Below are 128,511 nucleotides of genomic sequence, written 5' to 3'. Positions count from 1 at the left end.
TCATTACATGATTAAAAGCATCATAATATGAAATGTTTTCATGCACATTTTAATTAGTCTTCTTACCTATTGGGATGAAATTAGATTTTATAAGGTTCTCAAGTTGCATCACATTCTTTGGCTATGTTATAATATCTATAAATATGCACTGATTTCATATTGTTGAATGCATATCATTAAAGCCATTTAAATTCTTTTGCAAAAATATGCTTCAATTCTTTTCTTTGTTCTCTTTCCATTAGGAACGGGCTCTCTGAATGAAATATAATCTTTTCTTCTAGATTCATTTAACTTCTCCCTTTTTGGTTTGTGTCCCTTATCAACATCCATCACATCTTTCATTCTACAATGAAATAGTGAAGATGGAGCATATCCCATCATTACAGAGACTCTGTAGGAGTATTTCCTTCTTTTGCTTAGCTGTACTAGTTCACACTAGCATTAATTCAAGATATAGATGAAAGGATAAACCAGTTTTCAAGATACAGAAAAGCATCACTTCTTTGCTATGAAGAAACAATCAGTTTATTTTTTGGATTTAAAAAGTGATTTTTTGTCTTTTCTTGGAGACTTCTTACCTGCCAAACTAAATTTTTATTTATTTACTTATTCTGTTCCTTGGGGAAGAAAATTAATGCCTCTTTTCATTAGTGGGATACTTCTTTTTCTCCTTAAGAAGACACATTTTTTTCCTTTCCAAATGCTGTAGTCCCAGATACAAAGGGACGATATTGTCTTATAAATCACAGTAAATATAAAGAGGAATAGCTTTGACACTGATTCATATCTCTAGTGTTAATGTAAAATGGGGAGTCAAAGAATAGAGGCAATTGGAATTATTGCAGTGGCTATAATCATGCTTATTGTATAATGTAGTCAGTGTGCATCTATAAGATATATTAACTAGTATTGCTGGAGATGAAAAAATTGATTTCCTCATAATGAACTGTATGCATGCAGTCCTCAAGACAGAAAAACATTTACTGGAAGATATGACATTCATTTTTTTCTCCCAAGTGGATATAAATTAAGAATAGTTCCTGACCAATATTAGATTCTACGACCAACTATTTTCCAAATATGACTTCAGTTACCTACTAACTCAAGAGAAAATGTCTGTCATGATCTACTTCTACTCTGAAACATAAAATTTCATGTTTAATTGGAATACTATAAAAATTTGGAATATATTTACTTAATATCATCATGTACATCTAAGGGTGATCTGATTCAATATTTATGTCAGGAATATTTTTAAGAATCTACAGTTATACTAAAATAGTCAATGAATTATTTACTTATAGGTTAGCTTGGCTGTTGCAAGTAAACAGCATATTAAATGTCAGCAAGTATTAAGTTAGCAAAATTCAGATTTATTAAGTACAGAACTATGGGCTTAAGTGAAATGATCACCTCCTAGGCACTTTCACCCACTAGTTTTCCATATAAGGCAGGGTTCCCTAGATGAAGATTTTCAAACTGTCATTCGGACCAATCAGAGCCCAATGAATGAGGAGATGGTGCACATTTGATGGGTCACCTTGCCAAGAGGAAACAGGCACATCCATAGCGTCATTCTTCCAAAAGCAGATAATCTTTTGGCAGTGGAGAACTTTGATCGCAGCAAAGTGTTGACATGAAAATCAATCATATTCTCTTTAGTTCAAGATCAGTATGCAAGAGCTCAAAGACATAAGCTCAAAGCCATATAAGTAACAAGTTTTACAATATTTGGGGGGGTTAGTTTCATTTAGAAGCAACTCACATTCTGAATTAAATAATGTATATATAAATAAACAAGATGACAGTTATAGTCACTGAAACACTTGAGTGAGTAGTTGTCTACACTGGGATATCATTTAGTGTGGTATCAAATTATATTAAGCAAAGCTGGAGGGGGAATTGGATTGCAAAAATCTCTTTTTCAGATGAAATAAAGCAGCTGTCAAATAAATACATCTCGGACCACTGGGTCATCAGCTGTTTTTAAACTTTTGGAAGCAAGTAGGGACTAAAACTTTCCTTTTGATGTAGCTTTAAGGAAGAGATCCAGTTTCCATAGAGATTTTATTTAAAAAAACCCCACTGGTTTAAATGTTTGTAAAATTATACATGTTGCACTTTGACAATTTAGGGAAAAAAGGAAACAGAAAACAAAAAGTAGAGCAAATACAGGTTCCAAATATAATGCCATACTCATAATAATTTTAGTGAAATTATATGCTACAGTTCATTTACTTTTTAAATCAAGATTCTCTTCTACCCAAATCCACCAGTTTGCTTAGTAATTCCATTCCTCTTAATGAAAAATATGCCCCTCTGAAAGTTCCTAGTGTTCCCTACTGTTGAAAGATGTTTCAGTGACCAAACAGTTCACCCTTTTCATTACCTTAATGGCAGAGAGGTCAATCTTTGCTTCTTTGGGTGGGGCAGGTGCAGGTGCAGGTTCAGGTGCTGGGGCAGGTGCAGGTGCAGGTGCAGGGGCTGGGGCAGGAGCGGCAGCATGTTTCTTCACGTCCTTCTTTGGTGCCATTGTGTTTAAAAGGATGGGTTAAAGAAAAAGAAAGGGAGAACCTCCTAAAGAACCTGTCAGACTGATTCTTGGAAGAGAAGTGGTGGTTCGCCTGATCCACAGACCAGTGTCTTGAAGGTGGACCCAGAGCATTAAATGGTATAAGGGCATGCATATATATTTCACTTAGTGCCTAACAGCATCTTGACACTTGAGGCTGGATTGGACAGTTTGCTGGTCCAGGGGGATGGCATTCCGGCTCAGACTATAAATGGAAACTAAAGGGTCAGGGCTTCATCAATTTTTTTAACTCCTCGTGTGCTTTTTTTCCCCCCTCCCTCTACCTCCATGTATAAAGGAGAAAGAAGTATGACAAAGCCAGCCAGATTCAGATCCTTTGGTGAAAGTAAAGTAGATTGACTGATCCTTTCTCTTGGTAGAATGACAGTTCTGCTGAAGTTGTAAAACTTCCCCCCCCCCATGCCTAAGAAACTTTACTGAAGGATTTGATTTCAACTTGGAATTTTGGCAGAGGGAGTATCACCAGCTTTCACACAGCTTATTTGCTCATGCTCCTCCTCCCTTGCCATAATTTGCAAGAAAATGTTTGTCAGCAAAAAGGTGGTGGTGTTTAAAAATAAAAAGCAGACGTATAAGGAAAGCCCATTAAGTCTTAAGGTGGCTTTCCTTCTAGGGAGTACAAACTCTGACTCTCTCTCTCTCTTAAATTGTGGTGAATTGTATGCTAAGAAAAATAATTAAAAACTCCTTCCTGTCACTTAACTTTTTCTATAATGAAAAATATCAAATGGGATGGAAATAACAGGAAGATTTACCCTCTTGCCAAACACTTTTTCTAAGAGTTAAGTAACTTTCAATCACAGTAGATATTTATCCATTTTACTTCCTAAATGGAACTAAGTCTAATTATTTATCACCTAAATTTTTTATCCATACTAGGGAGATAAGATAAAATTTTAAATTTACCTAAGTGGCCAGAGAGATAAAGAGAGAAGAGGACTTTATCAGTAGGTGGAAATTTTGGTGAGTAACTTGAAAGTTTTTCCTTTTCTGTCCTTGGCTTTCTCAGTTTTCAAGACTAGACTCTCATATGAAGAAACATGTGATTAACCAATGCACCACCCTCACTTCTGTTAACTTGTGAGATATATAATTACTGAGTAGTCGTTAATCAGTAAAAAACCAACAAACAAAAACAAAACCAAAAAAACCCAGTAGCAAGTTTGGGATTTTAGAAGAGCATATTTACACATTACATATATAAGAATATATAAACATTATATGTGTGTTTACTTATACATATAAAGTATACATACATAAGTGTATATGTGTAAACACACATTATATATTCTAATTGTTGAATATAATTGTGTTTAAAGCTATAGATTTATTAGCCATTTTCTTTTGGTCTGATATAAAAGCATTCCCCAACTTGGGGAAGGTCACTCTTCCTCTCCATATATTATAGCTAAGAGGGATTAAGACTCATATGAGCAATCATTCATTAAGTCACCACGGACCCGCAGTTAGCCTGATCTCACATGGTGGCCTGATCTACTGGATTATGTTATCCACATAGGTTCAGGAGAAGCTTTTTTATTAGCTCCCTCCCCCACGCTACCCCACATCAAGGGCTCAATCATTACCTAAATTAGCTGCTGATACTCATTTCTGACATGTAAGACAGTCAAGAGAATCAGAACATATTTCACCGAAGCATATTCCTTGTCTCAAGTTTAAATAATCAGAATTAAAAAAATAATGCCGTGTTTTATAATAGAAACTCTGTTTTTGTAAATAGCAGAAATTTGTCCACCAGTTTGTTTTCCTTTGGATTATCAAAGGAATTACTGAGTGATGGCTATGCTCTAACCTTAACTCACAGCCTATATTAATACTTTGCTCCATGTGCAGACATCCCTTTATATCTATGACAGGCTTACAAGTAAAAGAGCTTTATGTCTTCTGAGCAAAACGATTTGAAATTGGAACACTTTATTTCATATTAAGGGAGGAATGGCTTGATCTCACTATAAGTCTAAATCCTTTGTGTTACGAAATATGTATCATGGATTTATAAATTCACAGGAAAAATATGTTGGTGTAGAGTTTTCTTCTTGAAAAGTGGAAATCACAAAGGTACAATGCCATTCATATCTTATCGAGGGTACATGCTACCAACATGACATTACTCTTGATATTAACCTTGACCACGAGGCTGAGGTGGTGTTTGACAGGCTCCTCCTCAAAACCCACAACATAGTCTAATCATGTGAAAAACACCAAACTGAAATTGAGGGACATTTTACAAAATTCCTGAGGAGCACTTTAAAAAATAGTCAAGATTATCAAAAACAAGGAAAGTCTAAGAAACTTTCACAGCCTAGAGGAGCCTAGGGAAACATGACGAGTAAATGTGGTATCCGAGTTGGAATCCTAGAATAGAAAAGGGACATTAGGCAGAAACTAAGGAAATTTGAATAAAGCATGGACTTTAGCTAATATTAGTGTATCAATATTGGTTCATTAATTATGACAAATGTACCCTATTAAAGTAAGATGATAAGAATAGAGGAAACTGGGTGTGGAGTACATGGGATCTCCCCTCAACTTTTCTATAAATCTACAACTATCCTAAAATAAATATTTTATTTAAAAAGCCCAAGAACTAAAAAAAGTAAAACTAATTCACCCTGAAACTTCAGAGAAAGGAGGTGTAAGATCTCATTCCTACTTAGTCAACAATCTTTATGTTTTGGCCAGGCATATTATAGAAGGAAAGTCTAAAGGTGTACACAATTTATAGCACTGAGGCCTTTTTTGAAATGGTTACTCCTGTTGGACACAGTATATCACTATATGTTACTTTGTTAGGTGTTACTAGTTACACACAGAAATTATATGCAGAGAAAGAAGAATTTAGAGCCTATCTGCAACTACGATCCTAAGTAATTTTTTTTTTTTTTTTTTTTTTTCGGTACACGGGTCTCTGACTGTTGTGGCCTCTCCCTTTGGGGAGCACAGGCTCCGGACGTGCAGGCTCAGCGGCCATGGCTCACGGGCCCAGCCGCTCCATGGCATGTGGGATCCTCCCAGACCGGGGCACGAACCCGTGTCCCCTGCATCGGCAGGCGGGCTCCCAACCACTGCGCCACCAGGGAAGCCCGATCCTAAGTAATTTAATATAATAATCAGAATCAAAGTGAAATTTCTCTCTTGACCCTTCCTTTTTATAAGCCCATGTGACAAGTCTTACTTGTGAGGAGAAAGAAGGATAACAGCTGAGGAATCATGTTCTTAGTGACAGCTGATTTGCCCTGTGCTCAGATCTCCAAGTATTTCTCATGCTTAACTGTACCATTTACTGTATACATTTTTAGAGTCTTACCAAAGTGCAGGGGAATGGCAGAGAAAGGACAAATTCACCACTGAAGGTGGTTCATCACATTTTACCTTCTAATCCCTTTGTATTTTTTTTTTTTTACTACATGGTCAAGATTCAACACACATCAATCTTTTTCTTAAATGATTGTGTAGGTTTTTAGGTTCTTTTTGGCTAAAATAAAATATTTGTTTTCTATTTTGAAAGTTTGAGCCTGGAAAATGAGAGCAGACAGTATTTCCCCTTCACTTCCTTATCACAACCTAACATGCTTATCCACTGACCAGGCAACCACAGGGATTTATTTATCACACATATTGACCACCTATAATACGCTAGGCCCTGTTATAATAGCATTAGGCTTACTGGGTGAACAATATGGATTTGGTTCCTGTTCTCTTGGGGTTCTGCTGAAGATTGGGGGCTGTGAAAGACAGTAATCAACTAAGTGAAATGATGGCAAATTGTCACAAGTGGTAAAGCAAACCAAGTGCTGTGAAAATATTTATTTGAGATGGGGTGGACACCCACTTTAGATCTCTGGGGAGCTACCATTTTAGTTGAAAAGGAGACCCTTTCCTAGTACTTGGTTTGTACTTTTAGATTTTCTGAGACTTAGAGCAGAAGAAGTAATGATAGTACAAATCTTTCAATTATATGGAATTTAGCCATTTGTAAAATGAGTTCAAAATGTAAAATGTATATATCCTTCAAGTCAGCAATTCTAATTCTTGACCGTTAGTAATGACTCTCTACCCTGGTTGGATATTAAAATTACGTAGGGAGATTTTACTAAATCCCCATGCTTGGGTTCCACTTTCAGAAATTCTGATCTAACTGGTCTGGTTGGGGAGGGGCTGGGGAGCATGGGCAGCAGTATTTTTAAAAGCTCCACAGATGATTCTTACGTAAAGCCAGTTTTGAGAAACATTAGCCATAATGAAACACTCATGCCTATGAGACAGGATCCTGTACAAGGGTGTTACTACAGCATTTTTTCTAATAGGCATTTTTTGTTGTGATCTTTTTTCTATCAATGAATGCTGGTTAAAATGACAAGGTACATGTGTTTTTTCTATGCAATTCCATGGAATAATGAGGTAGGTAAAAATACATTGATATGGAAAGATCTGTAAGACATGAAAACAGCAAGTTGCAGAATATGATATATAGTATGACACCATGTATATAAATATACCCACAAAAATCTACATAATTCCATATGCATGTATGAATACAAGTCTAAGTTGGCTACTGTTCAGACAAGCGAGAAAGGAGTTATGGGAACTTCAGAAAGATCCAAGCTGAGTGTCGATCAAGAGATCATAGGGAAAGATTAGGAAGACTACCTCCCATGCTGCCTCAGAACACGGAAGCATGATATCATGATTTAGGATATGAATTTGAAAGATAATGTTACTGTGCTTCTCAAAATGCTCATGGCTGTGTATGTTGCAACAGAAAGGTGATAGTGTAAAGGGGCCTGGGATTTGGAAAAAGAAGCTATTAGGACTCACTTTCACATTCTCACTTGTGATGCTCTCTCTCTGATGGCACTGTCTCTTCCTCTCCACTCTTTCTTATTTGTGCCCGAGCTGTGGATCTCTGGGACACATACCCAACACACACACACACACACACACACACACACACACACGCATGCACCTCTGTAATGACACACAGACTCACTGACACACACACATACACACACACACACCTTTTTTTCAGTAACCAAGTTACTGAAGAATTAGATCATGCTAAGAGCTTCTTACTATTTATCAAAGGAGATGAGTTTTGAGTGCTTATAAACTATAATATTCTCTATGAGTGAAAGAGAGAGAGGGAGAGACTTGGGAATTTTGAAGTACTAGAGAATGAGATGATAAAAAAATTGTAATAAAGGTTGTAGTGAACTAAGTTCTTGGACTCTTTTGATGTTTTAGAGAAAAAAAAGTGAATAAAATGTAGAAACTGTTGTCTAGGCTGGATTTCTTTAATTGTGCCAACACTCAGTGTTGTGGCTGATTTACATTAGATGCTCAAAGTTTATGATGAATAGATAATTTTGGATAATGACATGTAATTGTATTAATTAAATGAGTTTTATTTGAAACCACAAGGAAAAGCAAGATGATTTTTATAAAGTCAGTTTAAATTTAAAATGTGTCAACTAGCAAGTGGATAAATGGCAACAACATTTAATAGAATTTTTAGATTCCTCTTTTATATCAGGGCCGTGAGCTAATTTGGTACTCCTGTTTCTTAGGTATAAGATAAATCGTTGCTAAATTCAGAGTCAGATCTTTCCATAAGCCATGGACAGAGAGTAAAGATTTACTCTATATTCCTGTTTTGGTGATAATACAGGATACAGAGCCTATTGTATGTACTGCTATGACTGAACCAGGTTTAGAGCAAGCTGTTCTTGTAAAAAAAGGGATTACTCGCTTTAGATGTAGAATGGGTAAAAAGATATTACTTATGAATCTTGAAAAATTATAGTAATGCAAATGTGTAGTAGTTCCTTAGTGTCGACTTATTTTTGTTTGTGTGTTCTTTTTTTTTTTTTTTTTTGCGGTACACGGGCCTCTCACTGTTGTGGCCTCTCTCGTTGCAGAGCACAGGCTCCGGACGCGCAGGCTCAGCAGCCATGGCTCATGGGCCCAGCCGCTCCGCAGCATGTGGGATCTTCCCGGACCGGGGCACGAACCCGTGTCCCCTGCATCGGCAGGTGGACTCTCAACCACTGCACCACCAGGGAAGCCCAGTGTAGACTTACTGAAAGCCATGCATTTAGCATATGCTACATCTACCTTATAGACAGCACTGAATAAAGATTGGGGATGCAATCAAATTAGGTAAAAAAAAAAAGTATCTATTGTCTTAGGAAATTTTATCAAACAAACATTTGTTAAATATTTCCATATCCTGTGCACTGCGCTGGGCACTGCGAATACAGTTGTGACCAAAAACTTGAGCTTATAGTCTGGTGAGGGAGAAAAGCACTAGTGAATCATCACCCAAATAAATCTAAAATTACACCGAGCTGAGAATTTGAGAGAGTATATAAATGGGGCTATGAGACCATGAAGTTGGAAAATCTTGAGGGCATCAACGAAGTTCTCCCTGAGGAAAGGATAATTGGGTTCAGAACAGGAAGACAGGAGGTAAAAGGTGAAGGAGAGGGGATGAGAATTCTAGCCAATGGGAGCAGCAGTGCATAGGACATCTTAACAAGGGTTGCCATACACAATAAAACAAATACATATTAAAGCAAATTAGAAAAAATTAAACGGAGTTTAAAATTAAAAAGAGATTGAAAGTGGCTGCATCAATTGCCCTTCATGACAAATCAAAAAGACATTTAAAATTTAAATATTTGCCTTCTTGGTTGAGTCTGTATCTGCAAAATAACTTAGAAATCCCATCTGTCCAGCAAACTGGAATAAAAAGTAGGTGATAGAAAACTCAGAAAAATCTTGAGAATGCAAAGTGTGTCATGGATTTTACACACTATCTTTCCTCTTGTGAGGAAAGGAGGAGAAGGTAGTATTATTCCAACTTCATAGCTAAGACTTTGAAAAAGATGGACATTGACCTCGTCAGCTCCAGAAACTCAAGTGTTTTTCTTGCCCCTTACCAATTATTCTGTCCAAATAATTGAGGTTTGTGTGTGTGTGTGTGTGTGTTCCCTGCAGATATACTTCCTCAAAAGCATAGACACTTATTTTGTATTTCCTCACATATTGGGATCATTAAAAGTTTTTAGTAAAGTCTTACTGAATTAGAATGGGATTTGTTGTCATAACCCCTTTATACATTCCTGAAGAAAAGGAGTTGTTCATCAATTGAGTACAGTTGGCTCTCCATATCCATGGGTTCTGAATCCTTGGATTCAACCGTGGATCAAATATGTTTGAAAAAAAATTCCAGAAAGTTCCAAAAAGGAAAAGTTGAATTTGCTGCATGCCAGCAACAATTTACATAGCATTTACATTGAATTAGGTATTATAAGTAATCTAGAGATGATTTAAAGTATACAAGAGCATGCACATAGATTACAGGCAAATACTACATCATTTTATAGAGGGGATTGAGCATCTGCAGATTTTGGTATCTTTGGAGAAGGAGGGGTTCCTGAACCAGTCTCCCTTGGAGAGGGAGATGAGGGATGACTATGTAGTAAACAATAACTGTGAAAATTTGAAGTTCTCCGTATGAAATGTGTTTTTCATTTGTGATAATTATTTTTTTTTGGTGTAACAAAGTATTAGGTTTAGAAATTTGTCTCAGTTTCCTTTGATATATCTCTTTAGGTAAAATAAGAGTTAACTTAAATGTGTGAAGAATTAATGTGTATATGTGTGTGGGTAAAGAGCATGATGTTAATAATCATTATTTCTGAGTGGTAAAATTATGAATGAATTTCCTTTTGCTAATGCTTATGTAATAAATAAATAATAAAATAATTTAAAAAGCCAGCAATAAGGATTAGATATGGGTACAATATGCAGAGTTCATGTAAAAGCCCACTTGTTAAACTTTCATTAAAGGTTCAGGATTTTTTCCCTTAATGCTTATATAGCTAAATTCATGTCTGTATGATAACTATGTGAAAACTTGCCAGTGACAGGCACTTGGAATAAGTAGGCTTCACACAATTCCATGCCCCAACAGCTACTTCTCTAGATGTTAGCCCTTAGTTGACATATCCACGAAGCCCCAGTGTTTGCTTACTACAGGTCTTCTATCTCCTACAATTTATTTCCTTGTCTGAGTTTTGTCTATAAATTACAATCCACATTTGGTGGGTGAGATCTGTATGGAAATCACATCTTCTTATTGTCTTTTCCCACTTAACAAATTGAATAAAAAGTAGATTTCAGGGCCTCCCTGGTGGCGCAAGTGGTTGAGAGTCCGCCTGCCGGTGCAGGGGATACGGGTTCGTGCCCCGGTCTGGGAGGATCCCATATGCCGCGGAACGGCTGGGCCCGTGGGCCATGGCCGCTGAGCCTGCGCGTCCGGAGCCTGCGCGTCCGGAGCCTGTGCTCCGCAACGGGGGAGGCCACAACAGTGAGAGGCCCGCATACCGCAAAAAAAAAAAAAAAAAAAAAAAAAAAAAAAGTAGATTTCATGTTTCTGAGTCTCATAAGCTTTAATGAGTAGCATTTATTAAATCATACACTACTCCAATCACAATTTGCCCCATCAGGAATAAGACTGTATCTGATTTACTTAAGTAATGACTGTGTAGTTCATATAGCCCAACCTCAAAGCTAAAGCCAGCAGTGAATAGTTGAATTATTTCTCCATGAGAATATTGGCTAGGGGAATCTGGTTTACTTCTAAGGAAGGAAGGAAGGAAAGAAGGAAGGAAGTTACCACTGACAGTTATTTTAGTTTCAGAAAGGCTTAAATACAAAATGAGAGAGATTGATAAGGTAAGATCCATCATCTCTTTTTACTGCAAAGTTCTATGGTTTTTGCTTGTTGAACAGCATTATTATTAGTGAGCATCTGTTGAGGATTACTATGTATTATCTCCATCAAAACTTACAATTCTGAGGTAGGGATATATCCTACTATCCATTTTTCAGACCAAAAAACTCAGACAGATAAAGTAATGCACTAGGTACACACAGTAAAAGTGTCAAAAACAGAAATAGAACATGGTTTTTTTTTTTTTTTTTTTTGCGGTATGCGGGCCTCTCACTGTTGTGGCCTCCCCCATTGCAGAGCACAGGCTCCGGACGCGCAGGCTCAGCGGCCATGGCTCACGGGCCCAGCCGCTCCGCGGCATATGGGATCCTCCCAGACCGGGGCACGAACCCGTATCCCCTGCATCGGCAGGCGGACTCTCAACCACTTGCGCCACCAGGGAGGCCCTAGAACATGGTTTTGATAATCTAAAGCCTAAGCTCTTAACTGTTGCTTCCTATTGGCCAAGAGAAGAATAATTACATGTGAAAAACTATGTGGATTGCACCTCGGCTGTTCAGTTATGTTAGAATTAAATCTTGCCTTGTAAAAAGTGATTGATTTGAACATTATGTTTCAGAAGAGGAGCTCAAAGATGGAAGAGAACTACCAGGGGGCTAGAGATGCCAATGGCAGAGAAACCTTGGGAATACTGGAAACCACAAAGTGGTAGAGAGTACACAATAGTGATAGGATCAGATAGGATCATACTCTTGGCATTTACTATCCAGGGAAAAACATATATACGATCTTTCATTAATGGAATCATTACCCTATGGAACTTGCAAGATGAACTCCTAACAATGTTCAACAAGGTGGATCTGATCTGGTTCCCATCTGCCTCCCCTCACTGCTCTCTTATCTTTGCAGATCAAGCTGTAGTCACACTGACCTTCCCATCTCAGGGCTGTATCCTGTTGTACGTAGGCTGTATCCTTTGCCTGGAATACTTTTCCACACACCTTTTCATGTCTGCCTCCTGAGATGATTTAGAGTTCAGTCTAAGTGTTACCTCTTCAGAAAGACTTTCCCCAGTCATGTTATCTTAAGCAATCCCTATCCCAGTCCATTATTTAGGCCAGCATTTGGTTTTATTTTCCTCATAGCCTTTATAAGTTTCACATTTAAATTTGTCTTCTAATATATTTTAGGAAATGTGCCCCATGCGATGAGGGACTCATCTGTCTGGTTCTACTGTGAATCTCAAGCTCTCAACTCATAGTAAGTTCAAAACATTTATTTATTTGTTTGTTTGTTTATTTATTTATGCCTGCGTTGGGTCTTCATTGCTGCGGATAGGCTTTCTCTAGTTGCAGTGAGTGGGGGCTACTCTTTGTTGGGATGCGTGGGCTTCTCACTGCAGTGCCTTCTCTTACTGCGGAGCACGCGAGCTCTAGGTGTGTGGGTTTCAGTAGTTGTGGCACGTGGGCTCTAGAGCGCAGGCTCAGTAGTTGTGACGCACGGGCTTAGTTGCTCCGCGGCATGTGGGATTTCCCGGACCAGGGCTTGAACCCGTGTCCCCTGCATTGGCAGGCGGATTCTTAACCACTGCACCACCAGGGAAGTCCGAAAACATTTCATTTATTTATTGAATGAATGAATAAATAAATGAGTGGTATGGGTTCTGGTGTTGGTTAATTATAATTAAATGACTCAAGACCATTTGGAGCTCTGATTTGGAGAGCTAGGAAGAACTTGGATAGCTAGATTAGAAGAATGGCAATGAGTAGATAATTGAGTATGAGAACCCATTCTGAGATGATAAAGGCTTTGGCATTATTTAGTGGAAGGAAGGGAAAACAGTGGCTTAAAAGCAATTTTAATTATGTAAAATATTACTAGTATGAGACTAAGTGGGATGAGTGAAGAGATTTTCTGTTAACAATGAGTAATTTACCAACTGGGGATTATGAGATATTCTAAAAGTGTTCTGAGATGTTGTAAACTGTTTCTTCTTAAGAGTAAATAGGTATTTAAGTGCAAGTTTGCTAAGGGATTAGGGGTGGATAATAAAGATAAATTTTTTTTGATATTTACACTGTTTTTAACCAGTGTTATTTATTTAAGTCAGTAAATCCCACCCTTGTGTAAGTAGAAGCTGGTGTTTTTTTCTCCTTCTGCTCTTAGAGTTACCTTCTTAGAGGTCATGCCACATCCAGGGCAAGCTGGGGTCAGTGCTTAGGAATCCTGTCTTCAGAGGAAGATGGTGAGCCGTGTGGAAACGGAGTCAGCGTGATTCTTTACGTGGTTAGCATGCTGCTTCCCGTGGAGGTGGGGTGTAATGTTTCTTAAGGGAGGACATTTATAATGATTAAAATTGCTCAGAGCTTGCTTCGTTGTGTAATTCTGATACTGTAGTATGTGATTTAGGTAAGAGGGGAGTATGAAAGGGACAGAAAATCCCAGAGGGTAAGTTCATGGAAGGGCACGTGGTATGGATGCTACCTTAAGCAAAGGGGCTGTGGCAGCAGGAGAGCACTCGCTGATTGGTCAGACTCCCGGTCAGAAATGCCTCGTGGTTATCTCCTGAGAAGGACAGCTGAGAGCACAAATGCCCAAGGACAATGACTGTCTGTTAGCTCACTATCATTCTGTAATATTGAGCATAGCTCCAAGAACAAACTGGCCAAAGAGGAGGCATTTGAGAGTTGATGTTTTTCTGGGAAATAAAGTGCAAAGTATCTTCTAGGGAAAAAATATTAAGAAGAAATTCTAATTATGTGCATACCTTAAAAGCCAGTAATTCTACTCCTATGCACATGCCTTACAACAATGTCTACATATGTGCGTAAACATTCTTAGCAACATTATCAAAATAGCACAAAGCCGAAAACAATTCAGATGTCTATCAACAGTAGGAAGGATAAGTAGAGTGCGGTATATTCATATAATGATACATTACACAGCAGTAAGAAGGAACAAACTACAGGTACGTATAATAACGCAGATCAGTCTCACATAGTGTTGAGTTAAAGAACCCAGATTAAAAAACAGTATGTATAATACGATTCCATTTATATAAAGTTCAAAACCAAGTGAAAGTAACTGATGCATTAGAAGATAGGGTGGTGGTTAACTCTGAGAAGAGAGTGGGGTAGCGATGATGAGTAAAGAGGCCAGTGGTTACATGACTATGTTCACTTTGTGGTTATTCATCCACCTGTACACTTAAGATTTTTGCACTGTCCCAGATGTATGTTATAACTTAATAAAAGGCTCAATAAGGAAAAGAAGTAATACTGCCCTCCAAAGTAAAGTGACAGTAGATGGAATCAAAGGGATTGAGGGACCCTGTTTTCAAGTGTGTTTTAGAGGCTTCAGGTGGCATGTGTGTGGCTGTCTCCATTTTGAGGATGGCCAGCAACTTCAGGGACAGGAATAGCCCGTGGCTGACGGTGCATTTGCTACTTCTCATCCTGGTCAAGGTTTTCTAATTCGTGTCCAGGAGAGTATCCGTATCTCTAGGAGGCCACACTGTGGCACGTTAAGCATTCTCTAGGGACTGGCAGCCTCAGCCCGTGCATTTGGAGGAGTTCTGGAAGAGGGGACAGCACAAAGGGCATGCTGGTCCCACTGTAAACAGGCACCAGGGTCTAAAAAATGCCAGACACCTGTTCCCCTGTAATTAGAAATTTCAATGTGAGATTTCTGGCTTTTTAATTACCTCATACATTCTTGTATGTCAAATAATTGTGGGCTTTTCTGATATGGGGGAAGTTAGGACCATGAAAGCTGGGAAGAAGGCAAAATGGAGCTGCCAGCTTCTTTCTCAGCTTGTAATGAACTATTTGTAGTCAAGACCAAGCACGCACGTATTGATTCTCATCAAGTGAGATTCTTTAGAGTGAAAGCGTCGCCTACCCTGGAGGTGAGCCCCATGGGACCGTTCCTGCTGCACTCTTTCAGATGAACAGATTAAACTCCTCATAAGATGCTTCTTCTGACACATCCACACTGTATATATTAAAATCCCCTCAGTGTCCTTTTGGCAGTTAGGATGCTTGTAAGCTTCAGTGCACTGTAGCTTGTGTACGAGCTGGCAAGGTGATTTTTTTTTTTTTTTATCCTTCCCTGGAATGTGTAAAGGAAGAATTAGATTTCTGTTTGTTGAAATAGACTGTATATTCTCACAAGTCCCATTTCAATAATCTTCAAGAGATGAGAATGAATTTGGGATTGGAAAGGGCATTACTATGTGGCTAGATAAATAGCATGAGGCCCCTCAGCACCTGGCCAGCAAGCAGTGCTACAATGTGACTTCCAGCCTTTACATTTCACAGCCTCTTTCTTCAGCAAACAGAGTCTGAAAGGTCTTACAGAGAGACAGAATTTTAAGTCTGAACACTCAGGAAAATTGATCTTCAAACTCCAAAGCTGTCACACAATCCCCTGAGAAGTGTCAAGAACTTTCCAACTAAACTTTTTATGTCTCCAATAATTGTTAAATCCAACATGCCTTAGGTTTCCCCTCAAATTTAGTCTTTTGAGCTGTATACATATTCCTGTACATTTCTCCAGCATTAAGACTGGACTCCACCTTCATAGGGGTATGGAGACCTTCTATAGGGACGTGCATTGATATTGCAAGGCTAGAAACCCAAGATATCCTGGCAGAGGGACCAAGACCTTTGGTTGGGGCTTGGAGGAGTGGGAAATCTGAGTGTTCAAGTTTGATGTGTGGTTTGGTCCCATGTCTTACCTCAGTTTATATTTCTTTAGGTGTGAAGGAGAGGGACCATCTAAAGCAGGCCTTGTGTGTGAGTGGAATTATTTTCATAGTTGAAGAAAAATGGACGAGCTCCTACCTTATCTCATGCTACTCTCCTCCTCACACATTGGACTCTGGTCATTTTGGCTTTTCAGTTCATTCATTATGTCTCTGTACCTCAGGACCTTTGGGTATGCTATTCTGTCTTTCTGGATTGACCTTCCCAGCTTTCTTTCAGTGACTATGTTTTCCTGTCCTTTAAGTGTTAGATGTCATCTCCTCAGAGAGGCCTTACCTATCGCACTATCTGAAGTATTTTATTTCCCCCATTCCACATTGCAACACTCCATTTGATGGACTCATGTCACTTATAAGAATTTGAGTTATTTATTTACTTGATTACTGTGCATTTTACCTATTACAATGTAAATTCCATGAGGCAGCATTCATGGCTCTCTTATTTAGTGTTGTACTTCTCTAACTTAGCATAGTGTCTGACATATATAATATTATGCTCAATAAGTTTTTTTTTTTACACACACACACTGTATTTTATTCTTACAAGAGATAAACTGACACCAAGCATTGTAAATGGATGATCACAACAAAAGCAACAATGATTGCAATTACCAAACATGAAACACACTCATACTGTGTCATAATATTGACATTCAGTCCAGTAATCCTCCACTGTAACAGCTCCTTTACTTTGCAGTGAAAATTGATTTGTATATTTTTTGCCTCTGAGTCCTTGTGGGATTTTTTTTTATTCAAACAGAAAGTCACAAAAATTATAATCATCATCATCAGTTCACTCAGTCCCATGTAATTAATTTTTTTATCTTGATCTTTTGTTAGAACTTATATGAATTCATCAGTTTTCCATTAGAGTCCCGAAAATGCTTATTCATTCAGTTCAGCAGTATAGTCAGTTACCAGAAACCGGTACTTGTCAGAGTCTTTTTTTTTAACATCTTTATTGGAGTATAATTGCTTTACAGTGGTGCGTTAGTTTCTGCTTTATAACAAAGTGAATCAGTTATACATATACATATGTTCCCATATCTCTTCCCTCTTGCATCTCCCTTCCTCCCACCCCTCTAGGTGTTCACAAAGCACCGAACGGATCTCCCTGTGCTATGCGGCTGCTTCCCACTAGCTCTCTATTTTACATTTGGTATATGTCCATGCCACTCTCTCACTTTGTCACAGCTTACCCTTCCCCCTCCCCATATCCTCAAGTCCATTCTCTAGTAAGTCTGTGTCTTTATTCCTGTCTTACCCCTAGGTTCTTCATGACATTTTTTTTCTTAGATTCCATATGTATGTGTTAGCATACAGTATTTGTCTTTCTCTTTCTGACTTACTTCACTCTGTATGACAGACTCTAGGTCCATCCACCTCACTACAAATAACTCAGTTTCATTTCTTTTTATGGCTGAGTAATATTCCATTGTATATATGTGCCACATCTTCTTTATCCATTCATCTGATGATGCACACTTAGGTTGCTTCCATCTTCTGGCTATTGTAAATAGAGCTGCAATGAACATTGTGGTACATGACTCTTTTTGAATTATGGTTTTCTCAGGGTATATGCCCAGTAGTGGGATTGCTGGGTCATATGGTAGTTCTATTTGTAGTTTTGTAAGGAACCTTCATACTGTTCTCCATAGTGGCTGGACCAAATCACATTCCCACCAGCAGTGCAAGAGTGTTCCCTTTTCTCCACACCCTCTCCAGCATTTACTTTTTCTAGATTTTTTGATGATGGCCATTCTGACCGGTGTGTGATGATATCTCTTTGTAGTTTTGATTTGCATTTCTCTAATGATTAATGATGTTGAGCATTCTTTCATGTGTTTGTTGGCAATCTGTATATCTTCTTTGGAGAAGTGTCCATTTAGGTCTTCTGCCCATTTTTGAGTTGGGTTGTTTGTTTTTTTGATATTGAGCTGCATGAGCTGCTTGTAAATTTTGGAGATTAATCCTTTGTCAGTTGCTTCATTTGCAAATATTTTCTCCTATTCTGATGGTTGTCTTTTGGTCTTGTTTATGGTTTCCTTTGCTGTGCAAAAGCTTTGAAGTTTCATTAGGTCCCATTTATTTTTGTATTTCTGTTTTTATTTCCATTTCTCTAGGAGGTGGGTCAAAAAGGAACTTGCTGTGATTTATGTCATAGAGTGTTCTGCCTATGTTTTCCTCTAAGAGTTTGATAGTTTCTGGCCTTACATTTAGGTCTTTAATCCATTTTGAGCTTATTTTTGTGTATGGTGTTAGGGAGTGTTCTAATCTCATACTTTTACATGTAGCTGTCCAGTTTTCCCAGCACCACTTATTGAAGAGGCTGTCCTTTCTCCATTGTACATTCTTGTCTCCTTTATCAAAGCTAAGGTGACCATATGTGCGTGGGTTTATATCTGGGCTTTCTATCCTGTTCCATTGATCTATATTTCTGTTTTTGTGCCAGTACCATACTGTCTTGATTACTGTAGCTTTGTAGTATAGTCTGAAGTCAGGGAGCCTTATTCCTCCAGCTCCGTTTTTCATTCTCAAGATTGCTTTGGCTATTTGGGGTCTTTTGTGTTTCCATACAAATTGTGAAATTTTTTGTTCTAGTTCTGTGAAAAATGCCAGTGGTAGTTTGATAGGTATTGCATTGAATCTGTAGATTGCTTTGGGTAGTGTAGTCATTTTCACAATGTTGATTCTTCCAATCCAAGAACATGGTATATCTCTCCATCTATTTGTATCATCTTTAATTTCTTTCATCAGTGTCTTATAATTTTCTGCATACAGGTCTTTTGTCTCCTCAAGTAGGTTTATTCCTAGATATTTTATTCCATTTGTTGCAATGGTAAATGGGAGTGTTTTCTTATTTTCACTTTCAGATTTTTCATTAAGAGTGTATAGGAATGCCAGAGATTTCTGTGCATTAATTTTGTATCCTGCCACATTACCAAATTCATTGATTAGCTCTAGTAGTTTTCTAGTAGTTTTCTGGTAGCATCTTTAGGATTCTCTATGTATAGTATCATGTCATCTGCAAACAGTGACAGCTTTACTTCTTCTTTTCCGATTTGGATTCCTTTTATTTCCTTTTTTTCTCTGATTGCTGTGGCTAAAACTTCCAAAACTATGTTGAATAAGAGTGGTGAGAGTGGGCAACCTTGTCTTGTTCCTGATCTTAGTGGAAATGGTTTCCGTTTTTCACCATTGAGGACGATGTTGGCTGTGGATATGTCATATATGGCCTTTATTATGTTGAGGAAAGTTCCCTCTATGCCTACTTTCTGCAGGGTTTTTATCATAAATGGGTGTTGAATTTTGTCGAAAGCTTTCTCTCCATCTATTGAGATGATCATATGGTTTTTCTCCTTCAATTTGTTAATATGGTGTATCACGTTGACTGATTTGCATATATTGAAGAATCCTTGCATTCCTGGAATAAACCCCACTTGATCATGGTGTATGATCCTTTTAATGTGCTGTTGGATTCTGTTTGCTAGTATTTTGTTGAGGATATTTGCATGTATGTTCATCAGTGATATTGGCCTGTATTTTTCTTTCTTGTGACATCTTTGGTTTTGGTATCAAGGTGATGGTGGCCTTGTAGAATGAGTTTGGGAGTGTTCCTCCCTCTGCTATATTTTGGAAGAGTTTGAGAAGTATAGGTGTTAGATCTTCTCTAAATGTTTGATAGAATTTGCCTGTGAAGCCATCTGGTCCTGGGCTTTTGTTTGTTGGAAGATTTTTAATCACAGTTTCAATTTCAGTGCTTGTGATTGGTCTATTCATATTTTCTATTTCTTCCTGATTCAGTCTTGGCAGGTTGTGCATTTCTAAGAATTTGTCCATTTCTTCCAGGTTGTCCATTTTATTGGCATAGAGTTGCTTGTAGTAATCTTTCATGATCTTTTGTATTACTGCAGTGTCAGTTGTTACTTCTCCTTTTTCATTTCTAATTCTATTGATTTGAGTCTTCTCCCTTATTTTCTTTCTTTTTTTGGGGGGGGGTATGTGGGCCTCTCACTGTTGTGGCCTCTCCCATTATGGAGCACAGGCTCCGGATGCACAGGCTCAGCGGCCATGGCTCACGGTCGCAGCCACTCCACGGCATGTGGGATCTTCCCGGACCGGGGCACGAACCCATGTCCCCTGCATCGGCAGGCGGACTCTCAACCACTGCGCCACCAGTGAAGCCCTCCCTTTTTTTCTTGATGAGTGTGGCTAATGGTTTATCAATTTTGTATATCTTCTCAAAGAACCAGCTTTTAGTTTTATTGATCTTTGCTATCATTACCTTCATTTCTTTTACATTTATTTCTGATCTGATCTTTATGATTTCTTTCCTTCTGCTAACTTTTGGGAGTTTTTGTTCTTCTTTCTCTAATTGCTTTAGGTGTAAAGTTAGGTTGTTTATTTGAGATGTTTCCTGTTTCTTAAGGTAGGATTGTATTGCTATAAACTTCCATCTTAAAACTGCTTTTGTTGCATCCTATAGGTTTTGGGTAATCGTGTCTCCATTGTTATTTGATTCTAGGCATTTTTTGATTTCCTCTTTGATTTCTTCAGTGATCACTTCGTTATTAAGTAGTGTGTTGTTTAGCCTCCATGTGTTTTTATTTTTTATAGATCTTTTCCTGTAATTGATATCTAGTCTCATAGTGTTGTGGTTGGAAAGGATACTTGATACAATTTCAATTTTCTTAAATTTCCCAAGGCTTGATTTGTGACCCAAGATATGATCTATCCTGGAGAATGTTCCATGAGCACTTGAGAAAAATGTGTATTCTGTTGTTTTTGGATGGAATGTCCTATAAATATCAATTAAGTCCATCTTTTTTAATGTACCATTTAAAGCTTGTGTTTCCTTATTTATTTTCATTTTGGATGATCTGTCCATTGGTGACAGTGGGTTGTTAAAGTCCCCTACTATGAATGTGTTACTGTCGATTTCCCCTTTTATGTTTGTCAGTATTTGCCTAATGTATTGAGGTACTCCTATGTTGGGTGCATAAATATTTACAATTGTTATATCTTCTTCTTGGATCGATCACTTGATCATTATGTAGTGTCCTTCTTTGTCTCTTCTAATCATCTTTATTTTAAAGTCTATTTTGTCTGATATGAGAATTGCTACTCCAGCTTTCTTTTGATTTCCATTTGCATGGAATATCTTTTTCCATCCCCTCCCTTTCAGTCTGTATGTGTCCCTAGGTCTGAAGTGGGTCTCTTGTAGAGAGCATATATATGTGTCTTGTTTTTGTATCCATTCAGCCAGTCTGTGTCTTTTGGTGGGAGCACTTAATCCATTTACATTTAAGGTAATTATTGATATGTATGTTCCTATTCCCATTTTCTTAATTGTTTTGGGTTTGTTATTGTAGGTGTTTTACTTCTCTTGTGTTTCTTGCCTAGAGAAGTTCCTTTAGCATTGTTGTAAAGCTGGTTTGGTGGTGCTGAACTCTCTCAGCTTTTGCTTGTCTGTAAAGGTTTTAATTTCTCCATCAAATCTGAATGAGATCCTTGATGGGTAGAGTAATCTTGGCTGCAGGTTTTTCTCCTTCATCACTTGAAATATGTCCTGCCAGTCCATTCTGGCTTGCAGAGTTTCTGCTGAAACATCAGCTGTTAACCTTATGGGGATTCCCTTGTGTGTTATTTGTTGTTTTTCCCTTGCTGTTTTTAATATGTTTTCTTTGTATGTAATTTGTGACAGTTTGTTTAATATGTGTCTTGGTGTGTTTCTCCTTGGATTTATCCTGTATGGGACTCTCTGTGCTTCCTGGACTTGATTAACTATTTCCTTTCCTATATTAGGGAAGTTTTCAACTATTATCTCTTCAAATATTTTCTCAGTCCCTTTCTTTTTCTCTTCTTCTTCTGGGACCCCTATAATTCGAATGTTGGTGCGTTTAATGTTGTCCCAGACATCTCTGAGACTGTCCTCAGTTCTTTTCATTCTTTTTTCTTTATTCTGCTCTGCCGTAGTTATTTCCACTCTTTTATCTTCCAGGTCACTTATCCGTTCTTCTGCCTCAGTTTTTCTGCTATTGATTCCTTCTAGAGTATTTTTATTTTCATTTATTGTGTTGTTCATCATTGCTTGTTTCCTCTTTAGTTCTTCTAGGTCCTTGTTAAATGTTTCTTGCATTTTGTCTATTCTATTTCCAAGATTTTGGATCATCTTTACTATCATTATTCTGAATTTTTTTTCAGGTAGACTGCCTATTTCCTCTTCATTTTTTAGGTCTGGTGGGTTTTTATCTTGCTCCTTCAACTGCTGTGTGTTTTTCCGTCTTCTCATTTTGCTTATCTTACTGTGTTTGGGGTCTCCTTTTTGCAGGCTGCAGGTTCGTAGTTCCCGTTTTTTTGGTGTCTGTCCCCAGTGGCTAAATTTGGTTCAGTGGGTTGTGTAGGCTTCCTGGTGGAGGTAACTGGTGCCTGTGTTCTGGTGGATGAGGCTGGATCTTGTCTTTCTGGTGGGCAAGTCCACATCTGGTTGTGTGTTTTGGGATGTCTGTGGCTTTATTATGATTTTAAGCAGCCTCTCTGCTATTGGGTGCGGTTGTTTTCCTGTCTTGTTAGTTGTTTGGCATAGGGTGGCCAGCACTGTAGCTTGCTCTTCGTTGAGTGAAGCTGGGTGTTGGTGTTGAGATGGAGATCTCTGGGAGATTTTCACCGTTTTATATTATGTGGAGCTGGAAGGTCTCTTGTGGACCAGTGTCCTGAAGATGGCTCTCCCACATCAGAGGCACAGCACTGACTCCTGGCTGCAGCACCAAGAGCCTTTCATCCACACGGCTCAGAATAAAAGGGAGAAAAAGTAGAAAGAAAGAAGGAAAGAGGATAAGATAAAATAAAATAAAGTAAGATAAAATGAAATAAAGTTATTAAAAAAATAATTATTAAGAAAAAAGAATTTTTTGTAAGTAAAAAAAAAAAACCAAAACCAAAAAAAAAAAAAAAAAACGGACGGACAGAACCCTAGGACAAATGGTGAAAGCAAACCTATACAGACAAAATCTCACACAGAATCATACACATATACACTCAGAAAAAGAGGAAAAGGGGAGCAAATAATATATCTTGCTCTCAAAGTCCACCTCCTCAATTTGGGATGATTTGTTGCCTATTCAGGTATTCCACCGATGCAGGGTACATCAAGTTGATTGTGGAGATTTAATCCACTGCTCCTGAGGCTGCTGGGAGAGATTTCCCTTTCTCTTCTTTGTTTGCACAGCTCCCAGGTTTCAGCTTTGGATTTGGCCCCACCTCTGCATGTAGGTCGCTGGAGGGCAGGGCGTGTGTGCTTTGCTCAGACAGAACAGGGTTAAAGGATTCGCTGATTCGGGGGCTCTGGCTCACTCACACCAGGGGAGGGAGGGGTATGGATGCGGGGTGAGCCTGCAGCGGCAGAGGCCGGCGGGACGTTGCACCAGCCTGAGGCTTGCCCTGTGTTCTCCTGGGAAAGTTGTCCCTTGATCATGGGACCCTGGCAGTGGCGGGCTGCACAGGCTCCCGGGAGGGGAGGTGTAGATAGTGACCTGTGCTTGCGCACAGGCTTCTTGGTGGTGGCAGCAGCGGCCTTAGCATCTCATGCCCGTCTCTGGGGTCCGCGCTGATAGCCGCGGCTCGCGCCTGTCTCTGGAGCTCCTTTAAGCGGCGCTCTGAATCCCTTCTCCTCGCGCACCGGGAAACAAAGAGGCAAGAAAAAGACTCTTGCCTCTTCGGCAGTTCCTTACCTTTTCCCGGACTCCCTCCCGGCTAGTCGTGGCGCACTAGACCCTTCAGGCTGTGTTCACGCCGCCAGTCCTCTCCCTGCGATCCAACCGAAGCCTGAGCCTCAGCTCCCAGCCCCCGCCCGCCCCAGCGGGTGAGCAGACAAGCCTCTTGGGATGGTGAGTGCCGGTCGGAACTTATCCTCCGTGCGGGAATCTCTCCACTTTGCCCTCCACAACCCTGTTGCTGTGCTCTCCTCCGTGGCTCTGAAACTTCCCCCGTCCGCCACCCACAGTCTCCACCCACAAAGGGGCTTCCTAGTGTGTGGAAACCTTTCCTCCTTCACGGCTCCCTCCCACTGGTGCAGGTCCTGTTCCTATTCTTTGTCTCTGTTTATTCTTTTTTCTTTTGCCCTACGCAGGTACGTGGGGAGTTTCTTGCCTTTTGGGAGGTCTGAGGTCTTCTGCCAGTGTTCTGTAGGAGCTGTTCCACATGTAGATGTATTTCTGATGTATCTGTGGGGAGGAAGATGATCTCCGCGTCTTACTCTTCCGCCATCTTCCCCCTCTCTCCACTTGTCAGAATCTTTTCCATGAAATCCTTGAAGATGAAACCCTTTTATAGGAACATTTTTGCAAAAGCATCAGAGTGCACCCAGAACTATCTGTAAATGACAAAAGACTTAAAAATGACCATGGTTAAAGATTTGATGAAAGTTCATAATAATGCAATTGACAAGGAAATTTAGTTATTTCTAAGATATACATTTTAAAGTAATAAGTAGAATTATGACTTATAACATTATACCAGAACATATAAAATTTTTAGAAATTTCATGTAATGTCTGAAACATTTATATTAACATATTTCCATACAAATAACTCAAAGAAAGTTTAGTATTAGTTGTTTTGTTTGTTTGTTTGTTTGTTTGTTTATACTGCAGGTTCTTGTTAGTCATCAGTTTTATACACATCACTGTGTACATGTCAGTCCCAATCGCCCAATTCAGCACACCACCATGCCCACCCCACCGTGGTTTTCCCCCCTTGGTGTCCATATGTTTGTTCTCTACATCTGTGTCTCAACTTCTGCCCTGCAAACTGGCTCCTCTGTACCACTTTTCTAGGTTCCACATACATGCGTTAATATACGATATTTGTTTTTCTCTTTCTGACTTACTTCACTCTGTATGACAGTCTCTAGATCCGTCCACGTTTCAACAAATGACTCAATTTCGTTCATTTTTATGGCTGAGTAATATTCCATTGTATATATGTACCACTCTTCTTTATCCATTCGTCTGTCGATGGGCATTTAGTTTGCTTCCATGACCTGGCTTTTGTAAATAGTGCTGCAATGAACATTGGGGTGCATGTGTCTTTTTGAATTATGTTTTTTTCTGGGTATATGCCCAGTAGTGGGATTGCTGGATCAGATGGTAATTTTATTCTTAGTTTTATAAGGAACCTCCATACTGTTCTCCAAAATGGCTATATCAATTTACATTCCCACCAATAGTGCAAGAGGGTTCCCTTTTCTCTGCACCCTCTCCAGAATTTGTTGTTTGTAGATTTTCTGATGATGCCCATTCTAACTGGTGTGAGGTGGTACCTCATTGTAGTTTTGATTTGCATTTCTCTAATAATTAGTGATGTTGAGCAGGTTTTCATGTGCTTCTTGGCCATCTGTATGTCTTCTTTGGAGAAATGTCTATTTAGGCCTTCTGCCCATTTTTGGATTGGGTTGGTTGTTTCTTTAATATTGAGATGCATGAGATATTTATATATTTTGGAGATTAATCCTTCCTCTGTTGATTCATTTGCAAGTATTTTCTCCCATTCAGAGGGTTGTCTTTTCGTCTTGTTTATGATTTCCTTTGCTGTGCCAAAACTTTGAAGTTTCATTAGGTCCCATTTGTTTATTTTTGTTTTTATTTCCATTACTCTAGGAGGTGGATCAAAAAAGATCTTGCTGTTATTTATGTCAAAGAGTTTTTTTCCTATGTTTTCCTCTAAGAGTTTTGTAGTGTCCGGTCTTACATTTAGGTCTCAAATCCATTTTGAGTTTATTTTTGTGTATGGTGTTAGGGAGTGTTCTAATTTCATTCTTTTATATGTAGCTGTCCACTTTTCCCAGCACCACTTATTGAAGAGACTGTCTTTTCTCCATTGTATATCTTTGCCTCCTTTGTCATAGATTAGTTGACTATAGCTGCATGGGTTTATCTCTGGGCTTTCTGTCTTATTCCATTGATCTATGTTTCTGTTTTTGTGCCAGTACCATATTGTCTTGATTACTGTGGCTTTGTAGCATCGTCTGAAGTCAGGGAGTCTGATTCCTCCAGCTCCGTTTTTTTCCCTCAAGACTGCTTTGGCTATTCGTGGTCTTTCGTGCCTCCATGCAAATTTTAAGATGATTTCTTCTAGTTCCTTAAAAAATGCCATTGGTAATTTGATAGGGATTGCATTGAATCTGTAGATTGCTTTGGGTAGTATAGTCATTTTTGTAATATTCATTTTTCCAATCCAAGAACATGGTATATCTCTCCATGTGTTGGTATCATGTTTAATTTCTTTCATCAGTGTCTTATAGTTTTCTGCATATGGGTCTTTTGTCTCCCTAGGTAGGTTTATTCCTAGGTATTTTATTCTTTTTGTTGCAATGGTAAATGGGAGTGTTTCCATAACTTCTCTTTCAGATTTTTCATCACTAGTGTATAGGAATGCAAGAGATTTCTGTGCATTAATTTTGTATCCTGCAACTTTACCAAATTCATTGATTAGCTCTAGTAGTTTTCTGGTGGCATCTTTAGGATTCTCTGTGTATAGTATAATGTCATCTGCAAACAGTGACAGTTTTACTCCTTGTTTTCCTATTTGCATACCTTTTATTTCTTTTTCTTCTCTGATTGCCATGGCTAGGACTTCCAAAATTATGTTGAATAATAGTGGTGAGAGTGGACATCCTTGTCTTGTTCTTGATCTTAGAGGAAATGCATTTAATTTTTCACCATTGAGAATGATGTTTGCTGTGGGTTTGTCATATATGGCCTTTATTATGTGGAGGTAGGTTCCCTCTATGCCCACTTTCTGGAGAGGTTTTTGTCATAAATGGGTGTTGAAGGTTGTCCAAAGCTTTTTCTGCATCTATTGAGATGATCATATTTTTTTTTTTTTTTTTTTTTTTTTGCGGTTCGCGGGCCTCTCACTGTTGTGGCCTCTCCCATTGCAGAGCACAGGCTCCGGACGTGCAGGCTAGCAGCCACGGCTCATGGGCCTAGCCGCTGTGTGGCATGTGGGATCTTCCCAGACCAGGGCACGAACCCATGTTCCCCGCATCGGCAGGCGGACTCTCAACCACTGTGCCACCAGGGAAGCCCGATCATATGGCTTTTATTCTTTAATTTGTTAATATGGGGTATCACATTGATTGATTTGCATATACTGAAGAATCCTTGCATCCCTGGGACAAATCCCACTTAATCTTTGTGTATGATCCTTTTAATGTGTTGTTGGATTCTGTTTGCTAGTATTTTGTTGAGGATTTTTGCATCTATATTCATCAGTGATATTGGTCTGTAATTTTGTTTTTTTGTAGTATCTTTGTCTGGTTTTGGTATCAGGGTGATGGTGGCCTCATAGAATGGGTTTGGGAGTGTATCTTCCTCTGCAATTTCTTGGAAGAGTTTGAGAAGGATGGGTGTTAGCTCTTCTCTAAATGTTTGATAGAATTCACCTGTGAAGCCATGTGGTCCTAGACTTTTGTTTGTTGGAAGATTTTTAATCACAGTTTCAATTTCATTACTTGTGATTGGTCTGTTCATATTTTTTGTTTCTTCTTGGTTCAGTCTTGGAAGGTTATACCTTTCTAAGAATTTGTCCATTTCTTCCAGGTTGTCCATTTTATTGGCATAGAGTTGCTTGTAGTAGTCTCTTAGGATTCTTTGTACTTCTGCAGTGTCTGTTGTAACTTCTCCTTTTTCATTTCTAATTTTATTGATTTGAGTCCTCTCCCTCTTTTTCTTGATGAGTCTGTCTAATGGTTTATCAATTTTGTTTATCTTCCCAAAGAACCAGCTTTTAGTTTTATTGATCTTTGCTATTGTTTTCTTTGTTTCTATTTCTTTTATTTCTGCTCTGATCTTTATGATTTCTTTCCTTCTGCTAACTTTGGGTTTATTTGTTCTTCTTTCTCTAGTTCCTTTAGGTGTAAGGTTAGATTGTTTACTTGAGATTTCTCTTGTTTCTTGAGGTAGGCTTTTATAGCTATAAACTTCCCTCTTAGAACTGCTTTTGCTGCATCCCATAGTTTTGGATCGTCGTGTTTTCATTGTCATTTGTCTCTAGGTATGTTTTGATTTCCTCTTTGATATCTTCAGTGCTCTCTTGGTTATTTAGTAACGTATTGTTTAGCCTCCACGTGTTTGTGTTTTTTACGTTTTTTTCACTGTAATTCATTTCTAACCTCATAGCGTTGTGGTCAGAAAAGATGCTTGATATGATTTCAATTTTCTTAAATTTACTGAGGTTTGATTTGTGACCCAAGATGTGATCTATCCTGGAGAATGTTCCGTGCACACTTGAGAAGAATGTGTAATCTGCTGTTTTTGGATGGACTGTCCTATAAATATCAATTAAATCTATCTGGTCAGTTGTGTCATTTAAAACTTCTGTTTTCTTATTTATTTTCATTTTGGATGATCTGTCCATTGGTGTAAGTGAGGTTTTAATGTCCCCCACTATTATTATGTTACTGTCGATTTCCTCTTTAATAGCTGTTAGCAGTTGCCTTATGTATTGAGGTGCTCCTGTGTTGGGTGTATATATATTTATAATTGTTATATCTTCTTCTTGGATTGATCCCTTGATCATTATGTAGTGTCCTTCCTTATCTCTTGTAACATTCTTTATTTTAAAGTCTATTTTATCTGATATGAGTATAGCTACTCCAGCTTTCTTCTGATTTCCATCTGCATGGAATATCTTTTTCCATCCCCTCACTTTCAGTCTGTATGTGTCCCTAGGTCTGAAGTGGGTCTCTTGTAGACAGCAGATATATGGGTCTTGTTTTTGTATCCATTCAGCAAGCCTGTGTCTTTTGGTTGGAGCATTTAATCCTTTCACATTTAAGGTAATTATCAATATGTATGTTCCTATGTTCAATCTCCCAATTGTTTTGGGATTGTTTTTGTAGGTCCTTTTCTTCTCTTGTGTTTCCCACTTAGAGAAGTTCCTTTAGCATTTGTTGTAAAGCTGGTTTGGTGGTGCTTAATTCTCTTGGCTTTTGCTTGTCTGTAAAGCTTTTGATTTCTCCATCGAATTCTGAATGAGATCCTTGCTGGGTAGAGTAATCTTGGTTGTAGTTTCTTCCCTTTCATCACTTTAAATATATCATGCCACTCCCTTCTGGCTTGCAATGTTTCTGCTGAGAAATCAGTTGTTAACCTTATGGGAGTTCCCTTGTATGTTATTTGTCATTTTTCCCTTGCTGCTTTCAATAATTTTTCTTTGTCTTTAATTTTTGCCAATTTGATTACTATGTATCTCTGCATGCTTCTCCTTGGGTTTATCATGTATGGGACTCGCTGCGCTTCCAGGACTTGGATGGCTATTTCCTTTCCCATGTTAGGGACATTTTCAACTATAATCTCTTCAAATATTTTCTCCGGTCCGTTCTCTCTCTCTTCTCCTTCTGGGACCCCTATAATGCTAATGTTTTTGCATTTAATGTCCCAGAGGTCTCTTAGGCCGTCTTCATTTCTTTTCATTATTTTTTCTTTAGTCCGTTCTGCAACAGTGAATTCCACCATTCTGTCTTCCAGGTCACTTATCCGTTCTTCTGCCTCAGTTATTCTGCTATTGATTCCTTCTAGTGTAGTTTTCATTTCAGTTATTTTATTGTTCATCTCTGTTTGTTTGTTCTTTAATTCTTTTAGGTCTTTGTTAAACATTTCTTGCATATTCTCAATCTTTGCCTGCATTCTTTTTCTGAGGTCCTGGATCATCTTCACTATCATTATTCTGAATTCTTTTTCTGGAAGGTTGCCTATCTCCACTTCATTTAGTTGTTTTTCTGGGATTTTGTCTTGTTCCTTCATCTGGTATATAGTCCTCTGCCTTTTCATCTTGTCTGCCTTTCTGTGAATGTGGTTTTTGTTTCAGAGGTTGCAGGATTGTAGTTCTTCTTGCTTCTGCTGTTTGCCCTCTGGTGGATGAGGCTATCTAAGAGGCTTGATGGGAGGTACTGGTGGTGGGTAGAGCTGACTGTTGCTCTAGTGTTCAGAGCTCAGTAAAACTTTAATCCACTTGACTGTTGATGGGTGGGGCTGGGTTCCCTCCCTGTTGGTTGTTTGGCGTGAGGCAACCCAACACTGGAGCCTACCTGGGCTCTTTGGTGGGGCTAATGACAGACTGTGGGAGGGCTCACGCCAAGGAGTACTTCCCAGATCTTCTGCTGCCAGTGTCCTTGTCCCCACAGTGAGCCATAGCCCCCCACCCCCCACCTCTACAGGAGACCCTCCAACACTAGCAGGTAGGTCTGGTTCAGTCTCCCCTGGGGTCACTGCTCCTTCCCCCTGAGTCCTGACGCACACACTACTTTATGTGTGCCCTACAAGAGTGGAGTCTCTGTTTCCCCCAGTCCTGTCGAAGTCCTGCAATCAATTCCCACTAGGCTTCAAAGTCTGATTCTCTAGGAATTTCTCCTCCCATTGCCAGACCCCCAGGTTGGGGAGCCTGACTTGGGGCGCAGAACCTTCACTCCAGTGGGTGGACGTCTGTGGTATAAGTGTTCTCCAGTCTGTGAGTCATCCACCCACTAGTTATGGAATTTGATTTTACTGTGATTGTACCCCTCCTACCATCTCATTGTGGCTTCCTCTTTGCCTTTGGATGTGGGGTATCTTTTTTGGTGAGTTCCAGTGTCTTCCTGTCGATGATTGTCCAGCAGCTAGTTGTGATTCTGGTGTTCTCACAAGAGGGAGTGGGAGCACGTCCTTCTACTCTGCCGTCTTGGTTCCTCTCTCAGTATTTGTTGAATAAATAAATGAATAAACTCATTTTAGGTGATACAGTTTTCTTTTTACTGTACAGGGTTTTCCTGAGACAAGTGTCTTAGATGTTTTTCTCTCTTAGAGAGTATTAAAGTCCTTTAAATAGAAAAAGTAAACAGAAACATTTATTACAGTTTTGGAGAAAGGAAGAAAGAGAGTTGGTCTTATTTTCTCTTTCCAACCCTGTATTAGTCATCTATTGCTGCATCACAAACTACCCCAAAATGTAACAGCCTAAAGCAACAATAAACATTTATCTAGCATAGTTTCCATGGATCAGGAACTCAGGGCCAGGTGAAATGAGTGATTCTGGCTCAGAGACTCTCATGAGGTTGTAATTAAGATGTCATTCAGGGCTGCAGTCATCTGCAAAGGGGCTCGTGGTCCATGCAGGTGGCTAGCTGGTAGGGGCTGGATGTTGACAGGAGGACTCAGTTCCCTGGTATGTAGGTTTTTCTGTATGGCTGAATGAGTGTTTTTCACAAAATGACTGCTGGCTTTCAGTAGAGCAAGTGATCCAAGACAGCAAACTGAAGTTGCAATGTCTTTCATGGCTTAGCCTCAGGTGTCACACACTTTTATTCTCAATATATTATTTGTTACTCATGTTAGTCTATTATTATTTGATATGGGAGGGGACTACATAAAGTGTGAATACCAGAAGGCAAGAATCACTGGAGGCCATTTTGGATGCTGTCTTCCTCAGATCCCTATGTGGTTGTGTTCTTGGGTTTCTGGGGTTTTTCATCCTATTTTTCTCCCTCAGTCAGCTAATAGCAACGTCGACCCTCTAATAAGGAGATACCTCAGGGCCCAGAGATAACATAATAGACATCTGTATGCAAGAAAATAACATTGTTTGTGCTTACTAAAATCAATTTCTGTATGCACAGAGATCTCACTGTGCCTGCAGAAAGAAAAAATACATAGAAGGTTCTCCACTAATATAATTCTTTTGAATGAGAGACTGAAAAAACAAAGGGATCTGTTTTTTTCGCTCATGAACCTGAGGTCTGGTTTTGTGCTGTGACTTACATACACAGTTTCCAGCCTTCAGAAATACCATAAATTTTAATCAAAAAGAATTAAACCTGCTTTTAAACTTTTAATTTTCAGAGTCTGGGTAGATGCCCATCTGACTTGAAACCCATTCAACACAAACCAGACAATTTCACTTTCACTCATGAGCAGTTTTATCCTGTTCTTCTCTGGTTTTAAAAAAAATTGCATTTTGTGGAGTTTTTCTGACCATTAAATGTAATGACTAATACACAGAATGCGTATTTTTAATCCTTTACCTACTTGCCTGAGTTATAATCAATCACCAAAACTCTTCTGTAAATGTTACCCCTATGGACCCGACTACTGTCATTAAATTTACATCCTACTTATTTATAAAATGTTTTGGGGATTAAAAAAAATATCTACATTCCAATAATACCTACCCAAGTTATTTTTCCTTAAAAGGCTCAGAGACTATAAGATCCTTCTTTAGCAATGGAGCATCAAGTGACATTTTATATCATAAGAATACCATTTATTATGATTCTCATTTAAGTGATTTGGTGGCTAGGCTTTGCTAAAGATAATTTTAGAGCACTGCCAGAAAATTAAATTAGGAACTCACATCCAGTGCTTGTGGGAGTATACATTTATGGGATAACTACTTGTAGATCAATTTAACAATATCTAGTGGAGTTGAAATTATATATTTTCTATGGACCAGTAATTCCAGTCCTGAGTATATACATTAGTAACACTCAACCACATAAGCGTGAAAATGTGCATGGCAACATTGTTAGAGTGAAAATTTGGAAAGTGTAAAAGGTAAAAGCACAAATGGATGACAACAGAAACCATTACAAATATGAAATATTGATATAATTCATACAACAAAATATACTACAGAAGCAAAAATCAATAAAATAGTACACACGTCAACTTAAGTGAATCTCAGAAACATTACACTGAAAGATAAAAAGCAGGTTGTACCAGCATACATAGTATATGATTCCATTTATACAGCCTAAAACATGTAAACCAATATTATATTATTTATGGTCTAAACAGACAATAAAAATACAATAGTATTAATGAAAATTACAAACCTCAAATTTAATATAGAAATTTTCCTTCTAAGAAGGAGGGGAGGGTAAATAGGATCTGGGGTGGGTAGATAGAGGGATTTAATAGTAGTTGTAATGTTTTATTTCTTGAGCTAGATGGTAGGTGAATGAATTTTTGTTTTATTATTTGTATTTTGCAAAATAATTCATAATTTAAAATATTCAAGAAGTGCTGAAATATTCTGAGAACCATAAGCTTGGTTGATTAATGGTGAAAATTGAGATAGAGTTATAACAATGGTCAACATGTGTGCAAACAATATTTTATGTGATTTTTTAAATTGGAATTTCCATATTTTTATATATACCTCTGCTGCTGCCAATGTTGATTTCTCCTTTTGTCCAACTGATTACTTTTTGTAAAATCAAATGTACCTCTTTCTCACTTTCATCTGTAAAAGTGTGTTGGTTGCATTAAGTCATTTTTGGCCTAATGTATAGTTCGGCTGTAATGCTTGGTTTAAGTATAAAAATTTGAATATTAAAAATAAAGACCTTAAGAAATAAATCTAGGTTCGTAAAAGGGAGAATTAGCCTCTTACAATTTTTTAAACTGTTTGCCCCACATATTCTAAATAATCTTTAAAATATAAACATTTAACAATTATTTGTGCTTCTGCTCTTTCTGTTTGCCTTTCTAGGGTTGCAAGAGGGCTCAGGAAAAAAAGGGAGGAAACAATGAAGGAAGGGACACTCCGAGGGTTGCTAGCTTTTTTTTCTGTATGTGGTAGAGTTGCACTTCTGTCACCTGGCAAGTGCTCAGACTTGCAGATTAACTTTCTGCAAGTGCTTTGGAAATTCCCTCATACAGTCTCTGAGCATTCTACCCTTAGTTGGAGAAATATGGGTTTTGACACGTGGCATTGGCTATCCTGGAATGGCTGTACTATTCTAAGTTCTAATAATCATATTTATTAAATCTCTATGATCTTAAAAAAAACAGCACCTCAGTATCATGAACTGAAATTTCCAGCATCCTAGCTGTCAGCAATATGGCAAACAAACAATCAAAACAAAAACCAAAACCCCACAAATGAAAAACCTAGGGAATAAGGAAAAATAAATCCTGGAATGCAAAGACATAGTTGTCCCAAGTTTCATTAAACAATTGGTTTTCAACCTTGACTGCACATTGGAATTACTTGGGGAGTTGTAAAAAAAAAAAACACTGATGCTTGGTCTCTTTCCCAGAGATTATGATTTATGTAGTATGGATGCAGCCTGGGCAACAGGATTTTAAAGAACCTTCCAAGTGGTTCTAATGTAAAGTTTATGAACTACTGCATTAAATTAATTTTTTTTTCTCTATGAGAGGGCCTGAAAGTGTGATTCAAAACTTATTGACTTTCAATTCACATATATTACTAACCACCACTTAATCAGTTTATGCAAATTAAAGGTAACTTATTAAATGAATGCTATTAAGAGCCAGGCCCAATGCACACAGAAATTAGAGCTGGCAGCCAGGATGCACGTAAGGAGAAGTAATGTCCATTTTTCCCTCTTATGTGAGTGGAAGCAGAAACTTATTATTAGAGTCCCTGGGTGTTAAGCACCTGTGAAATGGTATCATGAGTACTTAGCAATGCTTTAGACATAGTGAGCATTGAATACGTATTCATTGAATAAACGGATGAATACATGAATAAAAGAAGGGAACTTTAAATACAAGGAATACTCAGTGAAGGCATCACGCTGGTGAGAACTAAAATTACCTAGCGATTCTATAACATTTCTGAAACAAAGTTGAAAGTCCCACATCTCTATTCTGTTTATTCCCTTGGCATTTGTTGAAAGGAACTGTATCTTTGTAATGTTGATTCTCTCTAATCCTAAACAGGATGGAGATTGCTGCTCATCTCAGTTCTGGTTTGAGTTCACCTATTATTCAGTTCTCTCCCAGGACACTAGAAAAGGGAAACTCTTCACAGGTGTCCCAAGATCAAGAGGCTCCCAAAATAAAATTAAACACTGAACATTCAAGGACATTTCCTGATGAGATATGCTTCTTTTTTTTTACTTTCTCAGCAGTACCTTAAGTATTGAAAAGAACATTTGATGAATGATTGTTCTGGGGCTTTTTAATTTCCTTACCAGCTCAAGAAGCCTGTTAGGCTTCCCACTCCCCCAGGCTTGTGCCTCTGCCCTCTGCACCAAACTGCTGTAAACTGGTTCATAGAAGATGGACTTTCGCTTTGAGACAGCGGCTAGCTCCCTTCCATCAATTCTGTTAAAGGGGCTTCATCTCAGGATATTTACACCACTTCAGGTTGAATTTAGTTCTCCTTAACCTTCCCAAAGGAGGCAGGAAAATACTGAAGTGCTTCCCTTAACCCTCTGCTAAATCAGTACTGCACTTGACTGGTTTCCACTTGACTCATTATGTTAGTATGAGAGAAAAAAAATTTTTCAACTAACATTGAAGAGGATTAGACCAAAAAGAAGTACCTAAGTTTGTCAGACTAATAAGGACAGAAAAAACAAACAAACCAGGAAATAATTTTGGTTGACTATTTTTGCCTTTTATATGAGTCCTAATGTCCTGATTCCAGGTTGCTGTTTTCTTGGGGACTCCAATACAAAAGAGAAGAAAGGCATGGGAAGTGTTTGGGTTTATTTACTTTAACAATAGATTTGCTGCCAGTCATTTACCTTCGGGAAAGTCTTATTTTTTATGCTAGGCAAAAGTAAAAATTTTAACATGAAAACAATAGTGGGCAAAAGACTCCATAACTCAAGACTCTTTGGGTTGGTTAATGTAGGTTAATAAAAATTTTATTGCTTTTCTGTTTGTAAAACTAATACCTGCTCATTGTAAACCATTTAAATACTGCAGAAGTCCATAATTTAGAAAAGATAAATTTTCCATAATTCCACTCTAAGCAATAATGGTTTAGTATATATTTTTCGCATTTTTTCTATACATAGCCTAACATTAATAATAACATGTTTTTTTTTATAAAAACAAGATTATATTTTACATATTGTTGTGCAACTTTTTTTGTTTTGTTTCACAATATATCCTAGTTATCTTTTCATCTGGGCTATGTTGTATTGCCAATTTTGGGTCACTTAATTCAAAAAATATGTGTCAAGTTTTCATGTCTCAACTGGATTCAAAACCTTATCCTCAGGCACATGCCTGAGAAGGGATTTTGTCATCATGATTGTTTATTTGCATTATAGAAATAATAGCCTAGCTCCATTTGGAAAGGTAGTACAAGCATTTACTGAACATGTACCGTATGTTATGTGTAGGGGTGATGAAAATGAATAAACTGTGTTCCCGTCTACTGCAGGTGACAGATGGGTAATTATTGTTTAAAGCCACTGAGTTTAGTTTCCCTAACAGTGGTCTAAGTAAGCTTTCTTGGTAGAATAGAGGAGGGAGAAACTAATTCTGACTGAGGGGAATGGTGAAAATTTGGGAAGGAAGTTTATTTTGCATTAGACCTCAAAGGTTGTATTGGATTTTGGAGAGTGGATAAGGAAGAGGCCTGGCCAGAACAGTGTGACCTAAAGCATTTAATCCTGAAGGACATGACTGAAGTGCTTCCCTTAACCCTCTGCTAAACAGTACTGCACTTGACTGGTTTTCACTTGACTCATTGTGTTAGTATGAGAGAAAAAATTGTTTTCAACTAACATCGAAGAGGATTAGACCAAAAAGAAGTACCTAAGTTTCAAGGAAATGTGAGAATAAAGTACATATGCAGAGGGAGGGGTAAAATATAAAGCTACAAAGACATCTCCAGACTAGATCATGGAGGTCCTTAAATGGAAGGCTAAGGCATCTGGCATTTGACAGAAAAGGAATTGTAGGTCCGCTGATGATCTCTGATCAGGTGGTTGACTACATCTTTCACACACAGCTCAGTTACAGAACTTTCCAGGTTGTGCTGTGATTGTTTGCTTATATGGTTTGTCACTATCTTCCACACACAAAAAATGAGCCCTTCTGGAACAAGAGATCATTTTTTATTCACCTTTATAGCCCCAATACCTGGTAAAGGGACTGTTGTATTAAGCATTCATAATCGTTAAATTGTTTTCTTAAAAAAATATTTATTTATTTATTTATTTGGCTGCACTGGGTCTTAGTTGTAGCACCCGGGCTCTTAGTTGTGTCATGTGGGATCTGGTTCCCATGCTCAGAGTGAATTTCTGAGTTATGAGAGTGCCTTTATGTTAGAATATACTTATACTAGAAAATTATTTGTTGTTTATCTGAAATTCAATCTTAACTAAGCACCCAGTATTTTTATTTGCTAAATCTTGTAACCCTACTCACATATAGTTAGCCTTCTCCAGTTAGTCCAGCTGATTATCTTCTTTTCCTTTCTTTTGCTTTTTCTTTAACACTTCTAGATGCAGCCTCTAACAGTTTAGATGTGCCAGGAGATACTGAGATTCACTGTGCAAATTTAAAGGGATGTTACTGAGGCTTCTGCATTACTTGCCTGCCTTTAATGTTGTCAAACTCTAACCTTTTTTTTTTTTTAATGGATAACCACGTGTAAATATAAATGCCCTCTCAAGAAATTTTGGTTAACATAAGACCCATTGTGGACTTTGAGTTAACCCTATGCCTAATATAGCTGCCATGGGGCACACTGAAAAGGGATACCAATTGTCTGTTTACTGGTACTCATAATGAAACTCTTTATTCTGTTTCCTTGCCTATAAAAATTATAAAGTATTTAATCCATATAAAAATATAGGGACTTAAATTATACATATACTTCTGTATTTCACTTCATACATTCAAAATTGTTTTTGAGATTTATCCATACTGATACTTGTTGCTCTAATCAGTCGTTTTTCATGACTGTATAATATTTCACTGTACAAATACAACAGAATTTATTTATCCATTCTCCTGTTGGTGCCATTTGAGCATTCTTGTATGTATGTCTTTGTGTACCTGCAAGAGTTTCTTTAAGGTATATAGAATGGACTTGCTAGTCCATAGGATACAGGTATTAACTTTGCTACATATTATTGGATTGATCTCCAAAGACAGAACTTAATTGAACATTCCTATCATATTTGAGAATTCCTGATGCTACAAGTTCTCACTAAAACTTGAAAAAAAATTAGGCTTTAAAAATATATGTTAATCTGAATGGAATAAATTAATATCCTTACTTTAATTAGCATTTTAGTTATTAATGAGGTTGAGCATGGCTACTGATATGCTTATTGGCCATTTAGAGTTACCTGTTGTGAACTGCCTGTATATAACCTTTGCCCATTTTATGACTAGGTTTTTTGTCTTTTTCTTATTCATTTGAATGAGCTCTTTATTCTGAATACAAATAATTTTTATATGGTTTGTAAATATGCTCTCTCTCTCTCTAATATATCTGTTTATTTATATATTGTTATATACAGGTTTTAAATTTTAAAGTTGTCAATTTTATTAATCTTTTCTTTTAGGGCTTGTGCTTTTTGTTTAAGAAATCATTCTAAAGAAATTTTTTCCTAATCCAAGTTCTTTAAGGTATTTTCCCATATTGTCTTCCATATTTCTGTGCTTTTGAGTATGACGTAAAATAGTGACTTTTTTTAAACATAGGAATAATAAAATGTCTCAAGGCTATGTATTGAACAGTTCTTCTTTCCCCCTACTGGTTTGTAACACTTCCTATAAACAACATGTCCATATACCTGATAATCTGTTTCTGGAGTTTCTACTGTGCCCTTTTGGTCTATTTCTCTATGCCTGTGCTAAAATCTCAAGGGACAATCACTATAGTTGCACAATAACCATGCAATACAGAAGGATGATTTTCCCACTGAGTCCATTTTGGAGAAATATCATATTCAAGTATGTTGATGGTTATGTTTAAATTAAAATACATTTAGTGCTAATTGTATGATCAATAGAAGAAACCAAGCACCTCCCTATTTTCTCCAGTTCTCTCATTTTTATATTTTAAAGAAGAAATTAGACTCTCAGCTATAAGATCTCTTTCTCTAAATTCAAGCTTTGCAAAGAGTTCTTAGCATGCTTGAAGTTCACTGTTGATGAACAGCTTGAAATCAGGCTATTAATATTCACAGAACAGGCCTGTGCTAAGTGACATGATTGTAAAATATTCTGGAAGCCAACCCTGTAAGTGCTTTCTGGTGGCATTAAGTGTTTGCAATAAAATCCCATTAAAGAAGGGAAATTAGTGTCACTAGTATCAACTTTGTATATTTCATCTTCTCACTATAATTTTATTTAAAAATGAATCTAGTGTACATAAACCTTTCTGTCTTTAAAGGTTGATCACATTTTCTTTATTTAATTTTTTGCCTTTTTTTTTTTTTTTACTACTTAGGAGTTTTACACCCACTGTTGGATAACTTTACATTAAAGATACTTACAAATATACTTCACTATGAATTTTAGCAATTAAGCAGTTTCTACTAGCTTCCCCCTAAGAAAGATGAACATTTAAGTATGCATTTACCTTCTCATTTCCTAGAATTTGTTGATGTAATCTGGAATTGTAGACTCAGAGTATTATTTTTTCGATTATGAATCTTCTTCAAAAAACATTTTGATATTAACAATAATTATTTGCCTAATTCTAAAACTCATTTAAAATTTTGTCTTCCTCTTTCTCAAATTATTTTTCATTATTGATCTATTTTAGTTTACTTTTTAAAACAGCTTTAACAGGCTTAACTGGTATACAAGAGACTGAATGTGTTTAAAGTGTACAGTTTGTTTATATGGATATATCTACCTATATCTGTATCTGTGACACCATCACCTCAATCAATTTAATAAACATATCCATCACACCTAAGTTTCTTCATGCCCCCTCAAATCTTTATTAGGATTTGAATGGCTCATGTCCTTGAATGAAAATTTCAAAACAAGATTTCTAGCAATTTTACGTAACCATACAGCCTTAACATGTGGGTTATAGAAAGTTCATGGATCCCCATTCAAGGTAGACTCCAGTAACAACCTGGAGATTCAGGCAAGATCAGGATTCTTCCCACAGTTACTGCTCGCTCTGCTTCTTTTCATTCCATTTCATCTTCTGATTGAGGGAATTTTAATGAAAACGTCAGGGACAGGAGAAAATTCAATTTTTTCTTCTGGTTGGCTTCCTCCATGACTGTGATAAATAGTGACCAGTGTTGCTTACCCACAGTTGCTATATTTCCCATGGAATTTACTCAGAATGTCATGTTTTTGGTGGGACTTCCCTCAGAGGTCATAAGTGTCACTCATATAGTAAAGAAATGCCTCAGATGTTTCCAGTTTTGGGTAAAGCTGTTGTCAAACTGGATTATGGGTGTCAGAACTTGGATAGACCTGGCAGAAATGTTTAATGAATACTTTTTGAATAAATAATACATGAGTTCCAATTAGAGGAGGGGAAGAGGGCTAAACCACATCCTAGGGTTTCCTACACTGAGAAAATGCCATCTCATGAGAAGTCCTCAATTCACCTTTGCTGCTTTCCTTGATGGGTTTCTGATTTTAGTGTTTTCTTAATTAATTTCATAATGGTTTTATAGTCAACAGTTGCAGGGTTTTTCTTTAATTAAAATATAAATATCAGTTTATTTAGTAAATGTTGCAAATCAAATAAGTAACTCATAATAAGAATTAATATGTACCCAGAATGGTTTAAATGTTTTTAAAATTTAGTGCTCTTAGTAACTAAATTTAATGACAAACGTTTCTAAAAGTCTGAGGGTCTCTTTGAAATCGTTAATACTTAACATTTTGCATGGAATTCTCTGGACGCGCATGTTTTCTTTTCAATTGGAGCTTTTGAGGCAGTGCAAAGTTCTCTTTGAAATTCAGAACGGTTGCATTTAATTGAGGCTATTGTAGAATATAATGGGGCTTAAGCTGGTATTTGTGTAATTAGTCCTGAAACACATCTTGTTGATTGTGTGAAGGATTCAAAGGGAAAGGGACAAAGCTTCAGCTATGGTATTAAAATGAACACCAGCAGAATATTTCTGAACTCTCTTCTCTTAGTCTTTTTATTCTCCATTCCCAGAGATTATGTGAACAATATTCTTTTCTCCTAAGCAGCTCAGAATAAAATGAATGGGGAAAAAGTCCAAGAAAATGATGCTGGGAAATGTTCATAGCAATAAGACATCTGGAACCAGGAAGGCTTTCCAACTAGAAATCTAGATGGCTCAAAAATAAAATGTTTTATCTTAAGCACTCTTCAGTGTGGAGGCTATTAAGTGCCTGATCTCAGTGGAATATCTTTTGAAAGCTGATGTCACATATTTTTTCATTGTTTTAACAAATGTAATGGTAATATAATTGTAGAATTTGTAACATTTTGTACTTGCCCTGGCAAGTTTGAGTATGAGTTTTATCAGCAGATATACCAGTTTATTTTTTTTCTCTCTTCTTTCTTGTAACTCTTGCTCAGACAGATTTTAAACAGCAGAAACTATAAATATTTGACAGGAATGAGTGTCTAGGGTTTGTGTGGCACAGCTCTAGGCTGCAGATGCAAACTTGGGTCTTGATGATACTGCATGGCCACTCTTGCTAGAATACTGAGAAATGCTCCAAGCATACATACAACTTATTAGTCTCTAGGGATTTGATTCTGACTCCCTCTGAATCCCCCTGGTCTTTTACTTTGTCAGATCAGTGTGAGTTTTACTCAAGTAAAAAAAAAGTACTCCTTTTACTCTTTTAAGATTTGATGCACGTGTAAAGGACCTGCTTCTATTTTCCTTTTGCCTAGGTCTTTATGAGGCTTTGTAGCTTACCTTTAATTGCTAGAGAAGGAGGTAAGGAAACATACAGAAAAACCAGAGCAATATCCTTAACTCCCCAAACAGAACTGGCCTGAACCTTAAGTTTTCCTTCATCTGGTTCTACCAGGCCTTGTCTGACATCCAAAGTGGGATGGGGGACACTTCCAGGCCCCATTTACCATACCAGTCGGCTGCAAGGGAGAGAGGGGAGAGATAGAAAGAACACCGTATAAAGGAGAATTCCAGGAGGAACACAGGTCTACTACAAAGTGTTTGCTCTAGTGCCTTTCCACTAAATCTTTATGATTTACGGGTTCATGTATATGTGTTTTATGACTCCATTTTGCCCAAGGCTTATATCTAAGCTTCTGCTCCTGGGGAGAAGGGTGGAGGAGGGGAGAATGGGATGTCAGTGTTGATCCTTGGAGGGTAACTTTTATTGCTGTTTCAACAGTCCAGGCTGTGTACTTGAATGTGTAATGCAGAACGCATATCAAGCATATTGTCTGTAATTTAATTTTAAATACATTAAAACAGAGAATATGATATATATGTATATAATTTATTTTAATATGTTCCCTAGGAGCAGGAATGCTCCTTACATCAGTGATTCGTTAGCATTCGAAACTCCAAAGAGTGTGGACTCCAAAGACAATAAGTCCTTCAAATGTTGCTCTCTGAATCCACGTTAAGAGAGTTCATTAACTTGCACGAGGGGAGTTAGAGATGCGTTTTCAGTGGTGAATTGAGTGGTGTTAAAGATATGTGGTTCGGGGCTTCCCTGGTGGCGCAGTGGTTGAGAGTCCACCTGCCGATGCAGGGAACACAGGTTCGTGCCCCGGTCCGGGAAGATCCCACATGCCGCGGAGCGGTTGGGCCCGTGAGCCATGGCCGCTGAGCCTGCTCTTCCGGAGCCTGTGCTCCACGACGAGAGAGGCCACAACAGTGAGAGGCCCACGTACCAAAAAAAAAAAAAAAAAAAAAGATATGTGGTTTGGCTGGAAATATAGAACAGGCATCTCTAGAAAGGGATTTATAAATATGGAAACATCAACAATACCACACCCTTTGGAAGGTGCTCTATTCCAAGGACTGATTTTTTGCTGGTTCCTACAACTTAACCAGGAATTCAGTTGACGGCCCTGATCACCAAGTTGATGATCCTCTAGAGCATCACTGTATCTGCCTTGGGACACCGTTTTGTGCAAGGTGCTCATTTGTGTGTCTAAAGTCCAGTGAGCTGGACTTCACAAAGCTTCCCAGAACAGGCTGTATGCCTGTATGGATGTCTTTGTGACTGCTGATCAATTGATGCATGTATGAATGACAGAATTCTGTCTGAGATTTGCTTCTTAGATAATATTCCAACCTAGTAGCCAGGTTACCAGGAGATTTGGCTCTCACCTCTCTCTTTCACTGTTAGACTGATATCTACCGAAAGGACCAACCAATTGTGAAACTTAAATTGGCTTTTGTTTTCCTAATTTTCTTTTTTATTGAGGAGCAATTTACTTAAAGTGCACAATAAATTTTTACTACCACCTAGATCACGTTATAGAATACTCTCAACATCCCAGAAGGCCTCCTTATGCCTCCTTGGAAAGCCATTTTGAATGATTTTCAGGTAAAGCTGATTTTCAAGATTTGTTGTCAAGTTTTCTATCTGGTCTCAAATCCTTTGAATTCAAAGGCTCATGAAACTGCTATAGCAGCAGGGATTGGTAATTTCTTGCCGTTACTCCAAGGAAGGTAGAAAAGAAGCAGAATGTGAAAGGCACAAACAGAAAGATAGTGGGATAAACATAGAAGAATAAGCACTGCTCAGCTTTTCTTTCTCCTCACTCCTTCCAGAAAGGATAAACAGCTGTCTGTCTGTTCCTTTAACATCATGCTCTAAAAGGAAGGAAGAAAGGAAGGAAGGAAGGAAGGAAGGAGGGAAGGGAGGAGGGAAGGAAGGAAAGAAGGAAGGAAGGAAGAGAAAAAGAAAGAAAGAAAATTCACGGAGTGCTCACCAGGAGCCTGGGGGCCAGGCATCATACATTATCTTGTGGAACACTTACAACTGCCCTATAAAATGGAAATCCATGTCATTGTCCCCATTTTGCATTTGGGGAATCTGAAGTCCCAGAAATGTTAAGCAGTTTGTCCCAAATCACACAACTTGTAAGTATTGGAACCAGGATTGAAATCTTTTCTGCCATTATACCAATCTTCTGCTAGGAATGTAAATGCTATTCCAATGCCAATAGTTCATCTCTAAAATAAAAGATAGACTTATCATTGGTGAAATGACTTGACTGGCATAAGACTTTCTATAGTCAATAGCATGGGTTCACAGTTTATAGCTAACTAGGCAGATAGGAAGAGGGAGAAAACAAAACTAATGGCAATTAGTACTGTTTTCTTTTATTCCATATTCACCTGCTTGTATTTTATTTATTTATTTATTTATTTATTTATTTATTTAGGCTGTGTTGGGTCTTCATTGCTGCGCGCAGGCTTTCTCTAGTTGTGGCAAGCAGGGGCCACTCTTCGTTGCGGTGTGTGGGCTTCTCATTGCGGTGGCTTCTCTTGTTGTGGAGCACAGGTTCTAGGCATGTGAGCTTCAGTAGTTGCAACATGTGGGCTCAGTAGTTGTGGCACATGGGTTCAATAGTTGTGGTTCCCAGGCTCTAGAGCGCAGGCTCAGTAGTTGTAGCACAGGGGCCCACTTGCTCCGCGGCATGTGGGATCTTCTTGGACCAGAGCTTGAACCCATGTTCCCTGCATTGGCGGGCGGATTCTTAACCACTGTGCAACCAGGGAAGTCCCTACTTTCTTTATATATATTTGAGGGCAATATATGAACTTACAAAGAGAAGCTGTTTCATGTCAGCACTGAATCAACTATAACTATAGAAGAAGGTTCCTAGTAACCCCAGAACAATGTCATTTGCAGTTTTTTTGTGATTTGGGGATTTTTCCTGCTATTAGGAATTCCAAGAGGTATCTACACAGGGAAGTAAAAGGAGAGAGCTGAACCAATTATCTGAAGATACAAATACATATTTATGTGGACTATATAAAATTGTAGTTTTTTGTAGGTCCAAACCAGTAGTTATCGTCAAAGTAATGTGATTCATCTGAATATTACTGCAATGGAGGAAAAACTGTGATTTGTGTAGTAACTCTCTTCAAAGATGAAATTAGGTATTACTCTTAAACTCTAACCTTATACTCTCTCTATAAACAGAGCCAGAGTCAATTTGCCCAAACTTTACATCCCAATCTTGAGAAACACCCTTTAACTCTAAAAATGCACCCAGTGTTCTCTCTCAAGAAGACTTCACAGTTTATTTTTGAAGGGTGATGATTTTAAGCATGTCCAAACAATGAGATGGCCTCTGTCATCTTGCAGAACAGCTGCACAATTGGTTTGCTGGACACTGGCTGTCCCTCAGGATGAGTATGGCATGTGGTGCTTCTACTTAAGGAAGCTTCTCTCAGTGATAAGGCAGTATGGGCTTCGCCAGTGAGAAAGTGCCAGGCCTTAAAATGGGAGCAAGGGGACTTAGGGACTAAAATAAAACTAAACCAAATGGTGGAAACACGCTCAACTCCTTAATTTATCTGATTAGAGCCAACAGGCGCCACCGTGTAGAACATTTGCTCCCATCCCAAATGCCATTAAAGCAGCAGTGGAACTATTTCTAGGCTTGGCTTCAGATTGATGGGGGATTAACTAACAGTGGATTTTGGTTTCAGCCTGGAGTCACTGTGAAATGGCGACAGACTGCAGTCACTGCAAAAGTCTGTGGGCATCAAGTGTTCCCTGGAGCACATACCTGCCTGCAGGAGATTCTGCAGCCCCTAAGGAACATTCCTCTTAACTCTAATCTCAACCCAACTCCAACTCCTACCCTATATTACTCTGCTTTATTCTCTTAATACAGCTGCATGGTTGCTTAGACTTTAGAGTTTTGCAAAGAGTTTGGTTACTAGGCTAGTTTGGTATACTAGGCTAGCTTAATATTTAATTGTCCTTTAAAATTGCACTATGTTGTGTAAAGGGTACAAAAAGGGGCAAAGCTATCTTTTACTATTCTGGGATAATAGTTACCAGTAAGAGGAAAAAGTAGAAGACTTTGTTCTAGGGAATGTATAGAAATCCTGACAACCCTCCTCTAACCTTCAAAGTACTAAAATCAGTACTTTGTACACCTCCACCCCCAATCAATCTGCCACTAGCTGTGTGTCCTTGAGTTGCCTAACCTCTTTGGGACTGACTGTTCACACATTTGCAAAAGGAAATGTTCAAAAATCTCTAAGGATTTTGAAAGTGCTAACATGCTATGAGTGTAAACGTAAAAGTACCTTTAAAGATTAAAGGTTTTGTATAGAGAATTGTTATTGTATAAAAATCTTTCCCAAATTAGTCCTTTCCAAGTCTGCTGTTAGGTGACTAATCAATATCATCAACTCCATTTTACAGAAGTGGGGGTTATTTTTCTAATAATTTAATTGAAATGTTTATTGAGCACCTATGCTAGGTACAGAAGCTTATCCAGGTTTGTTGGAACTGGATTTTCTATAATTTGGGGGACCCACTTTACAAAAAGGCAATTATAAATACAAACTTCGGTGTGAAAGTGAATATTTATTTCGAGTGAGAAAAGAAATCATAACAAGTTACTGAAGCTTAGAGATTTAAGCCCCTTTCTTCTGAGCTCTCTATAGGCAATTTACCAGAACTGCTTACATAGAAATGCTTCTGAATGAAACCCGGCTTTCCCCCTAACCTAGATAGAACATTCAACAGCTCCCAGCCACTCTTAGTGCTCAGTGGGGCCTGTGCCAGTGAGCAACTCTGAAGTTTAATCTTCATGAAGCTTCAAAGTAAATCTGCCTCTAGTTCTTTAGGGAATGAAGAAACAAAGGGTAGAGTTCCCAGCCTCAAGATAATTGCAGTGGGTTGTAGCCATTAGACCTTCCAAGAAAAGGGCTATCTAGTGTTATTTGTCTAACTGGATCAGTTCCGCAGGTCAGTGAGAGGATTCAAATGATGGCAGTTATTTATTTTATTTAAAAATTTGATTTTGGGGCTTCCCTGGTGGCGCAGTGGTTGAGAGTCCGCCTGCCGATGCAGGGGACACGGGTTCATGTCCCGGTCCGGGAAGATCCCACATGCTGCGGAGCGGCTGGGCCCGTGAGCCATGGCCGCTGAGCCTGCGTGTCCGGAGCCTGTGCTCCGCAATGGGAGAGGCCACAACAGTGAGAGGCCCACGTACCACAAAAAATAAATAAATAAATAAAAAATTTGATTTTGAAATAAATTTAGACTTTTAGGAAGATTGTAAAAATAGTATGTAGAGCCCCCCATCTAGCCTTCATCCACCTTACCTTAATATTGAACCTTACAATATACAGTTATTAACACCAGGAAATTAACACTCTTACAATACTATTAACTAAAGTACAGACTTTCCTTAAAATTTACCTATTTTTCACCAAATTTTCACCGCTAGTCTATTTCTGTTTTAGGATGCAGTTCAGGATCCCACACATTTAGTTGTCCTGTCCCTTTAGTCTCTTCCTATTTGTGACGGTCCCTCAGTCTCTCCTTTACTTTCATGACCTTGACACTTTTGAAGAGTACTGCTCAGGTATTTTGTAGAATGTTCTCAATTTGTATTGTCTGATGTTTTCTCATAATAAGATTGAGGTTATATATATATTTTTGGCAAGAATACTACAAAAGTGATGTGCTTCTGGGTCATCATCCAATACAGGCATACCTCATTTTATTGTGCTTTTGCTTTATTGTGATTTGCAGATATCGAATTTTTTACAAATTGAAGGTTTGTGTCAACCCTGCATCAAGTCTATTGGTGCCATTTTTCCAACAGCATTTGCTCACTTCTATTGGTAATCCTCATAATATTTCACACTTTTAAGTTTTATTATTATCATTGTTATGGTGATCTGTGGTCAGTGAACTTTGATGTTACTACTATGACTTGCTGAAGGCTCAGATGGTGGTTAGCATTTTTCAGCAATAAAGTGTTTTTTAATTAAGGTACGTACATTGTTTTTTTAGACACAATGCTACTGCACTTAATAGACTAGAGTATGGTGTAAACATAACTTTTATATGCACTGGAACACCAAAAAAGTCGTGTGATTTTCTTTATTGTGATATTCGCCTTATTGCAGTGGCCTGGAACCAAACCCAAAATATCTCCGAGTTATACCTGTACTATTATTTTCTTGCTAAATTGTTTCAGCATGTGGCCCTTAGGAGCTGAGGCTCCTGTCATGTCAACATTCCTCAACCTTTTTTCAAGCATTTCTTGCTTTGTGGCACCAAAAGATGTTCCAGGCTCCTCTTGTATTTCCCCTCCCCTGACCCTGGAATCAGTCACTTCCACAAGAAGGCCAATATCAGGTTTTTTTGATTAGTATGTTCTTCTTTTTGTTCTTAAAGTCCCGGGTCTTGGATAGGCTGTTTCCTAAAGCAGCGCAAATATATGCATTATCAATCACTAAGAGTGGGCCTATGTATTCCTTTTCTAAGCTGTAATTGTAAAAGAACCTGGAATGTGACTTCTGACCACATTATCAAAAGCCAGTGTGCTAGTCTCCACAGGGACTTCCTAACAAGACTCTTAAGGCAGTTACTAAAAAAAATAGGTCATCCTTTACATTTTCCTCCCCTCATCTCCCATGTCCAGCTGGCTGCCACCCATCATTCTCACAAGTCCATCCCTTCTGCTCCACCTCACTGCTGCTTCTTGGGTCCTGGTCCTTCCCTGGGGCTTTCCTTGGAGCCTCCTCATGACCTTCCTGCCTCCAGCCTTTCCTTTCTACCACTCCTCTTCCATGTGGAGCATAAAGCATCTTTCCACTGGCAAATCCAGCCTTTTCTTTCACTATGCTGAAGATAAAAGAGGATGGTTTTTCTGAAACTTTCACTGGTGATATGGCCCCCTAATATTGATGGCAGTGGTTTTCAAACTTTAGTGTAAATCAGAATCAGCTGGAGGGCTTGTTAAACTACAGATTGATAGGTTTCACTCCCTAGATTTCAGAGTTAGTCGGCCTGTGATGGGGTCCGAGAATGTGCACTTCCAACAGATTCCCAGGTGATGCTGGTGATGCCAGTTCAGATAACCACTGGCCAACAAAATAATATCCAAGCTGCGAACAAGAAACCCAAGACCCTTTCACAGTTACATCCTTGGACTTACCTCCCACCTCACCCTTTCCTTAAACATGCCGTTCCTTTTCACATCTTTGCATGGCCCCTGAAGATCCTAATCCCCCTGCCTGGTGTGCCCATGCTTCCTTGTCTTCCATAATTCTCCACATTTTGCGACAACTATCCTGGCTTCCCTTTCTGCAGTTGTCTTTATTCCTCCAGCCTCAGAAGGACTGTGTCTCTTCTGCAGTCTGATGGTACTTGATAATATTTACTGTGAGAATTACAACTTAGTGTTGGATTTGGTTGTTTACTCATTTTTTTTTTTTTGCAGTACGCGGGCCTCTCACTTTTGTGGCCTCTCCCGTTGCGGAGCACAGGCTCCAGACGCACAGGCTCAGCGGCCATGGCTCATGGGCCCAGCCGCTCCATGGCATGTGGGATCTTCCCGGACCGGGGCACGAACCCGTGTCCCTTGCATCGGCAGGCAGACTCTCAACCACTGTGCCACCAGGGCAGCCCTGTTTACTCATTTGATTCTCCCAGTAGTTTATGAGTTCTCTAAAGGCAAGACAGTGCCAAAGTCAGCTCTTACTCTCTAGCACTGAGCTCTCACAGCATTAGCATAGACTAGGCAGTGAATAAATGTTGTTGAATGAAACACGACCTTTTCGAGGATGGTATTATGCTGTTTACAATAAAGAAGGTGATAAAGAGTTTATAAGAACACTTCAAGATTTATTACTGCTACATTACAGGTGAAAAGGGTATTGTAAATAAGAGAGTACCCTAAGATATAGAATTAGCTAAATGACTTAGGCTCTGAGCAGTTCTTTAAAACAGGTAATGAGAATCAGTCTAGGCTGGGCTACATGGCACGGAGTGAAACAGAGATTTGGCAGTTCTTCTGTGATCAAGACGGGTAATTTAGCCTTCATATCTGACCAGGCTGTTAATTAGCTAAGAAATTGCCAATCCCGCTTTGCGTCCTGTTTTTGCTGTCAACACGTGCCGGTGAGCACCCCTTAGTCCTCTTAACTGCATCATAACCCATCTACTTAACTATAGAAACAGAGTTCTTAACCAACCCTTGGTGGTCGTTAAATAGATTTGGTGGTCTAAAAACATGGATGGAAAACAATCACATATTAATTTTCACTAAGTTCTAGGTGAAATTATGCATTTCCCTCAGTTGTTAATGTAGGCAACAAACAGTTGTGTTTGCACTACCTGAGGCTTTATCATTGATAGTAATCACCCATATTTTTATATGACATGATAGCAGCTATTTCTATTCATCAGTGCTTTAATATTACATTAGTTTTTAGATGAATCACCAGATTTTGTTATTAGATGTCCTAATAAAGAAGCACATGTACTACATCCCATTTAAAATGACTTTGTTATCTGTATTTCAATGTAGTTGATTTCCTTTGTAATCCTACATATCAAAATATTATTTAAATATTTAAAACAAAACACTTATGTATTTTATTTTGTATATTTAAAATGTTATTCTGAGAAGGAATCCATAGCTTTCAACAGACTGTGAAAGGTGTCCATGACACCAGAAAGGTTAATGCCCCCGTTGTAGAAGGTAAGGTTAGGATTGAATTCTGTTGACATTTACTTTGCAGCATCAATTTGGTAGGAGAATTTTTAAAAAGCAGCAAAAAAATATTCAAGTACACTCTGGATGCTCACGTTTCCATTCAAGGGCTTCATAAAAGAATAGAACGGTTAATGAGTTGTAGCGGAACGTTTTCTTCTATTAGTGTGTACAAACTGCAAGTGAAACATTCTTTGATTTCTTGGGCCAATTGCTCACAGTGCAGTAACAGTTAGATTAATTTCTAATATGTCTCATCTCATTATAGACTTGTGTTATCGTCTCTTTCAATTTAAATTGAGCTTCAGGGAAGATTAAATGCTTAGGTATTTATTCCAGTTTGTATAAATTTTCTGGACCCATACAAATTAAACTTCCTCTGTCTAAATGACCCTAATCATTCTAATTTAACTAGATAGAGCTTATTTCCTTTTGACAGAGCTTGTCATGTTGAATCTTATCCATGGAGATGAACGGCATGCCAAATAGGTAATAAGTATTCCAGATGTTGCCTTGTCACTTTCCAGCAAAGTTATTAACAAAAGTCAGTTGCTTCCTGCCTTTCTTTATCCTCTAATATTGCTGAGAATATAAACTTCCTTTCTCCCCATTAAGATATGGTAATTTAAAAGTACAGTAACTAGGCTGCTGCAGAGGAAGTTGATTTTTATAAAATTACCTATCTGTCGTGCATGGTACATTAGGGACTCTTAGGGCAATTTGAGGCTTGGTGGGACTGTGGGTGGGAGAGAGTAAAGGGGGTTATGAAGAAAATCGTGACAGAGCTCTGAGTTTGACTGTGTGTGTGTGTGTGTGTGTGTGTATGCGTATTGGAGGGGACTGAGCATCAAGAAATCCATTTCATTTACTTCTGGCTGAGAATAAGCCAATAAAATAGGAATAGCTACCATAACATCCAGTGGATTAGAATGGACCTGTCCTAGTTAAAGTGAGGCAGGCTGCCTGAAGGACTCTCACTCCACCTTCTCCTAATACCTCTGCCCCATCCCTGTGGCAGCCCTGACAGACATCTAAGTAATGACCACCAAAGAAGTCCTTCGTCAGGATTTCATGTATCTGCCCTCAAGGCACTGAAAGGAAGGTGTGGTTGGAGCGGGGAGAGAAGAACACTGGAGGCTGGAAGGGGATAGGAGCCTGGAAAGAGAGAGGCCAAAAGATAGAAGGCCTGATTCCCAGCCACAATGCTAGTTAGAGATAGGCCTTCTAAGGCTCACTCGAAAGATCTTTCTTAGGTATAAACAAATTAGACGTTCAGAGCTAAGAAAAGCCTAATAATACAAATGATAATTATAATAATTTTTCAGTGTCACGGCTTCATCAGTCTCTTTTGGGTTTGATGAATTTTAAGTGAATTTTCCTTCAATTAAAAAAACTACAATACTTCTGGCTCCCTTTTACCTTGCCCTCTCTCCTTTTAAGTAAAGTCATGGAAAGACCTTTATATTTCTTAAAGTATAAGAGTATGGCTTAATATTGCTCTCAAGAAAGAAGAGTGATCCACATAACTAGTGAAGTGAAATAAAGTCTGACCTTTAGAGTCTCAACCAGCACCATAACCCACATTTATATAATCTTAAATATACAGCCTTGCACTCTCTTCGTGTCTCACGATTTTGGCTCTGGTTAACAATAACTTAGGGGCTTCCCTGGTGGCGCAGTGGTTGAGAGTCCACCTGCCGATGCAGGGGACACGGGTTCGTGCCCTGGTCTGGGAAGATCCCACATGCCGTGGAGCGGCTGGGCCCGTGAGCCATGGCCGCTGAGCCTGTGCGTCCGGAGCCTGTGCTCCGCAGCAGGAGAGGCCACAACAGGGAGAGGCGCGCGTACTGCAAAAAAAAACAAACAAAAAAACCCACAAAAAAACCCAATAACTTAATGTCCAATTTAAACTGCTTTGAACTTTGAAGTAGAAGAAATTTACCATTAAGGCCATGTTTGTTTTAAAGTTAATACTTGCAGCATTTCCAAGATGCCTGAAATACTGTGTGGATTTTTTGACGTAGACACCATTTCCTCAAATGTCAACAAAAAAAAATCCTATTCTGGCTGCAAGTATTTTCTCCCTCCCATCATCTCCATTAATTTTTTAAGTTCATTAACAGTTGAAATTATTAAACTGAGCTCTACTGACATCTGCTGGACAAAATCTTGTTTTTCATTATATTATCAGCTCATTAATACTCAGGTTTTACTAACTAGACTGTTAACTATTAAATCAATCTAGCAAAGCTGTACTAAACAAAACAGAAAACAGAACTAAGTTAAACATAAGATCATTAATCAGCATGTAATAAACCTAAGAAAAGGCTTCTAAGTCCATTTCTCCTGCTGGTCGAGCCATATTCAGTTTGATAAACACGCACTTTCTGAGTGCCCTCTATGTGTCACCTTCTTTATATGCACAGTGGGTTCAGTACTTGGACGGGGCCCTTTGGAAGGAGTGGAGGGTCTGGTGGGGGAAGACATATATCTAAACAGGTTATTTCAGAAAGTATTCTATCCAGAGTGCTTCCTTTCTCAGCAGCAAGACAATCATGGGGTACCCATTGTTCCAAGAACATCTTTGTGGAGGGAATCAACCAGAGCAGTATCATTTTGCCCATTAGGTAATAACACAGTGCCTTGGGCCTAGGTATTTTTCATGGGCCTACAGTAGTTGTGTGTGTTCTAAAATACAAGAAAATAGAAAATTGAAACCACTAATTTTTTTTTAACATCTTTATTGGAGTATAATTGCTTTACAATGGTGTGTTAGTTTCTGCTTTATAACAAAGTGAATCAGTTATACATATGTTCCCATATCTCTTACCTCTTGCATCTCCCTCCCTTCAACCCTCCCTATCCCACCCCTCTAGGTGGTCACAAAGCACCAAAACCACTAAATTTTAAATTAAATGTCTACAGTATAATGTTAACCTCATTATTTTTAAATTTAATTTTTCTCAAACCTGACTGTGATTAGAATCACCTGGGGTTGTTAAAGCAGATTGCTTTCTATACCAGCACATCTGACTTAGTTGGTCTTTGCTGGGTCCTAGAATTTGCATTTCTAACAAGTTCCAGGTAATGCTAATTAACATTGCTGGGCCAGAGACTGCACTTTGGAAACCAACAGTCTGAGAATGTTAATTCACGTTTTTTGACTTGAGCACCCTGGTAGTTAGTAACATCATTAACTGAATTAGGGAACTCAGCAGAAGGGTCAACTTGAAGAAATGACAGGTAGAAAGATGATAAATTTGGCTTTTTCAAGGAAACGGAAGAAAAGACCATCAAAGCCAGACCTACAGAGGTTCTTTTAACACATTTCAATAATGTGTGAATGAAACTAATTTTTAACTGGGCAGGTGAGAACTGGTGAAAGATAAAACATGCTGTCCAGTCACTGAAATAAGTGGTAGAAAATGCATTGGTTATGTGAGTCATCTAATCTTGGATCAATTCCTAGTAAAGAACATGCAGGGAATACGATTATGTGAACAAGAGTATCTGACCAGACTCACTTGTATAAGCCTTTCAGTTTAGGAGTTGAGGATTAATGGGTTTTTCCTATTTCTAATGATGTTTCTAAGCTTCCTGGTTGAGCCCTGTTCTTATGCACTGAAGTATCCCTGTATAGATGACCTCTGCGGCACCATAGACCCATCACTTTATGAAATTCTCATTTAGGAAACATGGCAAATGACAGATGATGGCAAGTAAGGGTAAATGACACCTCTGGTGTACATTTACTACTCAGAACATGCTAAGAAAAAGAATTGGAGAAAGGAATGTGATTGATCTGCTTTTGTATTCAAACACCTTTAACAATTGGCTGGCTAATCATGGCTCCTTCTAAATTCTAAAAAGGGCCGAAGGGTCTAATTTTCCTCATACAAGCATTGATTCCAGATGACTCAAAGTAATTATTTAGTCCAGATTATCTTCCACATGATTCTCATATCACCAGAAGCTTATGACTCTTTGGATTGAAAGATTCCAAATCCTTGGCAATTTTTCCATTAAAATTATAAACACATACTTGTTCCAAGTCCATTTCTTTCACTTGCTACAGTCACCATCACAGAATATTGATCACCTCAAGACCGTACTCTTTGCCTTGACGTTATTTGGAATCATGTCACATCAGAAATCAGACTCCAGTCATTCCAGCTCTTTCATGCTCTTGCTACCAGTGCATGTGCTGTTTGATCACAAACGTCCATTCTCTCAACTCATCAGCCAACTCCTGAATTTACTTCCTTCTTCTCTACTGAGTCGGGATTCCATGATGCATTATCTAGTCCCGTGGTACTCAGAGGCTCTATGGCCAGCAGCATGGGCATCGTCTGGGAGCTTGTTAGAAATGCAGACTCCTAGGCCCCATCACACTGTCATTTTAGAATCATTTTAACAAGATTCCCAATGATTTGTATGCATAGATGGTGGTGAAGCCCTGACCGCAGTGTTTCTTTAAACAAGTTTACGTGACTCTCACACACTATCTTTCCCCTTTGATTACTCACTAAAAGCCAGTCCTGATGAGGTTCGAATCTCACTGAAATCACTTGTTTATATTTATCTCCCGATTTCAGCAGTCTTTTGCTTGAGTCTTTTGTTGAAAGCATGCATCACCTTATCTTCCTAATCCTCGCTAAATGACAGTACCTATCATATTCTGGCAGTGCAACTAACATTGTTTGGATTAAAGTTCTTCAAGTTAATTGCTACGTAGGTCATGAACCATTTACTAAGGTGCTATCGCAGATGGATGAACTATCTCTTCAAAAATATTTGCGTTTTACGTTTGGTAATGTATATATGTCCATGCCTCTCTCTCGCTTTGTCAGCAGCTGCATAGCACAGGGAGATCAGCTCGGTGCTTTGTGACCACCTAGAGGGGTGGGATAGGGAGGGTGGGAGGGAGGGAGATGCAAGAGGAAAGAGATATGGGAACATATGTATATGTATAACTGATTCACTTTGTTATAAAGCAGAAACTAACACACCATTGTAAAGCAATTATACTCCAATAAAGATGTCAAAAAAAAAACCTACAAAAAAAATAATAAAAATAAAGTGATTTCCAAGAGGGTGGTAAATAAGACAGCTACGTTTATGCTCCAAAATTAGCAATAAAGCATAATACAATTGTAAAAAAAAAATTCCATCTTTATAGGATTCCTAAAGGAAATCGATTTAACCTAAATCATTAACTAACCGAATGCTGGGAGTTTTTGAGAAGTCGTTCAACTAAACACAAGTAATTTTGGGGGCAGGTGACTTTTTGTTCTCACATTTCCCTCCACCTTGCTCATCACCAAGGTGGTCCACATGAAAGAACTCCTGAGTGCTTCTGCACTGCCTGAGTGGCTTTTAAGTGTCTTCTCTCTGAAGGAGTACTGAACTCCAGTATCTACAAATACAGCCAGAAAACATGGGTCACAGGAGAGACTTGGATGTACTTGAAATTTGTGGAACAAGGGAAAGACTAGCTGGGGAGTTAACTGGGGAGTTAACAGGAATATTAGAAAACATTTCCTTGTAATTGCTTGTCTCTTTACCTGTCTTCTTCACCAGACTCTGAGCTGTATCTTACGCACACAGAATCCCCTGCCAGGCGTCTTGCATGCAACATACACGTTCATTGAATTTGGGGGATAATATGGTTTTAAGGCATTGCTCATGGCATTATTAAACAAAATGGCATGTCTGCAGCATATAAACAGTGCCAGCAGTTCGGATTATAATACCAGCAAGGGGGTGATGTTAATTCCTGAATGCCAAATCCTCAGAGAACAATCAATATTAACCATCAACTTTCACCGTGAGCCATATCAGGGTTTTTCTGGTTACAAATACCTTTCTTAATATCCCAGCTCCATTAGAGAAGAGACATTAGGTAACTGTGCCACTACTTTATAAACTGATTTATCAAGAGTCCTGCCTTTCCCTGCATAATGACTAAGTGCCCCACAGAACGTTAGCTGCAGATTTAACGTCACCATGGTTGTAATTGGCATGTGGATGAAGAGTTAACATAATGTAGAAATGAGAAATTAAACTGGTTGACTATCAGCGGCAGTCCTGCTACCATCCATTCATCTGTCCTCGTTATTTCACCTCTTGGCTTATTGTGTTTGCTGCTTGCTTCCATTACTCACAGAACCGTCAAGTAAGTCCCAGAGGATGCGCTAGCACACGGCTTCTAGAAAATAGTGTTTGGAAAGCTTACATAATGGGACCAATGAAGCCAACATGCTCTCCACTGTAAAAAAAGCCCAGTGTTCTCCTCCTTGTTAGTTGACCCTCAGCTTCAGAAGTAAGAGGGCAAATTTGAATGGGAAACGCAATGCGAAAGCAAATTATCAGGGGACTGACTTGTAGATTTTTCTCACTTTGATGCTTATGAGAGTAGAGAATACATGAGTCTTTTAATGACACTGAATCCACAGTGGGAACTGTCTTGGGAAAGAAGAAATGACACAACAATTATTATTCTATTCAGAGAGTATGAGAAGCAGGGAGGCAAAGGCCTTTTCTAATGCAAAGTTTAGGAAAAAATAAATTACTATAGGTGAGTTGCAGGAGATGAATTACTTCTTCAAGTTTTGTTTGCTCATGAGGTTACAACTGTGGTGCAACTTAAAGTGCCTGTCATTATTTTTCTTCTGGTAGGAAGATGAGCCAGGGAATGGTAAACCTGAGAACAGAGCTAGCTGTCCTTACCAATTGAAATGTAATCTTGTGGAGAGTTAGGGGGAATGCTGCAAGCATCACTTTGGAGTTTCTGGGTGGCCTCTACAGAGCACTGTCCTCTCCACACCCCCTTGCCCACGTCTAGAGATGTGATGCCATCATCTATACCTTTACTCAAAGGAGCAAAATAACTGTGCATTTATCCTTAGTACTGTGAGTCATTCAAACAATAGACAAGGGGAATGAAAGGCATTTTAATCATATGTACCAGGGGACAAAATGTAATATGGGGATGGAAACAAGTATTTTATAATTTGGCGAATTTTGGTGTGCTAAGTGACACTAAATAGCTGTGTCATGAAAAGAAGTAGTACAGTCATGCCAGGTGATTCAGCAGAACTCATTTCCAACATCTGCACATACACTTTATAAATATGCCCCATTTAATCTCCCCCTCTAGTCAAAGTTCCTTTCAGAACTGGTCAGCAGGGAAATCGATTTTTAGAATGAGACCTTTAGTTACTAACCTCAGAGTGGATTCTCATATGTATGAGCTGGTTGATATACTGCTTTGCTTGAAGCCTAGTAGATTCTTCCTAATTCTATAATGATCAGATTTTTAAATATTTTCCTCTAATAAATTTTTACCTTCATGAAGTACTTCAAACCTTGTTTGACCCAACAATGAAGAAAAAGTCAGGGACAAACCCTAGGGAATGAGTGCATAAAGAAAAAGCCATTGAAGAAATATATTTCTTAAGTTTAAACCAAAGCAAACAAGAAGCACATGACAATATATAATAGTCCTAATAAAATTTTATTGAGAACCAGTTAAGTCAAATCCTTTACGGAACACAGAAATAAATACAATTCCAGCCCTTTCCAATAAATGGCAACATAACATTGGCGTAGGATCCCTGAATATCCCACTTTGTTTTGTACCTGTAGGAGAGAAACAGTTCTTCTACAGCTTAACAATACAGAAGTAGGGTGCTCTGACCTATTTAGGGGGAGCAGCGGTGAAGTCAGAATTGAGTATGGATAACAAAAGATTATAGATGAGTTCAAGTAGCCAAAGGAGTAGATGAATTAATGTTTACTCTTCACGTTTTGTATTTCAAACTCAGTCAAGAGAAGGCAGGGCATTATTAGATTAGACACCAATTAACCTGAGGACTTATGAGCAAAGTATACCTCTCAAGTTATGCGGGGAAGTTGTAATAAGAGAGAAAATGGCCGCTTTTACCTATAACTCTACCTACCGTGAAGGCTTTTGATGCCAAATAATTGGAAGTGACATCAAAGATGAAAGAGGGTCAAATGCCTCTAAGGATTAAAGACTGATTTCTTGATGGGACCAACAGGATTGATGTAAATAACTGATCGTGACGTTCACAGAAACACACGACAGGATAAATGAATACTGCTTGACAAGGTTTTAAGGTTTCACTACCTAGTCTTTACATGGAGATAAAAGATACTTCTGAGTTTTCTGGGAAGCAGTTTTGCGCAGTTTTTCGTCTTGTTTTGTTTTCTAACAAAAAGAAAAATATCTGAGGGAAAAATGATGTAACAGAAATAGAACTGAAATGATGCCTCTTCCTTTCAAAACTAAGAAACTAGTGTAAAAGTTTCAGTTTCTACAATGGTGTTAGGGTATTAGTCTGAGTTTTATAGCCTTTGAGTTTAAAATCCTATCAAACGTTCTGAGCTCTTAAACATAAATAAAACAAACAATGGCACAAATATAAAATCCTGCCAGTTTAATAACTTAAAAAGCTAAAGAAAAAAATGAAAACTGAATTGTGTTTGCACTGATAAATTTGTTAAGGGATGGCAGTAGCTAAACAGCAATCCAAATAGGAATAAGAATCTTATTCAAAATGTTCTTCTCCCTGCCTTGATGTCTTCCTGGGGTTAAATTAATTAAGCTGTTTGTTTGTGAAGCACTGTGATCAGTCTCCTCTGGTTAAGAGAAAGTGTTTTGTTCTTTTTCCCTTGGTTAGTAACTACAGTAGCTAAAAGTGCAGGTACAGTTTAGTAAGACATTTAACTAAACCAAACGGGGTCTATTCTTTCAAGCTGGACACCCATCCAAAGGCAGATTAGCTTTCCTGTGGATGCTGACACTGTTCATGTGAAATGTTCACGAGAAAGGCACGGCTTGCACACAGCTTGCCAGCAGCACTTCAAAATCTGAGAGGCACAGGGTTGTCCCTGACTAGCATGAATCACAGAGGAATAAGCTAATCCTGGGAACTGAGCAGTGGGCTGTGTTTTAGATCCTACTGTCAGTAGCCTTTAAAGGGTCAGGCAATTGCCAATAATATTAGCTATTTTGGTGCTAAATGGAAAATAATAGGGGATTGCTATACACAGGAACCAACATATACTCAGTGGGGATTTGGTTCAAAGTTCCAATAAAAATAGCATGTTTTTGTGACCGAGAAAGCTGTGAAATAGGCACATTAAAAATTCTTAGAGCCTGTTTTCTTAAAAGCTGCAAAATGTTTCAAAATCAGTCAAAATACATAGAAAAGACAAAACAAGCCTGGGAAAGTCAGCAATGGAAGGAGGAGGAATGGGAGCTGATGAGTCAAAACAATTTATACAGAATTTGAAGCACCAGGGATCCTTCACCTACCATATCAGTACCCGATCCTGAGGGCTCAGAAATGGATGAGTGTTAAAGCCTAGGCTATGCAAAGAGACAAAAGCCATTTGTTCTAAGAATAATCACTGGACAATACCTTCTCAGAAACCAGCATTTCTATGGAAAGCTTAGCGATTTGGCAATATAGCAGCCCTCTCCCCCTTTTTAAACAAGTAGAATGCTCTACTATTTAGTGAAAAGATCAACATCTAGTTAGATAGGAAGGAAAATACCTTATGGCTTGTACCAAGCAGCCAACGCTTTATAAAGCATAGTCATTGCAAAGTAAGTAAAACACAAATCAAAATTTAGAAGGTCAGTCAGAAAGGGTGGACTCAAATCCTAGGTCATAATATATTTACACACAGAAATCTCATTTCCCGATCTTACACTAATTCCAAAGAAGAAACAAATATACATAAGTAGTTCCAAAACATACTAGCTTATTTGGAGAAAACAAACTTTTTGTTAGCTTATCTTTTTTTTTTTTTTTTTTTTTTTTTTTTTTTTGCGGTATGCGGGCCTCTCACTGTTGTGGCCTCCCCCGTTGCGGAGCACAGGCTCCGGACGCGCAGGCTCCGGACGCGCAGGCTCAGCGGCCATGGCCCACGGGCCCAGCCGCTCCGCGGCATATGGGATCCTCCCAGACCGGGGCACGAACCCGTATCCCCTGCATCGGCAGGCGGACTCTCAACCACTTGCGCCACCAGGGAGGCCCTGTTAGCTTATCTTGAAATAACTTTCAAATCAGAATTTTCATATAACAACTATCATATTTCAGAAGTTTTCGATAAAGATGTTGGATTATAGAGCCTGGATGCTCTACTAACAAAAAGAGGCAAATTTGAAAGTATGTTTATCTCTAGTTTAAATAAGCATTGTGAATTTGAAAAAGGGTGTTTAGGTCCCTAGCCCAGTTGGCAACTCTTGCAATTTCTGTCCTGGAATCATATAGTTATATTTTTGTCCCCTTTCATAATCAACCACTTAGAGAAAAGTAAAGTCATAAAACTGTCATAAAAAAATACTAAAGAGAAGAGGTGGAGGTCAATATCCAGCTATAAGCATGTATTTATCTACATTTAGTTTTTTTTAAACATTTTTAGAACTGTAACAGATGGTTATATTCATAAACTTTAGTAAGAATACGACTGCCTCCAAGTTCTGAAATATATGCATATATGCCCTCAAAATACTGTACATATCACCTGTCCTCCCTTTAGGATAAACTGAAGTTAATTTATATTTCCCTGGGTATTTTAAAATAAAAGTAAATAATAAAAAGGAACTGAATTAAAGACATATTCTGAAAAAAAAATCAGCTAAATCAGGTACACAGTTTGACTCTATTGTTGCTTTAGCCCAGGTATGATACACAGAAAGGCTCATGCAGTGAGTTGCACTGGGGGGACTTTGCTCTTACAGTTCAAATGCAGGAAACCTGGCTTTCGTGGGCACTAGGAGGTCAGCCAAGAAATAAATCGTTCCAGCCATTCCTGAAGGAAAAGAAAGGGGCACAAGTTATTACACCAAATGACGATGTATTATAGACTGGCTTCATTTTGTAGCATAAACAACATTATGATATTAATTTAAATGATTTAAATGAAGTGGGCACCTGTTGATGTATGTTGCAGCTCATTAGACAAGATCACGAGTGAGAGGCTCAGCCTCTTCACCCAGGTGGAAGCCAGGAGGGAGAGCGGAGCCAGACAAGTTCAAGGCACGGCCCTGCCATTTACCGTATGTGAGCTCCTTCACTGTGGCCCCATTTACCTGTCTGAGCCTCAGGAACTTCATCTGTGATACGAGGATAATAATGTATATTTTTGCTGCGATGATTCATGATAACATCTGCAAAATGCCCAGCATGTGCCTGGCTCCATAAACAGTAGTCACCATAATAACTACTCCTATTGGGTCCGTGGTGGTCTGTGTGCTAACTGATTTTTAATACTGAGTTACTGTATTAGGAAATAAAGAAGCAGTTTAAGAAATAACTATGAAATTAATTTGTTGACAAAACTCAAATTAAGAAACATTAATTACCAAGCAGAGAAGCAGATGCTGATATTATAAGGCAAATAAGTAACGTGTGAACAATACCTTCAAAGAGGGAGAAGGGGGTGTCTGGTGTTCTGCATCCGTGTTCTCCATAATCCAAGCACCATTCAGCAAACTGAAAATGAGACCAAGTTAAATTACTGAACTGATTTCTTCTAGAGACCCCTAAAAGTTGACAGAGATTGTCTCTAACATTTACTCTGAAAAGTCAAAAACTATCTTCAAGGCAGAGAAAGGGGCTGATGCAGAGAAATGGATGGTCTAAAAGAGAGTACGAATGAAGCATGGGAGGAATTTAATGAGCTGTCTGAGCCTCATCTCCAAGGTTATCAAAGAAGAAAGAAAGGAACAAAACCACCTTACATCTCCCAGCACTCTCCCAACCCCACCACAAATGCTGCTGAGTAGATATATGTCCTTTAAAAAAAAAAAAAAGCTAATTCAACTGAATAGCTTTTTAAATTTTTATTTTATTTTTTAATTAAAAAATTTTTTCTTCCACAGCAAAACATTTAATGACACATGGGTAGTCCAAAGTTCTAAATAACCAACTAAGGCAGTCCTGTTTATAGAACTGCCCCACCAATGCCCTCTTCTCTCATTTTCTTTTCTTTTCCTTTTTTAAAAAATTTTATTGGAGTATGGTTGCTTTACAATGTCGTGTTAGCCTCCACTGCACAACAAAATGTATCAGCCATACACATACAGACATTCCCTCCCTTTTGGACTTCCCTCCGATTTAGGTTACTACAGTGCATTAGGTGAGTTCCCTGTGCTATACAGCATGTTCCCATCAGTTGTCTATTTTATGCATAGTATCAATAATGTATATGTGTCAATCCCAGTCTCCCAATTCCTCCCACCCCACCTCTTCCCCCCTTGGTACCCATACATTTATTCTCTATGTCCGTGTCTCTGTTTCTGCCTTGCAAATACGATCATCTGTACCATTTTTCTAGATTCCACATATATGCGTTATTATATGATATTTGCTTTTCTCTTTCTGACTTACTTCACTCTGTATGACACTCTCTAGGTCCATCCACATCTCTACAAATGACCAACTGAATAGGTTTTGAAGGTTCTTCTTAAACTGTGTTTGTTCTATAGACTTATGGTTTAAAACAATAAATGAATTAAATCAGATTAACTAGAGACACTTCTACAGCCTCCTGGGCAAAGGTGTGTTCTGTTCGGCGGTTCTGACTCCTACCTTACAGGCCCTGTACAGGTACTTCGCATCCTGCGTGAGGTTGTACAGTGACAGGAAGGCGTAGGCATTCCCTGCAGCGCCGTGGCACAGCCCGTACCCCTTCTTCAGCAAGCCATACTGCCAGATCACATCAGCACACTGATAGGCATCATTGAGATACCGTTCCTCTTTGAACACCTGCAGAGTCAAGGGACATAGTTTTATTACAAGGGATAGAAAAGAAACCTCCACTGACCTTCCTTCCTGATAGGAGAGAAAGGGAGACAGGATAAGGGAGGAGACAGGGAGTTGCCTCGGCAAGAAAGGGTAGGAATTCAGAGACAGAGAGATGTGTTATATCGGTGGGGACAAATTACAAGAATTCACTAGCTTTTTTTTGTTTTTAAATACATAACTGGGCATGACCTTGTCTGCATGGTGTAAATTTTATATGTATGTATGTTTGTGTATGCGGGTGTTATTGGTGAAGTAGCCTTATTTACTTGCAACTTGCTGTTATCATTAGTCAATTTCCAAAGAATAAACACTGTCTTTTCTGTAACAATGATACCCTTCACTACTAGAAAGTTTCTTTATACACTGGAGAAGAAACTGTTTATCAAATTGATTACAAAAACTGATTTGATTATAAAACACTATACTTTTCAGAAAAATAGAGATACATCTTTACAATCGATTGTGGCCTCCTATATCTTGATCAAAGGTTTAAAAATATTATTATTATTATTATTATTATTATTTTTGGCCACACTGCATGGCTTGTGGGATCTTAGTTCCCTCACCAGGGATGGAACCTGTGCCCCCAAGAGTGGAAGCATGGAGTCCCAACCACTGGACTGCCTGGGAATTCCTGACATTTTTAATATCTCATTGCAGTACAGAAGTAGAATAAGACAGTTTTAAAAGTTTGTGCATTATATTTAACTTCCTGAAGGCAAAATATGATATACTAAATGCTTATTTAGACCATGAGATGCCAGTCCCTATTTAGAGTCTATAGATTTGTAATTGGTAGAACGGGCACCAATGAACATAGATATCTTGGTTTACTTCCATTTTTTTCCCCTCAAAGAAAAAACTTTTCTTCTTTGATTATGGCTCTGTCATAGCATGCTTTTTAGAAGTGATATTTGAATTTTTTTAATTATGGTAAAATACATATATAAAAGTTACCATCTTAATCATTTAAAGTGGACCATTCAGTGGTATTAATTACATTCCCAATGTTGTATAACCATCACCATTATCTATTTCCAAAACTTTTTCAACATTCCAAACAGAAACTTCATACCCATTAAGCAATAAGTCTCACCCTCCCAGCCCCTAGTAACTTTTATTCTACTCTCTATGAATTTGCCTATTCTAGATACCTCATATTAACCATCACACCATATAAGTGGAATCCTACAGTATTTGTCCTTTTGGATCTGGCTTACTTCGCTTGGCATAATGTTTACAAGGTTCATGCATGTTGTAGTATGGATCAGAAGTTAATTCTTTTTTATGGCTAAATAATATTCCATTGTATGTATACACCATATTTTGTCCATCCATTCATCTGTTGATGGACACTTGGATTGTTTCTACTTTGGCTACTGTGAATAATGCTGCTGTGGAACACTGGTGTACAAGTATCTGTTTGAAACCTTGTTTTTACTTCTTTTGGGTATATATACCTAGGAGTGGAATTGCTGGATCATATGTTAATTGCGTTTCATTTTTTGAGGAACCGCCAAACTGCTTTCTACAGTAGCTTTACCATTTTACATTCCCACCAACAATGCCCAAGGAGATTCTTTCTATTTTTAATTGAGCTCCTGGGATATTTATCTTGGCTCTGCCACTGATGCTAATCTTGGCTACTCTACCTGTCCGTGAAGCAGTCCCCTGTTCTACGAAATAATGTGTGCTGTGGTACAGATGGATACTGTGAAAATGAATTATAATCCATATAGCAAAGTGATTTTAGGTACAACAATTGGTTTGTCTATATATTGTTCAAGAATTATACAGAAAACTAATTTTAAATTATAGAATTTTATGTTTTCCAATTTATTTCTAAAAATGAGAAAACTCACAGTACCTTATAGGCCTGAATGAGCATGTAGATGACCCCAGGAGAACCGTGGCACCAGTGGACCAGCAGATCCCGAGCATCGTCCACACAAGGAGGGTAATTGCCGGAAGGGAATTTCAGCTGGCAGACATAGTCTACACTGGGCTTGACCAAACTATGTAACTTCCCATGGCTCACCTGAAGGCTGGGCTAAAAACAAGAAAGGGAATTATCAGTTCTGCGGAAACAAACAGATCTTACTAAGGCTCAGGGATGAGTTTTAAATAAGAAGGAAAACATGACCAAAATGAACTGAAAGTCATTAAGAGGTTCTGGATTCCATCCAATTTTTTCACCTACTGGTCCTAACTAAAATTAGGCTATCCGTTAATACTTGGAGCCTTATGTACATATTATTTTTCGATATTTATTGTTATCTATACACATATAAATAATTTTCCAAAGCCAATGCTTAAGAACGTGAGTGTATGAGAAGTTTCCTAAGGTTTTAATACACTTTAAAGACCACAAAGAGATGCATTAGGCAAACCAGGCACAACTTGCATTTAGAGAAGAGATAGGTGATATTTCCAATAGGAGAGGATGCTAACAAGTTGGGAGACCTGGGATCTAGATCCCAAATTGGTGTGACTCTAGATTAAGCCTTTCTGCAAAAGATTTGGGACTGATACTTATGAAGGGTTATTTTGATATAACAATGTATGGATTTATAGGACTCGTTGCCATATGGCATATGAGCCTTCATTTTTGATACAATTTTTAGTTTCTCCTTTTGGTCCTGGTCTGAATTCAATGCACCTCACACTTCTTTAAACACCAAATTCAGTCTTGTCTTTGCCAGGCAGGGGGTGAGCACCTGGAATGAGAGGGAGGCAGTGCTGTGAAGCACAGGCAGAGGCAGCAGGGAACGAGGAGATACCGGCCATAAGGCGCTCACAGGTACTGAACACGCAACGAAGTCCTTTAGGGCACATTTAGATTTCACTTTACCCAAAGAAGATTGTTCAAGCTCAGTTTAAAATGCTAGAGTTGAATGACTGGATTCTCCTCAAACTTGCAGAAGTTATCCAAAATGGCCTAAAAATAATGTTTTATGTTGATACATAGGCACTTACCAGAATGCACTTTTAGGATTAAAAATTAAATCATTTCAAACAGATAATTATGTGCAAATGGAAAATTCAATACTTGGGTTTCCAGGTTTCTTACTACAACCAACACATGGAGGCAGAGGGTAAGACACCTGATGATCTGCTTCAAAGAAAGGTCATGAGGCCATCCAGTCATTAACATGTATGATTCTAATTCACCTTGAAACTTCAAGGTTTTTCTTCTTCCCTGAAAACTTTCAAGAATCTATATTTACTTCTGGAAATAGAGAGCCAACGAGGGAGTGTGCCAGAAAAGTAAAGGAATTTAAGTCTGAATTGTCAAAACCCCTAATTATAAAACTCTGAATTGAGAAGTGCAGAATAAATACAAGAGTTGGTCTCCTACTGCCACTAACATTCAAAGAGTGACTCTGCATTGAAAAGCAATAATAACCTTGTTTTTCAGCTTTGTTGTCCTTGTTTAGTTATAGGGAGAGGATAGGTCTGATGTTGATTTTGCATTATTATAACCAGCTACTCAACCAGCTATTGGTATTTATATCCAACCACTCTTGTAGAACATATCAATGAAACACTTTTCTTTATGCCACATTGTACTTTGGGAAGTTGAGGGGGGCACCTTTACCGTCATTAAAAATTCAATATTCTTTTACCATCAATTCTTATTCTTACACAAAGTGCCGATTTCTCCTTAAGGAGAGTTAAACAAGCCCCTAGAAATGATGCTGTCATGAGAAGCCCTCTTCTGACCTCCCTTTCTAGGTTATGCTTGATGCAATAAACTCTATTTGCCCTTAGTCTATTTGGCTTTGGCTGATATCCCCCAATAGTTTTAGATCCGAAGAACCATTGAGCATGGCATATTCAGCTATGTCAGGTAAGTTACACAAAATCCACTGAAAAGGCTCCTTAGTTTTGCTCTCTAACTGAGCTTTAGGCAGCATATTCTCCTTTGTTTTCTACTGATTTTGTTCTTACTCCTGAAATTTGTTTCAATGGGTTGTGCCTTATAGTGTGGAATAATACTAATTCAAGGCATCTGCTGAAAGAGAAGAGCAGAGCAGAAGGCACTTCATCTAAAAGAATAGGTCAAAACACTTCAGTCTGCACAAACGGCATGAGGTGGGCAAGTGTGCTCACCTACGAATCAATCATCTCAAAGCACAGTGGCTTTTATGTTTACACACTTTAAATGCACTTTCACAAGCACTGTCCCTGTTTACCTAGGCCAGGTGATTACCAGGACAGTGACGCAGTGGTTGGCAGAATGAAAAATTAGAGCGGGAGCACCTGTCTTCTCACCCTAGATAGTACAGTCAGGAATCACATGCTAACTCCATCATCATCCCCTCTTACCTGCATCAGGTAGTAATAAATTCCTGCCAGGCCATGAGCGGCCCCCACGTAATATTCTTGGTACCATTCATACAACAGTGGAGTCTTTGCTGTGAAGTTTCTCTTTCTAGCTAGGTCTTCTCCAGAGGTTAAGACTGTTTCACAAATCTGCAGGGAGAAATCGATCGAAATAAGGAAAGAATCAGAATGGCGCCAAGGAACTTTTTTGCTAAGAGGTACTGGAGACACCACCTGATGGCCATGGACAGGCACAATTTGATTCTGTACTCAGAGAAGCACGTGGGATGATTCTGCCTAAAAGAGGGAGAGTCTGGAAGATTTTGAACTCTTTCTACTACAGCTCACAAGAATTCACCTGTCAAAGGGAAGCAAAACTCCTTCAGATACGAGAGGAACACCTGCACCTTGGAGGTGAAATCTGGCCCTTATTTTCCTCTGAATGGCCTCTAAACTCTCAAATGGAGCAGCTGGACTTCTTAGTCCAAGTCACTCTCTATACAGTTTCCAACAGCACTCCAAGTGAAGCTGCTGGTTCTCTGATCATGCCTGACCTTCAGAGGTTAAGATATACCTTACCTTCCAGCTACCTGGGATGTGCCAAACAGGGAAACAAAACCAATAGTTTAGGCAGGTGGTAGGTGGAATCCTAAAAAGACTCCAAAAAGCACAAAAACGTGGTACCTGCTGAATATGGCTTTGAGGAATCTTTTCCACTCCAAAGTTCTTGTTCACAAAGAGAAGAGCACAGATGTAGCCCATTCGTCCATAGAGCATTTCATTTGGAGCGTGGGGATCAATCTTATGTAGGTGAATTAGCCTGGGAATAAAAATACATGCTTAAGATAATGTAAAAGGGACCAGGTAGAGATATATACTTAAAAAATGATATGTTTAAAACAACACACACAAATATATATATATAGTTTTATATATACACATATATGAAATTATTTATATTATTTTAAGTATATAATAATAAAATATATAAAATATAAATATTTAAATATACTTACATATTATAACCTATATATTGTTATACTTTAAATACTAAGAGGGCTGGGCCAGACCACAAAGGGTAATAATCAGGGTTCAAAGATGAACCATCAACTACATTTCTTTTCTTCAGCTCACAATGGAACTGACAAATAAGAAGTCTAAAGAATGAAGGAATACATGAGTGTGGCTGGGACCACCTGCAGCCTCCCTAGCCCCTCATGGCAGCATGCTCTGAGACCACCAGTTGGGGTCAGAGAAGCCAAGGACTACTGGCTATTATAACATTCAGTCTGAGGAAAGGACTAAGTCAACACTCAAAGGGCCTATTTCCATAAAATGAAATGCCTGCTGCACCCCAGTTATCTCCTTGCTTGATTTATTTCTTAAATGTGTCATCTGGCCTAGCTGAAGTGTTTGTATAGCAGCCTGAGTTACCACAAACGGTAGCACATGCCGACAGCACAAAGGGATCAGTCAGTCTCCCAGCTCCTACTCCTTCTCTTTAGAAATAACCATGATTACCAATATCTTGTATATTCCTAGAACTATTGTATGCACATATAAGAGTACATATACTTATTTATAAACATATTTCCCCAAGTGTTTTGTGGCTTTGTTATTGAACAGTACATCTTGACAACCATTCCTTATCATCACATACAGAGTGATCTCATTCTTTATCACAGTTGTACAGTATTCCACTGAATGAATGTATTATAATTTATTAGCTCCCTATTGATAGACTCAGTTCAGCTTCTCAAAAAACTAAAAAAAAAGTTGTTTTCGGTTCTGGTTCCAGGTCAGGTGGAGTAAGCATATGCCAACCTGCCTCTCCCAGTCAGTATATGTAGCTCCAAAACCTAGAGAGAATGTGTGAAGCTGCTACTGAGAGCCCTGAAAACTAAACAGTAGCCGGCAGAATGGGGATGACCAGAACCTGAAGTACTGCCAAATCCGTGGTGAGTTTACCACATTTTCCCCTCTGGTATTTCCCTGGCCTGAACTCAGTGCCGCCTGAAACCTGGAAGTGGGCATCAAAGTGCTGACAGAGACCGTCCCGGAAAGAGCCCTTTAGTTTTATCTCAAGAAAGACCAGGAAGGGGAACTCTTAATATCAGAGAGAGTGGGTAAAACACCTCATTTTTCTTTATTTTCATTTTTCTGTTCTTTCACTCCCTAGGCCACAATCTCATGGTGGCAGCAGAAGCCAAGGCAATAGGAGCCAAAACTCTGAGGGGGGGACCTGTCCTCATTGACTGGAGGGGCTGTGGTCCCAGGGGTGAGGGGGTGAGGGAAGGCCCATTGCCTCACTTCTCCTTCTAGCCTCCCCATCACTTGACCCCCAAGATGCAGGCACATTCGTGGGAAGTGTGTGCCTGAGTAGGATAACCAAAGCCTCAGATTTCTTTCCAGGGAACCAACAAGGGAAGTACCAGGGAACCAGAAAGTAGGTGGAGCTCACAGAGGGATAAGAGCTCAGGGACGCACCTGTACTTGTAGTCTGAACTCTGAGAATGAACCTTTTTTTTTGGTGGTGGGGGCAGGAAATATGATAGGTAGGGAAAATGTCCTTGCTATTCTACATTTTTCATCACATTTTCATCACATTTTTCATCACATACATTTTTCATGAAATTTTGAAAGCACTCCCCAATTATCCTTAAATTATTCTATAAATTCAATGTGAGACCATTTAAATTATTAAAACAATTTAATTTTTTGTGGAACTGGACAAAATGATATTGGTATACTAAAAAAGTATGGGGGGTAGAGTCAGGGAATTTCTGGAGAAGAGTAGTAATGAGAGGACATTAGCCTTACCAAAAAAAATGACCTTGTCACCAGGTAGCTTATGACACTAAACATGCTATTTAATCTCTATACTTTAAATTTCTCATCTATAAAATGAATGGTCCCTTCTGATTTAAAAACGTATTTTTAAAGTAGTTACGTATAAACAATGCCTGTGTATGTATATTATTTAACTTTATATACTAAGAATGGTTAATAAGCATTTGAAGTATCAGAAATCATATCCCTGGAGTGATTGGTTATATTTGAAGTATTCTAGTAAGGAATCAACATTCAGAGAGACTTGGCACTTCAAATAACTTTATCAAAATTTACACCAGAGGATTTGATAATAAGTGTAGTAAAGAATGTTAGAAAATGGATTTCATTGGTGGAATGAGTGGTGAAGATGGGTGGGACATCTGGGAGATGGTACGGGCTCTGGCACCGTTTGATGAGTAAGATCTAAGAAGGGTCAAAGGATGACGTGGCTTTCTCTGAGCCACAAGAACAGGGCAGAGGACTAATCGTGTGTGTGTGTGTGTGTGTGTGTGTGTGTGTGTGTGTGTGTGTGTCTTCTTCCTAATAAATGTTTGTACATTTGGTAGAGTTTGGTTAACTGCTTGTGCCTTCATTTACTCAGTGGTAAGGTGATAGCTGAGAGGGTATATAGCCCCTACCTCTAATCTCTGGAGGCAACCAGTATCTACAACCAAGAAAACAAAAACTGCTACCACCAGGCTATACATCAGTAGGTAGAGAGCCCTAACTCTGAAAGGAAGATACTTGTGAAAGAGAAAACAATCCTCCTCTCCCAACCCCTCCCTCCCCACTTCCACAAGCCTGTGGTGGGCGGGGAATACTTAGGCTTAAAAATGAAGAAGACATGTTTAAATAAGCAGAATGAGATGATTTTAGTGAGTAAAAAGGTCTGACAGTTATGAAACAATGACTGAGAAAAAGTTATGAAAGCATCCTTAAGGGAACTTATCCCCCAACAAGAGAGAGGGGTTTGAAAAAGCTTGGCTGGTTGCAGTTACTGACAAAGTTAAATCTGTCCATATTATACCTCAACAAATGGAGGCATCTCAATCAAACTGGTTAAATATGCAAATGTTGGCTCATGCATTTTTCTCTATTACAAACACAGGCATTTAACTCACAGTGGAACAGTGGTTATGTTAGGAATAGGGACACAGTGGTCAGAGGTTGCTTTCAATTTTCTTGGAATACCTTGATGGACTTTTTTCCCCCCAGTGCCAACAGAGTTATCTGGGTGGTTATGGACCATTTTTTTCTACTTCAATACCACACACACACACACACACACACACACACACACACACAATACCCCTAATATTTTTAAATAACTTAAAAACATTTATTAACAAAAATTCTATTTTTTTCTCACACCAGAACTGGCAGCTCAGTAATGTTGAGAACTTAATAAAATCTGTTACTAGATACAAACTCAACTGTTGTAGTAAACAGAATGAACATCTCAGAGTCTTCATAAGAATTTATTATTATTAATATAAATGTATCAAACTGTATAGAATTTAGAGATAGAAAAGCACTCTTGATTTTTGTAAAGGGTATTGAAAGAACTATTCAAAGAGGGAAATGACTATCAATTTTTTAAACAAATACTGCTCTATGGGAGTTACTAAAAACAATTATTGCATATTGCATTAACTCCAATGATATCCTCATTTAAATAAAATGTGTTTGAACCACTGAATTAGAAAACACCATTCCTTTATTTGCCAATGCTATGACCTGCATTACCACTAGGTGGCGATATATAATTAGCATACCAATTATTTTGCAACCAAACACATTTGCATCTGGGAAGTTGATGGCAAGTACCTTTCAAATACTCGAAAATAAAGTATTGTTCAGTGCATCTCATTATAATAATACTTAAGAAGGAAGTATTCCATTTTTTCTGGATTTAAATTCAATTCATTAAAACTGATTAGTTGCATGTATCTAACCCAGTGTTCATAGTGCACTATTTACAATACCCAAGACATGGAAGCAAACAAGCAACCTAAGAGTCCAGTAACAGATGAATGGATAAAGAAGATGTGGTATATATATATACAATGGAATACTACTTAGCCATAAAAAAGAACGAAATAATGCCATTTGCAGCAACATGGCTGGACCTAGAGATGATTATTATAAATGAAGTAAGTCAGGGAGAGAAGGACAAATATCATATGATATCACTTATATATGGAATTTAAAAAATGATAAAATGAACTTATTTACAAAACAGAAACAGTCTCACAGACAGAGAAAACAAACTTATGGTTACCAAAGGGGAAAGGGTGGGGGGAGGGATTAATTAGGAGTTTGGGATTAAAATATACACCCTACTATATATAAAATAGATAATCAACAGGGACCTACTGTGTAGCACAGGGAACTGTACCCAATATCTTATAATAACCTATAATAGAAAAGATTCTTAAAAAGAATATATATATACTATATATATAACTGAATCATTTTATTGTACACCTGAAACACAATATTGTAAATCAACTGTATTTCAATAAAAGTTAAAAACAAAGTCAGAAAGAGAAAGACAAAGGAAAAAAACTGTTGGTACGTTCCCTAAAAAAATAAAAAATAAAACTTATTAGTTGGATCTGACAATTACTAAAAGCAGGACTTTAAATCCATGTTTTACATGCAAATGACAGCATTTATCAATCAAATGATTATTTTATATGTTTTCAGAAACCCTCAAACCCATATCATTGCAGCTCCATTTATTTGTTTTGCTATGTTGATATTAATAGCAACTGATCTTTAGAAGAGGCAAGTCACTGAAGGAAGAAAAAAGACATATAAAAACAGGATAATTCTGTTCCACTCCTACCAATATTTCTCCAGGGTGTTACTGGGAGAGTTTTTGCCTTTTGTCATCAAAAGTTTGTAACTTTTTAAAAAGAAGTCCTTTTCTTACTCATCACACTACAAAAGAGACAGGGTATAACATTTTCTGACCAGAAAGCCAAAGTGCTTCATCACTGTAAGTGCTGGCCCCAAAGCACGCTATATGCTATAGTCACTTAATTGGGCACAAAACAGGCAATGCTCTTTATTTGTGTAGTGACACCAACTATCTCTGTATAGAAGGAAGGGAGAAAACAGACAGTATAAATCAAGCAGTAGGAAGAACTAGTGCTATTTATTATCTTCCCCAACACTTGCTTCAGACAACTGTGGACAATTTGGACATGAACGCACACACGTGCACACACACTCCCTTTGGGGAGTCACAGACCCCTCCAAGAAAAGTGTAATAAATGTTCTCTCCATGTTGAATACAATTTGGGGGTTTTCTATATACCTCTGGAAGCCCTAAGATTCTCAAAATTCCAAAGCGAAGAACCCCTACCTTAGGGAAACTGATTTCTTTGGATTTCAGTTTGTCTAAGGATTAGACTTTCATTAATCCCAAAGGTCCTTTTGGTTTCTAAAACTCAAGATTATGATTCTGAAAGACCACTATATTAAGCAGATGAATGGTAAGGAATGGTAAGCTGAAATACTCTGCTGGCAGTAGAGCACAACACAGACACCACACGGAGAATATGAGTGTCTGTGATATAAAAGGGCTGTGTGATGTGAGGAAAAAGGTGAGGTAAAAAGTAAAACAAGTAAGCAGTTTTTTTTTTTTTCTTTCCTTTTTGCGGTTGGTACACGGGCCTGTCACTGCTGTGGCCTCTCCCGTTGCAGAGCACAGACTCCGGACGCGCAGGCTCAGCGGCCATGGCTCATGGGCTCAGCCGCTCCACGGCATGTGGGATCCTCCTAGACCGGGGCACGAACCCATGTCCCCTGCACCGGCAGGCGGACTCCCAACCACTGCGCCACCAGGGAAGCCCACTAGGTTTATTAAATAATTGATGACATCAAGTAATGTTGGATTTCCTGAAGTTGAACTGAAAAGACTTAGAAATTTTTCCCTTAAAAGGGAGGAGATGTGAAAGTAATTTACAAATAATTCTTTTTTTCTTTCTGGTCTGCCATGAACTCTAGAAATCTAAAAAATTAAATCTGCATCCACAAACAGGCTATTTCCTATCATATATCCACATTTTATATTTTTAACCTTAGCAAGTCTATAAATAAAATACTGTTGAAGTGTAATAAAACAAAGATATAAATAACAAAAACACCGTCAATACCAAGGTATCAAAAAAAAAGAAATTTTAGTTTACTTTCTTAAGAGTGTTTTACAATAAACCAGTATTAATATATGGTATTGTTCCCCAAAGAGTGTTAGAACCACAGGCCTGAAGATGTCCTGAGGAAAAAGGGCTGCCTACGTGACAAGCATGGCAAGTTCTGTTCCCTAGAGTCCCCTGGGTTTCCCCCAAATATAAAAGCTACTGAACACTCTGAGCAGTCAGTAAAGGCACATATGTAACTTTGTTTAATTAGTGTTTCCTCACTGTGTCTGAATACACAACTCTTGTTTTCATTTAATACCTATTAACATTCTTCACATACCAAACTATTACTATTTGGCTGTACATATTTTGAGAGAGGCTGGCATTATATATAGACTATAAAGGCCACTACAATTTATTTTTATGAAAGTTAAGGGTGATTCATTGAATGAGACTTGCTTGTGAACCTCTAAAGCAGAGGGATCCTCAACAAATAAAATCAGAAATGATAATGCTATTCTAACAGTAATTTATAAGAATGAATAGTGGGAACCAAAAACCATGGTCAACTCAGAGATGATCACTAATTAAAATGTTGCCAGGCCCACTTAAAAAATGGGCTAAACTTTAACAGACACTTCACCAAAGAAGATATACAAATGGCAAATAAGTATATGAAAAGACGCCCCGAGACATATGTCCTCAGAGAAATGCAAATTAAGCTAACAATGAGATACGAGTACACATCTATTAAAATGGCCAAAATCTGGAACACTGACAACACCAAATGCTGACAAAGATGTGGAGCAACAGGAACTCTCATTCACTGCTGGTGGGAATGCAAAATAGTACAGCCACTTTTGAAGACAGTTTATAAGTTTCTCCTAAAACTAAACATAGTCTTACCATACAATCCAGCAATCATGGTCCTTGGTATTTACCAGAAAGAGCTGGAAACTTATGTCCACACAAAAACCTGCAAATGGATGTTTTTAACAGCTTTGTTTATAATTGCTGAAACTTGGAAGAAACTAAGGTGTCCTTCAGTAGGTGAATGAATACATAAACTGTGGTACATCCAGACAATGGAATATTATTCAGCTCTAAAAAAAAATGAGCTATCAAGCCATGAAAAGACATGGAAAAATCTAAATGCATATTACTAAGTGAAAGAAGCCAATCTGAAAAGGCTACATACTATACGATTCCAACTCTGTGACATTCTGGAAAAGGCAAAACTGTGGAGACAGTAAAAAGACCAATAGTTGCCAGGGGTTAGGAAGAAGAGAGGAGGGATTAATAGGCAGAGTGCAGAAGATTTTTAGGGCAGTGAAACTAATCTGTATGATACTATAATGTTGGATACATGTCATTACACATTTATCCAAACCCATGAAATGTACAATGCCAAGACTGAACTACAGACTTTGGGTGATTATGATCTGTCAATGCAGGTTTATTGATTGCAGCAAGTGTACTCTGGTGGAGGATGTTGATAACAGGGGAGGCTATGCATGTGTGGGTCAGGGGGTGTATGGGAAATCTCTGTACCTTCCTCTCAATTCTGCTGTGAATTGAAAACTGCTCTAAAAAGTCAAGTCTATTAAACAACAAACCAAGGAAACCTCTGCTGTAATTGCAACTATGTGCGTGTTAGCATACTTATGGGGAGCCTAACAGCACGGCATGAAGAGTTGCATGGCAGCCAGATTTCTTAGTAGAATTCTGAAAGAGTGTTCAATAAACTCTACTAAAGCAAAAACTGTAGTTTATTTGTATAAAAGTTTCATAATTCTTCATGATTCACAAAATTCTAGTGGGTTGCCCTGATTTACATTAAAAATCAAAATCTGGATTTGCATGTCATTTGCCTGTAAGCAAAGCAGTTTTGACTCTGTGTTCCCTTCAGAGGCCTCTCCCAGCCCACTGCAGCACGTGCACCATGTTTCTTCAAATTATTGATCCTGGATAGCACATTGGATTAGTAATCACATGATTAGGCTTTTGATCTCATTTATGCTAAGGAACTGATGTTTGATCTGGAACATGTCAATGTCATTATATCTTTTTTTTTAAAATTTATTTAATTTACTTGTGTTTTGGCTGCGTTGGGTATTCCTTGCTGCATGTGGGCTTTCTCTAGTTGTGGCGAGTGGGGACTACTCTTGGTTGCAGTGCACGGGCTTCTCATTGCGGTGGCTTCTCTTGTTGCGGAGCATGGGCTCTAGGGTGTGCGGGCTTCAGTAGTTGTGGCATGCAGGCTCTAGAGCGCAGGCTCAGTAGTTGTGGCACATGGGCTTAGTTGCTCCGCGGCATGTGGGATCTTCCCGGACCAGGGCTCAAACCCGTGTCCCCTGCCTTGGCAGGCGAATTCTTAACCACTGCGCCACCAGGGAAGCCCAGTGTCATTATACCTTGCAATAAAATAAGGATTATAATGGTTGTTTCTTAACTACAACTCAGGAATAATGTGATTGATCAAATGACAGCAGTAAGATGTACTTCTGAGAGAAAAGTAAATTCAATAAAGTGTTCTTTTGCTAACACACACAGAATTAAGGCATAATGTTTAGATAATAATTCTCAGAAACATCATTACCGGGTGATGCAGTCTTCTGCCCGCTTCTCATTGTTCATCTTGTGATGCACCACAGCAGCCACTGCCAGGGGACCCCCATCCCCACAAAGGAAGGTGATGGAATGCTTGGTCAAACAGTTCAGACTTTGCTTTACATAGCCATGTGCCATCTGTAGGTAGGTAGGGTCCCCAAACACATCATAGAGGTGTAAGTAAAGCACAGCAATACCTGAAAAGCAAAAAGAAAATCATGTACAGATGAGGAAAGAGCAGTTGACTGTATTATTTTGGTGTACTGTTTACTCAGCAGTGTTGATTTTTGATAAGCTATAACAAATACGTAAATTATCTGGAAGTTTAGATGACCTCAGTCTAGACTCAGCTTTATTACTAAGCAGCTCTAAGAACAGTAGGCAGACAGTTCCTTGTTCTCAGTTTCCTCATCATTACAACTCTAAATTAAAATAGGAACTCTAAGAACTCTAAACCTAAAGTTTAATATTAATCCTTGTTGCACTCTGGTTATTGTGCTTATGTATTCTTTTTGATGGTTAAAATAATAGGTAATCAACCTTTGGTAAATAGGTAAAAAAAAACCTATTTATTTTACAAATAATAATTTACTCAAACAAGAAATGTTTGTTCTTAAGAGCTAAAGAGATTCAAAGACTAGGGAATGAAAAACTAGATTTTTTCTTTATATAGAAGATCATTTTTTGCATGAGAAGACAGGTAGAGTAACCAAATCCTCTATCCCAGTATTGTTCCAGGCAGGGGATTATAAGAAAACCATTAAGTTATTTGAGATCTAAGAACATATATTCAGTTTCCCAGTTTTGTTTTTTTTTTCACTGTCAAGGACCCAGCCACTTTAGGAACTATACTAGAAAAGCTGCCAATGCCTTTTGCTTTGGGCTTTACTTGATTTGCTTCTTATCCTACTCTTGAAGCCTGCTATATGTAATTGAGGCCTTGTCTGCATGTCCTCATTCCAAATGCCTGTCACAGTAGATAGAGCCTTTCCTCTGAAGCTGACTAGTCTCAGGGCAGACTCAAAGATGTGGGGTAGGGAGCCTGCCTGCCTGCAGCATTTCCAGAAACTCATTTCTCCCCTTAAAGTGCATTTTCCATCTCATTTACCATTTTTAGAAGACACAGAACCTCTGTTTAAATCTAAATTAACAGAGCCAATCTCTTTATGGATTTCAATGCAGTAAAAATGCAGTTTGCAAAATTACTTTTCACTGTACTGAGGACAATTTTAAATTTAGATAGTTTTCTTATCTTGCATGGGTAATTTCCAAAGCTTTGTGCTACAGACAATTCAATTTCACATGTATATTAAGGCCAAATATTCATTTTCTGCCAAAGTTAATAACCTTGTCTACTCTTTCAAAGTGACTTGGTGTTAGTAATTCTACAAGCTGCTGATCAGATGTACCAATACTTAAGCTTTGTAGACGTAAGTGTACAAAACCTGTACGTGGGTAAGAAAAAAAATTCTCCTTTTCACAAATGATCAATGTCAAGAGCTTCTTCTAGAATTAGGTCCTTAATAGGCTTCATCTCCATCCATACCAGGCATCTGCAGGCAATCCATTTAAATTGTTACCCTTTCATTTTGCCCTCCTGTTCCCATCACTGCCTGTACTCCCCTAATTAAGTTATGTAGGGACCGAGGCCAGATAATGACATGACTGAGATCTGAGAAAATAAAAAGTGATTAAATACAAGCCCAGTGATGGTTTTCCTTTACAGACCTTTGTCTCTTATTATCAACAATTCCTCTTGGCCTAAACATTTAACAAACAAAACCCATTAAGGTGTGTAATTTTAAGGTTTGATGCATTTCTCATGAAAAACAGGTAATCATTTCTCAAGTCTCACAATATTTCATTTAGATGAAAAATTTTTTTTTTTCTTTTTGATCAGCAGACAATTAGCTTTCCATCACCTCAGGTTCTGTTTCTCTCTGTCTTTTCATTCTGGGCCTCTGTGTCTGCATATTTTGATTAAGCAATCTTCTGTAGGTTGCAGTTTACAGTGCCTACCTTCTTCCCTGCTACAAGACACTAAAGGATGAAAAGGGTTTGAAGTGAGGAGTGCTGCTGCCAATCAGAAAAATCCTCCTGGACAACCTTATTACAAATCAGTCTAGGTCAGGAAAATAAGACAAAATGCCTAAGTCAGAGACATTTAATGCCTCATCAATATTTTATACCCCAGGTGGCCTAATTTAATAATAGAAAAAATGGGGGACTTGCCTGTGACCAAGTATCTTGAACTTGATTCTTATGATCTTCTAACCTTTGACAATATTCACGCATATAACAACACCTTTGCATAAATACTGAAGGCTGAGCGGTAATTGGCAAGGTGGGAAATAAAAACACAACTTCAAGGGCTCTGCAGGGTAAACTCATCCAGTCCTTATGTGTACTCACAACCCTGGCCTCAGTCCATGCTTTTAAAAACTCTTTTCAAAATGTACTTTTTATCAAAATAAATTTGTTCTTCATGGAAGAAGTCAAACAGTACTATAAGGCTTAATATGCATTTGCAGTCTCCTGCCCCAATCTACTCCTGTCTCCCAGAAGCAACCACTTGCAATCATTTTATCTATTTCCTCTAATATCTGCCTCCATATTTCTAATAATATGCTATGTACTTTCTCTTGATTTTTCTTTATCAGTTATTTTTGATTCACACTCCACTCTGGAAGATAAGGATTTAGCTCTTATAATAGACACTGCTAAGTGGTCCCCCCAAATCTATCTCCCTCTTCTCTAAACAATACTGCCCTGGATTTTAGCTAGGCGCATGGCGGCCCAGAACAGTCTCCTTTGCAGATGGGTATGGCCATGTGCATGGGTAAGTTCTGACCAATAAGACATAGTGGGAATAATGGGGGTAAATTCAGAAAATGTTCTTGAAGGGAGGGGACCTGCCATTTCTTCCTTCCTGGCTGGAATGCAGATGTGATGGTGTAGCTGGAGCAGCCATTTTAGACCATGAAGTGGCAGCTCTGTGATGAGGAGGGTAAAGCATCAAGATCAAAGAAGCTTAGAACCCGAAGGACTGTGAAGCTGCCACACACCGATTGCTTTACACAAGACAAAAATTCTGTTGTGTTAAAGCGACTGTTATTTTAGGTGCATTCCCCTTATGCTAGTAAGCCTACTCCTAAAGAATACAGCTGTCTTCAAAGCTGGGGAGGTAGGCTGAAGGTAGACCACATAGGGTCTTATAAACCAGCTCAGGATTTTGGGTTTTATTTGAAAAGCACCATTCAAGAGCATAATTAAATCATGTTTTTAAAAGTTCACTGTAATTGAACTGTAGGGTTTGGAAAAGAGTATATGGCACAGTGGATGCAGGAGGAGCAATTTCAGGAGGATAGTTCAGGAGCACAAGTGAGAGACAAGAGTAGCTGCAGCAAAGATGACGTGAGACTGAACTGGAAAGATACTTGTCTTGGAAGGTAAAAGTCAACAGAACCTGGTGGGGAACGACTGAGAGGGAAATATCAAGATGACTCCCAGATGCCTAACTTCAACAGCTAGATGGGCAATGGTGCCATCCTCTGAGATGGCAAACACCTCTAGGGGAGGGCCAGGTTTGGGGGTGAAGATTACAGTTGTATCCATTCATAAACTCATCGCCAAATACGATTCCAGTCCCTAAAGGACATTTAATATAATGAGAAAGAATGTTTCTTACTGGCTTCTAGGATAACAACCATCAAAACTGGTCATGAGGCTCAATACAGGATGATGAATGGAGTTTAAACTTTTTAATGTTTTTTTCCTTTAATCACAGAATATGTTACTTAATCAAGAATATTCTTGGGCTTAAATTTGAGCAGCAGATAAAATGTCCTTCTATACTGTTTGCTAAGCAAAAGGTAGACTAATCAAGATTTGCTTCCTCTTCTACCCCTTTCACCTCTTCTTCTAGACCAGAAAATATTGAAATGAGATTTAAAATTGATTGAATTTAATTGTAAAAACATGCTCTGAATTGTTTTAGACTTTAGAATTATTTTGTTACAAAAATGGAAGACCACCCTACCTTTTTATGAATCTGGATGAAGTTTGACATTTTCATTGATATAAAATTTAAGTTAAATATTCTTTGTTTTAGCTGGTCCACTCCATGATAATGACTGTCACAAAGCCATGAAAACTAATGCTTTTTGGTCTTAATTTTACTATCTTGTTAGATTTGCTCATATATATGACTTAAACATTCTGACATATTTAAAAAAGAAAATAATCCACCTGAAGAGAGATATGCTGAGAAATCAGTAAAGCAAAATCGAATCCATTATTTTCCCATTAATTCTCAAGTCATTAAAGGTGACTTTACAATAAATATTTAGGATAATATCCTAATTCTGTTAAGTAATGAGTACTTTCCTTCAGGAACAAGAGATTATTCCTACTCTGGATGATGTCTTACTTTATTTCCCAGAGGGTACAGGAAAGTTGTTATAGGGATATCATCTCTATTTTACATGCAAAACCAGACAAATTTAAGTAATATCAGTAAAGTACCATTTAGAATTAAGCATGTGAAGTCAGTAATTGTTTTAGAAATGGTATGTTAATTCCGTAGTTATTCAGAGCCTTGGAAGCTGACTTAGTGGAGAAGGAACAGACAAGTGGGCAGAGTATCCGCTCTATCCCAGGGGAAAAAAAAAACACCATCAGGAAGTAGTTATGGGTGGGGTGTGGACTGAAAGGGGAGCTTCATTTGTGGGAAGCCCGAAATGGAGCAAATGCAGAGAGTACTCCCAGCACGTGGAATTATCTGAGCAAATCCACGTGGACAAGACTAGGGGATGACCTGATTAGTAAGGCTGGACTCCTTGGGGGTTCAAATTATTAAAAACTAGACACAAATTTAGATCTGATGTTAATCTACTGTCAGTTTATGTAGAGGAGGAGTATTCAAAAACAGCATTTTTCAAAGATAAGTTTGGCTATATGTGTTAGTCCAGGTCCTCTAAGATGGGACTGAATATATAGGACTTTATTAGGGACATACATAACATGAAGAGTACTGCAGGGCACCATACCAGCAATTGCATTCTTTGGCTTGGAAGTGACCTCTTCTGGTCCAGGGGTTCCACCCGGAGCCCCTGGACCAGAAGAGGTGGCCTCACCTAACTACAATGAAGTTGAGAGGTCTAATCCTCCCGGGACCCCAGAAGGAGAGGGACAACCTGATATGGACGAGCACTAGAAGTGTCTAACACAGGGCCTGGCAGGGAGGTGGCAGAAAGAGGGAGCCAAACCTTGGACAGGTTAGGTTTGAGATGTTTATTCACATCCAAGTGAAATTGTCAAGTAGGCAGCTGGATATATGAGTCTGAGTTCGGGGAAGAGAGGCTGGACAAATGTCCTCCAAAAAATAAGAAAAGAACCTACTTATCTCCTGTGATCTCAGAGGCCGGTAGAAACCCAGATATCTATTACTTTGACCTTATAACTCCTGGAGCCTGTTTGGATGCTCAGAACTGCAGTGTCCAATGTGACAGATTCTAACCATAAGTATCTATAGAAACTTAAGTTAGTTAAAGGTAAACAAATTTAAAATTCAGTTTCTCAGTCACACTAGCCGCATTTCAAATGCTTGATAGCCACATGTGGCTAGTGGCTGTTGTATGGACAGGAAAGAAATTATCCATCACAGCAGAATGGTCTAAGGACAGCACTGTTTTGAACACCAGGGACAGATGTCATTCTTCATAAGAAGTTCAGGATGTCTGGCACTGCCTCACAGCTCATCCTATAAATCTCTTGGTTTTGAAATGTTGAAAACTAATTTACTTGAAAGACAAAAACAAATAAAACTTTGCTGTAACAGGAATATGTCCTGGCTTTCAGTATGGAAGCTCTGAACCAGATTTTTTCTATTCTGTTTCCTTCTGTAGCTACAACTCTGGGAAGGGAGGGTAAACTGTTTAGGGACACTTCTAAATCTGCAGTTTCCTTACTCAGCTACTTATCCCCAGTAGTACTATAAATGTAGCCAGCTGTTGAGAAGTAATTAATACTAAGCCTTTGGATTTCTGAGGGATCATTAGTCCTATTCATCTTGACCAATCAAGACCTCGATGCATCTCAAATGTCTATGGAGTTGATACAAATCTCCACAGATGTATGAAGCTCTCAAAGCACTTCTCTGTAATTCTGCATTTTAGAGATTATTCCTTAACATTATTCACTTATTTTACCACCAGCCTACACTGATGTAAAAACCTTTGCCATGGTACTTCAGATCTGCAAGTTATTTCCTTGTAGGTTAGGTGCTTTTGAAGACTCTCTTCATGTACTCTGGTGGGAAAAATCATGTTCAGATTACGGGTACTGCTGGAGCCACTAGAGATGTTCAGCTAATGCCCAAGAATGGGTCTTAATAGTTTTGAGTGATACGGAGACAAGAACTTCCTATAGGCGGGGGCATGGGTTGTTCCAACCTAAGTTTCAAATAAATTATTACCTAGTTGAAACTTTAAAGGCTCATCAATTACTTAATATTTTTTTCCTTTCAGATTAGTGGAAATATAAGAAATGAAAGTTTTCTCTGATTAACCCCATACATCATGATCACCTGCTTTTAAAGCAGGTTGGTACTTTCCAATGTGCTATTCTGTAACTGTCTAAATTTTGTTTGTGTTTTGAGTGTGTGTGTTGAGTGTGTGTTTCCATTTCTTCAACTAAATGACAGGGTCTTCAGGGCAGGATTCTCATTCCTAGTCACTGTAGTTACTCTCCACAAAGCCTGGGTGTAAACACTACACTGACTAGTGCACCCAGTCAGTCTTCAGATTAAAGCTGGGCACAGTGCTGGCTTTCCAAATACTCCAGTACTTTTAATACAGGTAATGTGGGGAGGAAACTAGTTGTGACTCCACACCCTTAATTTAATAATATTGGCCCAAACAAAGAAGTGGAAATGTAAATTAAGAAAGGCAAATGAGCACTCTGAAGATGTGTCTTCTTTTCTCTGTTATCTATTTCCAGAGCTAAATAGGAAAAGAGATTAAAATTTTAAAAAAAGGAGATATATACTTTCCTCCTTCCTTCCCTCAGTGCCCTACAGTGTACTGCTTTGTAACTGTCAAATTAGGAAGAGCTTCTAGTCTTTTATTCAGACTACCATAATAGGTGATAACTCCTTCAGCATAGTAGTCATTAAGAAGCACGGGTTCAGGAATCACTGCCTGGGATTGAAGCCTAGCTCTGCCACTTCCCAGCTGTGTGATCTTACCCCACTTACTAAACCTTTCTGTGCCTGAGCATCTTTATCTATAAAATGAAAATAACAGTAGCTGCTCCACAGTTACTGTAAGTCATTCTGATCAGTACAATAGTCCCTAGCACATAGTAACTACTCAATAAATGTCCAAACCCCATTGGACTGTGAATCTCCATGAGTGTTGAATGAGTCACTTTTTCTCATCACTGATGCCTGATCTAAAGGGACAGAAAGTACAGAGGGAACCATATTCTTCCTCTTCCCATTTCCTGCCTCTCTCCTCCCTCACGGGCTCCTCAAACTGGGGAGGACTAGCAAAGTGTTCCCTATATATGTACCATCTTGAGCTTTCTGGGAGTCTTCCCGCATCAGGCGCTCTCTCTTCTCAATACTGTTTCTCATGTCATAATCCATTCTTTGGCTGTCCAGATATTCTTTGAGTCTAGGGAGGTAAATTCAAATCGGATGCAAGAAGGAAGCCCACTTTATGTCCAGTTCTAAACAGTATGCTCTTTATTCAGCTTTACTGGGTGTAAAGTGAATATTATGAGCCCTGTCTCATTTCTGAGTTCATGTTCAATTGCATCAGAGGTTGAAGGGAAAGAGATGTGACTGACTCTTTTACATCCTAAAGGACATGAAATGAGTTGGATTCCCAGCCTTTCCCCATTCCACCTAGTTATGTTTGTTATTATTTTTAGTTTGCTTAGATGGTAGCTAGAGTAGTAACAGGAGGCTACTCTCCATTCATTCATTCATTTGTTCATTCAACAAATATTTATTAAGCACCAACTATGGACCTGGCATTGTATTAACTGCTGAAGTTAATGGAATGAAAATGACAAGACCTGGCCTCAGCCTCCTGGTGCCGTCCGTAAAAATCAAATGCTTAGATGTGTCTTCTTTCTTTACCTCCTCCTACTTCTGATCTGTCTACAAACACTCTCATCCTGCTCTGTGCTTCACCCAAGCACACTGGTGATATCGAAACCCTCCAGCTGTTTCAAGCTTGTGTCTGAGCCGTTTAAGATTACTGAAGCACAATGATATCAGCACCATATAAAGTGCAGGCGCAAAGAAAGCAGGTGACATTCTTGGTGCTTTCATCTGTCTAGCAGTCACTGTGAAGGGCTCTAATAGACCCGGTGTAGATCCACGCCACTGATGCCTTCTGTTTGTCCTAACAGTTTAGTGCTTCTCATGAAGGCGAAGGACACTTGGTCAGGGCTCAAATTAGACAATGAAATGCTGGCTCTGATGAAGAGCTACTTATAAGAATATCAAATTGCAAAGAAAATACACCTGGCCAGTGCAATTCCTTTCAAACAAGTCTGGTATCTGCAGAAACTAAGAGCCACATGCTAAAGCTGTAGCTCAGAGGCTATACATTTGGCAGATCAGAGGAACAGCATCTTGAAACACTTTAATAACTTGCATTTAGAGCGTGAGTTAATATTACTCTCGGGATTATGCTGCATATCCTCTTATTTAAAATGTTATCTAATACTTGAAAAGAGGAAATATATGCCAATCTTAGCCTCATTAACTTTGTGAGTTGGTTATAGAAGATTGGGTCATGTCTTCTAGAACTAAAGTTCCTAGAGTCCTGTGTATATTTTTAAGTGTGAGCTGATCATCATTTCCCTTGGGAATTATCATAGTTAAGAGTGGGAAAAATGCAATTAAATGAGGGCTAGCAGTTTCCCTCATTCTCTCTTAAAGATACTAGTGAGATCAGCCATTCCTTGGGTTTACTTAAATTTCCTACTTTGTTATCTGTGAGGGAAGCAATCTTTCCTACTAAATGCTTACTTCAAACACGAGAATACTTCATCTGCTCATTTAATCCTTTATAACAGCAATTCCTCAACAGTGTTTCATGTTTTCCATTTTATAAAGCACTTTAAAATCTTCTCCACCCTAGAACAGATATACTTCAAACAAAACCCAGGTAGCAGGGGGCATCATGCTCTATGGTGAGTCCCCAGAGATCCCTGGACACCATCTACCATCACTTAATAGCTGGCCTTTAGATTTGATCTTAAGGGGCTTCCATGCCTGCTATTTTTCTACACTGCCTGCTATATGCACAGGCATAAAGAACCAAATGGTTTCCCTTAGCCCCCAAACTGGGATCACACAGCAAAAAATTCTTGAAAATCTACCAGGATAGGATTAAGGCTAAAAAATAACAACTCAATGCTTACTGCTGGTGTATGTCATACATCAATATCATGATGCACTGCACTTCAGTATATTAAATTTTATAAAGGAGGATTTCGGTGAAAAGAACTGAGGCTGTTCATTTCAAATATCGCTTATAAACAGTTGCAAGAGCTACTGATTGCTTTCAGACTAGGGGTAATATTTTACTCAAGAGGATCCTCAACATGCCTTTTCAAATACAAGCAATTATGAGGAAAAGCTTCTGTTTTGGCCAAGTTAATTTTCTATCCTGAAACCACACTGAATATATTAATTCAGGATTAGGAAGGGGAAAAACAGATTCTATGGAACAATGCTGGAGATCACACTTTTCTAGCTGCCAATGCCCATAAATCTTTCTAGGGTTTCCTCTATGTCCAGTCCCAAACAACTTTTTCCAGTAGACATTTTAATAGTAATTACTGTTGCCTGTCTAACAAGCCATGTTTCCCTCTAGCTTTCCAAATTCCCGTCATGTTAGAGCAGGGCTTACTCTGATTTTTTTTTCCTAAACCACTTAAAACTGACTAGTCATTAGCCATTTCTAAAAAGTTTGTACAGCATGAGTATCATCATGTAGGTATCACTCAAATTATTCCATCTTACAGCTTATGTGTAGATCTTCTTCACTTATAAAACACATGGAGTAAACCAGAATGTAGGAGTGGAAAGTAAACAACACACATACACACACACTCACTCTCATGAGGTAAAGAGCAGGGCTCTAAAGCCAGGCTTGCTGCCTCGAGTCTTATCTTTGGCACTTACTAGCTGTGTAACCTTGAAAAAGGTACTCAGCTTCACTTTGCTTCAGTTATCTCATCTGTGAAATCAGCATGTGAATAGTATCCACACCACAGGGTTGTTTTGAGATGTAGATGTGTTATTTAATGCAAAGCACTTACATCAGTGCCTGGCATTAACATTAGTTACTGGCATACATGCGCACACACTCTAGCTCCCGTCATTCAAATGTCAATCCTGTTAACTTTTTATTAACAAGAATCATGTTTTAATCTTTACTCCTGTCTTTCCACAGTCAAATGATCACAAAACTGCATACCGATGATCCTCATGCCTTTAGGAACCAAAATTCATTCAATCAATGTATTTTATTATTAAAGTATTGAATTCTTGTTTTTTGAACATTAATGTATAGTAATAATTTGTTAACTCTCAATTACTAACTGAAAAAATTGATTATTCATGACACTTCATTCCTGAATACGTAACAGAGAGGATTTACGGTAATAACTGCTTCATTTGCCAATATGAGACAGCTGTGGGGTTTTAAAAATTCTTCCATCCTTTCCTTCCTAAGGGTCAAGGCATTTTACCTCTGCTGTGAATAAAAAAAAAGGTAAAAGACAAGAATACAGCTTATAAAACTGCACTATGACAACCCACATGTATAAATAAATATGCAGGCTTTGGAGAAGATGATGTCTGAATCCTATTAAAAGCTTATGTTAACCACTCTCATCACTGTATTATATCCTGTGCTTCATTTAAAAATAAAAGCCAACATAATTTCAGCTGTAAAAGTTTGTGAAATGAATGTTAACTTTCTAAAGCAATGATTTGCTTCTTTTAAATTTCAACTTAAACTTGTATGTATCACCCTTACCAATAAAACATTATAATGTTTTCTAAAGCACATACAACACACAGAGGTGCTCTAGCAGACATTCCAATAAGTACCCTGTCACTAATTATCTCAATTTTTGATGGAAAAAAAAAACCAGAAAATGGGAAAAAATGACATGAGTCCAGTTTTTCAGTTTGAAGTACATATGTAACATTAAAAACATATGGGTGCTTCTTCTCTTCACTAAAACTCTTTCAAAATCAAGTGAGTAACTGAGACAAATCTAGGCATAGCATGAATGAGGTACGATGAAGTTGGGCAGCCTAGCTCTGTAGTTTTCTTTAGAGTCATGAACCAGAAACACAGACACATTATTATGGGGTGTACTATGGATTGATACATGTTTCAAACACATTAAGGACTTTGAACTATAATCCTGCAGTCCGTGGAACAAAAACCACATTCACAGAAACACAGACAAGATGACAAGGCAGACGTCTATGTACCAGATGAAAGAACAAGATAAAACCCCAGAAAAACAACTAAATGAAGTGGAGATAGGCAACCTTCCAGAAAAAGAATTCAGAATAATAATAGTGAAGATGATCCAGGACCTCGGAAAAAGAATGGAGGCAAAGATCGAGAAGATGCAAGAAATGTGTAACAAAGACCAAGAAGAATTAAAGAACAAACAGAGATGAACAATACAATAACTGAAATGAAAAATACACTAGAAGGAACCAATAGCAGAATAACTGAGGCAGAAGAACGGAAAAGAGACCTGGAAGACAAAATAGTGGAATTCACTGCTGGGGAACAGAATAAAGAAAAAAGAATGAAAAGAAATGAAGACAGCCTAAAAGACCTCTGGGACAACATCAAACGCAACAACATTCACATTATAAGGGTCTCAGAAGGAGAAAAGAGAGAGAAAGGACCCGAGAAAATATTTGAACAGATTATAGTCGGAAACTTCCCTAACATGGGAAAGGAAATAGCCACCCAAGTCCAGGAAGCACAGCGAGTTCCATACAGGATAAACCCAAGCAGAAACATGCTGAGACACATAGTAATCAAATTAGCAAAAATTAAAGACAAAGAAAAATTATTCAAAGCAGCAAGGGAAAAACGAAAAATAACACAAGGGAACTCCCATGAGTTTAACAGCTGCTTTCTCAGCAGAAACGCTACAAGCCAGAAGGGAGTGGCATAATATACTTAAAGTAATGAAAGGGAAGAACCTACAACCAAGATTACTCTACCCAGCAAGGATCTCATTCAGATTTGATGGAGAAATCAAAAGCTTTACAGACAAGCAAAAGCTAAGAGAATTCAGCACCACCAAACCAGATCTACAACAAATGCTAAAGGAACTTCTCTAAGTGGGAAACACAAGAGAAGAAAACGATCTACAAAAACAAACCAAAAACAATTCAGAAAATGGTCATAGGAACATACATATCGATAATTACCTTAAACGTGAATGGATTAAATGCTCCAACCAAAAGACACAGGCTTCCTGAATGGATACGAAAACAAGACCCATATATATGCTGTCTACAAGAGACCCACTTCAGACCTAGGGACACATACAGACTGAAAGTGAGGGGATGGAAAAAGATATTCCATGCAAATGGAAATCAAAAGAAAGCTGGAGTAGCTATACTCATATCAGATAAATAGACTTTAAAATAAAGAATGTTACAAGAGACAAGGAGGGACACTACATAATGATCAAGGGATCAATCCAAGAAGAAAATATAACAATTATAAATATATATGCACCCAACATAGGAGCATCTCAATACATAAGGCAACTGCTAACAGCTCTAAAAGAGGAAATCGACAGTCACACAATAATAGTGGGGGACTTTAACACCTCACTTACACCAATGGACAGATCATCCAAAATGAAAATAAATAAGGAAACAGAAGCTTTAAATGACACAACAGACCAGATAGATTTAATTGATATTTACAGGATATTCCATCCGAGAACAGCAGATTACACTTTCAAGTGCACATGGAACATTCTCCAGGATAGATCACATCTTGGGTCACAAATCAAGCCTCAGTAAATTTAAGAAAATTGAAATCATATTAAGCATCTTTTCTGACCACAATGCTATGAGATTAGAAATGAATGACAAGGAAAAAAATGTAAAAAACACAAATACATGGAGGCTAAACAATACGTTACTAAACAACCAAGAGATCACTGAAAAAATCAAAGAGGAAATCAAAAAATACCTAGAGACAAATGACAATGAAAACACAATGATCCAAAACCTATGGGATGCAGCAAAAGCAGTTCTAAGAGGGAAGTTTATAGCTATAAAAGCCTACCTCAAGAAACAAGAAAAATCTCAAGTAAACAATCTAAACTTACACCAAAAGGAACTAGAGAAAGAACAAACAAAACCCAAAGTTAGCAGAAGGAAAGAATTCATAAAGATCAGAGCAGAAAGAAATGAAATAGAAACAAAGAAAACAATAGCAAAGATCAATAAAACTAAAAGCTGGTTCTTTGAGAAGATAAACAAAATTGATAAACCATCAGCCAGACTCATCAAGAAAAAGAGGGAGAGGACTCAAATCAATAAAATTAGAAATGAAAACGGAGAAGTTAACAACAGACACCCAGAAATACAAAGCATCCTAAGAGACTACTACAAGCAACTCTATGCCAATAAAATGGACAACCTGTAAGAAATGGACACATTCTTAGAAAGGTATAACCTTCCAAGACTGAACCAGGAAGAACCAGAAAATATGAACAGACCAATCACAAGTAATGAAACTGAAACTGTGATTAAAAATCTTCCAACAAACAAAAGTCCAGGACCCGATGGCTTCACAGGTGAATTCTATCAAACATTTAGAGAAGAGCTAACACCCATCCTTCTCAAACTCTTCCAAAAAATTGCAGGGGAAGTAACACTCCCAAACTCATTCTGTGAGGCCACCATCACCCTGATACCAAAACCAGACAAAGATACTACAAAAAAAGAAAATTACAGACCAATATCACTGATGAATATAGATGCAAAAATCCTCAACAAAATACTAGCAAACAGAATCCAACAACACATTAAAAGGATCATATGCATTGATCAAGTGGGATTTGTTCCTGGGATGCAAGGATTCTTCAATATACGCAAATCAATCAATGTGATACACCATATTAAGAAACTGAAGAAGAAAAACCATATGATCATCTCAACAGATAAAGAAAAAGATTTTGACAAAAGTCAACACACATTTGATAAAAACTCTCCAGAAAGTGGGCATAGAGGGAACCTACCTCAACATAATAAAGGCCATATACAACAAACCCACAGCAAACATCATTCTCAATGGTGAAAAACTGAAAGCACTTCCTCTAAGATCAGGAACGAGACAAGGATGTCCACTTTCACCACTATTATTCAACATAGTTTTGGAAGTCCTAGCCACAGCAATCAGAGAAGAAAAAGAAATAAAAGGAATACAAATTGGAAAAGAAGAAGTAAAACTGTCACTGTTTGCAGATGACATGATACTATACATAGAGAATGCCAAAAGTGCCACCGAAAACTACTAGAGCTAATCAATGAATTTGGTCAAGTTGAAGATACAAAAGTAATGCACAGAAATCTCTTGCATTCCTATAAACTCATGATGAAAATTCTGAAAGAGAACTTAAGGAAACACTCCCATTTACCATTGCAACAAAAAGAGTAAAATACCTAGGAAAAACCTACCTAGGGAGGTAAAAGACCTGTATGCAGAAAACTCTAAGACACTAATGAAAGAAATTAAAGATGATACCAACAGATGGAGAGATATACCACGTTCTTGGATTGGAAGAATCAATATTGTGAAAATGACCATACTACCCAAAGCAATCTACAGATTCAATGCAATCCCTATCAAATTACCAATGGCATTTTTTACAGAACTAGAACAAATCATCTTAAAATTTGTATGGAGACACAAAAGACCCCGAATAGCCAAAGCAGTCTTGAGGGAACAAAATGGAGCTGGATGAATCAGACTCCCTGACTTCAGACTATATTACAAAGCTGCAGTAATCAAGACAATAAGGTACTGGCACAAAAACAGAAACATAGATCAATGGAACAAGATAGAAGCCCAGAGGTAAACCCGCACACCTATGGTCAACTAATCTATGACAAAGGAGGCAAAGATATACAATGGAGAAAAGACAGTCTCTTCAATAAGTGGTGCTTGGAAAACTGGGCAGCTACATGTAAAAGAATGAAATTAGAACACTCCCTAACACCATACACAAAAATAAACTCAAAATGGATTCGAGACCTAAATGTAAGACTGGACACTTTAAAACTCTTTGAGGAAAACATAGGAAGAACACTCTTTGACATAAATCACAGCAAGATCTTTTTTGATCCACCTCCTAGAGTAATGGAAATAAAAACAAACAAAAAAAAAACAAATGGGATCTAATGAAACTTCAAAGCTTTTGCACAACAAAGGAAACCATAAACAAGACAAAAAGACAACCCTCAGAATGGGAGAAAATATTTGCAAATGAATCAACAGACAAAGGATTAATCTCCAAAATATATAAACAGCTCATGCAGCTCAATATTAAAGAAACAACCAACCCAATCCAAAAATGGGCAGAAGACCTAAATAGACATTTCTCCAAAGAAGACATACAGATGGCCAAGAAGCACATGAAAAGCTGCTCAACATCACTAATTATTAGAGAAATGCAATTCAAAACTACAATGAGGTATCACCTCACACCAGTTAGAATGGGCATCATCAGAAAATCTACAAACAACAAATGCTGGAGAGGGTGTGGAGAAAAGGGAATCCTCTTGCACTGTTGGTGGGAATGTAAATTGATACAGCCACTATGGAGAACAGCATGGAGGTTCCTTAAAAACGTAAAAATCGAATTACCGTATGATCCAGCAATCCCACTACTGGGCATATACCCAGAGAAAACCATAATTCAAAAAGACACATGCACCCCAGTGTTCACTGCAGCACTATTTACAATAGCCAGGTCATGGAAGCAACCTAAATGCCCATCAACAGATGAATGGATAAAGAAGTTGTGGTACATACATACAATGGAATATTACCCAGCCAGAAAAAGGAATGAAATTGAGTCATTTGTTGAGTCGTGGATGGACCTAGAGACTGTCATACAGAGTGAAGTAAGTCAGAAAGGGAGAAACAAATATCATATATTAATGCATGTATGTGGAACCTAGAAAAATGGTGCAGATGAACCGGTTTGCAGGGCAGAAGTTGAGACACAGATGTAGAGAACAAACGTATGGACACCAAGGGGGGAAAACCGCGGTGGGGTGCGGATGGTGGTGTGCTGAATTGGGCGATTGGGATTGACATGTATACACTGATGTGTATAAAACTGATGACTAATAAGAACCTGCAGTATAAAAAAAAAAACAACTAATACTAAACTTTCTTTGGGTTATTGTATGGAAATATGTTAATATAAGTGTTTCAGATATTATATGAAATTTCTAAAAATCTTATATGTTCTGGTATAATGTTATAAGTCATAATTCTAGTTATTACTTTAAAATGTATATCTCAGAAATAACCAAAAAAAAAAAAAAAAACCAAATTAGGGACTTTATATCCCTGAAAGAAGCAAACAAGACTTGAGAGGAAGCAGAAAGGGGAAGCAGAGAGCTCTTTAATGAAGCTGAGAAAACAATAATGTTTCCCAGTATCAAATTTAGAAACTGTTGTAGCCCCTTTCTAAATTGAAATTACACTTGGCTCTTCAAAAATTATTTATGATTTGGCATTTCTATAACACTTCCTTTCTATGGCAGGCTTTATGAAAAGACTATTACTTACTGCAATAAGCAAATGAACTTAAAAATGAACAAGAAATTTTCAATCAAAATCAAATATCAATTTCCCTAGAAATATAGAGCAGACATAATATTTTTTTATTTTTATTTTTAAATTTTTTTGCGATATGCGGGCCTCTCACTATTGTGGCCTCTCCTATTGCGGAGCACAGGCTCCGGACCCGCAGGCTCAGCAGCCATGGCTCATGGGCCCAGCCGCTCCGCGGCATGTGGGATCTTCCTGGACTGAGGCATGAACCCGTGTCCCCTGCATCAGCAGGTGGACTCTCAACCACTGCGCCACCAGGGAAGCCCGAGCAGACATAATATTGCTTAGCAAACTTCAAATATTTATAGACATTGGTAAATTTATCCTTATAAAAATTTCCCCGAAGTGGGCAGAAGCTAGAGATCCTTTTGCAGACGAAAAAATTGTGTCTTGCTGTCTAAATAATCTGTGCAAACACAGGAACAAAAAAGGATCTTTTTTTTTGTTATACAGGACTTACAGCAGAGATTGCTAGGTCTTACCCCCAAATCCATGCTCCTCTTTCCTTTAGTAACACAACCTCAGGTAAGACTACATTCACCATCCTTTCCTGCTAAGGGGTACCAATATGTGACTATGCTCCAGCCAATGCAAATAAAGTAGAATTGAAATGCTGAGTGGGACTTCCAGGAAGTCTTTTTAAAGGGAAGAAATGCATTCGTCTTTGCCTCTTTTTACTCCCTGCAGCCTTGAAAAGCCGGTGTAATGGCTGGATATTCAGTCGCTATTTGGAGGAGGGTTAGAAGCTAGTGGCTGAGGGATGATGTAGCAGAAAGGAGCCTGGGTTCCTTTTGACATCCTGAGGCCATCATAGCAGCCCTGGACCCCCTCCCTCTGGCTTTCTTTTACATTAGAGAAGAAAAAAAACAAAACAAAAACTTCTATCTTATTTAAGTCACTGCAATTTTGATTATTTTGGTTATATGCAACTGAACCCAATCCTATTCCAAAACCAAGCCTATCTGAATCAGCACAAATATGAGACCATACTTCCACTGGGGAATGAAACTTAACAAAATAAGATGGCAATTTAAGGTTCTAGTTGTAACAATCATGTAGTTTCTCAAATAAACTATGTGTTGTATGCAAAAGCTTTCATTGCGTACTGACAACAAATGCTTAATAAACATGAATGCTGAAGAAGAAAATAAAGTTTTAAAGGATTTCTACAATTAGTATTTCCCAAAGTAATATTATTTTGGACAAGTTAATAACAAGAGCAAATAAGTTAATATTTATAGAAATATGACCCTAAATTTGGTGAAGTTAAAAATATATAATCCCCTTTTCCTCAAAAGTATTACTTTTTGAAAGATAACGAAGGGACTTCCCTGGTGGCGCAGAGGTTAAGGATCCACCTGCCAATGCAGGGGACACGGGTTCGAGCCCTAGTCCGGGAAGATCCCACATGCCGCGGAGCAACTAAGCCTGTGTGCCACAACTACTGAGCCCGCGTGCCACAACTACTGAAGCCTGTGGGCCTAAAGCCCGTGCTCCGCAACAAGAGAAGCCACCACAATGAGAAGCCTACACACTACAACGAAGAGTAGCTCCTGCTCGCCGCAACCAGAGAAAGCCCAGGCGCAGCAACGAAGACCCAATGTGGCCAAAAATAAATAACTAATTAATTTAAAAAAAAAAAAAAAGATAATGAGGCACAAAAAGTAACATACAAAGCCACACATAATTATGTAAACACTGCTTTGAGACATAACACCAAGTATTTTTATTGTGTTAAGATGTTTGTGAATGTATTTTTGGTCATAAAATAGCAGTTATGAATAGATGATACTTGATAAGACATAATATAATGGGAGGAAAAGGTATTACGATTTTCTGCGGTTGAATCAGCTTTAGTTTCTCATGCAACTCAGAGTTTTATGCTATTCAGATGGAACACTGCACAGGAAAGCATTTTACTTATCAAAACACTGGAGGACACTCCATTTTACGTGGGAACAATGGCTTTTTAACAGTGCTTGATGGGGAGACATTAGGAACCTTGCCTTGAAAGCCATTAGCAAATTTATCTAGAAAATTTTATGCTACATCATAAACTAACCAGCAACTGAAGACATCGTAAACTGCTTAATATGCCAATTGCCCCTATGAGGTGCTTTCAGGAGACGGCAATGAGTGTCATAGATACTGAAGCATAAAAAGTTAAAGGACATGGGCAATTCAAAGAAGATGATGCCAGAAAACCCCATAGTGCCAAAGAAATGTAAACAAACTTGCATCTTACTTTGGAGTAACATTTATTTTTTCTATTTCCAAGTAAGTTTTAACTTTGTTTCTCAACTAGCCCTGCCAATAGAGGAGCTTTTCCTTACACTGCCAAACTATCAATTCAAACTTGAAATCAATCACCAACCACTTCTTTTTCTCCTAAAGCAAGGTACCTTATAATATATAATAAATAATATAAGCCCACCTGAAGCGGGTGAGTTAGAGATTTAAGTCATTCGTTTAACAATCAGTTATGGAATTAAATCTAGCCATCTGTCTCAGTTGTCCTGTTTTGTTCAAATCCTCATAATTTAAAATAAAGAACAGTAATGCTCATTAATGAGATTCATCTACCAATTACTGCACAGTTGGAAACAGCAGCTACTCAATAAATGACAGCTGTTGCTATAATGTCTCTTGAAGCAAAATACTTTCATTTTATTCTCACCTTAACATTTCTTGTATTAAGCTTCTAAAATCTACAAAAATCATAAAACTAAACTATAAAAGGGAGGGTCCAACACTATTTAGTCTATTCCTTTTATTTTATAAAATACTGACCTTAAACGTCCCTGAGAGATTATCATTTTACTGATTTTATCTGCCTTCCCCATCCTCGTAAGAAAGAAATCACTTGCCATAACTGAGAGGATTGCTAAGAGACTGCTATTAGTAAATTCCTCTCAGAAAAGCTCTCAGAGTATGCTCTAAGGATGACCATCTACATCAAGACCACTGAGGCTTGCAAACTGCAGATTCCTGGCCTGTTCAAGACTACTGAAGCAGAATCTTGCTGTGAAGCCCAGGAACCTGCATGTTTATGATAAGCATCATTGCCTTAAAATCAAATCCAAACTCCTTAAGGTGAAAACCCATTCCTCCTTGTCTGCTTTTCAGAGTAACTGGGAAACCCTAAGTCTCTAAATTGTGCTTTCTTCAAGATTAGAAAGCTGTCTATCTCTATTAGTAAGCTAGCTGCAGTTATTCAGCTTTCCTTCTTTGGTTTCTCTCGCTCTCACTTTTTTGACATTTATGTACTATTTCCTCCCAAACTTTCTCAACCTCTCAATGACCAGTAAAACAGTGAACGTATACCAACCAGCAACAACTATACTGGAGGATTAGTTCGCGGAATCTATACTCTACCCTGAGTTCCTGTATGGATCCCTGTCATGTGGTAACGTTAACAAAAAAAAAGGCAATTCTGGACATGTTTTATTTTCCATGGGCAAATTCCTCTGTTTCATGCACTGCATTTTGGGAATCTTCCCAACTCTTCCCACTGAAATTCCATCTCTGAATTAACTACGTAATGCTGAACATCAATTTTTCTCCCAAGTATGGCAGCCATCCAAATTTGTGTCAGGTGTGAATTACAGGAATATGCTTACCCTGCCCTAAATTCTGAGCCCTGTTAAAGATCCAGAAGATACCCAGGTTAGGCTGAGAACACAGCATTCTCCCCAGAAGCAATTACTCCTATGCAGACGCAGGAAGCATTTAAGGGTGCAGCATTCAGCCAGACAGCTCTCTTCTACCACGCTTATGCCAGTTCACAGTCAGCACTTCATACCTGCCCAGCCAGTGTAAACAGTGCTATCCCGAGGGTCTGCTGACTTTAGGCCTCTCTCCATTCGCTGAAGAAGCTCTCGAATCTTATTGTTCAGGCGTTGTGAGAACTCAGTAGTCAGCTGTAGGTATTAAAGGGAAAACAAATATCAAAAAATATGGGGCACTGGGTGTCCTGGACTATAGGCTATTAAAAATAGGAGGGTACTTCATTTCCACTTAAGCTACAATTTGTTTGCCTAAGAGAACTGGACAATTACTTTATTCTTAAACAAGAACAAATTAACAAAACTTAAAAGTACTACTGTGTTTTCTTACTCAAGTTGGGAAATAGTTTTGATGTAACTTAAATGTTTTACATAAAATTTTTAGTTAAATACTAAAAAAGGCTGCCAGTGATAAACTGGATCATAGTAATTTCCACCTACTAAGAATCATCTATTATTTAAACCAACATTTTTTATTATAATAAAAGTCATTTTATTAAACTAAGCACAAATCAGAAAATGTTTGCTGTTTTCAAGCCACTGGAGTTTTAGTATTCAAGCAGCAGCAATGTTAATACCCTAAAGAAACATTCTGATTGCTTCTGTTATTTGAAAAATGAGGATAAACATTTATAAAATATCCATTTATAAAAAATTATAAACATTTAAAAAAATTGTAGAAGTAGCATAAGAAAAGCAAAATAAATTCACAGATATCAGGAGCCTTCAGCAGAATGGAAAGAACATCAGACCAAGTATCAAAAACCCAGGCCCAGCACAGTGCCCAGAAGGCTTGGGGCCTCATAAGTACTGCTCAGTGAATGAGCCCGGCTACATCCTTATCCACTATTAGCTGAGTGACCATGCTCAACCCATAACTCCTTTATGCTTCAGTTGTCTCTGTAAAGTCAGGATAATAATACCTGTCCCACGAATTTCAAAAGATGCATTGAGGATCAAATGAGATTGTGTCTCTCATGTCTTTTGCATTCAGGGATGTAAATGTTGATATTTTTACTATTTTAAGCAGTCCAATGGTCTATAAAATGTAATAATTTGGATATAGATTGAAAGCACACTGAGGCTGGGATGTGGGGTTAGTGACATCCATATAAAGGCCCACAGATGTGGCACAAACGGTGAGGCATACCGAATAATTGTTATTTGTTGTAAAAGTAACTGAAAAATATTTTGAAAGTTCTGTATACACTGAATCATGAAGTGTCTTAAAAGAGCATTTTAATGTATCCTTCAATATTTTTAGGAATCTGCTGTGATTCCCAGACTTGGATTTCACAAAGCAGTACAACTGTGAAACAATGTTGGGGAACATTACAAGGATACAGACGTTTCATCACACAAGGACTGTAAAAACAAACCTAACTACTACCTGTTAGCATCATAACCTCATTTTTTAAAAAGGGCATTTAAAAACCGAAAAAAGTAGAAAAAAAGGTGGTATCAGAATTATTAATAATAATAAAAGACATTAAGGTTTACTGATACTCTGAAGAGTATCTCTGATAAGGCAAATCAGACGATTAACCATACCTGGGTTATTTATTCTAGACACCACTATGATCCATTATTTCACTATCTGAAGAAGAAACCAGTGTTTGATGGACACACTCCCTTTATTTAACAATGTCTGCCAAGGGGTTAAGATTTCAAAAAGCCTTAAAAATACATTTTGTAAGGTAAAATATACTTCAGTATTGATATAAAAGGTCTATAAATCTCAACTAGATAGAAGAGTGCATCTACATAAGAACACGTCATATTCTGTTCATAGATCATGGATAATTTATCACCTTGCCTGGCCTTACTGTAAGCAGCCAAGAATAATGAGAATGCCTCAGCCTCAAGAAGGGAAGTCACTTTCTATTTGGCACATAATTGCATTTAAGAAAAGTGAGCTGCCTAAGAATACTGATTACTTGTAGCAGACCACAAAATTATTCAAACCTAGGAATAATTTGAAGAGTGTAAAAACGCTTTTTTCTGATAGATGCCAGGAAATGGAGCAGTTCCTTATTGAAATCTTTGCGTTAACAAATTAAGGATGACAGATCTTCAGGGTCCGATCCTTGATGTTCAACATTAAACAATTTTAAAACTGGTAGGTTAATTTCTTTCTGGGATGGGTCCAAAAACCATGTGTTAGGCAATAAATTACACTATTATTTTGGGGCCAGGGTTCAAATTTATGAACATTTTTTTTCTCCCTTAGAAACAGAGTTAAATTTATAAAAAGCATTTACTTTATAAACAGCCTAAATAGTGAGATACATTTTGTTGAAGGCTGCTGTCATTAGGATCCATCCTCAAGTGTTCTCTTTGCCAAGTAAGCATGAAGCAGCAGGTCTTCCTCCAACAAGACAAGACAAATGCTTCAGCTTCAGGATCTGCAGAGCTGGGCAGAATGCAAGTCCAAATAGCCAAAAGGAAGCCATCTGACTTCAAGGTAATGATTACTGGCTTTGTTTAGGGAGTTCAATTCTGGTCTTAAAAGAATCAGGTTGATTCTAGCTCCATACACACTTTGGCAGCCTTCTATCTTACAGCTCTTCTCCATCTCTTTCATTCCTCCTACCTGCATTACTCAGTCCAGTTAATTTATAATGACAAATGTTTTAAGGAAAGAACCAGCAGAATCACTGAAAGTTCACTTGGCAGATATGAAATCTCTAAGGCCCTTACATCACATGAAAAATGCTTTTCATATGGCTGATAAGCTTAGAAGAAATAAACTGGTAAAATTAAAAAAAAAATGTGTGCACATTTAAAGATATCACTCTTCCAACCTAACTCACTCTTAGGATTTCTCAACTAGGTATTCTTAAAAAGAACCGTATTCCCTCTTAACAATTCTATGCAGAGGCATAAGAAAACACAGGCTTCTGGTATCTCACATCCAGGTTCTCTTTCTTACACTGACTTGTGAGGTGCTCACCAGTTAAATTGACCAGTTTTATGTATTTATTTACTTTCCAGTTGTGGGGATGTCCTGGGAAGAGTGGAAATGATACAAAGATTTCAGGACTATGTTCCAAATCTCTCTTAGCACTTTCAGTTTAAAGATGTCTTCACCACATTCTGGTTGACTCTCGTCCTTACCCTGTCCGTACTCCTGTTCAATCATAAAACAGTAACACGGCACCCATGAAATACCATCAGGATTTCTCACCTCTCTTCAAAACGCAAACCAAAAGTGATCAAAAAATGCAAGATTACACAGAAAATTGCAGAGCCGCGAACTTTTATAATTTAAATATCAATGTTTGAGACTGTTTCAATTATTAATTATTGTTGATAATATTAACAGTGACTCCTTACAGAAGTTCAATATGTTAGAGCTCAAATTGTATATTTTCACATATACTTTATATATTGAAAATATATTTTGTATGTTTATAGTGAAACTCTATTATATTTTTTTAAAAAAAGGATGCTCATCCCTTTCTTTCAGGCAAAACTGAACTTTCCAAACACTCGGGGCTGGAGGTGGGGATGCAGGCAGATATTTCCCAAACTCACCCTCCCAGCAGAATCAAAGTAGCCTTCGGCCAGGGATTTGTTATAATCGGCATAAGGATTCGGGAAGGCCCTTTGCGCCATGATGCCAGAAACGAGCCTGCAGAACAGGGGAAAAAGAAAATGTACGTTGAGATACGGCCCTCGGCCGAGTTGCAAAGGCGGCGGCCAGCACCCCGGCAACACCTTCCTTCCAGTTCCCGGACCACTGCGTGGTCCTGGCGGTCCGAGCGGACCCCGGGCCCACCGCGGCCCAGCCGCTAGGGCGTGGCACCTCCGCAAGAAGGCTGCCAGGGCCCCGAACCCACAGCGATGAATGGGACCCGTTTCGCACCCCACGTTCGCACTCTCGAGATTCAGAATAACTACCAGTCCAGGGTCCCTAAGCCCTGCACGGTCTCGGGCCACTCACCCTGCAGCCTCCGGACAAAAACAGAAGGGATACTTTCACGGCCCACTTCCTGCCAGCTGGACCAATCAGAGCCTTCGCCACTCCGGAGGCCCGCCCCCTTCTCATTTTCACTTGTTAAAGAGACAGAAGTGTGGTTTCCAAAGGATGATACAGGGTGATACAATTCTTGGAGGGCTGGAGTGGGAACATAGCTTAGAATAATGCGCAGCTGTACCCAATATTTCCTACCTTTCTTCTCTTTTAAATTTTCTAAAAAAGCAGTTAAGTAATCTAATATTAGTCCAGATGATTCATAAGAATTCAATTCAATTTTTTTTTAATCTGGAGGAGAAAAAAAGACTGCTTTGAGATCTGAATATATTCATAGTCCTACCGCTAGAACTGAATAAAATTGGGGAGGATTATGTTTCTCCAGAGACTTGTCAAACTTTTTCTTTCATTTCTTAAAAAACAAACAAACGAAACAAAACACCACCACTACCATCAGCAACAACAGTGACAAAAACCTTTGAAAATAATCCATGATAATTTAACCTCAAAGGCTCTCGGTGGATGTGAGTGGGCAAGGGCAAGGTATCAAATAGCAATTGCCAAAACTTTAAGGAAAATAACATGAAAACACAAATCACAGCTCTTAAGAACGTTAAGCTCCTCCTTAGTCTAAACTAGACTATAATACTGTATACACAAGCCCTTTAAAAAGATAACAACGTCCAATAGAGCAGGATAACCAAAGCAATCAATTTCAGTGTTTAACAGTCTCTAGTATTTGAAAAGTTTTGCTTTCATTTAAATTTAAATCCCACCTGGTACACATTAGGCCCATTCTGTTGCTCAGAGAATTTTGAAGTTCTGTTAAATGGTCAGAAAGAGTCAAGTTCTCTTTCTTTCCTTCTCTCTTGCTTCAAGGAAGGACCCTAGCCCCAAACCTCTTGTTGAAGCTCAATCCCTACCCCAACCCCACCTTGGCCCAAGCTTGTCCCTCTGTGGCTGCCATCCCAAAGTCTCCTTCTGACCCTGCTCTGGCTCAATTTGTTCTTTTGAACTGCTGCCCTCCTAGGATACTTTTTACCTCCTTCACCAAATTCATGAAGGTTTAGTGGAAGCCCTCAGTGCATCTTAAGTTGGACACGCTTCCTATTTTAATAGATGGGTATGTGGAGGAGAAACTCATAAGAGAGAAAAGGATGAGTGAGAGGCATTTTTAATTATTTTTCTTTAATTATTAAAGGCTTACTATCAGTTTATGCTATTCACAATCTTTGAGCAATTAAAATCAGAGTGATACTGGAAGGGATGCTTCTTTGTTGTGGAAGCTGTCCTGTTCATTGTGTGTGTTTAGCAGCATCCCTGGCTCCTGCCCACTAGATGCCAGTAGCACCTTGCCCCCCTAAGTGGTGACAACTAAAAATGTTTCCATACATTGCCAAATACCAAATATCCCTGGGAGGAGAAAGGGACAAAATTGACTCTGGTTGTGAACCACTGAGATACATGGAAGACCATATTCTATCTCAATTTTTCCCTTAATTCCCATTTCCCACCCATTCCTCTCCTCCAGGAGGCAAACACCACAATATGTATAATTCACATAATCTTTGGAAAATATGTCATGGGTTGTGTAGGTATGCATTTTTAATAAGTGGAGTAGTGCTATAAATAATTTGTGTTTTATATCTATTTGTGTTGCTCTATGTACCCTTGGTTGTTTTAGATAATTGCATACTTAATATTTTCATAGTATGTCTCCACCTCATTTTACTTATCCTTTCCCCCAAGGATAGGCATGGTTTCTAACTTCCACATCACAAATAATACAGCCAGGAATATCCAAGTACATGTTCTAAGAAGGATCTGGATGTGACTGTATCTGAGATATATACCAGAAGTGGATTGCTGGATCACAGGACATCCTCATACTTAATTTCCCCAGTACTGTTAGATTGCTTTCCAGAACTACTAGACAAGTTTATATTCTCTCCAATAATACCTAATAGTTTCTGTCATTCCCATGTCCTCTCCAGTACTTGATATTATCTAGTGTTCTATTTTTTGCAATTCTAATGGACAACATGGAATCTCATTGTTAAACTTTAAGTATTTTTGTAGCTAATAGTGTTGAGTTTTTCTTCATATACTCATTAGATATCTGACCTTTCCCTAAGATTTACCTACTCATATATTTTACCCATTTTTGTTTTGGGATTATATTATTTTCTTGTTGATTTGTAGCAGTTTTTTTGTTTTTGTTTTTTTGGAGGGAGAGGATATTCTAGCTATTAATCTCCTTTGGCTTTAGATGTTGTACATATCTTCTCATCTGTTAACTTTTTCTAAGGTAACCCTCGTTGAACCACAATTCTTCATTTTGTTGAAGGAAAACCCATCCAATTTTAACATTGCAATTTATGGATTTAGCTTCATGTTCAAAAAGTCTTTATCCATTCCTAGGCTACAAAGATGACTTACATTTTGTTTTATTAGCTTTTTACTTTTTATGTTTAGTTCTTTATCTGGAGTTCGCTTATGAATATAGTGTAAGACATGGATCCACACTTATTTTGGAAGGGTATAGAGTTGTTTTGAAAGTTCAGATATAGTCAAAGCATGATAAGTCCTCTCTCTGTTAATCAGAAAAACCCGAAGATTTGAAAGACTGGAAATCATATAGATTTCATTTCTTTCATTCATTTTGTTTTGTTTTGCTTTAGAAGCAACCCAAAGAATTTCTCCTTGGTTCTGACTCAGAAGAAAAGTGATTGACACTGACATACTTGTATTAGCCTTCTAGGGCAGCCATAACAAAGTACCACCAGATTGGGTGGCTTAAACAACAGAAATTATTGTCTCACAATTCTGAGGTTGGAAATCCAAGATAAGGTGCCGGCAGTCTTGATCTCTTCTGAAGCCTCTCTCCTTTGCTTGCACATGGTTGTCTTCTCCTGTATCCTAACATGGTCTTCTCTTTGTATGTGTCTGCTACCTAATCTCTTCTTATAAGGACACCAGTCATATTGGATTAGGGCCTACCCTACTGACCTCATTTCACTGTAATTAGCTCCTTGAAAAACCTACATCTTCAAATTTAGCCATGTGCTGAGGTACTGGGAGTTGGGTTTCAACAAATGAATTTTCAGGAACACAGTGCAGCCCATAATAGTGCTTATGTTTTCATGTATGGCTGTGGTGTCTGCACACATTTGTGGCTAATATAAGTTTGATTGTTGATTATTTTTCAAGGACCATTCCACTTTTGATAAATTTAGAATTTTTTTGAAAAGCATTCTAATGTTCTTTCCCTTAATTTGTGAATCTGATTTGTGTGAACTCTTAGGAAACAGTCATTGTATTATTGCCTTTAAAAAAGAATACGGGCCTCCCTGGTGGCGCAAGTGGTTGAGAGTCCGCCTGCCGATGCAGGGGATACGGGTTCGTGCCCCGGTCTGGGAGGATCCCATGTGCCGCAGAGCGGCTGGGCCCGTGAGCCATGGCCGCTGAGCCTGCGCGTCCGGAGCCTGCGCGTCCGGAGCCTGTGCTCCGCAACGGGGGAGGCCACAACAGTGAGAGGCCCGCATACCGCAAAAAAAAAAAAAAAAAAAAAGAATACCTCTAGAAATCTGGGAAGGTTTATATTAAACTAAGAAAACATGTACCATCTGTGAGCTCCTTAGTTCTCTTCTAAGACCTTAATTTCAAAATGCTATAATGTGTATTAGGATGAAGGCTAAGTTACAGTTATAAAGAGGCTCAAAAACACGATCACTGACGTAAATAGAAATTTATTTTTCTCTTACTCGAACATAACTTTGCTCCATGCAGCCATTCATGATCACAGGTTACTTCCATCTTGTTGTTTTTCCCTCCATTAGTGTGCTATCCTCGTCTGCAAGATCCATGCTGGTCCTAGGCATGTTTCTTCCAGCTTGTAGGAAGGTTAGGAAAATACAGAGAGGTACACATCTGATGCCTTCAACCTCAGAGCAGGAAGTGGAATCCATCACTTCCAACATTATTCCATTGGTAACAATCCAGCACATGGCCACCTCCAGCTGCCTGGGAGGCTGTGGAATGAAGTGCCCAGCTATAATGAAAGAAAGGGAAGACTCACTGTGGTGGACAGTTACTGGTCTCTAATGCAGAATGGTAGCTCTAGTAACTGATACTGTGTCTCCCATCAAAGGGGCAACATGCTTAAATTTCTGTGGTGTTCCCTTTTCCTCTGACTTCCTAGCAACCACATCATCTCTGTTTCCTCCTGCATATTCCCTTGAACTTTCTGGGTCATTGACTTAAGGTAGAAGATAGATTGTAAGACTCCATATTCTTTCTTTTTTCTCAAAAATTCTCCCCTCTCAAAACAAAACAAAATGAAATGCATGCACAAAATCAGGCATATGGCTATGACTTTTTTTCACTTTTCTCTTAAGTATTACATCTTTGTGGAGAGTACCCTATTTCCGTTTCAGCTCAAAGAAGTATAAAGCAAACATTATCTAAGTTTGAGCTTAATATTGCCACGCTATTGGTTTAACATCCATCTGGGGCTGTGTAATATTGAAGCAATTTTCTATTTCATTTACAGTACAGAATTCATGGATTGACAGGAGCTATTGCCAGTGGAGGAAGCAAGAACCTAAACAGATGTACACCACATGCACCATGGTACAATTTTAATTTCCCAGAGACAGTATTTCCTAAGGTACTGATAACATTTCCTCCCTCCCTTGTCAGGACTGTTATTAGTGTGCTGACAGATTCCTTTCTCTAAATGTACCTGCTGGGTGAGAGCCTCTATTATGTGAGACAGGTGCACTGGGGTTTTCTTGGGATATTAAGGACTGTGAGTACAGAAAATTGGTAAAAAGTGTACAAACATTTAAACTGTCTTTTCCTCTCTACACTTAACATTTGAGAAGGGATCTTGATCAACAGTGTTAGTCCATGTCTTTACCAGCAAAATAAAAAAGAGGCTTCGCCCTTTATTGCTGAACATATGTACCTGTACTAGTTGTTAAAATTATGCAGCTCCCCATTTCTCTACATGCTTTAGATGCCTAATGAAGGTAGCAATGGAAAGTGTCCCTAAGCAGAGCAACCTTCTCACGACAATGAATCATTAATGAGGCGGATTACGTTTGCTTCCTTCACTGCTCAACCATACAGAACCCACTCATGGAATGAGATGATTTATTATCAAAGCCTTGCAAAATATTTCCCCGTTTCAAGGTGTTCTTTTGGCATATCTGGCGGTTCTATTTCCTGGTAGGGGGAAGTAACCAACAGAGAGAATTATGGCCCATATAGTCCTTCTTTTAAGCTTCAGAATTGCCTCACAGCAGATATTTTTCAATCATTTAAAAGAGAAACTTTAAAATTTCCTGACTTGCCTGGTAGCCACGTTATTTGTACCTCGTTTTTCCTTTCTATTTGCCATAAGAGGAGAGAGTTCAAATGGATCGGGGAGTAACTACGTGAGTAGATTAGTTTATAACCTAGAGTCTGTCATACAGAGTGAAGTAAGTCAGAAAGAGAAAGATATCGTATATTAATGCATATATGTAGAATCTAGAAAAATGGTACAGATACACCTATTTGCAGGGCAGGAATAGAAACACAGACATAGAGAATGGACCATGTGGACACAGGCGGGGGAAGGGGAGGGTGGGATGAATTGGGAGATTAGGTTTGACATAAATACAGTACCATGTGTAAAATGGATAGCTAGTGGGAACCTGCTGGATAGAACAGGGAGCTCAGCTCGGTGCTCTGTGATGACCTAGATGGGGGGGGGAAGGGAGGAGGAGGGAGGTCCAAGAGGGAGGGGATATTTGTATACATATAGCTGATTCACTTCATTGTACAGCAGAAGCTAACACACCATTGTAAAGCAATTATACTCTAATAAAAATGTTAAAAAAAAAGAAAACAAACAAACACAAAATGTGGGAGGAACTGCTACTTCAGGGCACTATGAACTTTGCTATGCCACTTACAGACTTAGAAGGAAACTTCAAGAATTCAGCTGGTTCACTCTCCTACTGCCACATGAGATTATCTGGAACTGACCACATTACTGGTCAGCCAGTGGCTTTGGTACAGAGGAGAGGGCCCGCAGACCCAGGGAGGAGCTGGCTCCTTTGCCATCCTCATCCTCTGTGTTGAACCTCAAAGCCTGGATCCAGAGCTGCTGTTGGAGGCGGCTGAGAAAGCCAGGAGCAAAGTCTCAGGCTGATTTCCTTACCCCTGAGAGATAGGACTTGGAGTCTAAGGAGTTATACAGAACTTTCCCCCCAGGTAATTGCAAGTTCTAGAGCAATCAATGTATTGTGTCACCTTGGAACTTATTAAAAATACAGATTTTCTAACTTCACTGCCAGAGATTTTGATTCAGGAGTTTGGGGTTGAATCTGCATTTTTAAAAAAAGTTCTCTGTAGGATTCTCTTGCAGACTAAAATTTGAAAAATGCTGGAGAGAGAGAGTGAGAGAGAGAGAGAGAGAGAGAGAGAGAGGGAGAGAATATAAAAACTATGGTGCTAAAAAGTAGACTGAACTTTTGTGAATTATCATACTCTCCAATTTATATTTGATGCATCATAGCCCTTAAATATTTCCTGGGACTACTGTTAAAAACAAAAAAACAACCCCCAGCCCCCAGAAAAAAAGAAGAGAAAGGAAAAAGAAATGTTAGTTCACTCTAAGCTAATACAACCTGCACTTACAGGCTGCTATTTCACCCTAGATCCTTCCAGAAAAGGAGCATTCATAACTTCTTTTGACAGCCAATTAGTGTTTTTAACATCCTTATATTTCCAGGAGTTCTGTCTTAGATCTAACCTACATATCTCTCAAACAGAAGTTTAACATCTTTTGAGCAAGGTGGAGAACAACTGGTCAGGACAAGTCTTTTTGAAACTTTAGCTTGATTTTCTTCAGGCAGGATAATTGCATTTTACACCTTTTCATCATGGGGCTATCTAAGAACTCTTTATTATTTTTTTAATTGTTTTAAATTTTTAATTTTTTCATCAAACCCATCTATGTAATAATTGTGTTTTATGCCTTCCATAATCACATCACAACATTAGATCATAAGTTACATGTGTGGATCTTTACTGAATTGTTATGTCTTGTTGTTTACCCCTCAGGGCAAAAGCTTCAAGATTAGATATGATGGCTAGTAGGTGTGGGGCAGCACTGGCTCCACTCTTGATGACCCGAGTGGTATATCTACCCACCTTGCCCTGGATCATCTATGGAGATTTTCCCATCATTGCTGGCCCTGTTCTCCTTTTGCTACCTGAAACCAGAAATCTGCCTTTGCCTGACACGATCCACAATGTGGAAAATAAGTGAGTAAACCTTCTAACCATCCCCTGGGAGGGACTGTGTGCTTTGGATCTTTGGGTAAGAAATACAAAACACCTAGTGGTTCCCAGATCACTGGGAAGGCTGAGCCTTGCCTGGGATACTTCCGTCTTGGGCCGCTGCCTTCATGAGTGGCAAGGTCATTTCTATCCATTGTGAGTTCCAGTCTAGACTGCAAAAATCCCCTCTGCCCTGTTCTCATTGATAGTTTAGTGATGAAGGGATGATAATTAGCTCTGTTGTGACAGCACATCCTACCTGCCTTCATGGTGGTATTTCATGATCCTCAAATCCATAAGAGCCTGGGATATAAAAGGGAAACAAATGAAATGGCCAGTGAAGGAATAATGTTAGGAAGATCCCATAGAGTTAAAGATTCTCTTTGAAAATATAATAAAGAAATAAATCTTATGTATGTGCCTGTAAGATTCAGGCAATTTTGCTGCCATAAGTAATGGAAAGATTGAGGAGAGGGAAAATAAGAAACTGATAAGATATTTTAAAGTAAGAAAAATGGTATATTCGTGATCTAGGGATCCCATAATAAAGTTCCACAAACTGAATGACTTAAACAACAGAAATGTATTGTCTCACAGTTATATAGGCTGGCAGTCTGAGCTTAAGTTGTTTGCAGGACCATGCTCCCTCTGAAGGCTCTAGGGAAAGGTCTGTTCCAGGTTTCTCCTGGCTTCTGGTAGTTCCTTGGCTTGTGGCAGCATAATTCCAGTCTTCACATGGCATCTCCCTGGCCTGCCTCTGTGTCCAAATTTTCCCTTTGTTAAATGACACCAGTCATGTTGGATTAGGGGCCCACCCTATTCCAGTATGACCTGATCGTAATTAATTATATCCACAACAACAAATGTTTCCAAATACAGCAATCTCATATTCTGAGGTACTGAGAGTTAAGCCTTCTACATATGAGTTTTGTGAAGGACACAGGTCAACGTGTAACAAGTGGAGAGTTCCCTTAAGATTTTCAATCCACCTCTTGACTTTCCAAAGGTGTCATTCGCAAGAGGTCTAAAGAGACCAACTGACAATTGGCAACTTCCAAACTGCTTTCTGGGGTCTGCAGAGTCAGCAGAGCTTTTTCCAGCCTAAGTGTCAATCCCATGGATTTTATTGGATTGTAAGAAGCTGATGGTTAGAGGATCAGTTTGTACTTGTGCATGGAGGGCACCCAAATTTATTTTTATTTTTTCTTTTTTTTAACGTTTGTTTTTATTTGCTAATTGGCTGGTTGAATAGTTGTTTCTGTTTTGTTTTTCCAGCGAAAATTCTCAAGAAAAGTAAGTGAAAAAGATTTCTACATGAAAGTGACAAAATTTTAATGAGATTTTACGAGCTGACTGGTGAGGAAAAGAAAAATATGAAGAAAAAAATGGGAGCTTTCCTTTATATCTACAAACTAGCAAGGAAATATACAAAATATACAAACTAGCAAGAAAATATACTGGAAAATGGAATCTCATTTATAATTAGTGATTATTTATAATCATTTGTAATTAGTGATGTTGAGAATCTTTTCATGCATCGGTTGTCCATCTTGATGACTTCTTTGAAAAAATGTCTGTTTTTCACCTCTGCCCATTTTTTTTTTACCTTTAGTTTCTTTTTATTTATTTATTTTACTGTTTTTCTTTAATAAAACCCCAAATCATCAAGCCGAGAACCAGGCAGATAGTGCTGAGGGGACCAGGAGGTTGCTGTCACTCATAAACCTGCCAGAGCATTTGGTGTTGTTGACGGGGCTACAAAAAGGCCAAGAAGGACAGATTGGTCCACAGCCCCTTCCTAATAACAACATCTACTGTATACAGGGCCTTTAGCGTGTGCTGGGAAGTTTACTTGAGATATTTGCTTTGATACTCGGAACAGTCTTGCGAGTAGTCACTACTATTAACATCCTGCTTTTGCAGGTAAGGAAACCAAGAGTTACAAAGTTAAGACACTTTTCCAAGGTGGCCCTAGACCTTCCAACTGGAGAGCCAGCATGCTCACACATTATCCCCCTCCTTCAACCCAGACAGCTCCAGCCCTCAGTGCCTCTGTCCCTGCCCCCCCGCTAACATTAGGGCCCCAGTGCTGCCTGTCAGTTACTCAGACCCTCTCATAACCCCCACCATTCCTTGTAAATTCCTATTTATTCTTCCTGCTCCAAATCTGTGTTTCTCTCACTCTGAATAATAAGAGTTCAAATAACCTGACGCAGATGTATGTGTGGGAGGTAAAATTTTACACTTGCCTGCAAAAATCACCTATTATCTGTTTCCATATATTTGGTTTATACACAAGTTTGGGCCTGCCTGGATGTATAAGGGCTGGGCCTCTAACATGCCTCCAAATTATACTCTCTGATTCATTTGTTGGTTTTTTTGTTCATTATTCATCCTTTCACTTTTCAAATAGGTATTTCAAGTAGATGTTTGTGGAACATCTATTGTGTTCTAGGTTTTGGGAATACAAAGCTAAAAGGTGTTGTGTTTGATCTAAAGAATCTCAGTCTAGTAAGAAGATGAACAAGTAAATAGATGAGTACACCCTACATAAAAGTTATGCTATAAGATGTGCAGGAAACTGTGGGAAATCATAGCAGGAGCACCTAACCCAACCTGGGGGAGCCTGGAAGGTTTCCTCACAGGTGACACCTGAGACGAGTCTAGAAGGAAGTGTAGCAGTGAGCTAAATAAAAGTGAGCAGGGGTGATCATTCTGTACTAGAATGATTTCATTTTCTAGATTATATATATATGAAATTATATGGTATGTACTCTGCCTTCTTTTCACCTGGCATAATTATTTTGAGATTTATCCATATTGAATATATCGATATCCTTTTTATTGTCCAGTTTTATTCTATTCTGTGGATATACCACAATTTGCTTCTTCATTCACCTCTTCATAAACATTTGGGTTATCTCCAGTTATTGGCTGTGTACAAATAAAAGTGCTAGAAGCATGTACAAGTCTTTGTAAGGGTATACGCTTTTGCTTCTCTTGGGTAAAAACCTAAGAATGGAATGGCTGGGTAGTATGTAAAGTGTATGTTTGACGTTAAGAAATGAATGAACTGTTCACCAAAGTGGCTGTACCATTTCTCATTCCCACCATCAGTGTATGAGAGTTCCAGTTCCTTCACATATTCATTGACACACGGTGTGTTCAGTCCTTTAATTTTAGCCGTCCTAGTGGATTTGCAGTAGTATCTCATTATACTTTTAGTTTTCATTCTTCCAGTTACTAACACTGTTAAACATCTTTTCATATGCTTACTTGCAAACCATATGTCTATTTTGGTGATGTGTCTGTTCAGTTCCTTTGCCCCTCTTTTTATTAGGGTGTTTATTTTCTTAGTAGCTTTGAAAGTTCTTTATATATTCTGTACACAAGTCCTTTATCAGATATGTGATTTGCAGATGTTTTATCTCAGGCTGTGTCTTGTGTTCTCATTTTCTTAACACTGTCTTTGAAGAGCATCTAATGACTGGGGTCATTTGGGGGAGTATAAGTGCCCAGAACCCTTGCTTCAATCTGGGATGACTCTGAAGGGACATCTTAGATCCAGAGCACCCCATGGGATGGGCGAGGGCTTCTATTGTGACTACATTATGGGTCAGCTTCTCCGTCTGCAATCTGCCTTCTGTCTTCTTCACAGCTCTTATTCCAAAGGATACTCTACAATAACCTCTTACATGCAAGTTTCTCTCTGAGTCACTTTCCAGGAACCATGCCTAAAACAGGGCCTGTGACTCTTTTTGCTTGCTTTAAATCCTTACTCTCTAACTGAATCCTACCCTATACACACACAAAAATGTACACTGAAGCACATCTTTGTTTGTCCCTAGTTAAAATTTCTAGAAATCAAGTTTAACTCAAGAATATACATAACCTTCTTCTACCCTCTTTTTTCCTTAAAGAAGCTGTACGTTACTTTCTCAGAAGGATCTACTGAACCACATGCCACTCCACTTGTCTTTCATGTGGCTCTAGGTGTAGTGCCTCAACCTCCAAACCTCCTTCCTGCTAGCCTATTGTCACCTTTCTGACCTTAGCCATTTAGATATTCAGCAGAGGGATATGCATTCTTGTGACTTACAACTAGCTGTACAAATCATGCATGGACCCTAATATACAACAGATTCAATCTGAGTCATTGGAATTTTGTGGCAGCTCCATAATTTGTACGTGGGAGTGGCTCAGGCAGCTGTCTCATGGGGTGGAACACAGAATGGGGTTGTCTGAACCTGCATTTGCAAAAAACTTTACCTAAGAAAGAAGAAGAGTCTATTGTGTGTATGAAGGAATGAACGATGAAGAAGTTGATGGAAATTATATTAATGTTCCTCCAAGCCACCTCTTGGCACTGGCATTCTTTGAATGACTTGCTGTCTTTATGTTTATCTTAGGTGTTGTTTAGGACATTGAGATGCACCACCCCACCTTCACACCCCCTTTTTAAAAGCAAAGTCTGGTTTCTCTTTTTTTGTTTTCTTTTCCCCACAGTTTGTATTTCCTCATTCAAGTGTTTGGCGAGTAAATTTACCTTTACACGTGTCTGTGCTCCCAGCCATACATATCAATTTGTAAAAAGCCAAATAGAGAACAGTTTAGCACCAGTTTAATGTCAGGAAAATGCCCAGAAGGCACCAATGCAATACTGGAGTTTCAAATTTTGAGAATGGAATTAGGCCATTTAATCAGTTTTTGTGCCTGTGTCAGGGACCATAGGGATATGTCCTAGTTCTTTAAAAAAAAAAAAAAGGAGCAACTGAAACTCACTCAGTATAACTCATGGGTCCTTACAGGGGACCTCTGGGAAACCTTTGGACTTGAAACTAAGTGAATCTACATTGAACTGGCCTTTTTCTTTATTAAATATCTGATTTGCTCGACAACCTTTTACTTTGGCTTGCTTGCATTATTCGTTTTTGGCTGCACAAGTTGGCTATTCTCCAAGGTTGAAAGAGAAGAAAGAAAAAGAAAAGAAAAAATTGGGGTTAAATCATACTGTTTGTTAGATCACAGTAGAACCTTTCCTTTCGTGTTGGAGGAAAAGACACACCTCCTCTGGTTTAGATGGGAGACGAACTAGTTTTCAATACAAAGCGTTATTATAATGTCTCCAGTGCCATAGTGGAAGCAAAAACATCCTTTCTATCTGAAAAGTGAGGAAGGATGACAACATATGTCTGGGTCCATCATCCTCATTCAGACCCTTACCATAAAAACCCTGCCTCTGATTGCAGGCTGAATTGCTCATGACCACATTTCTTTTCCAGGGCTTGACAAATTGTGCTTTTTCTAACAGTCTTATTAGCATGCTGCCTGTTCCTTCTATCCACTCCTGCTGCCCTGCTCTGGTAGTGATTGTTTTGTGTGTATAGGTACTATTGCCCTCAGAGATTAAGGGTGCATTGTGAGCAGAAATAAACCAACGGATCTATTAGTGACTGTACAAATTCTACCCACCTTTCGGACAATAACTGAAAGATCTCTTCTTGGGAAAGTAAAGTTTCCTTTGGGAATTGGGAGTTAAAACTTGTGTTTACAACTGTGCCTACATCCCCTTTCCCACTCCTTCATCCCTTTTACTTTTTTATTTATAATTGCAATTAATAGCCAGAAAAATCATGGAAAGTTTAATTATTTTTTATGTTCTATAGAAAAAAAAAAAGGTGAAAAAATTTGCCCAAGTACGTTTACTGAGATTTTCCTAGCAAATCTAGAAGAAATCTTAGTGGACTGCAGGTTCACACTTTTCATGTATATCCCTCTAATCCTTACTTTCATACAAATCTAGGAAATTAAAGATACAACAGATTATTAAGAAATATTGCTATTTTTTCATTAGAGAGCTTGGTAAGAAACTTATTATTTTAACATTTGACCAATTGTGTGGTCTAGAGTGCAAATTTATAGAATGATGGGAAAGTTTGGAGGAGGCCTGGATCCGTGCAAGCAGCCCTAGAAGAAAATCTTTAGTTTGATTTACCTTTTAGGACTGAAGAATATTTATTCCAGGATTTAAAAGGAAAGGGCTCCTCCTTTCCCTCTTTGCACCCAGGGTTGGTTTGACTTGAGGGGTGAGGTATTCAACTGCTGTTGACTTTGCTTTGAATTTCTGGCTACAGAACTTTCAGAGGACAGAGTACATCTCTTGTTGGGTGCAGTATAGGTGAGTGTGTGTCGGCACTGGTTCACTCTCGGGGTATCTCAGGAATGAACACTTTCCTCCCTGCACATGGACTCCACACCAGTGGAGCGACCCAGAAAGAAGGCTGCTTCACTTCACGTGTGAGCAGGAGAGAAACTTCCCTTCCCTGGCACACTTATCTGCTAGCGCTTTGATATTTCCAATGTGGAGGTCATAGGAGCAAGTAAATAAATGTTAGATAAGGAGCAACCAAAGATGTGGAAATCTAGCTTAAGTCAAACATCATAAAGTGTCGAGACAGAGCCGTAAACCAATCACAGAACCTTGGTCATACTTTCTTTTCCTTATGCTATCCTAAGAGTGAAAGAGAGGAAGGAAGGAAAGGGAAGGGAGGAAGGAAGATAGCAAGAAAGGAAGAAGAAGGAGAAAGAGAGAAAGAAAGTTTAACTTTATATATAGCCTTGCTTCAGTTAGAGAGTGGTTCAGCTGTTATCAGCATTCTCTGGGTTGTGTTATCAGCACATAACTGTGTTATCAGCACATAACAGTCTTAGCAGCATTGTTCTGCTCTGAAAAGCATTTAGGAAATCTCTTAGAACTGGAGCCTTATTGCTAGCAGTAATATTCTCAGAGATATATATAGACTTACCTCTGACCCACAAACTGTCCCCAGTATAGATTATAATTGTGCATAAACCCTTCTCTCCTTTCCTGTGCAGCCATGATGGGTTTCTCTATATGGGTTTATGTGACTTTGGTAGATCAGTCTTAGCATTGGTTGTAAAAAATAATCTTGCACCTAATACATGCATATGACTTTAATAAGTAAATGGAGAATTACGTCCTAAGTGATTGTACAATAGCATTTTTATTGCAGAATTGAAAAATTTTAAATGATGCATGTTAACATCTGAATTTGCCACTGCAACTTGAACTCCTCTTCTGCTTGTGGAGTTAGGCGCACTGTTTCTACAGAGATTGGGTTTCAGAGTACTTGTGGAAGGTAGTGGGGATTAGGGCATTTACTGGCCTAATTAATGGTGACAGGGTATATCAAAAGTGAGAAGAAAGGCTCTCTTCTTTCAGTGGTGAGCCATGGCTATAATCAACAAAAGCTGGATTTCTTGGAAAAGTAAAAGTGGGATAGTCCAATTCTTGTACCATCAAACTATCATCTAAAATGCGGGCCACACAATACATGTGTGCCCAGTGAACTTCTTGGTCTGTTAATGTAATTCTTAAAAAGCTCAGTTTATATTTTTTCCTGTGTGTCTGAAATAGCAATATAATCCACAGAGCCCAACTTGAGATTCCAGTTATATTTCTACCTCAAGAGTCTGTGGTCTCAGAGGAGTCCCTTAAAACTCCTTGGTCCCTGGATTGCTCATCTATAGGATGCAGAATATTGTGGGGCAAAGTTGGAAACCCCCCTTGAGGGCTGTGATGCTCTGGACTGGTACACCTTACAGTGCTTCCAGAGAGCTATTTCTAGAGGCGATTAGTTGGTTTATAAACAAATTCTTTTGATGTGAAGGTTTAAATTGTGTATTGGCAGCAATTGTTTGAATAATTGACTTGAATGAGTTTAATTGGTTATAAGAGAGTGTTTTGTTTCTTCGGATGATGTAATTACTGCCTGTGTTGAGTTCCTGCAGGAATGATTTAAATGTTGGATGTATTTGAATTGCATCGGTTGTACAAGTGTGCATTTGATATCTGCAGGTTTATTTAGTTCCCCTTGGTGTTCTGAGTGTCCTGTGACAGTAGGCAGTTACTGTCTCGCCACCACCATTAAGACACCAGGTATCCACCAATTCCCTCATAAAAAGAGATGTGGGATCACCTCTAGCAGATCTAACAGCTCTGAGGAGTTGTGGATGGCTCACTCCTAAGAGGAATCTTCTGTGCTGGGGGGCCTTTTCCTCTTGGAGGACCGGGCCTTCCCTCAAGCCTATTAACCTGAGGAATAGTCATGTCATTCCACTCAGTTCTTCCTCCTTAACTTAGCAGGGGCTTCAGTGGAGATTTAGCAGTGGTAGTAGCAGAGCTGGTGACAGTGCAATGGAGCCATTGGCAGCAACCAACACTATGGTATCAGGAGTTGCTGGTAATGAAGAACCTTGTGGTAGGACTGAAGCCAACAAAGTTGACTGCTACAAATTTAGGTTGAAGCCAACCCAACATGCCAATTGACAAGAGTTAGGCTTCACTATCCTTCCAGAATTCTTTTTCTGTGCTATAGCACGTTATGATTGTAGAACATTCATCATCTGGAATTCTCAAAATATGTCATAAGCAATAGCAGCATTTGATGGCTAGAGAACCTTTAGACATAGTTATATAGTTTAATGACCTACAGCTTTTTGCTTTGTACACATAGAGAAGTAGAAGTTCCAAAAGGTTAAATTAATTGATGTAGTCCTCTAGCAAGTCACTATAGAATTCAGAAATAGGATAACTACCATGAATGGGTAGTGGACAATTTCTTTTCTTTTATAAGAAATGCAAGGAAGAGCACTTCATATCATCGAACTTTGGTCATCTGCAAAAAAATAACTTTAATGTGATATTTGGAATGGAGCACAGAGGTTTTCTGCCTTCTTTACCCCACCATGAAGCCAAGAGGGCTAGCCCAGAGGGTAGCAAAGAATCTAGTAGAGAATATTTTGTTTCTTGTCTGCCTTGCTGATATGAATTTTAGGATTACACACTTGGGATACATGGTAAGAGTACACAAAAGTCTAATTACAATGAAAGGAGAGGTTTATTTCAGGGGTTCTTAAATTTTTTTGTGTTGTGACTGCTTTGGCAGTCTGGTGAAGCTTGTCACTCCTCAGAATAATTTTGAAATGCACAATATAAAATACAAAGGCTTCAAGGAAAACACATCACACTGAAATAGTTATCAAAATAATTTTAAAATTGTCATAGAGTAATATGTGTGCTTCTTATTTATGCATTATGTAACAATTTAATGGCTGGCCTAGTAATCATCATAAATCCAAGGTAGTGACATATACAGTATTTTAGTATATCTGTAAAGTCTGTAACAAAAAATAGAAATATCAGTATATTCTATCTATAACAAAGTTACATGTACTGCTGATACTACGGTGGTTTGGTACCTGTATATATATATATATATATATTTTTTTGGCGGTACGCGGGCCTCTCACCGTTGCAGCCTCTCCCGTTGCGGAGGCTCCAGACGCGCAGGCTCGGGCCATGGCTCATGGGCCCAGCTGCTCTGCGGCACGTGGGATCTTCCCAGACCAGGGCACGAACCCGTGTCCCCTGCATTGGTAGGCAGACTCCCAACCACTGCGCTACCAGGGAAGCCCCCTGCATTTATATTTGAATGAAACAGTAAATTTCAGTTAGATGTTAGTGAAAATAAATGATGTCATTTAATTTAAGAAATTCAAGTTCATGGATCCTTTGATTTCCATCCCTGGGCCCTTCTCTGGGGGTGAAAATGAAGAACCTCTGGGTTTCCAAGTCATCTTTTTTCACCTGCTTCTCTGGGATGGTGTTCAAATAGGGATTCCCAATAAGTTTTCAAATAGGGGGCATACTGGTGGCTTCACTGGAGGAGAACTGAGTGGAGTTAGCAGAGGATTGCAGTAAGAGCATATGCTAGATGAATCCTAGATCGAACTATAAAGTAATAAGGTTTTTTTTTTCTGCCTATTCACTGTTCTTTCTACATAATCTTCCTCCAATTCAGGTGCTCCGTGCTTCTGAGTGATATGAACCACTCAGTTAGACGTAATTGTTAGTGGCAGTGCTTTAGCTTTTACACGGACATATTAAGTACGTATATTTACATTTGGTCTACAGGGAGAAGGCACTATTTATTCCAGAGGAATCCAGTGCCAGTGATGGATTTTTGGATTCTTTGGCACCTGGGGAGGTGGGTAAAGGGATATTTTTGGCTGTTACTGATACCTTTCAGTCGCTTCCTGCTTGACTATTTCTCTCGCCTACTCATAAGCCAGGCACACTTTGGCAAACAGAAGGAAGTAGTTCTTTTGCAGTTTGCTCTTGAATCTACTTATGCTGGCAGTAGCATTTCCCTAGGGGCAGGCAAATACTTCTTCTAGTTGAACGTCTCATTTGCAGTGCTGTCATTTGAGGTGATAGTCATTTGTAGTTTGTAGAGGAATGATTTCATTCCTATGAGTGAACAGGTGGGTTAATAAAGCTGTCTGAGGCTGTAGCCTGGTTTACAAGCTATTTTCAGGGCATCATGGTGTCATGACCCTGAATTTTGAACCACCTATAGTCTATTAGATTAAAAGCACCTTGAAAACCAGGGTTAAACCTCATGTAAACCAGGCCCATATCAACACGGTAGAGAGATAAGCTTCACCTCTAGGCTTTAAGAGGTAAAGGTGGTGTGGTGTATGTTGCTGTCATGTAGCACAGAGAAAATATTTCAGCTCTGACAATACATTAACTTCATAAAAGAGAACTAAAATGAGTTTTGTGCTATTTTATTCTAAATGTGTTTTCTTTATTGTCTAACTTCTCTAACTATAAAATGACTTTGGCATCTTAAAAGAAATGATCACATAAGTGCAAGCACATTTTTTAAAGAATTGACGCTTTATGAGCCTTAGATGAAGGCATTCTTTTAAATTTGTTGTTTTAATTATGTTCTCAAGCTCTCCTACTTTTTGTAGTGAGCTTGGTTTTGTTTTATGGTTCGCTGCAGTATGCACTGAGACTTGTTTTGAAGCCGTGTAAGAGGGAAGATAGGGAAGACGGGGGTGGGCAAGCCGCCGTTCTGCTGGACCTCTGCTAGGCTCAACTGTCGAGAGTGTACACTGCAGGCACCATTGATGCTGAATAGCATAAGGCAGAGGTTTTCAGTCCTGGCCACATGTTAGAATAATGTGAGGAGCTTTTAAAACATACCAATTAAGTCAGAACCCCTGGTGGTGGGGCTCTGTCTTTGGTATGTATTAAAACACGCCAGGCGATTCTAATGTGCAGCCATAGTTGAGAATTATTGGTAAAATGGATGTGAATATCAGTCTACGAACGGGAATCAGCAAGAAACTGAACTCAAACTATTTTTTATTCCTAACCTCAAGTTCGCTATTAACCTCCATCTTTCTTATGGTTTACTTAACCACCCCCCGATAGTTCAAAGTTGCTACATAATGCAAAATTTGGGGGATCAGAGGTGCCTCTTTATTTGTAGGTAATCTGCCCTCTGAGGTTACCATTGTGTGTCCACCCTCCCATTAGGATAGCACTTGGGGTCTAGTGGTGTAGGACGCTTGGAGCACTTGTGTCTTTCTGTGTTGTGCTTCATGAAGTCACCAGGACTAGGGCTAAGGGGGTGCCACAAAATTCAGTTACCACACAAGTCATATTTTAATGCAAAATTCATAAATTCTAAATTAATGCAAAAAATTCACGATGAACAATATCAAAATTTTAAAGAAAGATAGGATCTGTATATCCTTCATCATCAAGCATTCTTTTTGTGGGAAATACAGCCTCTCTAGCAACACAGGATTTTCTTCCTGCCTTCTAGTGGAAGAAATCTCATTTAATCCAAGGAAACTCCTTTTGCCATCACGATTGCATATTTGATCTCTTCAGGAGTATTTCCTCTTACCCCTATCCCCAAAATGGGCTTAGACTTATGGAAGCAAAATATATGAAGAAAGGTATTTAGTGGACAACTGTGAATTTTCTTCCATTTGCCACACCTCTCTCTGTCACTGAGCAGTGAATTTACTACCTAAGGTATGTGTGAGTGTGTATGTGTAGTTTGTGTGTGTGTACATGTGTATATGGGGGAATAGGGTACCATAAGTTAATTTTCCTTTCTTTCTTCCTCCCTCCCTCCCTCTCTGTCTCTCTCTTTCTTTCTTTCTTTCTTTTTCTTTCTTTCTTTTCTTTCTTTCTTTCTTCTTTCAGGCTATTTGATGGGGAACACCAAACATTTATTTTTCAAAACTTCAGATCCTTGTCACCAAAATACCCTGTCTCTGATACCGAGTATTTCTTTGAGTATGTCTTATATGGGTTCCTCACCAAAAATTTCAACCAAGAAGGGCACTGCCAATGCACTAGAAGTGTCTATGGCATCTGCTGCCCCCTTAGATGCTATGATGTACATGAGAGAATACTCAACTTTCCCGCTCCACATTTTAGTATTTGAAGAATTAAAAAACCTGTGTATGTCTCTGTCTCCAGGGCAGTTTGGGGAAACAAGTCCTCCATCCATCTCTCAGAAGAATTTTGTGGTTCCTGCCTCTGTTCCCCAGGTGTTTGTGAATAAAATGTTCCTCCTCCTCTGGCCACATGGGAATTAAGAACCACACAGGAGTTAACTCAGGCAAACTGAGTCCTCTCAAGGAGCCCCTGGGCAGGAATGTCCAAATATCAGAAGCTCATCTATCTCGGCTTTAAGTTTCACTCTTCTCATTCTCATGCACTCCACCTCCACCTCCTCCAGAAAACTTAACTCTAACTCAGGATATATCCAGAATCCTTTCGGGTTTCACCAGCTCAACTGTCATGGTCCTGGTCCCAGTCAGCATGATCTTCCCCCTGGATAACTGCAGTAGCTTCCTAACTGGTTGTGGGCAGGAGCTGCTAATGCTTATGTAGGTGCATATTCTTCCTTTCTTGGTTGGCACAGCACTTGTCAAATTGGCATCCAGGGAGAGCTCTACAACTGGTTTTCATCATGGGTATGAAACTAGATGTGGCCAGCCTCCTCAGGTGGAGGAGTGTGTGCCCTCCCCACACTCTTTCTCCTTCCACATTCTCCAGCTAAATGCAGAGAACACTGAGGACCTGGGGGAGAGCTGGACGACAAGATGGAAAAGACCCTGAATTACTATATGGATCAGAATCATCATGTGAGTAAAAAATAAACCTATTGTGCTGACAGATGGTTGACTCCATGCCTTGTCTTCTCAGCAACACCATTCCTGACCAGCCCATTTAATTTATGTAATTTATTTATTTTTTATTTTGTTTACTTGGTTATCTTTTTTTAACATTTTTATTGGAGTATAATTGCTTTACAATGGTGTGTTAGTTTCTGCTTTATAACAAAGTGAGTCAGATATATATATATATATATATATATATATATATATATATATATATATATATATATATCCCCATATCTCCTCCCTCTTGCATCTCCCTCCCACCCTCCCTATCCCACCCCTCTAGGTAGACACAGAGCACCGAGCTGATCTCCCTGTGCTATGTGGCTGCTTCCCACTAGCTATCTGTTTTACATTTGGTAGTGTATATATGTCCATGCCACTCTCTCACTTCGTCTCAGCTTACCCTTCCCCCTCCCCATATTCTCAAGTCCATTCTCTATGTCTGCATCTTTATTCCTGTCCTGCCCCCAGGTTCTTCAGAACCATTTTTTTTTTAGATTCCATATATATGTGTTAGCATACGGTTTTTGTTTTTCTCTTTCTGACTTACTTCACTCTGTATGACAGACTCTAGGTCCATCCACCTCACTACAAATAACTCAATTTCGTTTCTATTTATGGGTAAGTAATATTCCATTGTATATATGAGCCACATCTTCTTTATCCATTCATCTGCTGATGGACACATAGGTTGCTTCCATGACCTGGCTATTGTAAATAGAGCTGCAATGAACACTGTGGTACATGACTCTTTTTGAATTATGGTTTTCTCAGGTTACATGCCCAGTAGTGGGATTGTTGGGTCATATGGTAGTTCTATTTTTAATTTTTTAAGGAACCTCCATACTGTTCTCCATAGTGGCTGTATCAATTTACATTCCCACCAACAGTGCAAGAGTGTTCCCTTTTCTCCACACCCTCTCCAGCATTTATTCTTTGTAGATTTTTTGATGATGGCCATTCTGACTGGTGTGAGGTGATATACCCCATTGTAGTTTTGCATTTCTCTAATGATAATTGATGTTGAGCATCCTTTCATGTGTTTGTTGGCAATCTGTATATCTTCTTTGGAGAAATGTCTATTTAGGTCTTCTGCCCATTTTTTATTGGGTTGTTTGTTTTTTTGATATTGAGCTGCATAAGCTACTTGTAAATTTTGGAGATTAACCCTTTGTCAGTTGCTTCATTTGCAAATATTTTCTCCCATTCTGAGGGTTGTCTTTTTGTCTTGTTTATGGTTTCCCTTGCTGTGCAAAAGCTTTTAAGTTTCCTTATGTCCCATTTGTTTATTTTTCTTTTTCTTTCCATTTCTCTAGGTGGTGGGTCCAAAAGGATCTTACTGTGATTTATGTCATAGAGTGTTCTGCCTATGTTTTCCTCTAAGAGTTTGATAGTGTCTGGCCTTACATTTAGGTCTTTAATCCATTTTGAGTTTATTTTTGTGTATGGTGTTAGGGAGCGTTCTAATTTCATTCTTTTACATGTAGCTGTTCAGTTTTTGCAGCACTACTTATTGAAGAGGCTGTCTTTTCTCCATTGTATATTCTTCCCTCCTTTATCAAAAATAAGGTGACCATATGTGCATGGGTTTATCTCTGGGCTTTCTATCCTGTTCCATTGATCTATAGTTCTATTTTTGGGCCAGTTCCATACAGTGTTGATTACTGTAGCTTTGTAGTATAGTCTGAAATCCGGGAGCCTGATTCCTCCCACTCCGTTTTTCTTTCTCAAGATTGCTTTGGCTATTCGGGGTCTTTTGTGTTTCCATACAAACTGTGAAATTTTTTGTTCTAGTTCTGTGAAAAATGCCATTGGTAGTTTGATAGGGATTGCATTGAATCTGTAGATTGCTTTGGGTAGTAGAGTCATTTTCACAATGTTGATTCTTCTAATCCAAGACCATGGTATATCTCTCCATCTATTTGTATCATGTTTAATTTCTTTCATCAGTGTCTTATAGTTTTCTGCATACAGGTCTTTTGTCTTCTTAGGTAGATTTATTCCTAGTTATTTTATTCTTCTTGTTGCAATGGTAAATGGGAGTGTTTCCTTAATTTCTCTTTCAGATTTTTTTATCATAAGTACATAGGAATGCAAGAGATTTCTGTGCATTAATTTTGTATCCTGCTACTTTACCAAATTCATTGATTAGCTCTAGTAGTTTTCTGGTAGCATCTTTAGGATTCTCTACGTATAGTATCATGTCATCTGCAAACAGTGACAGTTTTACTTCTTTTCCAATTTGCTTACCTTTTATTTCTTTTACTTTTCTGATTGCTGTGGCTAAAACTTCCAAAACTATGTTGAATAATAGTGGAGAAAGTGGACAACCTTATTTTGTTCCTTATCTTAGAGGAAATGGTTTCAGTTTTTCACCATTGAGAATGATGTTGGCTGTGGGTTGGTCATATATGGCCTTTATTATGTTGAGGTAAGTTCCCTCTATGCCTACTTTCTGGAGTGTTTTTATCATAAATGGGTGTTGAATTTTGTCAAAAGCTTTTTCTGCATCTATTGAGATGATCATATGGTTTTCCGCCTTCAATTTGTTAATATGGTTTATCACATTGATTGATTTGCACATATTGAAGAATCCTTGCATCCCTGGCATAAACCCCACTTGATCATGGTGTATGATCCTTTTAATGTGCTGTTGGATTCTGTTTGCTAGTATTTTGTTGAGGATTTTTGCATCTATGTTCATCAGTTGTGTTGGCCTGTAGTTTTCTTTCTTTGGGACATCTTTTGTTTTGGTATAGGGGTTATTGTGGCCTCGTAGAATAATTTGGGGAGCGTTCCTCCCTCTTCTATATTTTGGAAGAGTTTGAGAAGGATAGGTGTTAGCTCTTCTCTAAATGTTTGATAGAATTCGCCTGTGAAGCCATCTGGTCCTGGGCTTTTGTTTGTTGGAAGATTTTTAATCACAGTTTCAATTTCAGTGCTTGTGTTTAGTCTGTTTATATTCTCTATTTCTTCCTGGTTCAGTCTTGGAAGGTTGTGTTTCTCTATGAATTTGTCCATTTCTTCCAGGTTGTCCATTTTATTGGCATAGAGTTGCTTGTAGTAATCTCTCCTGATCTTTTGTATTTCTGCAGTGTCAGTTGTTACTTCTCCTTTTTCATTTCTAATTCTATTAATTTGAGTCTTCTCCCTTTTTTCCTTGATGAGTCTGGCTAATGTTTTATCAATTTTTTTATCTTCTCAAAGAACCAGCTTTATTTTTATTGAACTTTGCCATTGTTTTCTTCATTTCTTTTTCATTTATTTCTGATCTGATCTTTATGATTTCTTTCCTTCTGCTAACTTTGGGGTTTTTTTGTTCTTCTTTCTATAATTGCTTTAGGTGTAAGGTTATTTATTTGAGATGTTTCTTATTTCTTGAGGTAGGATTGTATTGTTATAAACTTCCCTCATATAACTGTTTCTGCTGCATCCCATAGGTTCAGGTAGACTGCCTATTTCCTCTGCATTTGTTTGCTCTGGTGTGTTTTTATCTTGCTCCTTCATCTGCTGTGTGTTTCTCTGTCTTCCCATTTTGCTTAACTTACTGTGTTTGTTGTGTCCTTTTCGCAGGCTGCAGGTTCATAGTTCCTGTTGTTTTTAGTGTCTGTCCCCAGTGGCTAAGGTTGGTTCAGTGGGTTGTTTAGGCTTCCTGGTGGAGGGGACTGTTGCCTGTGTTCTGGTGGATGAGGCTGGATCTTGTCTTTTTCGTGAGCAAGACTGCATCCAGTGGTGTGTTTTGGGGTGTCTGTGATCTTATTATGATTTTAGGCATCCTCTCTGCTAATAGGTGGGGTTGTGGTCCTGTCTTGCTAGTTGTTTTGTATAGGGTGTCCAGTACTGTAGCTTTTTGGTTGTTGAGTGGAGCTGGGTCTAGCATTGAGGTGGAGGTCTCTGGGAGAGCTTTTGCCTTTTGATATTACGTTGAGCGTGAGGTCTCTGGTGGACCAATGTCCTGAACTCGGCTCTCCCAATTCAGAGGCACAGGCCTGACACACGGCTCAGAAGAAAAGGCAGAAATAAAGAATAAAATAAAATAAAGTAAAATAAAATTAAAAGTTATTAAAATAAAAAATACTAAAAATAAAAAATTAAAAAGTAATAAAAAAAAAGAAAGAAGAGAGCAAGAAACCAAAAAACAAATCCACCAATGATAACAAGCACTAAAAAGTATACAAAAAAAACCCCAAAACGGACAGACAGAACCCTAGGACAAATGGTAAAAGATAAGCTATACAGACAAAATCACACAAAGAAGCATAAACATACACACACAATAAAGAGAAAAAGGGGAAAAAATATATATCTATATATAAAAAAAGGAAGAGAGCATCCAAATCAATAAACAAATCTACCAATGATAATAAACTCTAAATACTAAACTAAGATAAACATAAGACCAGAAAATAATTAGACGCAGAAAGCAAACCCCAAGTCTACAGTTGCTCCCAAATTCCACTGCCTCAATTTTGGGGTGACTTGTCTATTCAGGTATTCCAGAGATGCAGGGTACATCAAGTTGATTGTGGAGATTTATTCCACTGCTCCTGAGGCTGCTGGGAGAGATTTCCCTTTCTCTTCTTTGTTCACACAGCTCTTGGGGTTCGGCTTTGGATTTGGCCCCGCCTCTGCATGTAGGTCACTTGAGGGCATCTGTTCTTAGCTCAGACAGGACAGGGTTAAAGGAACAGCTGATTCGGGGGCTCTGGCTCACTCAGGCCGGGTGGAGGGAGGGGTACGGATGTGGGGCGAGCCTGCACCCACAGAGGCCGGCGTGACGTTGCACCAGCCTGAAGCCGCCGTGTGTTGTCCCAGGGAAGTTGTCCCTGGATCACGGGACCCTGACAGTGGCGGGCTGCACAGGCTCCCGGGAGGGAGGTGTGGATAGTGACCTGTGCTCGCACACAGGCTTCTTGGTGGCTGCAGCAGCAGCCTTAGCCTCCCATGCCCGTCTCTGGGGTCCGCACTGATAGCTGTGGCTCGCACCCATCTGTGGAGATCATTTAGGTGGTGCTCTGAATCCCCTCTCCTCACGCACCCCAAAACAATTGTTTCTTGCCTCTTAGGCAGTTCCAGACTTTTTCCCAGACTCCCTGCCGGCTAGCTGTGGTGCACAACCACCCTTCAGGCTGTGCTCACGCAGCCAACCCCAGTCCTCTCCCTAGAATCTGACCTCCGAAGCTCAAGCCTCAGCTCCCAGCCCCCACCCGCCCTGGCGGGTGAGCAGACAAGCCTCTTGGGCTGGTGAGTGCTGGTCGGCACCGATCCTCTTTGCGGGAATCTCTCTGCTTTGCCCTCTGAACCCTTGTTGCTGCGCTCTCCTCTATGGCTCTGAAGCTTCCCCCCCGCCCACCCCCCATCTCTGCCTGTGAAGGGGCTTCCTAGTGTGTGGAAACTTTTCCTCCTTCACAGCTCCCTCCCGGAGGTGCATGTCCTGTCCCTATTCTTTTGTCTCTGTTTTTTCTTCTGCCCTACCCAGGCACATGGGGAGTTTTTTGCATTTTGGGAAGTCTGAGGTCTTCCGCCAGCGTTCGGTAGTTGTTTTGTAGAAGTTATTCCACCTGCAGATGTATTTTTCATGTATTTGTGGGGAGGAAGTTTATCTCCACGTCTTACTCCTCCACCATCTTGAAGGTCTCTCTTGCCATTTAATTTAATGCTTAACTCCTATCCTTCTTCTCTCCCCTATTTTTCTTCCTAGCACTTATCACCATCTAATACTACGTTATTGATTTACTTTTTTTTCCGTTAAAGAATATGGAACAACTGGTCTGTTTTTATCAGATAGTGAAGGGGAATCTTTTTAACTGATCAATCTCCTCCCCACTCTTTTTAAAAATTAGCTCTAATAAGCTCAGTAGAATTTGTGTAAGATCTGATTAAGGGGCTGTGTATTAACTCTTCCTGATTTTGTCTTATTATTTAGCCTTCATTACCTTTCATTCTGATTTAAAAAATACTGTTTTATATCTACTTTTGTTCCAAATCTTTTTTGAAGTGGAACAAGTTGTAGATGAGGAATTTATCTTTATACTTGTAAATACCAGCAAAGTTTGTGCACCTAAAAGTTGTTAAAAAGAAGTTTAATAAA

At 38.6% G+C, this 128,511-nt stretch overlaps 2 protein-coding genes across 4 annotated transcripts in view; both read right to left on the bottom strand.

Moving 5' to 3' along the window:
- The window catches only part of MYL1 (myosin light chain 1), a 22,820-nt gene extending 20,133 nt beyond the window's left edge, over positions 1 to 2,687 (bottom strand). Inside the window, 2 exon segments of the mRNA XM_060106346.1 lie at positions 2,390 to 2,552; positions 2,554 to 2,687. Coding sequence (XP_059962329.1) covers positions 2,390 to 2,552; positions 2,554 to 2,687 — 297 coding nt within the window.
- A 57,770-nt stretch (positions 2,688 to 60,457) lies between these two features.
- LANCL1 (LanC like glutathione S-transferase 1) lies at positions 60,458 to 102,022 on the bottom strand. Of its 3 annotated transcripts, none has more exons than XM_060106408.1 (10): positions 101,973 to 102,022; positions 101,564 to 101,660; positions 98,044 to 98,161; positions 77,291 to 77,498; positions 68,393 to 68,528; positions 67,712 to 67,858; positions 65,250 to 65,432; positions 63,167 to 63,343; positions 61,996 to 62,068; positions 60,458 to 61,385 (listed from the first exon to the last, which is right to left on the bottom strand). In XM_060106408.1, exons 2-10 carry the CDS (start codon positions 101,642 to 101,644, stop codon positions 61,309 to 61,311), a joined length of 1,200 nt encoding a protein of 399 aa, XP_059962391.1. In that variant the 5' UTR covers positions 101,645 to 101,660; positions 101,973 to 102,022; the 3' UTR covers positions 60,458 to 61,308. The 3 variants fall into 3 exon arrangements, with proteins under 3 accessions (XP_059962391.1, XP_059962392.1, XP_059962393.1); XM_060106409.1 differs by lacking the exon at positions 101,973 to 102,022 and adding an exon at positions 101,895 to 101,959; XM_060106410.1 differs by lacking the exon at positions 101,973 to 102,022 and adding an exon at positions 101,930 to 101,951.
- Positions 102,023 to 128,511: the final 26,489 nt, after the last annotated feature.

Source organism: Mesoplodon densirostris, chromosome 8, assembly GCF_025265405.1.
Source record: "Mesoplodon densirostris isolate mMesDen1 chromosome 8, mMesDen1 primary haplotype, whole genome shotgun sequence".
In the NCBI taxonomy this organism is placed as follows: domain Eukaryota; kingdom Metazoa; phylum Chordata; class Mammalia; order Artiodactyla; family Ziphiidae; genus Mesoplodon; species Mesoplodon densirostris.
This window is presented reverse-complemented; position numbering and strand designations above follow the sequence as displayed.

Bases quoted from the DNA above. Each gene is read 5' to 3' on its own strand.
- LANCL1 (XM_060106408.1), bottom strand. From the start codon at position 101,644: ATGGCGCAAAGGGCCTTCCCGAATCCTTATGCCGATTATAACAAATCC. The intron at 98,162-101,563 runs GTGAGTTTGGGA...TAATACCTACAG, and splicing joins ACTTTGATTCTGCTGGGAGG to CTGACTACTGAGTTCTCACA. The intron at 62,069-63,166 runs GTAGGAGTCAGA...TCTCATTTTCAG, and splicing joins ACCTGTACAGGGCCTGTAAG to TTTGCTGAATGGTGCTTGGA.